Below are 144,179 nucleotides of genomic sequence, written 5' to 3' on the forward strand. Positions count from 1 at the left end.
ATCAGCTGATCTCTTCCTCGATCCATGTCCTTTTTGCCGCCCTTGTGCTATTTGTGTCTTTTTTATTTGTATTTGCTCTACTACTACTGCTGTTTGGAGTAGATTCGCATCGGTCACATATACTTCTGTACTTGTTTCAGGTGTGTTGCTACGCACCTACTGTTTCGACCATTACATTCCTGCCAATCATAGCGTGATCCAAATCAGCTGATCTCTTCCTCCATTTGCTTTTTGCCGCCCTTGTGCTATTTGTGTCTTTTTTATTTGTATTTGCTCTACTACTACTGCTGTTTGGAGTAGATTCGCATCGGTCACATATACTTCTGTACTTGTTTCAGGTGTGTTGCTACGCACCTACTGTTTCGACCATTACATTCCTGCCAATCATAGCGTGATCCAAATCAGCTGATCTCTTCCTCCATTTGCTTTTTGCCGCCCTTGTGCTATTTGTGTCTTTTTTATTTGTATTTGCTCTACTACTACTGCTGTTTGGAGTAGATTCGCATCGGTTGCATATACTTCTGTACTTGTTTCAGGTGTGTTGCTATCTTGTGAGGTTGCTTCTGATACACCTGCCACGGCATGCCGGCTGTTTTCTGCAGAAGCTCCAATTGTAACGCACTTTTGCCGCCATTTCCTTTTTGTGCTGCTCGTTTCCTTCGGGTCTCTTGTGTGACTCCAGTGCGGATTCCCCTTTCTGCTGCAATGGACATGTACACTTCTGACCTGTCACACTGGTAAAGATGGTTCAATGTTGCAACCACACTTTTTGATTGTGGTTTACTTACATGTATCTTGTTCAGAGCCTCTACTGCATTGGTAGTATTCGGGGAGTTGTCCCAAAGTTCATCCAACATTTATTTGATACTACGGCAGATCATCCGTGCATGCCTTTTTCTCTGCCACCAATTGACCCAAGCCTTCGCCTTCTCCCATCCCTCAGTATTCATTGACCTCTGTTTTTCTGAAAGGCATAGAACTGTGTCGGGTATCTCTGCTATTGGTGTCTTTCCACAAAGAGTTTCGAACAGCAGCTCGACATCACTTTCATCATTTGCTTCGGGTATGGCGCTTGCAATCGCCAGAAATGTTTGCTTCTCCTCGGGTATTGTGCAGATTCTATCTGCTATTCTTTGTGTAGCACGCATGTTGTAATTGACTTTGCACCCTCGAATGACTTTGGATGCTCTCTCCCCAAGTGTTGCCTCTATGGCTGCCGTCTGTGCTTCGGAAAAGTCAACTACCCACAGAACGGTGTTGCTTCCCTTGTCAAACTGCGGATGGTCTTCCGTCACTATCTCCAATATTTTAGACAATGCGACTTTGTATGCTTCTTTAGTAATTTTGTTCATCAGAGCTCTGGCGACAGTTTGCGACCCGAGAGTGAGGTCATTGAACGTTACTATATTAAGCAAATACCTCAGAACTTGACTATCGGGAAATGTTACGTCTGCCTCCACAATGACAGCTGTTGACAATATTTCACCCATATGTTGAGTCATCATTATACCAATCGTTAGGTCTTGGCTTTGGCTATGCCACCGTACATAGGGCGTTGTCATTTCCTGTACCCTTGTGACAATCTCTGGGCCTTCATTGTTCTCGGTGTCATTGTCTATCTGCATTTTGAAAAGTGTATCAAATTTTGATAACATTGAGAAGGCTGAGGTGTTTGGATGATTGACCAGGTATTTCTTCCTCAACCTGGATACAACTTTCAGACTTGCTCCTTGTATAGCAACTGAAACTGAAACTGAAACTGAAACTTTATTTTGTCGACCCCTTTCGGAGTATGAGAATATACATAGTTATACAAACATCATACTGTACATTCATACATAGTATACATAGATACATACATAACAAAACCTGAGTAAATATAAAAAGCTATAACAAGATGGCAAAAAGGTGATGAAAGCCTTGAATGCAAAAGATAATACTGTTGAACACATGAATAACAAAAAGAGATAGAAAAAGGATATAATAACATATTAATATACAGGTATATACATTTGGTACTTATCTACGAAACTGTGTCATAATAATATTAAAAAACTTGGCAAGTTTTGACAGTGTTTTGGGAATGTTAGTATTAAATAGGCTATGCATTTTTAAAGTGTTTGGACGTTTGGCAAACTGAGAGGGAATATATTTCCTTCTGTCTAATTTGAAGTAAGAACACTCAAATAAATAATGAAATTCATCACCAATCTTACCCAGGTTACAAAGATTACATAATCTATTCTGTCTAGGAATACCTTCATAACGACCCTTGACGCAAGGCAAATAATGACTGCCACATCTAAATTTACAGAGATATGTTCGATCTTTTTCAGTAAGTTGTATGAGATAAGGCTCTAAGTTATGGGTGTCTTTGAAAATCCTGTATATTACACATTGGTTATTTTCAAAAATGTCGTTGTGCCAGTCTTGAAAAGCCATATCATTTTGGCGTAACTCTAGAGCAGGGATTAGCCATTTAGGATTTACGTCTTCCTGTTGTGCCCAAACGTTTCCCAACCCACAGGTGTCTAAAATATTTCTAATTTTGGTGATCCATTTCGAATGAAAGGGTTTATTTATATCATTATGTAAAATGTTAACTAATTTATACAACATATAAGATAATTTTGTTTGTTTCCCAGTTAATATTCTACACCAGAAGCTTATCATTCTGCTTTCTACCAGTTTTGATAGCTTATAGCGACCAGTTTCACCATAAACAATACAACTCGCTGTAGATTTATGAACTCTCAAAATATTCCGTAAAAATTTTCTATAAAATACCTCTATATGCACCAAGTTCTCAAATCCCCATACCTCGCTGCCATACAGAGCGATCGGGACTACCAATTTATCAAATAAATCACAAGCAATATCAACTGGCAAACTTGGTCTCTTGACCTTATTTAGTACACTAAACATCGCTCTTTTTGCCTGGCTTACTTGTTTTGAGATTGCTTTTTTGAAGTTGCCATTGTAATTGAATTTTACACCAAGGTACACATAATCATCAACAATATCTAAAACATTTTCTCCAAACTTAAAGGTGGGTTTGTTTCTAATTTTACCCCTAGAGAAGACAACCACTTTAGTTTTGCTTGTATTGACAGTAAGGTACCATAAGTCACAATAGCTACGTAAAGCATCCAGGGCTTTTTGGAGTTCAGGCGAGCTCTCTGCCAATACAATGGTATCGTCAGCATAAAGTAATACATACAATCTCAAATAAATCTCTACATCATCGTCACTTAAACACATCCTTATATTATCAGCCAAAAAACTTAAACCCTTGTAACTGCGGCTCAAATAAAATTCTAAATCATTCAGGAATATTGCAAATAAAAGTGGGGATAGATTGTCTCCTTGACGCACACCAATATTGCAATTAAACAACTCTGACCTTTCGTTCTTAAATTTGACACAAGACTTTGCGTTATCATAGAGATTATATTTCACTCTTTATTATTTTCCCATTTATATTATTAGAAATAAGCTTAGACCGTAGAGATGCTCTGTCGATGAGATCGAAGGCTTTTTTATAGTCAACAAATGCACAATACAATCTTTTCTTCTGTGACAAATATAAATCAATTAAACAGTGTAAAACAAAAACATGGTCAGTGGTTGAATAACCTGCCCGGAAACCAACCTGTTCATCCCCTAGAACTCCTGCCCTTTCGAGATAGGCTGTGAGGCGAGAGTCGATGGCTGCTGTAAAAAGTTTGCCCATGCAACTCAGAAGGGTGATACCACGGTAATTGTCGGGATTGTTCACTGATCCTTTATTTTTTATACAGTGGAACAATTGTGCCAATACACCAATCCGTAGGGACAAAACCGGTATTTAGAACTAAATTAAACAGTTTAACCACCGCACCCAGAACATACGGGGGGCAGTTCTTTAAGAATTCGTTGATTACATTATCTGATCCATGTGCTTTATTGTTTTTAAGCTTTCTCACAAATTTTTAAAATGACTCTGCAGCAGGAAGCCATGCAAGGCCATAGCCTTTGATAATGTCAGAAGGCTTCTTGGTTGGATCTTTTTTTACAACATCAGCAACCATTTCCTCTAGCTTGGCCCCAGGTTTATTGGATACTGGGCAAGCGTGCGAATGACCGTCTTTATTTGGAGCAAGAAATCCAAGCCATCGTTGCCTGTCATTGTTGTCGGTAGGGTAGACGTATACAAATGACCCCTCGCAGTCGACTGTAATGACGGGGTCATCCGGATGTCGGAGGCACTTGTTCTCCTTTTGCAACTTCCCAACTGCAAAATTGCATCCGCTGGCACCACAGACTTTAGCCCCTGCACACCTGTTTCTTTTTATCTCCACTTCTAGTTGTTTGTTCTGCACTTTAATGTTCAGAGTTTTCCCTGGGTGGGCTGACCCTTCCCCATGCTTACATCGTTCCACATGAAGTTCTCCCTCTTCATTTTCTTTGGGCAGCAAGGGACCTTGGTGTAATCTTCTGTGTACAGCAAACTGTTTAGGCCGCCTTGAAAACCAAGATTTTGGTATTGTTCTTTGCAATGAATCGTCTCCCATGTCTCCGTGTCTTCGAGGAGTTGTTAAAGCTGGTTTCTTGTTTGGGAGGATTTTGTTTGTGTTTTGCCTTCCTTTCTTTTGCCTTTCCGTTTGTGTTCGTACCAGGTGTTGATGTCCTCGACGGTGGGGAGGATCAATTCTGCAACTTCCTCCAGCTTCTGCTGGTTCTCCTCTGTAACTGACCAATATTTGTTAATCAGGTCCACTCTCCCATCCTTTCGTGACTCCGGGATGACCAGCGATACTAAGTCTAAGGCTGCTGCTTTCCTCAAAATTATACCCAGCACATCAGGCTTTTTGGTCAGACTGCCAAATGAAGCGGCCTCTGGTTGATTGTCAGTTGCTGCATATTTGCCCTTCCACGGCATTTCTTTGCCATTCAACCACTCACATAGCTTTGTCTCACTCACACACGACAACCCTAGGGTTTTTAGCTCTGTAAGGGCTTCCTGGATCTGTACAATTTCTTTTCTTGCGTCAACACTACACACATTTCTCTTTATCTCGCATCCATCACAACATGTTCCCCTTGTGTCATCGCTTTGGTGTTGTTCTCCAAACACAGCGAGTTGTCGCTCCTGGAGGCGTTTCCCAGCCATTGCGGTGTAGAGATAGAGAAGAACATCTTTAAACTGTGCTTTTTTCTTTATCTTCTCGCCTGCAGCAACATTCTTGGTCCAGAACTTGACCCTCTGGAGGTCGTGGTGCTCAGCGAAGTAGATGACAGCATTTGCTGGCAGGCCATCTCTTCCTGCTCTCCCAGCAGCCTGCACCCACACTGAGATGTTGGGAGGACATCCGATGTGGATTACCCACCGTATCCACCGAACGTTCACCCCCAAACCAAATTGCAAACTAGTTTGCAGCAACAATTCCCCCCTCGTATATATATATGTAGAGGAGATCAGAAAAATTGCGAACTAGTTCGCTACAATTTCCCCCTTTGTATATATATAGAACAATACAAGCAGTTCGCTACAAAAAATGACGCTTATATATAAGCGCACGAGATCGCTATTTTGGCCATCTTATTATTTCCCTATTGAATTATGAAAAACTATGAAAGTAGTTAAAGTGATAATACATTGGTGATGATGTAACTCGTCAACATTTTTTAATTTATGAAGTGGTATGTGCTCTTTCAAAACCTGACTAAAGTGTAAAGATTTCAATGCAAGCATTGGTTTGTAGAATTTTGTAGGAGCTTATACCACTTCTAAATTCAGTATCCAGTAATTTGGGTGGTGATACACTTACGTCGAAAGTGGACTGACGCTGCCTCAAGAACATTATCCCCCTGATACACATAAGCCAGCCTCACTTCACCTATTTATGTGACACGACTCGTCTGACGATTCATTTCAACATTTTCTACTGTTCGTTAGCTAGAACGATTTCTAGTAGTCAAGCCGGCTTGAGTCGGATTTGTGGGTGATACACATACCAATTACAGGACTGACGCCTCCTTCAAACCACATCCAAACGTGGACTTGTCCAAGCAATCGAGCCGCCTCCAATGCCCTCTTTAGTTCCACTTTCGGTATATGTATATCACGCCCCGAGATAACTGAAAATTTTGCTGAGTGGGTTAAGACCTGGGGCTGTATTCTGAAAATTGTCTCAAGAGAAATATTCTTGTATCTTTAGAGTTAAAATCCGCATTCTGAAAATTCTCTTATCTTTACATGCTGTTAACTTCCTTGCAAAATACAAGAAAATTTACAAGCGGTAGGGGGCTATTGTAACTTAATAATGAATGCGATATTTCTCGGTCAACAATAATAATTTTGGCTGCATCCCGCAAGATCATCATGTTTTAAAAAAGGAGACTGATTTCTTCTTCTTCTTCAGGTTAAATCTGCCTCCTTCAGGATTGAAGATTCTTGCAGATGATTTGTTGACAAAAGGGACATCGATTCAAGAAATTAAGTTCCACCATTTCCTTTATCTGATTGTCGTAAGCCTCGGCATGTTGTGGATTCTTTGCCAGTTTCCGCTCAGTGGCATACAACATCTTTTCAGCTTTGGACCTGTTGTCGGGAAGTTGATTAGGATCCTTACACCATGGATAAGGGACAAGCCATTGATTGCCAACTTTCTTACAAGAATCACTGATCAGCTTACATTCATCTGCTTCCTGTCTGCTAAGACCGCTAAGCTGGCAATTATCAGGACTATAATAGCATACTCCCATAGACTCCGTTGTCCAAAATTCTCTCGGGTCAATGGGATTGGTAAGGACCACGTTCAGAACTGTACTCATGGTAGCCTGATCATTGGTAGCTCCAAAAATCCGCATACATTCGTAATTCCGAAGCTTCGTTATTCCGAAGGTTCGGTTATTCCGAAGGTTCGTATTTCCGAAGGTTCTTAATTCCGAAGGTTCGTAATTCCGAAGGTTCGTTAATCCGAAAACGAAATAAGGTTCGTAATTCCGAAGGTTCGTTAGTCCGAAAACGAAATGTGGTTCGTAATTCCGAAGGTTTGTTAATCCGAAAAACGAAATGAGGTTCGTAATTCCGAAGGTTCGTTAGTCCGAAAACGAAATGATTAACGAACCTTATTTCGTTTTCGGACTAACGAACCTTCGGAACATCGAACCTTATTTTGTTTTCGGATTAACGAACCTTCGGAACAACGAACCTTATTTTGTTTTCGGATTAACGAACCTTCGGAACATCGAACCTTATTTTGTTTTCGGATTATCGAACCTTCGGAATAACGAACCTTCGGAATAATGCCACAAATGTTTGGATTAACGAACCCTTTTACGTTTTCGGATTAACGAACATCGAGGTATAGGCAATTTACGTGTTTTGGAATTACGAACCTTCGGAATAAAGAACCTTCGGAATTACGAAGTGTAACCCAAAAATCACCCATCCAAGAGGTGGATGCCTTGCTACCAGTTTGCCACTCTGTTTAGTTTCTCCAGTATGCATCTTGGCATGGTCTACACCCACTAGTAGATAAATAGCACAGCCACTATTCCGATGAAGAAGTTCCTTCCTTATATTGAATCTCTCAGCTAGATCACCAACGTTCACTTCAGTGATGCCTTCGTTGATACAGTCAATTCCGATTGCATCTACTGCATAGATTCTGTGATCATCAAATGACTGAATCTTTATCCGATACAGCTTGGTTCTAATCTGTTCAGTTACACAGCCAACCTTTGTGAGATTAATGGTGATACATTTACCTCTCAGCTTCTTATCTTCGGCAACAGAGTTCTTTATCAGACTAACTTGCGCTCCCGAATCGAGAAGACAATCCACCAACTTCATCTGGCCATTTGAACTCACCAACTTCACTGTCAAGACAGGTAGTAGTCCAGAATTACCTGTTACACTAGAAACAATATCAGTCCTGGGTTGCATTTCTCGGTGGAGAAGAGGGTGATGAAAAGCAGAGCACTGCTCTCCATTGATCATTGCTGTGCATCTTTTACGCCTCTTGCAGGTTTTCATGTTGTGGTCCTTGCCTGCTCGTTTTAAGCAACTAAAACAAGCACGATTCTCTTTCAACAATTGGAATCTTTCTTGTTGACTCTTCTCCAATACCTTCTTACATTGGTCAACCCAGTGCTCGGATGACTTGCACAGCCAACATCTGAAGTCAGGTTTCTTCTTTGCCTTGTCATCCTCTACAACATTGCTTACTGAAGCTGAAGACCGTCTATCTCTCTGTTGTGCCGAAGAGCGTCCGTCTCTCACTGGAGCAGAAGCCCTGATCCGTGTCTTACGTTCCATCTCCATCCAGTATGGTAAGGCATGGAATGAAGCATCTGTCCTTTCTCGCTCGACAAACCTCAGCCAGAGCTTCCTGTCTTCATTGCTCATCTTTTTCTCTATAAGAGAAATCATATGGTTATTATCCATATCATTGGTTTTGCCTACTTCCTGTAGCGTATTATAGCTCCTTCTGATTAGATGGACTTAGATCGCAAAAGCGACCATCTTCTCCTTGAGTGGGTGGAATTTCCCAAGATCATACACAATAGCATCTGCAACCAGTCTTGGATCTCCATAAATATTATCAAGATGAGTCCAAGTTGCTTCATAATCATTCCCCAAGCCGCGAATAAGGTCAAGAGGCTTTCCCGTGAGGGAGGTTCTAAGAATGGTAATAGCATCTCTCTTTTCATACCTAGATTCAATCAAATGTTTAAAGTCAGACTTGAAAGTTGTATAGTCTCTGACATCACCGCTGAACTGTGGCAGCTTCGGCCTCTCTATCTGCACCTTACATGATGAAGCCCTTTCCGCTCTATCGTTATTCCTTTCAGGAGTAGCATTGCTATGTGAATCTGAATTACCAGTCTTCATCTTACCATAATCCTTGACCTTTTTCCGCATACTGAGGAAGGTAGTCTGACAATGTTCCAACCAGGAATCCTCTTTCATGAATTCTTCGTCATCAGCAATCGTCTCACAATATTGCTTTTGCTTAGCCTCCAGATCCTTATATGCAAGACTCAAGTCCTGTAACATCTGAGTGACCTTGTCGAAATCTCCTTGTCCACCCAGCAAGTTTGTCAAACAATTTGACAACCGAGTCAGCTTAGCTTTTGCTGTCCTCCGTTTGATCTTCAGATCCTTTACTGCTTGTTTGGTAGCCATTACTTCCGGATCCCTTCTATCTCCAAACCCAGGTCAGTCTTAGAAATCGAATTGATGAATTGTTGACAAAAGGGACATCGGTTCAAGAAATTTATTTCCACCGTAATTGAGATACAAATTAAGCCGTAAAGCTTTATTATTTGATCTGCAAAACAGAAAAGAATGAATCATAAATCTCCATGCATTAACTGGAATGCTTGTATTAAATACTTCTTGACAGAACAGATTTGTATTGACTTTAACCTCTTCACGTAATTAACCTCAATCAAAGCCTTAATATTTTTATTCAAATTTACATAATCTCCTTTGACTAATTATCTCAAATATCCAAATTAAGAAAGTGGCATCGACTCACAAAGTACCAAAGTAACTCAATCAGGCTTTAATGCTGTTGAGTGTTCAATCAAATGGACTGTTGAATATAAGTAGAAACAGTCCTATACTTTCACTTGCACCTCTAAATATTAACCTTTCAATTGCATAAAGCCAAAATAAATTCTAAATGATCTCATCTCAATATGACTCTAAGCAAATTGAAATTGCATGTGCTTTGAAATAAATTTGCATATACATAACTTCACTTCAAAGTTGAATTTACTTCAATTATTTTACTCTTTAAACTTCAGCTGATTTTGACACTGAATTAAAATAAATGAGCAACTGAGGCTCGAGTGCTGGAATATTTAGATAAGCTCCAGCTTGTTCTGTTCTTGGGTTAATTCATATCTCAACATAACTATCAAAATTGCTTGATTTGTAGCAATTATAAATTCTGTTTCTCATCACCGATTAGTTGAGATAAATTTCATGTGACCATGTCAACTATACTCCTTTTGCAGTGCAAATTGACTTTCATTTTAACCTAAAATTATATGTAAATTACAGCACTAAATAAACCATTTTCAACTTCTACACTTGAGAAATTAATACTTCCTTAATTAATATCTACTCCAAAACTGCCAAGTAAAATCTCAATGCAAACCACTAGATCATAAACCTGATAAATTATCTGCAAAGTGAATAGAATTTCTAAATTACCCTGGTCCCTGCCATGAATTTTGCAAGACAAACATATTTTCTTGTTCAGTTATCTCAAACCAAACTTTCCTTTGGACATAAATGAAAGCGGTTGCATTCCAAAACAACCTAGTGCACACTCTAGTGCATTTCAATTTTAATGATATTAATATCTGCCAAACTTAGTTACTGACTTTGCAATTCTGTTAAAGTTGTTAACATAGCATCAACATTTAGATGTATCATGAGCAACAAATCCTCGTCTTTACCTCTCCAAAATGTCTTTCAAAATTTGGTACCCTTTTTCCACACAAATTTCATCCCCAAAACAACTGTTGGAATTTGAACCAAACAATCCTAATTTTCATATGCAACACTGATTTAACTACTCATTCGTCCATAACTTTTCCACTTGAACATGACTGGGCGTGGCAAGACTAGCACACGCTGAAATGATTTACATTATTATGCAAATGAGGTTAACTGAGTTCATTCGGGTTTTCTGACTTGGGCCTATATATGCTTGATTTATATTATGAGTTCTAATGTCTCTTTCTTCATCACTTACTTCTGTGGCAGAACTAAAAGTCTTTATTCAGAAATTCTTGTTTGTAGCAAAACAGACGAATTAGCGTCCATATTTCAGCTCCGCAATCTTCCGTAGCCTGCTCGAGTAACGTTCTCAAGGACTAAAACATGGCGAAAAGCGAAAAAACTTTCACTGACTGCGCATGTCCGTTATGGTGCCCTCAAATCAAAGGTTAAAACAAATGTTCATCAAAATTTTCTATCACATGAATTTAAACTAAAATCTCTTCGCTCTGCGAAACAGAGACATTCGAACGACGGATTGGTAGACTTTTCAGCAATTGAAAATTGGCATTTGAGATGATGAATCTTTTCAGAGACTCTGAGAAAAGCCACTTGTATTTTAGCACAGTAGCGTACAAGCATAAGCGTTGGTGGCGCAAAGGAAATTACGCCACGTGTCAACAATGCGCTTAATTATTTTTTTAGAAGAGACGCTTCTATTGGTTGACCGAAACATAAAAAGTTTAATGATTGGTTTTTAATGATAAAATATTAGGCGTGTCAGAGATAAAATAGGGGACGTCCTTACAGAGATGAGACAATTTTCAGAATTCCGAATTAAGAGAATTTTAGCGAGCTGTTACCTTGCTGAGTTACAAGAAAAGTTAAGACAATTTTCAGAATACCACCCCAGTTTCCATATTTACAGCGAGCTCGCTAGTCCTACAATGCACAAACAAACCTGTTAATCATTTGTTTTATAGAACGGTGGAATAATTTGGCAAAAAAAAAAAGTTTTTGCATCCATGCATAAGTATTTATACAGTGCATGGCTAGCCATGCATCCGGTAAATTTCCCATGCATAAGTAATTACCAGACACATAAGTAATTACCAGACCAAAGTTACATAGAGACCCTTTTTTGAGAAGCTGTGATCATGGATTGATCATATCTATGCCAAGTATAGCTTACTTAATAACTTGTAAGCCTGACTACACTTAGATTGCCAGATATATACTTGCCTCGGTTAGGCCTAGGCTAGGGGTGCTATTCCAGGCTAGGGGTGCTATTCCTAGCTGGAACTGCTAGTCCTAGCTGGGACTGTATGCTTCGTGAGTTCTGGGCCCGTATTCCATAAACGAGATAAGCTTTTTGCTTAAGTCTTAGCAATTTGTCTTAGCATTTTGCTTGTCTAAGAAATCTTCCCTAACGATATTCTATAAACTTTAAGACATTTGTCTCAAGTCAGACGATATGGCTAAGCCAAAGTCTCAAAGTCAAATTCTATGACCTTCTAAACTGCTGCAGGGGTGACTGCAACAAAATAGCAAAAATGTCATTGAAGTTGTTTTTTCTTAACAAGTTTGATTTTATTGAAACTAATTACAACTATTGTAGTAAAAGAAGAGCATTCATCACCCATATATGGTAAGAATTCTTTATTCAGAGTATTCTATATTTTGTTAATTACCAAAACATTTCAATCCCAAACCGAGTGACTTGCACAGTTTTTTATGTATCAGTCCCATTCATTACTTTTCATGTATTGTTTGTCAAAATCTAAATGGGATAGGGTGGATTCCTCTCGACATCTTTATTCTACTTCAGTTGAAGTAGACCTAGGGTCTAAGGGAAAACATTTGTAACTTTTGAGACTAGTCTTGGGTCTAACATTAGGCCTAGATCTAGCCTAGGCCCAAGATCTACAACTAATATCCGTCTGTCTGGAGGAGAATTGAACATTGTTTTTACTTTTTACTTTCCTGAAGGCTGAAGCAAAACGTAACTTTGTTAGTCTAGTGCCGTAGTGGAGCAACTGAGACTGAAGCTACATACTAGGCCTAGATCTAACGATAGACCTATATTAGTATTGGTCTAGGCCTAGAACATGCAGGACTTAGCCTGGCTTAGCCTTAAGACAGGGATAGATCTATCTAGATCTACATGTAGGTCTAGAATAGATCTGACTTAGACCAAAAGCTTCAGTCTCCGACTGTATTTTGGTTGTTCCGCTATTTTTTTTAGTATTACGAGTACGACACTAAACAGTCTAACGTTACGTTGGCCTAGTCTCACCAATGTGATATGACAGTAAATGTCAGAAACTTTTAAATAAATCCCCAGAAACGACGGTTATTCCTGTCAACAGTGCTAGATATATCGCTATGCATTGCTTGCCAACTATGCCTAAAGTTAGATCTAGTCCTAGTAGTAGTCTAGACATCTATCTAGATCTACTCCTGCTTTAGGTCCATCTGTTTGTTTGGAGTTTTTATTTTATACATTTTGAGGACTTGTTTAGATCTAGGTTTCCAGGACTAGAAAACAGGCCTAAACCTAGACCAACACTGGCAACAGCTCAGTCTAGACTAGGGCCTAGATTTATATAAGAATTTAGATCTAGGGCCTAGGCGGCCTAGCCTGTGCTTTCTTCTATTCATTCTAGATTTTATTTCTAGCCTATCCGGTAGCCCTAACGTTAGGACTGGCTGATCTAGTCTACTGTTTGATCTAGAAATCTCTAACCTAGGCCTAGATCTAGACTAAATGACTTACTCACTTAGACTAAAAGTTAGACCCTATCTAGATCTAGAACTATACCAATCTAGGTGTACATAGGGTCATAGTAATAGGTGTAGATCTAGAGACTTGTAGACTCTATCTCAATGTAGATTCTAGATCTAAAAATAGTAAATGTAGGCTAGATCTAGTCTAGTTCTACTCATCTAACGTTAGGCCTGAGAAAGGAAGTAGGCTAGGGATCTAGCATTGGGTTATTTATAGGACTAAAGAATCTTGATCTAGGCTTAGATCCAAACTAGGGGCTGTAGTTCGAAATCTTGAGGTCTAGCCCCCCCCCCCCAAAAAAAAAAAAAAAAAAAAAAACTAGAACTAAGCCCTCAGCTACATGTAGTTCTCTATGTAGCCAAACAAAAGTTAGCATTGACCATTGTCTTAATCTTTTTTGGCGTATACATGTTGTTATCATACAAACACATATTTTGATGAATGAGAAAATGTGTCTTGCAGATTATTTTAGCTCAAAACCTACATTTCATGGACATATAGGCCAATGTCATAAAATGAAGAAGTAGTTCAATACACATCATGCTGTTTACACATTTATTGATATGATATGCTGTTACCATGGCAACAAATTTTCAAATATATGTCTTGCAGATCTACACCTCAAAATCAATGTGTGAGCCAACTTTTATAAGAATTGGTAAAACTAATAAAGGGATTCAAACCACAAGATTTTCACCTAATTTCTTTATATAATATGTTGTTACCATAGCAACACGAATTCTGATACAGGCAAAAGTATATCTTAGACATCTTCAACTCAAGACTATTGTGTGCGCCAACATTTTAGGAGAATTGACCAGTTGAAAACTGATAAAGTAATTCAAATTACAAGATTTTCATCTAGTTTTTGTTATTTTATTTGTTGCCATGGCAACGCAATTTTTTATAAAGGCATAAAATATACTTTGCACATCTTCACATCAAGACTAACGTTTGTGCCACATTTCATGAGAATTGATTAAAAACTGAAGTCGTTGGAACTGCAATTTTTACATAATTTTTGCCCTAATATACCGTTACCATGGCAACACAATTTCCGACACATGCGAAAATGTGTCTTGCACATCTTTACCTCAAGACTTATGTCTGTGGCAAACATCATGAGAAGTGGTTGAAATATTGTAAACTTGTTAAAACCACAAATTTTTCACCTAATTTTCGTTATTTAATATGTTGTTACCATGGCAACGCAATTTTTGTATATAGGCATAAAATATGTTTTGCACATCTTCACATCAAATCCAATGTGTGAGCCAACTTTCATGAGAATTGGTAGAAAACCGATGAAGTAATTTAAATTTTAAATTTTGGCCATAATATACTGTTACCATGGCAACACAATTTCTGAAAAAGCAAAAAAAAAATTCTTACACCGCCTTACCTTAAGACCAATATGTGTTCCAAATTTCATGAAAATTGGTTAAAAACTGAGGAAGTAGCTCGAAATGCAATATAGGTATAAATTCTAAAAAAAAATTGGCCATGATTTGTTGGATTTAAACGTTGTCTTAAAGCAATTAAGACAACTCACAACTGTCTTAAAGTTAGGGCAAAATTCTTAGCCATGTAGAATTTATGAAATACAGACTCTGCATATTTAAGAAAAGTTACTTAGCCATTCATCCTAAATCTGTCTTAGTCGCGCAAAAATTCTTAGCCAAATTCTTAGACAAAATTCTTAGCCAATTCTTTATGGAATACGCGTTTTGGCTAAGAATTTTGTCTTAGACAGAAAACTAAGACAAAATGCTTAGATTTTTGACTTAAGCATGCTTATCTCGTTTATGGAATACGGGCCCAGAAGCCTATGCAATGCCATCAACTGGCTAGCTAGCTTTATACAGCTCTTTATTAAAGTTTCTGGTACTAATACATGGTATGAGATGGGTTTAATCACAAATGGGACTGCGGGAATTGACCCAAAAAAAAGTTGATTAAAGGGGTCTGCAAAGTATGAATCAAACCATGTAAGATTTTACAATTAACATGATGACACCACAATGGCCTACTTGCGCGATTACAATTTCTATCATCAAAATATAAGTAATATCTAATAATGTATCTACTATTGTATGTACGGACTTCAGCAAGGCTTTCGACAGAGTCAGCCATACAATCGCAGTCACCAAATTGATCAATCTTGGAGCAAGCCCGTATATTATCCAGTGGGTATGTGACTTCTTGACGAGTCGCATGACGTGTGTCCGTTACCAAGGAAAGCTTTCAGATTGGCAAGTAGTTAAAGCAGGTGTCCCCCAAGGTACACGCCTTGGTCCTTTGATTTTCCTTGCCTTAATCGATGATGTTTTACGCGACCAGCCTGTCGCTCACTGGAAATACGTAGATGACATGACAATAGCAATTTCTCGCAATGTCTTGGATCGTGATGATGTGTTACACGACTCGCTCTCTATCCTTGAGTCATGGTGCCGTGATAACCATCTGCTACTCAATGCGAGGAAATGTTCCACCATGCAGGTATGCTTCAAGAAAAATCTTCCTCCGCCAACTCAAGTGAATCTCAATAATGAGGAGCTGCGTGCCGCAAACGAGATTAAAGTGCTCGGGGTGATCATTCAAGGAAATCTTAAGTGGGACGCTTACATTCGTGACATCGTATCGCGAGCCAACCGTCGAATGTTCATGGTAAGATCTCTTAAACGGTTCGCTCTTCCACTACGAGACTCGATTGTCGTATTCACAGGATTCGTGCGTCCTCTACTTGAATACGCTTGCCCTGTTTGGCACGGTTCGCTGACCTCAGCCCAAAGCCAAAACATCGAAGCTGTGCAGAAGAGAGCCCTCAGAATCATCCTCGGCCCTCAATATCATTCATATGAGAATGCTCTCGAATCAGCACAGCTGCCTACCTTGAGAAGTAGACGTGATCAACTTTGCTTACAGTTTGCTCGGAAAGCTTTTGAATCTGGGTGCCCATGGTTTGATAGGAACACAAATACAAGGACACTAAGAACAAGAAGAATATGCATCGAACCTAGAAGTAGAACTGATCGCTACAGGAACAGCCCAGTCCCCTTCTTTACGAGACTTTTAAACTCCCATGGACTGTGAATAACTATTTCTTCATACCTTTGTTGTTTTATTTGTAGCTTCTCTTAAACTGTAACTGACTTTTGAAATATTTTTCTAATTGTTAATTTCTGCAGTAATCATTCAACTTTCTTTTCCGAAAAATCACTGGCTAATAATGTTATAACCCACTTTACATTTATATTTATATTTTTGTTCAGATCATATTACTTCCACGTCCTCTTATTTTTAATTTAAATTCCTTTCGAGATAATTCATTCATTACTCCGATTCCTCCAACTATTATTATTATCACCAACACAGTGTTTCTTTAGAATCATTATCAAGCATATCGAGAACAATCCCAACCCAGATTACTGTTTCATTTATAATGTTTATACATGTTTTTCTCCTTCAATTTCACCCAAATTAATATCTTTCTTTTTTTTCTTTTCTAAAAAGGAAGCATTATTTCATACAATCCACTCTTTAATCTACATGTATTGTTATCCATTCAAAATTGGTTAAATATATATTTATGTTAAAATGTTCATTATGTTAAAGGTATATACATTTAGTCTACTCCTAACCTTTCCCCATTCCTGCTCTTGACATTACTTCTCCCTCTGTATACTTTTCTCTTCGTATCCCCTTTCCAATATTATACATTAGTAAACTTTATTATCATTTTTTTTTTACTGTTTCGCTTGTTTGTTTACTGAAATTTTACTCTGTACAAATTCATGTAATTCAGCCTTTGGCTGCTAATTGAATTTTTATCACAATAAATACCATTTATCTATCTATCTATCTATCTATCTATCTATCTAATATTGATCATCGATCTGCCCAGTAAAATTTAATGCACAGCAATTATCAATCAGATTCCAGGGATTTTAATACCCATACTACATTGTTTAATAGTGTTTTTTTAGGGCATACATGTTCATATTATCTGGTAATGAATTGGAATGACATGCCCTTTCAGGGATTTACCAAAACTTAAAGACCCAGACCGGAGCTAAAAGGTAGGTTTATGCATTTTTGGTATTCATCACCAGACAGCTGAGTAGTTTGCATTGCTGTTTTTAGTTGTTTGTAAGCCTTTGATTGGTATATGATTTGTTAATTACAGGGTACGGTCTGGGTCTTTTATATAGGCATTTGTAGGCATGGCTACACATTGCTCAGAGTACGGTACCTAACTTCAAGAAATGAAAATAAAACCTCAGTATTATGATCGGCAGGGTATGATTTATTGTGCTTCACATTTTTAAATTTCATATTCATTTGTACTTTGAAATATATAAACATTGCTATATACATTTATTATATATACATTATGTGTACATCAAAATATACAATAAAATATACATTCTACACTATATATGAATAAATATATATTTTTGGTTCAAATACAGTCTGCATAGTTCTTAAGATTTGACTCTCTTCCATTTGTTTTCAATCATGTGCTAAATTGTTTCTAAAGGGGAATCCACCCCCAATTGGAAAGTTCTTGAAAGGAAAAAAAGGAGAAAAATTTGTCAAGCAGATAGATGAAAGTTTGGAGAAATTTATAAAATAATGACCTTTTTCATCTATGTAGAATTCAATACGGATGTACAGGTTGTTTCATTGTGATGAGGATAGAGACACTGCATTAATAAAATGGCACCCTTTTCCTATCTTCAAACTCACAATGATGAGAACATATATGAATACTATCAAGGTTTTGTTTTGATTGATGAGGGTTATTTGTGTTCAGAAGAAATCCAAACATTGCTGATAATCGAGTACATGATGAATAAAAGAATGGCCTCTTCTCCAAGTTGCCAATTTGGGATGTACATTGGCTTAGTGATCTCATTGAGAAACAATCATAATTTTCTTATTCCTGGTATGATCTCTTTCAAACTTTAATCATTTTGCTGATAATTTTCTTCCACAAAAATCAATCATTTTATTGCAAGGTTGAATTCCCCATTTAACTATAAACTGGCCTTTCATAAATAGACTTGATTAAATTTTGATCTGTTGAATCGATTTATTACAGATAAATAGATGGTTTATTTGATAAAAATCATACATCATGGCGAATTGTGTGGTGAATTGTGATGCATTTACATATGAATTAAAGTGAAACAATACATTAAAATGAAATACATAGCATTAAAATGAATAAAAGTAATAATTATCTTTGTATTCAATAATACAATTTCATGACTGATAAAATTATTTTACATGTATACATGTACCTGTAACGTTGTGTGTGAAAATAACTTTAATAATTAAGCTTAATTGCATAAATTTATTTGATATTTGATTTATTGCATAGATATGTCTTGTGAATTCTGTTGAACTACAAATTTCCAAAGAATATTTCTAATAAAATATATTTAATCTGAAAGTGAAGTATACAGGTCTTAATAGATTTTTATTTTCTTGTTTATGCACCATTCATTTTGTGTTAAAGATCTGGGGAGGATAATAATAATAATAATAAGTCAGTTCTTGTATAGCGCATAACACATTATGAATAACGTCTCTATGCGCTACCAAAGGACTTGGATATTATTACCCTGGCTGTAGCTCAAGCAGCTTTTACGCGCTTGGCATTTCAAGGAATAAATTCCTGCCAGGTACCCATTCACCTCACCTGGGTTGAGTGCAGCACAATGTGGATTTATTTCTTACTGAAGGAAACTACGCCATGGCTGGGATTTGAACCCACGACCCTTTGTTTCAAATTCCGGAGACTAATCCACTGGGCCACAACGCTCCACAGATTACTGAAGCATTTGGTCTTGTGATAGTATACAGATATTGCCTACCTAGATTTTGAATATAACATTTCATTTCCCAGACGGAGTTATATTTTTCCCCAAGGGATTTTATTTTGCCCAAAGCACTCGCAGAAAATATTCTCCCGAGGGAAAAGTATACCTTCTGAGGGGAGTTGAAATGTTATATATTGAAAAGATAGACCAGGAAATATCTGTTATATTATACATGTATAGTAGATTTGACATCTGAGACTGCATTCATCATTTGGCTTTATGATTAACTCGAAATGCTTGCTGCAGCTCTGATCCATCTACGTCATAATATATTTTTTTGTGGAAAAATACAGCGAGCGCGTTCTTCATGCAGTTGATGCATAAACACAAGCGCGTACATCAAATAAACTAGCTAATTTTGCAACTTATCTGAAGCAGCGAGTGATGTCACCTTAGTGAATATAATGCCGCAGTTTTCAATACGACCCAGTTATGTTCACGGAGGTGAAATCAAAACCTATAATATAACAAATGCGATCCTTGCAGCTATGGTCACGTGGTGGCGTGTTGACCTATCACTGATTTGAATCTACATAACCTATGTAATATTGACTTTTACTGATCCATGTACTAGTAACTAACAGCTGAGCATTGCTTTACAAAAAGTTTTGATAGATCCAATTAAAGATAAATGGCAGTTGCGGTAACGATGCCAAACAAGGTTCTTACATAATCTGTATGAACAAAAAAATATATTGTTTTCATCATGCCACACAGGATACATTAGATTTGACAAAACACTGTCCCCTGGTAGAAATTTATATAGACATTTAATATAATGCTGTAGCCAGGTGAACATACTCTTAGGGTGCTGTTTTGCAGGGAGCTTGCACACAGTGAGGGCTGCTGCAATGTTTGTACACCATTATTTAGAGCTAATACACTCCACCATCTCCACAGAGTAAGTGGGATACGGTACATTTTCCTCTTTTTTTTTACATAACAGAAGCCTGTCTAGACTTGTGATAGATTCCAATCATACTCAAATGGCGATTTCTTAACTATTAATTTTGATAAATCCCCATTTTGAGATTTAATGGAATCTATTACAACTCTTTGTAAGATGGGGCCTTGCAATCGATATCTATTTATTTTTATCAAATCCAGACAACCCCCCCCCCCCCCCCAAAGTTTGCATTCACACACTTGATGAGAATTTCTGTCTAAAAAGTTTGGATTTCAACTTTAATAATAATATGGTCCATTTACATGTAAATAGCAGAGCTAATACATAATACCCTACCCCGCTTGATACTTGGTATCTTATAGGTGCTAAAGCATTCAAGGAATAAGTACCTCACCTGGGGGTGTTTCACAAAGATTTAAGTATGGCTTAGATCGCACTTAAAAGTCTAGTTGTTCGCTGTATGTAACACATGCCAGTATTGGTCAGATCATGCCAAGAGGGCGCGCACTACTGCGTATTGATGAATAAGATTGCACGTAGCATATCATGTACGCGTCTGCATTTAGATAAATAGATAGATAGATAAAATGGTTTATTAATAAAAATCAAGACATCATCGCGGCTAAGGCCGAATTGCGATGTATTCACAAGGTAATACATGTAAAGACACAAAATATATTCAAACAATAACAAAGATAATTACAAAATGAATAATACGGATAAAGTATGGTATTGAAACTTCTGGTGTTGCGGAATTCTAGAAAGGAAAGAGATGGGGAGGAGAGGCAGATAGAGAAAAAGGGGGTGGAAAGGGATAGAGAAAAAGAGAGGGGGAGTGAAGGGAAGGAGTGGAGCAGAAAGTCAGAAGAAAAGAAGGTACAAACATTATGAAAGAGGTAAATACATGAAGTTGTAAGGCTGCAAAATTTTACGTTAGAATAAACAAAGTTAGAAGAATTTGAAAGTAAAATATTATCCTTAACACATATTGGTATAGTGGTCCAGATTATCATTTACCGGTATATACTTCTTGTACATTAAGAGCAGGTGTCATAAGGGAAAAAAGCAGTAGTATTTACAATTCAAAGAAAGAGAGGAAGAGAGATGGATAAAGAAAGAGAGGGAGAAATATGGATAGAGAAAGACAAACAACAGGAAGAGAGGAGTTGCAAGGAAGGGAAAGGAATACAACACAGATATCATACGAGTTCATCAATTACATTGAAATAAAAGTGTCTAATTTAAGTTATGGATTTATATCCGCACATGTATATATGCGCAAGAAGGATTACCTTTCAAAATTTGTTCAATTCTTGTGTAAGAAGTGCGACTCTAAGTCATACTTAAATCTTTGTGAAACACCTTCCTGGGTAGATGGAAATACTAATTATCAAGAATCTGATTTAGCAAGAAAAAGGACCGCTTGTCTGGTGTAAAGTAATCAGAGCTGCTAACATTTAAAGCTAAACGGTAGGTATCAAGAAGCTCAAAGTCATAATTCTGAGATAAAACTCTTAATTTCATATGTGCCATGTGGCATTATAAATTTCTTCACAGAGGTAATATAGAACAGATGTACAATACGCATAAATGCCAAGTTTCGCCAACCCTACATGATGATTGTCAGGAATATTCATCAAGGGAGCTACATAACTTTTGTGAAGCACTATAGCTTGCCTAGTCAGGCAAGTAAATTTCACCACTGTGCAATGTATTACTATGTGTGTATCAAATGTGTACATACCTATTCTACCTCAAAAGCATAATAATCAAGGTCAAAAGCCTAATGGCGTAATTTGACATGAAAATCGTGAAAATTATGACTTTTTCTTAATAGCTGGCAGCTCTGCATATGCATAACTTGTAAACAACTTCATGACATGCCATCCAGTACACATTCTTAATGTTAGCAATATCATCATCCGTATGCTCTTTATTAGAAATGCATTTGATCCCTAATACTCCACTACAAACTCCTCGTCCGATTCGTCTTCATAGAGGAGATCCGACAGCGACTGAGTGTTGACCATGAAGAAATCACGGCAGGCTGGAGAACAAGAGATAAAGATGAAAGGGACTTGCTTGACCCCGTAGGCCCGGCGACAAGGTCGGATGATGCGCAGCCCCGGGCCATAGAGAGGCCCGCCGCAGCAGTCACAGGTTGTATAGCTGGGGGAAGAAATTATCATACAACTCTGTTAGCTCTTAATGTGCCATTCACTGTAATCAGCAAGTGCCATTTTTCAGAGAGTCTATATTTAATTGTTTTATTTTTATATAAAACGGGAATCACTCCTGAGACAATAATGTTAAACCTCTTGACCATAAGCTGAACTGAACAATGGAATCACTCATGCATGCAATGCACTCCTCAAAACGCAATAGGCATAACAATAGCTGTATGACCATTGCACAAAAGAGACCCACTTTCCTGTTTTCATTTCCATTTCCATGTTCTTCGTTGACAAAACATATGATTACGCAAGAGGAAATAGTGAAAACTTTGTAAAAATATAAGATTCCTTGCAGCTCTGATAAGGCATGCTAAATACTGCAAGCAGCTGGTTTGATGGGCAGATTTTTCACTTTTGCACAGTTTCTATTGAATTTTGTTTTTATTTCCATTTTTTTTCACTGCATTTTTGAGTAATTCAAAAACTTTGGCCTGAAAAACATTGTTTCTTTGAAATTCTGTGTCTTTCTTTAATTCTGTTGATTTTTTCTGAAAACTGGTTACTCTGTTATATACTCTCTTTACTTTTGCTTTTTTCATGGCAATGGAATATACAATACATATGTACATGGGACTCAGGATAGAAACACCAAAGATGTAATCATATGAAAATCAGTTACAATGATAATGAAAAATGCAACATAAACATAGAAGTTAAGACATAGTTTCAAGACTTTATTAAATTACTTTGAACAAAACTATGAGATGAGTCCAAAGCAGGAATTCTAATTCATCAGAATTAATAATAAATAATAATACAACTTTGCTTGTATAGCGCATATCACTGCCCATGGGCGTCTCTATGCGCTTAGTAGGAAAATAGACAAAGAAAGAGAGAGGATTAAAGCAATTATCACAAAACCGCTTATTCTCCTTTTTTGTTTTGGTTAGAAATAAGAGAAAATACAAGATATTCTTGAAAACTGTGTAAAATACACTGTACAATGTTCATACAAGTGAGCTAGCATACCGGTTCCTTCATTACTTTAAATTGTTCATTCTTTGTTTTTACAAAGCCTACTTGACTTGTATACAAGCGAATGCTGAGCCCGTCTCACACTGTGCGATCCAATGCAACGCGATTTAAAAAGAATAAATCACATTTTGTATTAAATGTGACATTTCAAGAAGCAAAATTATCGAAGTTTGGCATAATGTTAGGAATAATTAAATCATAATCTTGCTTTGCGGCAAGCCCTGTGTTTGGAGTAAAGTCCAATTTGGCTTCAAGTCGCAGGTAATGCTGACGTCTTTGAGATTTGGAATTGATTTTGTTTTTATACCTACAGGGAGGCTTGACTGAATTCCAATTTCAGTAGTCCTATCACCATTCTGACTGCTAAGATTTTATTGGTTGGAATGTTCATGTCAAGTGTTATTGCAATTTCTTCAAAATTCGTATCGCAACAAATCGCATAGTGTGAGCCGGGCTTTAGTCTGAACGCGCAACATTCCTACCATCGCACACGTACCAATATAATTTGATTTTACTGCACTAAATGCAGGGAAAATACGCATAGGCCTACTGGCTATATGCGCACTTTAACTACAGATAGGATGTGCACTTGAATCACCTAGGTATGCTGCTAAAGTACTTTGATGTTTGCTTTCTGTAAAGTGTTATAGCACCACCTCTTGGCAAAATAGAAAGACAAGATGCAGGCTAACAGTAAAAATTTGAGAATAGATTAAGCTTCATAATTTACAAACACTACTGTCTGAAAGAGGTGTTTATTTGGAGATATAGGCCCGTATTCTGAAGTCGGGTTAAACTTAGACCATGGTTTAACTCTGCTAAAATAATGGGGAGCCAAAAATTTAAAAATTATGTTTATATTGTATTTTTCTTATGTTTACTTTTTTTTTCCTTTTGATTTCATAATGAAGAAAAATACCTCAGTTATCATTCCCAGACAATTATGAACAATTTGGGTGTCATATGAGTTAATATATTCAATGTGTACTAGCTGTTAGGGATTTGTGCTCCAATAGGCTCTCCATAGTTATACCACAACTTTAAACCCGAGTTTAAGTTAAACCCGACTACAGAATATGGGCCCATAGCAACTACTATACTTTCAATTATTGTTCATTATCATTTTAATGAAATTGATTTATTCATCACAGTACTTTTGCCAACTTCTGAGGCGTTGTACAATATGAATGGCAAATATTCCTATTCATGCAATGGTACAGGGTTACTCATTTGGTGAAAACGATATGCCTCATTGCATGATTAGAGCATCTTTCCTTCACTTTATGTGTAAGGCCCCCATTCCACAGAGGGGAGGACTTTGAAGGACCTTTCAAAGACCAAAAATTTGCAAGGTCTTACAGCGGTCTCCAAGATCACTGAAATTTGTCATCTCTGTAGAACGGCTCAGAAAGACCCCTCAAAGAACTCTGTACGACCGCACTCGTGTCTATTTGTTATTTTTATAACGCTACATGGATTTTATTTCTGTTTTTTGATGCTATTCAGAGTTATTTTAGTGGTTGATGTACAGTTTCCTATGTCACATTTTCCACATCTTATGTGCACTTAATTACATTAAAAAAAACTACAAATTTTCATAGAATTAAAGAGAACTATACCTGTTTAGGTAGACCATCAGTGAATCATGTAGTCCCTCTACACAGTCCAGCCCCTCTTGTTTACAAACCAGGGCTGCCATGTCAGATAACCTCTGTCAAGCAAAACGAGTACATACAAAGTTTTAATCAAAATCTTGATTCACAAAACTTCTTTTTAACAATATAATCTCATGAATTATTATATCACATCTAACTAAATAGACAATTAATGCATTTTTTTTAAGTAATAAAAATATGCAAATCAATCAGATTATATATAGACTTTGGAGCATAATATTCACATGAAATTTTGAAAAGCAACATATATTTTCCCCAAGTAATGCTAGGGAGACCAAGGTTAAATTCAAGGTTAAGACAGTAATGCAATAATCTTTCATCTTAAGGAGCATGCAGTGTCAATTTGTTTTGACACAAAACAAAAACAACCCCCCCAAAAAAAAAAAAAAAAAAAAAACAATCAATCCCACACTCATCAAATGCTTATATTTAAGTTAAAGCAAAGATTTGTCTTCATTCTGTAAAGCATTATATATATTAAGTATTGTTCATTCATTTTTAATCCTTGTCAGGTTAGCACTTAAGCAATAACTAGCATTCTTTCATAGAGGCCTTGAATATAATAACATTAAAATAAAAATGCATTTAATTTTATAAATTAATCATGTTTAGATACAGGAATTATGGTGATTCTGGCTTTCCACAAAGGAAATGAAATAAATCAATTGCAACAGTTTAGAAAACAACAACAAAAAAAACAAAAAAAAAACAAATATTTCGTGAAAGTTGTCAGCTCTGCCAATTCTAGTGAAATATTTTTTTTGTATTGGCCAACAAGCACTGGGACCCGTTTCATGAAGAGTTAGGACTATGGTAACATGGCTCATCAGCCAAACACCATTCAGGTTTCCTCAAGAGTTAGAATAACAGCAAATTGTTCATAGTTTAGGGCTGTCTGAATCAGGCCCCAAGTCTCTGACGTTTCTATACTAACTATAAGGGATTCACAATTTGTCAGTGCTGAAAACTTCTATGAAACAGCACCGGGGGGGGGGGGGGGGGAGCACTTCCATTGACAAGTGGATACCGTGCGTGACCACGGGGTTTCGAAAAGCACCCTAAACTAACATTATCCATGTTCTGAAAAGGCACCCCTTAACAAGTATTGGCATGTGAACCCCTACCCTTAGCAAGTATTGGAAACAAAACGGTATCCTTGACAAGTGTTCCCCGAATTTACCCCCTAGACAAGTACAACGTTAGATATGATCTTTATTGTTATGTCACGGACGTCGGCTTTACCTTTACTTTCATTTGGTTTAGTACCACCCCACACATCTCGCTCAAAGCAGACCCTAAACACGTAGTGTTGGGGCAAAAAGTACATCTTTTATAAAAGTATTTTAGTCTTTTTATACCCTCACATATTGGACCTTAAATGCATAGTTTTCCTACCGAAATATACCCTTTAAAAAATTATTTTAGCATTTTTGACACCCTTATTATGTTACATATGTAACATGCCCTATCTTGAAAAACAGATCCTTTTCACATGTATATTGCCATGCATGGTATCCACTTGTCAATGGAAGTGCCCCCCCCCCCCCCCCCGGGAAACAGCGTCAGGATTAAAATGACAAACCTGAGGGTTGTTCTGGGAGTTTTCTCTCCATAAGAGGGGGTGCATGAAGTTATTGATGACCCTCAGGTAGTGAAGATCTCTCAGTTTGAGCATCCCGCACGGCAGAGCAGGTAGCTGATTACCTTCAAGATTTAGCGCTCGTAATCTCCTGATGAAAATATAACCATCATAAAGAACAAATGAAATTCTATACAACATTCACTGAGAAAGAGTATGAAAACTACTAATGAATTTGAAGTTTGTTGATAAAATACTTGATTTGATATACAGGACTGAGGAGTCTCTTTTCTGAAATGTAGATTCCATGTTTAAAAGTGTTCTAAAGTGTTATCTGGTAACATCTAATGCAATTGAAAATAGTGAAAATTTTAGCAACACATTAAGCTGCACACACATTGCAGTAGGGACCTATAGATAAACTGCAAAAAGCTTTGACCGACAGGTTTTCATCCGATTTATGGTTTGGTTAATTAGATTTCAACAATTTTTCTTTTCATTTTGAAATTCAAGTTTTAGGGTCTGAAAAACTATATTACTGGAAAATTCTGATATTTTTCTCTTCATTTTCTGTATCTCAGAAAAACTGTGGACTTGAGTCTAATACAAGTTGATCTAGCAGTTGTCTGAGGCAATTATCACTTATTCTAATAAGCCGACTCGTGCCCCCCTTTCGAGAGGCACAATTAAAATATTTAATGTAAAAAGGATGTTGAAAGCGAGGACCTTTTTTCCTTTTTTTTTTTGCTTGTCAAATATTTTTGTGGATGAAATGTACCAAATTTTGGGTTGAAAACTAGTTCTTATTTTTTTTTGCTTGTCAAATTTGTCCTCAGGAAAATGTGCCCTCGTGTCGGAAAATCCTGGATCCGCCCCTGCACTGAGCCACAACACCTCTAACACTATTATATGTACTTTGCTGTTTATGTTCATATTTTTTTTTTTTTTTTTTTAAACACAATGCAGGAAAGTTAATGAAATCATAGTATAAGTTGTTTCTCAGTAGCTGGTCTTTTTAAACCCATGTCAAATTATAATTTCTTTTAAGTTGGTTCATAATACGTTGTCGCCTTTGTATCATTATATTAATAATCAATTCTTGTCTGTTAAGAGAACATTGAGATGATTGTTTGCTTTTAAACCAAACCAAGTAAAGTCAATAAGAATCCATGCACCAGGAAATAATTTTCCTGGGCCCCGTCTTACAAAGAGTTACGATTGATCCGATCAATTGCAACTATGGAAAGCCAGCAATGTCAACATATAACATGGATGTGTGTTCAAAAAATGTTCTAGATGTAATGTATATTCATAAATTGATCGATTTCTTGACAATTTGGTGTGTTCTACTTTGTTTTCAAAGGACATTTTGCAAATTTTCTGTAGAAAAATTTATGACAATGATGGATTTCCATAGAGTTACGATTGATTGGATCAATCGTAACTCTTTGTGAGACAGGGCCCAGGTATCTCATTGCGATTTACTCCACATTTTGTTTTATGTCTACTACACAAACATGTCTTTGGTGAAAATATCAATTTTTTTTACACAAGACTGAACAGAACATAGTTGAAAGCTTTTATCTTATAACCAGAAATACTAATCACATTTGAGAAGATACTTATTCCTGGTGCAAGGATTCAATTAAAAACATACAGAAAAAAGGTGATTCAATCATTAGTGCATCATTCATACTAATTATAAGAAGTTTGCATTCCTTGGTAACTAAATTAATTTGTTTAAAAAAATCTTTCCATTAATTGGTCCTTTGGACAATTTTCATTTATCTCTCGGCCATTACTTACTTGAGATGTCTCATTTCATTTGGCAAGAATGTAAGCTTATTGTAGGACAAATCTAGGTACTTCAGAGGCAGTGTGAACAGGCTGCAGACAAGAAGGAAAGAAGAAATGGGAATTATTTTAATTATGCTTTCTATTTCAACTTAGCCTTATGCACACTTTCAAAAATTGAAATATAGATATAACACAAGTCAAAATGAATGTGAATAAAATTTTTGAACCAAAAGCTACCATTTTGAATTTTTGAAGAGTGTTTTTGTTATTTTCGCCATGTTCCAAATTAAGAGTATCATCATATCCAGGAACAACACACACACTCCACTGAAAATGGTTTCATATTTTTCAGTGCATTTTTCTGTTTAAAATCATATTCCATGTGTAATTGTCAGGATTAAGATGAACTGCAAAAGTATATCTCTGTTGGTTAAATTACTGTGCAATTTTTCTCCCCCGATACTTACGGAGGAGGTATTTCCGATAGTATACAGAAGGAAAGGACCAATGTTCTTAATTTGGTAAGCTGACCGATCTCATAGGGAATCTCTCGGATTGGGTTATTCCTCAGCTTCAGTATCTGAAGATTCTCAATGTCAAAGACTATCATCGGTATGGACTGCAAAGAAAGGAGAAGAAAAGGGAAAGTGAGAATCTGCAAAATAATACAAAATAATAATAACAACATAAATTTATAGAGCACAGAAAGTATATGTTCTACTGCACTAATTAGGACTCCTAAAAAACTTGTTAATTAAACTTCCAGGGGTAAGCTATTCCAGAGCTAGGGGGCCGCACAAGCAAATGCTCGATCACCTTGCGTTACTTTAAGGTACTTTAAAGCAACTTTTTTAAAAATCCTAACAAGACGGGGGGTGGCTGATTCAGCCCCCATTGAAGTTTTTGAAGATAAATCCGCCGCGCAAAATTTTTGGACCGTGTCGCTCGCTGACTTTTTACTTTCAAGTCTTGCGCAACGTTCAACATTTCGTAAGTGCATGCAGACCCTAAATTGCTCAAAAACGTAAATTCATGTACAAATCCAATGCAAATAGTGTTTTTAGCCAAAATTAATAAATGTATCATTATACTTCCTTTTACTCATTAAAAACAATAAGTTTCATTTTGTTTATGGTCAAAATAAAGTCCTTGACAATTTTCCATTGAAAAAACAAAACAAAAAGTCAAAACAAAGAAATACATAGGAAATTTATAAAACAATAGAATAGGCCTATATAAGAAAATAAATGTGATATTGAAATTCTTTTAAAGTACATTTGATCAGAAACCTATAAAGAGTCTGTGCACCTAAAATTAGCATTTCACGGGCATTATTTAGTAAATTACAGCAAACTTTTTATTTTATGCATAAATTAGCATAATTAATTAGCAACAAGCTTTTTTTGCAAAATTTGATCGTACCATTTTGTAGGTTATGTCATTGGTAACGCACATGCCAATTTCCCTTGCGATTGCGCAATCGACAGCGGAGATCATAAACCAAACATAGCCCAGTCTTTTTTAGAAGATGAATAAAAGCTATTTTTTACTTACCTTGAAATCATTGAAAGACAAGTTGAGATAAGTCAGGGTTTTCAGGATTGGTTTGAGTTGGGGTAAGGTGGAGATGAAATGCGCCTGAAATAAACATGAGAAAATAAAATTAAAAGGGAAAACATGACAAAAACCTTGTGTCTATACCTGAAACCCGTTTCTGCTTTCCACCACTAAGGGACAACCGAGGTTCAGTAAGCCAAAATTAAACAATGGCATCTCTCCTAGAGAAGGGACTAGGGAAAGGAACAGAGGGAAATGTGCACAGTGCAAGTCAGCGGGTCAGTTTTCAGTAAAAATAATTTATGTTGCCAAATCTGGGTCATTTTTCTTTGTTCAAACTTTCATTTTAGTCTTCATCTAAAATCATGAGTGACTTTTGGACATGAAAGCAAATTATATATTTCCCACTTTTCCTTTCCTTTAAGGCAGAGCCCTAGTAAGAGTTGGCTAACACTATTACATAAGATAATGATAAGTACAGCTGCAATCCAATAACACAATCTCATATTGGAAGCTGCTGGTTGCTAACCACTCTAACGAGGAAAACGAAATCGGGGTCACAACACCCATATGTTATAACGGTGGGGTTCAGTGAACTTAATGGACACATTTTAAGTTATCGCTTGCCTAGAGGCTAAATATACGTATAACATTTCATTCCCCTGATAGAGTTAAAAATCCCCAAAGGATTATATTACGCCCAAAGCGCTCAGTGCTGACAGAAAATATAGAGTTGTAGGGGATATGAAATATGTGGAAAGGGAATCACCTAAGCTATACCACATGAAAGAAGAGGCTGTAAAGCTTTACAATGTAAGGTCATTAGTCTATTCTTTTTCTGATTAAGTAATGTTAAATGAACAATAATTCTTGTTTTTGTTTTTTTGTGGGATGCACTGTATAAAAGGGTTCTGGAAGGACGTCTGTATCTCCTTCCCTGTGACATTTGAAGCCCATATTCCTGTAGCAAATCTTGTTGCAAACCCCAAATCTTACCTTCAAACTGAGTGCTAGTCCTCCGTTGACGAGACATTCTAGGAGAGCAAGCTCCGATGGATTGATCTGGGTTTCAGAATCACTTCCATCTAAATGGAGGATAAAAAGAAAAGATTCAATAAAAATATCTTGCTTTCAAGATCATAAAAAAAACCAACTCTGGCTATTTAAATTGGTCATCAGAAGAGAATAGCCCCTGTTTCACAAAACCTGTTATCAATAACAGATGTTCAAAGTCCAATGATAATACTGTCCCTGGCCAATCAGTAAGCATCTTTACTTGAAGCCTATTATGATAGATGGTAAATGCACATTGATGATAAATGTTAGGACACAGGACAACATTTCTCTCCTGGATAAAAAGAGGTAAATGCAGATTACTATTTTTTAGATATACATGGCATTGGTAAACAATATATCACCATCATCATCACCACCATCGTTACCAACAACAGCATCACCATCATCACCACAATCATCGCTATCAACATCATCACTATCATCATTCATCATCATCATCATCATCATAATCACCACCACCATCATTGATATCAACAACATCATCAATATCATCATTCATCATCATCATCATAATCACCACCACCATCATTGCTATCAACAACATCATCATCATCATCATCATCATCACCATCATCATTCATCATCATTCACCATCTTCATCGTCATCACAGACTTTATAATCATCATCATTACCAACATTTTCAATTATCATATCACAAAATCATTATTTTATCACAGTGGCAAAAATTATACTATACTCACCAAAGGGTTCATTAGATCTCCGAGATCCTTGAAAATATTTTGAAACCGGAGCACTGAATAATGATGAATCCTTGTCTCTGGAAATATGGAAAAATAAAAGCAGTTTAAAATACTTCAATAACAATGATGGCATCGGTATTGATTCTCTTCTTCATAAGAAACATATATACAATATTTAAAAGGAAAAAAAATCATAACAAATTCACATAGAAAACAACAATAAAAGTGATTAGATACAGCATAAGATAAACCATGAATAAATGTTGAATGAGGTGTCAGTAAAAACAGCAATTAAATATATTGAGCTGATCCAAAAATAAAATACATAATGGGTTGGGGTGAATATAGGGGAGGATCCAGAACAATATGTTATTCATTTCTCAATTTATTTGACAGATTCAGTAATGATAGACATGATTATGGACAATTTCTCTCTCAGTGGGTGTACAAGCACTCGTGCCCTCACTTCAAGGTTTCTAAATCAGATTTTTTTTTAAATTACCATCATCTTTAAGGAGCTTATGAGTTATGATGCTCCACTCATGTGTATATACATATTTCTCTACATCTGTGTTTAAGGCATATTTTTTGGGTCTTCTTTTGTTGTTCGTAATGCGCCTTAACGCCCTCTACCTGAAGTCGTCTTTATGTCTATATGTGTATATTGACGGAATAAACCCATTCATAGACTTTGCCCTTTTGTAGGATGTAGGCATCTGATATATATATATATATATACCATGTATATATATAGTAAGAATGATAATACCAATATAAATGTTATGTATATATATATATATATATATATATGATTGTGATGAGCAAGGACCTAAACATTGCGTGGGTGCTTCAGTGAGTAATATATTGGCGAAGAAGCTCAAAAAGCATTGAAGCTAGAGACGTAGCCTGTATTTCTTCAACTTTTATTAGTACAAGCTTTCGGCCATTTAGTTAGGCCTTCTTCAGGTATCTGAAGATGTAAAAGACATAATGGCTTAACAATTACCATGCATATATTTGGATCAATTTACTAAATATAGGAATATCTTAAAAGAAAATGTTTTACATCGGTAATGTTTAATTAGGATTATCCAATAGCTATTAAAATCAATTAAGTTTACGCAGATTTTTATTACAAACATTTTTTTGAAAGTTATGTGTGCTGTATGATACATATATCCCAAAATGTATACTAATACATATTTCTCAAAATAGTATATATCTCAAAAGATAACTAAGTGGCCGAAAGCTTGTACTAATAAAAGTTGAAGAAATACAGGCTAAGTCTCAAGCTTCAATGCTTTTTGAGCTTCTTCGCCAATATATATATATATATATATATATATATTGTGTGAAAGAAATGGATGAAGAGAACAATGGTAGGCGTAGCTTAAATTGATTCTCTTTAAGCTACGCCTACCATTGTTCTCTTCATCCATTTCTTTCACACAATATTTAAATATAAAAGAGTTGCCAAAGCTGTAGTACATGTATAACTTCACACATTTATATATATATATATATATATATATATATATATGAACAAAATCAAATCTATCAATCAATCTCTATCACCATTACACCCACTTTTCAGTGACAAAATTTGCTACAAAGAGGAGCTTGGATTTTGAACGAAGGGTGTACCTTCTGAGCGGAGGCAATGACTTCCCATCGACACTCATTGACCCTGGAGACCCAGGTGTCCTCTTTGACTTTGTGCTCTGAAGCTGACTCTGGACGTCCTCTAACATCAGGTGTCTCATCTGATCTTCAATGGCGCATGCCATCTCCAGTAGGATCTGATGCTGAGGCACTCGGTTCTCAAAGGTCGGGATATCTTCACCTTTAAAGAGTTAAATATGATGAAAATCTCAAATCTCCATTTATAGGGGAGGCTAAAAGTCAAGGTTGCTCGCTTGTCTAGCTTGGCTCCTAGCTGACCAGGCTCCCTTTGGGGATGACAACCCTAGCTTGCATCCGTACGGGCTGTGAAGGGGGAAACCCTGTTTTAGTCCCAGGAGCATGTGGCTTCGACCCCTGGATATATTTGGTTTGGGTTGACTGCCTATTCCATCTAATTACTTTTGTCACATCATTTAATTATGGTTTACTACGTGGCAGTCACGGGCCACTTTTCATCAGCTCATGATGGCAACATCAGGCCCAAAGAACAATGTAAAAGAAAAAAAGTTTCTGCTCTGTATTCTGAGGTTCAGTTTAAAGTGGAAGTCCAACAAAACAATAATTGATTTGAGTAAAAAGATAACAAATCAAATCAAATCAGCATAGTGCGAAAAAATTTCATCGAAATCAGGTGTAAAATAAGAAAATTATGACACTTTGAAATCAATTGTTTACAAAACAATTATGACAGGGTCAATGATATCACTCTTTCACTATTTCTTTGATATTTTATTGTATGAATTGACAAAATAAAGAGATATAATCAATGATTCCTGAACTTTTAAAAAGAAACAGAAGTTATCAAATACGGTATCTGATAAAAGGCAACAAATAATCAAGGTTTGCACCACACAGTAAACACGCCCTTATAAATTAATGAAACTTAAATGTTAGTCTTTGGATCTATATCAAGTGTCTTCAGTCTGAAATTAATTTGAGCATGAAAGAAATTTGATTTGATCTTCTATGCCATCTAAAACTGAAATCACTCAGCAATTCTGACATTAAATAGATGGAAAAGTGATAGAAAATGTTAATAGGAGTGGGCTATACATGGGTCATAAATACTTTTTTGGTCAATTCAATATGACAACAGTTTTTATCTATTCCTTGTAATGTATCTCAACATGAAATGACAATATTTTTTGTCTCGGGTCCGAGAAAAAAGTGTGCCGAGCCAAAATCCAAAATGGCCGCCAAAACCCCCCAAAATTACAGTTTTGGCCACAATTTGTTTATTTGGTGGTCTTTTTCTCTGGTTTTGGTGTCTATTCATATGTTTTGGGGGGCAGGCAATCTGTTTTACCTGAAATTAGTACTTAAAAAACATTATTTGTAGAGTTAAAGGGTGATTTTAACTAAATTTACACATTTTTAGACACATTTTTCAGCCAAAAATTAGGTTTCATTGTCTTGGGGTTCTTAGATATTGGACGATACGAGTTCCACAATAGCAAGTACTTTCATATATAGCTATATTGCTCTTATTCCTCTACTTTGGGTTCTACGGATTTTTTCAAAATATATCTTATTAAATAAAAAAAGTTATTTATCCATACGGGCCATACAGTATACAATGTTTTGTACATAATGCACTGCATACATGTATATCCATCCATTGACCACCATGACAAGGTCTACAGGTAGATCTATATAAACTATAGTGTCATAGAAATGACCTCTTCAATTAGATGCCTCAGAAATTAGATACTGAATGTTTTGTCTCAGAAATTGAAGACGTGTTTTGTCAAATATGCTCATTCAGGGGGCAGAGATGTACATGTACAGTTAACCCCGCATTATGGCATTTACACTGTGGCTATTCTGTTACCATTATGGTAACTTTGCCATTCAATTGTAACTTGCATGGAATCCTTGATTCTGATTGGCCATTGACCAGCATTACCATGGTAGTTAACTGACAACATAAACATAGGGTTAGTCACAACCAGGTAAAAACAAGCCTCCAAATGAAGAAGATATGGCTAAAAATGTGATGTGCGTACATGATGTTTATACACTGTATGTGCAATTTATGTTTATCATCAGGTTACATATTTCTATCATCAGCTAACAAGCAATCAAAATCACAAGTCACAATTTGATTCTAAACCTCTATTAATTCTATGACACTATAGTTTATATACAGGACTTGTTATATGTCATGGTGGTCAATGCATGGATATATATATGCAGTGTAGTATGTATAATACATGGTACTATACTGTATAAATACATAGCCCGTATGGATAAATGACATTTTTCATTTTAATAAGACATATTTCGCAAATATCCGTAAAACACAATTTAGAGGAATAAAAGCAATATAGCTATATGAAGCTGCTTGCTATTTCTCAACTGGTATCGTCTAATATCCAAGCACCACAAGACGATGGAACCTAATTTTTGGCTGAAAAAAGGGTCTAAAAATGGGTAAATTTAAGTCAAATCACTTTTTAACTCTACAAATAATGATTTAAAAGTACTAATTTTAGAGAGAACAAATTGCCTACCCCCCAAAACACATGAATAGACACCAAAACCAGAGAAAAAGACCACCAAATGAAGAAGTTGTGGCCAAAACTGTGATTTTGGGGGACTTTGGCGGCCATTTTGGATTTAGGCCCGGCACACTTTTTTCTCGGACCCGAGACAAAAAATATTATCATTTCATGTTGAGATAAGGTAAAAGGAATACAAAAAAACTGTTGGCACAGTAAAACCCAAAATCACCCATTTATAGCCCACTCCTAATGTTAAATAAGTTTAATACAAGATTAGAATGTTCTTGTCAGTCATTCATAAAACACATTGGAAGAGTCCTTAGCTTTGTACATTTACTTTACTTTAAACATTAAACAATTGACATGAATCATCAATATCACATTATCCTTACCTTTAAGGGTCACAGTGTTCACTCTCTCTTGTCTCTTCTCTTTTGTGAATGACCCAAAAAGTGTTGTCATCTTCTTAAAGTTTTGTTTTGAGAAGACAATATTCTTCACTCTCTCCCTGGGTAAGGCATAGACTCTTGACAGATCATAACAGAAGTCATTGAGAGTGAACTCTGGTATCTCAAAGAACCTCGGGTCATCGACGTCCGCATAGAGGAGTTCTGGACGAATTTCTGATGGTTGCTTTGGTTGCCGAAGCGGAAACGGATCAGGCCCGCGAGGTTTGTACGGTTTGACAAGAGAGTCCGATTCAAGCGTCCTTCCTTGTGCGTTTCCTTTGTTCATGTTATAGCGGGATTCAATGATGAACTTCCAATCTGGAGTTTCGTCGGTGGATTGGAAGGACGGGCTCTCGTTGGAGCGTACCATCTCCTTGGCCCGTGGTGTGTTCTGCGGTGCGTACACATCCTCGTTAAGATCGGATGACACGGACTGGGCATCGCTTGGCAGTGATGGAGCTAGAAGCTGGTGGTGCTCGCTGAATTCCTGACTGAGCTCTAGGAAAGATGGAATACTCTGACTCTGGAATGGCTGGAACAAAGTTGCTCCTGTCTTGGGTTTCTCTGGAAGAACAGGCTTGGGTGGAATTGGTGGGGCGATTGGCCTTCGCAGAAGAACTTGAACGGGCTTAGAAGAATTTTTCTATTGTAAAGAGGAAAAAATTAAATATCAACTAGGCTACTATTAAAATTGTTTTCTTCTGTTAATCATTAACAGGAGAACGAACGAGACAGAACTTTTCCTTTTTTTGAGGGTCCAGTTTGTGCCTCGATGTCAGCAACTGAAATGCACCAAAATGGGGAAAATAAACTTAAAAGGGGAAAAACAGTGACTTAATTCGGCTGTCGCGCAACTTGTTTACTTCCCTGTTTTATTTTTCAGGCCAAAACGGATTATTTATTTTATTTTAGGTAGGGGCCTACAGTTCTTTTTATATATTTTTATGAAATGAAGACAAAAATCGATGAGCCCCATCGGGGGGATTCTGCATTCTTAACCCCTAATGGTGGCTGCACAATAGCGAGCCGCCTGTGTACGAGGAGAAATTTAATTTTAAAAAAATTGAAAATGTTAAAAAAGTCCTTGAAACAGACGGCTGCCAAGTGCCAGCTGTCTACGACTAGGGCCTACGTGACATTAGACCAAAAGCTTCGGTCTCTGTTATGTTGGTTGTTCCGCTGAACTACGTTGGCTCCACTCACCAAATACATAGACCGAAGTTAAACCGTCGTCTGTACAGGGGCTCAATGGCCACCGCTAATTTCTTGTTTTTCTCCTCGATACCGCAATATTTTCCACCAAAAGTTCATACATATGCACCTATAGCTGAAAATGTATAAGTAACGACAGTTTCTTACCCTAAATTCCCGCTTTAAAACTGGCAATCAGGGGATTAACTCTGAAATTGACACTTGCGACTCGGACTAGTGGGCAGCCATCTTGGTAATGAATAATTCATGAAAAAGTGGCCGACGAAAGTCAGACTACGCCCCATGACCTTTACGTCACACATTACAGAAGGGGAAAGAAAGGAGCAGTTAAAGAAACAAAAGAAAAAAGGGGAAATAAAAATTAAAAAGAAAAGTAAAACAAAAAAAGAGAGAAAACGAAAGAGAAAGAGATAATGGAAAATGAAAAAAAAAAACATCTAGAATTTTAGTATTCATAAACCCGACGTAAAAGAGATGATCTGATTGGCCAATGGTTTTGATACGCAGTTGACCCGGAAGTTCTTCCAATGGCATATGTTTGTGTGTTATATCGACTTCGGATGAACGAGTGAACTAGGAGCTACACGACAGCCGAGGTAAGTCGCTGTTTTTTCTCCTTTTAACTTTATTTTTCCCTCGTTTTTGGCAATTAATGCCAAGAGGGAACATTAATTCGCATATTTGTCCATTTATTTTCATATATATTTATGAAATAAAGACAAAAATCGATGAGCCCCGTCGGGGGGAATTTGCATTGTACCTCCCCTAATGGTGGCGACACGCTAGCGAGCCGTCTGTGTATGAGGAGAAATTTAAAAAATAAAAAAATGTTGAAAAACTCCTCGAAACAGACGGCTGCCAGCTGTCTAACGTTAGGGTGTCTGAAGCCACACTGAAAAGTGTCAGCATAAAACAGGCTGATTTAGGGGAAAATATGGCACATTTTTTTGGGGAAGTTCAGGCTACTAGAAAAATGTGATCTGAATTGATAATTAACTTGTGTTTGGCATGTATGGAAAGAGAAAATTCAGGGGCGTCTTTTGACAGTAAGGACAAGTTTATATGATCATTTTAAATAAGGATTTAGAGATAAATTGCAAACCCTTATTTTTGTGTGTGTTGAGATTGCCATTTCTCCATGCGTTTTCTATGGGAAAATGAAATTTCTGTTTTGCACAATTTTTTTCACTTTGTCGCAATTTTTCATTGTGATCTGGTTTCCAAATCTTTATAAAAATCATACCATCAGATAGAGCATAAAAAATCCTATTGGACTCTTTATGGACAAGTTTTTGGCATTAATAATAAATTCATAACAGCTCTCGGAAGCTAAAAATTTGGATTTGTGTGTGTCCATTTCTTAACTACACAGTCTATGGCAGAGAAATGCTGAAAATTGACCTAATTTCATTCTTCTTTTTTGCAGCCAATAATTGGATTTTTTTCAAAAATGTTACATTTCTGTCAATCTGAAGGTACCGTATGGGTACTAGTATTCAACCCGGCATAATTCAAAGATTTTGACATATTCCCCAAAATATCTAGAAATAGGGAATTTATCTTAATTTCATACCTTTGTTATTTCCAGGGTAATCTGTTGTCAGTATTTTCTTTATCAATCTGTCGACTGTGTGCGCAGAGGATCGAATTATGCGGCGATGGCCTTTTGCACTGAATGGTACTAGTATTCAACCTAGTGAGGATTGATAGCAAATCTTAAAAAGGTCTAGATTGCTAAATTAGATCTAGATCTATGTAAGTCTCTGGCTTTGATTAATTCCCTGTTTGGTCTCATCTCAAATGGTCTAGTCCATAGTCGGATGGGACAAGGGCAGATTGAGAGACAGGACCATCTTTCATCACTAGGTTGAATACTAGTACCGACGGATTGAATACTAGTACCAAAAACCGTCGCCGTAAAATTCGATCGCCCGCGCACGCAGTTGACGGGTTGAAGAAAAAAATAACGGGAAAAGAATGACCAGCATTTGCTCTTTGAAATAAGACAGGTCTGAAATTCAGGTAAATTCCATATTTCTGTATATTTGAAGAAACTCTCCAAACAGGTTGAATACTAGTACCCTTACGGTAATTTCTCTTCAAATTCACAAAGAAAATGTGATATTTTCTTGAAATAAGAAAACTAATTTTTTTCTCCAGACACCCTACTAACGTGACATAAGCCTAGTAGTAGGCCTAGGCCTAATCAATAATAATATAGGGGCTTACTAATTTTCATGTTGTTTTAGGTTTTTTGGATAATTTTCATTTATTATTTATAGCAAATTAAGAGTTGACATTGCTGTGCACAATACGTTGCGTGCGCGAGGTTTGTCTGTAATTAAACGAACCTACCATTAGGGTGACCTACATAATATTCAATACATGGGACTTCGGGTAGGCCCTGGGCCTGGCTAAGTAATTCGAGAATAACAAGATGTACATTAGACGTCACAAACTCGGTGAGAAACATTTTATCCAGTTTTGTAGACTTACCGTCATGTTGGACTGGGTTTTAGTTGTCATCGTAATATACCAGTTTCCTAATATTTGACTTCATAGTTCAATTAATGACATTTCTATTATTCGTTTATGCTCGTCTCCGTGGTTACTCGCTTGAGCTTCGTCGAAATCTCGTACGAAGCAAGTCGAGCTAGCTGAAATAAGCGATGAGTTTCCTGACCCCCCCCCCCCCCCTTCGAAACTGATCGATCGACGCTCGGCTGGGAGGGAGGATTGTCATTCAAGAAATGGGAGTTCGAATTTATTCTGGGAGGCCATAATCCAACGGTTCCAACGACCGTTTCTTCTTCCCCCTCTCTCTTCCCCTCTTCTTCTTTTGACCGAATCACCGCGTGGTTTAGTGGTTAGATCATTAATTGGACTCATAATGGCAAGGTTGTGAGTTTGATTCCCCACCAGCTCTGCCATTGTCTCCACTTTGATAAAATGGCCCGAGAGTATAATGTCTGTCGTCACTATGACTGAAAGCATGGAGCTATCCGTAGTAGCTCCGAATAAACAAATGTTTCCTGTGTAATCAGATATATACTGTCTTTACATTTACCATCACTTAAAAAATACAGGGGTATATGTTTTTGGTTTTATTTTTTGTATATATTATATATAAATATATATATATATATTGGTGTAATCATTCTTATTATATATATGAGTAGAGTATCATAAACTCATTTAATAAGATAATATATATATATATATATATATATATATATATATATATATATATATATATATATATATATATATACATATATATATATATATACATATATATATATATATATATATATATATATATATATATATATATATATACATATATATATATATATATATATATATATATATATATATATATATATTATCTTTGTTAAGTATTGACAAATTATAACCTTTTAAGCTTGTAGGCCTATCGTCGGGGGATTCATCGTTAGACCGGCGTTCAAGTACATGTACGGTACGTCAAGAGAAGACAAAAAGAATATGATCTGCAAATAGAGTAGAATTTTACAGATGAGTTTTTGCAGAATATATTCTTTAAAACATTGCGTTATTTTTTTTGCTTATAGATTCGCAAAGTTGACAAAGATCATATAAAAAGTGTGTGATCCGATGGATTACATTTGTAAAGTAAAACATAAAAAATCCTATATAGCACTTTTTCCTTTCCCGGCTATATTTAATTGTGTTTGCAAACACTCGCATACTAAAATTATAAAGTGAGAAAAAAAAAACAGAATACGAGAATGAAGAATGAGCTTGTTGATGATTCAAATGTTCTTGAAGTTGTTTTGCATATACACGACGAGGTTTCCATGACAATTCTATTACTTATATATCTGATAAAATATACATTTTCAAAAGCATCAGTATGTCAAGTATATACTATTTATATTGTTACTCAATAATTCTAGTTTCAAATCTAGTAAGTTGGTTTACATTCATGATAAAAGAAAGCATTTCAATCTTAACCAAAACCTATATTGAATTTCATGGTTAGAAACTGAGTCAATATTTCTATACAAAAATGAAAGAAAAAGAATTTTTTTTTCATCAGAAAGAAAAAGGTCTTTTGAGAAGGGCAACCTGTTATTAGAATTATTTTTGTTATTCATTATCTACCTTAGATTACACGAGCAGCTATTAGATGCATTGCTCCCATGTTAGTAAGCGCCGTAATAAAGTTATATAAGGCGCCGCGAGCGCTAGCCTACATCTCAACAATGCAACAACACCATGAGAGTTTGTTTTTTGGGGGGCTCACTGTGAGTTGTTTTGCCCCCCCCCCCACTATTGGCGGCGCAAAAAAGGGGGAAATTAAAAAAAAGGAAGGAAAGGAAGAAAAAGGAAAAAAATGATGTGTTATCACCTGGTCCAATTTCTTCATCCTGCTACGCTTACGCAATACCTTGCTTTGACATCTGCCTATCATGGTGAAAGAAATTAAATGACCAAAATTGTCCATGAAATAACTACGAACTGGACTATTGGATGAAAATAAGATCATTATACATGTAAAAATTGAGCTCCCGCTTCGCGCTCACATTGCCTTTTACGAGAGATGGTAATCTGCTCAACAAGATCAACAGGTAGGGGCTTATTCTATTTTCAAGTCGTCATGCACAAATTATTCTGCTCGCCATTCGAATTTGTTTCAACGAGTAAGGACTTGCGAGATGATTCTCCTCGTGAATTTCCTTCTCAAACAAAAGTCCCATTCATTCTTAGGTGAGTAGATCGAATATTTTCATATCTTTGCCCCGGGGGGGGGGGGGGGGCACTTCCATTGACGAGTGGATACCACGCGCGACCATGGGGTCTCGAAAACTTGCAGGCGCGTAGCCAGGGGGGGCGGTGGGGGCGGTCGCCCCCCCCCCCCAAAAAAAAAAAAAACGTCCCCAAAAAGAAAAAAAGAAGGGAAAAAGAGAGGAGAAAAGGAAAAGCGAAGGGAGGAAAGGGAAGAAAGGTAGTTTTGTGGGTTTTCTTTTTATTTTTTCTCAAAAGAGAAACTATTCACTCTTGCTCTATAAATTTATATGAATTTTTCTTCCGCACTGCGTGCGGTTAAATGATAATATTGCAGTTCTCCTTTGTATCCCCTCACCCTTTCTCTAACCCTGTTTTTCCACCTCAGCTATATGTGTTTCTTGCCAGTTAAAGTTCAAATGTATACATTAGGGCATGGAATTAGAGTAAGGTTATAGTCCAAAGTATATGAAGTTATCTTTTTTTTCAAATTGATTGCGCAACTTCTGGTCGGGTCGACTCCGGGCGGGTAAAATCTTTATATCAATTTCTGCCGTCACCTCCATATAGGCAACTTCTCCCGCTTTTCAGCTCATTACTAAACAACCATAATTTGGGGGCAAACAGGTACCTATTTTAAAAGAGGAAGGTATACAATTCGTGTCGTATTAAATAAAAAAAAGTAACATATTTTTTTATCAAATTCTATTAAACTTCATGTCCCTGCACATTCATCTCCTGTCCTGTTTTGCGCCCACATTTTGAAATTTTGAATGACACTTAAGTTTCTTTATCATTCAAAATGAAGCGCTTCAGGATAATAGTCAAAGAAATCATAATTTTTTATATGATTTAAATAAATCACAGAAGTTTCAACTTTTTGTGCACTATTTTCCTTGTAATGAAGTTCAATAATCTTAGAAAATCAATTGAATTGGAGCCGATGGGGTATTAGAGATATCTGCATTTGATGAAACGTCCGCCCTTTGAAATTTCAGAGTTTCATATTGCTCAGGGCGGGGAGGAATTATATCTTCCTCCCGGCATATACCCTTTTTCTCCTCTGTTTTGCGAGTTAAAGATATAATTGTTTGTAATCAAATCTGATCTTTCCAAGGGACGCATTCATTTTAACTTAGAGAACCCTTATCTCGGGCACTGGCGTAAATCTGTGTTGATGGGTGGGGGGGATGACTGAAATATTTTGGCATTTTTTTGCAATCATGTTTTTAGATATGCAAGGAATTGTCATTGATATGTTCACAGTGGCGTACCGTGGGTCACGGCATGGGGGGGGGGGCACCAGCAAATTTTTTGAATGACTGAGTGAGTGACCTAATAGAGACATTTTAAGGACAATGTCATTAAACGGATATGTATCTCACTCATCAAATAATGCAAGCGCGAAGCGCGAGCTGAAATTTTTTTATATTCACACCTAATAAGGGACATTATAATCAAATTTGTGTAATCATGATAGGTACCTGTCTCGCTTAACAATGCGAGCGCGAAGCGCGAGCTGAAAACTTAGATAATTCAGACCTGAAGTGGGGCATTCTAAGTTTTCTTTGTAGGAATTAACCAGGACCATACGTATTTCATTAACCAAATGATGCGAGCGCGAAGCGCGAGCTGAAAATTTTTGATATTCAGATCAGAAGAAGGGACATTTTAAGGACTGATTTTAGGAATTCATGAAAAGTAGACATATCTCACCAATCCATGAAAAATGCGAACGTAATCACGGACAGGAAACGTTTCATATATACGAAGACCTTAACATGGGGCAATCACTTTTGAGTCATGAAAAAAAAGCATATGTCACTACATAAAACAATGATAACTCAAGTGCTAGGAAATATATTTGGTTTATATTGACTTGAAAACGGGATGTTTTGGTACAACAGGATTATATATCTCGTTAAACAGACGATGCGAGCACCAGGAACAATTGAGACGTAGGCCCTGGGCAAATTATGTTTCATAAAGTTATGATAAAAATGTTTCTTATGTAATGTAACTTAACATAATTATAATATAATATAACATTATAATGAATAATATTTTCTTCTTTCCCACTACGTTTCTCTTCCTTTCTCCCTCTTCTCTCCTTTCCCTCCCCTTTCCCCGTTTTTTTTTGGTCAGCCGATGGGGGGGATGTGCCCCCCATGTCCCCCGTAGTTACGCCACTGTATGTCCATATGGCAAATACCCTCCAATATTATTATCTTTTTTACCCCATGATGGTTTAATGGTTTATTAGAGATTACATTAAAAAAAATTTGACATTCCATCTTAATCCCATCCCAAAGACCCCAACATTGATGAATTGGAAGTATTTTGTTTGGAAATGGTGAACTGGCTCTTTATTTGCATTTTATAATTCAATAATATTATTTTATTTGTTAAGCGGTATTTTTGGAAGAATTTTCACCAATAAAACAATTATCTTTTGTGATTTTTTTTTCATTTCTTTCGTAAAAAGTGGGGGGGATGTTTGTACAGGCCATCCCCCCTCCTCGAAAAGTGGGGGGGGGGATATATCCCCCCCATCCCCCCCGGGATTTACGCCAGTGAATTCTCGGGACCCTTTTCTTAAGAAAAAAAAACTTGATAAAACGCTTTAGCTTCCGCGCCTTGCGCGGGGTAATTATTATTTTAATTTCTTCCATTTTATCCCTTTTTTGTGCGTTCACAATCACTTTTGAAAACAAGGTTCAAAATCACAATATAGTCAACTGAACTGGAGCTGATATAGGTACTAGAGACAAGAGAGACGGCTCCTTTTCATTTTAATTTATGAAACACCGAAAAATTCGCGCTTCGCGCGGGAGGGGGAAACTCCCCCTCCCTGCACCCACCCCCTAGGGAGCGCGCTTCGCGCGCTCTGTAAGTGTTGGCACGCTTCGCGTGCATTTACCGCCCCCTCCAAAATGAAATCCTGGCTACGCGGTTGTCGAAAAGCACCCTAAACACGTATTTTCTATATTCTGAAAATGCACCCCTTAACAAGTATTGGCGTGTGAAACCCTACCCTTAACAAGTATTGGAAACAAAACGATACTCATGGCAAGAATTCCCTGAATTGAACCCCTAAACAAGTAATTGTTATGTCACGGACGTTGGTCGTCGGTTTTTTTTTATATCTATTGGGTTTAGTAGTCCCCCGGGAGTAGTCCTTAGTAAATAGTAATAGTACGGCCCCACCTCCCACACCTCGCGCAAATCGTACTCTAAACACGAAGTGTTGACTGTTGGGGCAAAAAGTACATCCTTTATAAAACATTTAAATTTAGTCTTAATTTTTTATACCCTCGCAAATCTGACCCTAAACACGTAGCTTTCCTAGCGAAATAGATACCCTTTTTTCATTATTTTAGTGTTTTTGACACCCTTATTACGTTACGTACGTAACGTGCCCTATCTTGAAAAAGACATCCTTTTTACGTGTTTTTTGGTCGCGCATGGTATCCATTCGTCAATGTAAGTGGCCCCCCGGGTCCTTCGCATATAAGCGATACGCATCGTTAAAGGTAGCTAGCCTAATTAGAATGTCCCGTTTGGGGTATATAAATTGTAAAAAAAAAAAAAAAATCAGCTCGCGCTTAATCAGCACTGCATCACTTACAGTGATTATCCTCTTCATAATGTTTCTACATGATTATTAAACAGTGTTAAACATTTTCCCTTTCGGGTCAGTGTATGACAAAATTTCAGCTCCCGCTTCTGACTCATGTTACATGAGATACTGTTCTGTATTTAAAAACGTGCTTAAAATGTCCAGTTTTTTTCAGATCGGTATATTAAAAAATTTCAGGTCAATCTTCGCGCTCGCGTTGTTTCTAAGAAAGATACCCATTCATTTCTTGATAAAAGCAAGTGAAAAGAAAATCGCTTTTGAAGTTCTGAATCCCGGTCTGAATCTCCCAAAATTTCAGCCCGTGCTTCGCGATCGTAATAATTGTTTACTGAGATATATATCTAATTGTTCTTTATTAAAAACGTGCTTATAAAGGGTCAGTTTTTCAGGTCAGATCATCAAAAATTTGTTTAATATAGATATCCATCTTGCTCAAGATTTCAGAAAGTGCTTAGAATAAAATGTTTCAGGTATAAATCGACAACAAGAATTTGCGCTTTGTGCTCGTTTTCTTTATTCTTTATTTCAAAAGTGCTTAAACTGTCTAATTTTCAGGACGGAAGAGGACTTTTTTTATATGTCAAGTCTTCAGCTCTGATCAACAAAAAAATTTGGCTCATGCTTCGTGCTCGCATTATTTGTATTCATCCACAGTGTGCTGCACTCGACCCAGTTGTTATTACGACCGTTAAGCTAAAGCCGGTGAAATAATATCCAAGTCTCCAGCTGGAAGCGAATAGAGACGATTATGATGTGATATGCGCTATACAAGATATGTTTATCATTATCATTATCATCTTCATCAGTCACTGCAAATAGTCCCTAAGGCGTGTGCAAATGCTTCCTTTTTATCATTATCAGAATTTTTAAAGGACAAGTCCACCCCAACAAAAATTTGATTTGAATAGAAAGAGAAAAATCTAATAAGCATAAAACTGAAAATTTCATCAAAATCGGAGAGTTATGACATTTTGAAGTTTCGCTTAATTTCACAAAACAGTACGTTATATGCACATAACGGCAGTGGCGTAGCTACGGGGGGGGGGGGGGTTGGGGGGGGACACGTGCCCCCCCCCCCTGAAATTTGGTGTGCCCCCCAGGTGCCCCCCCCCCTGAAAAAAATTGGCAGAGCAAAAAAAAAGGAGAAAGAAGAAAAAAAAAGGAAAAAAAGAAGAAAGACAGAAGAAAAAAAGAAGAGGAAAATAAGAGGAGGAAGACGAGTGAATGAAATAATGTGAAGGGAAGACTTGCAAAAAAACCCAAATCTTTCATGTTACTATATAAAACTTTTGCTTGCGCTTCGCGCCAGAATTGCCTGTTCGATGAAATTCATATCTTGCTCAATAGGCTGATATGGAGCAAGTTTTGAAGTCAATATACAAAATATATTTTAGCTCGGACATCGAGCTCTCATCATTTTTTTTTCATTAACAAATTTAAGTGTTCTAGCTGTAAAATTTCCCTTTTATAGTCTACATATCAGCATTTTTAAGCTCACGCTGCGTGGTCAAATTGTTTGATTTGCCAAGTTCCTATTGTCTACGTGTATTTCATAATGTTCCATTAAACAAATGTATTTAGACTGCCCAGATTCTAGGTCTAAATCTAAAACATGCGCGATAGCCTGCATGTTCTTTATATTAAATGTACTTAAATTATCCAGTTTCACATCAGAATATCAATAATTGTCTGCTCACGCTTCACGATCGCATTATTAATGATACCCAATTAACTATATCCTATTTATGATTTACAAAATATGAATAGAGTGTCCCGCTTTTAGGTCTAAAATCTCAATTTTCTTCCTCTCGCGCTTCGCGCTCGCATCAATTGTTTAGTTACATACCTATCCCATTTATTAATACAAAAAGTGCTTAGAATGACAATTTTTTAGGTCGGAATGTAAAAAAAAATTGCTCGCGCTTCGCGCTCGCATTATTGAAATATATACCGTCTTCGTGGGTAACTGTAAGCAGTCCTTAACAGGTCCCTTTTCGATAATGTTAGAACAGTTAATAAAAATTTCTGCTCGCGCTTGGCGTTCGCAGTAACCATCTAGTTACATACGAATCTTGTTTAGGATCACACATAACATTGCCCAGAATATTACATTTTCAGGACAAAATACATGAAAGTAACAACAACAAATATCGCTCGCGGTTCGCGCTCTCACTTTTCATAAGGCTTATGAGATTATTTCATGTTTATGTTGTTTATGTTGTTTTTTATATAAGAATAATAATGTGTGATAAATATATCTTTCGTTGTTGTAATTTTTAATTGACGGAAAATAAATACAATACAATACAATATTAATACAATACAATAAAACTAAGAAGTGACTGATCGGGGGAAATATATATAGGTGAAGATAATTTCGGGCCCCGTCCCCTATTGGCGAAAGTCGGATCCGCCCTTGTGACACATACACACACAACGGAAAAAATGGTGCCCCCCCCCCTGAAAAAGCAAGGACCCCCAGTCCCCCCCCCCCAGGAAAAAAATCCTAGCTACGCTACTGCATCACGGTCGGTATGCAAATGAGGAAACTGTGATGACATCACTCACTATTTATTTTTATTTTATGACATATATGAAATATTATAATTTTCTCCTTATTGTCCTGTGAAAAAAAGTTTTATTTCTTCCTGAACATGTTGAATTACCATTGCTTAACATTTAATGGTTCGGTCAAGTTGGTCCTAAATGTCAAATCTGCAAAAATTTAAACATGCAACTCGAAAAAATAAACAACAAAAGAAATACTAGTAGTGAGTGAGGGACATCATCGATTCTCTCATTTGCATGTGACTAAATTGTGCATATAATTATATTTTGTGAAAAATAAGCGAAACTTTAAAATATCATAACTTTCTTATTTTACATCCGATTTTGATGAAATCTTCAGCATTATGCTTGTCTGATTTTATACTCTATTGATTCAAATCAACATTTTTATGAGGTGGATTTGATCTTTAAGCTCAAACTGCATCTTGATCATGATTATAAATATTTCTTATAGAATGTCCGATTTCTTTAGGGTTTGAATATATCCAAAAATTTGAGCTTCGCCCTCGCATAATTAATAGGTTTTATGATGTAACTCATCTTGTGTGTAAAATAGGATGTATGCCAACATGAAAAACTTCAGTCTTAGTATATAAGGACTGACATTATAATTGAGAAAAAAACACATGACAAAAACCAACTTTTGGCGGCCACTCTCGGAAATTTGTGGTGAAAATATTTCTCCGCCCCCTGAAAGCTGGATCTGCCTCTATAATTATAGTGGAGTTGGTAATGTTTGTCTTTTTTCTCCCCCCAAAAAGCACCCCCCCTTGCCCCCTTGAAAAAAGCCGGTGACGGCACTGAAATAGAGTATGTAATTTGCACCGACTGCGACCGATTCACCCTGGCTCGATCGAATTACCAAATATCAACTGTACCAAACACAGGAAAATACAAAAAACCAGTGGCGGATCGGGAAGGGGGGGAGGGCACACCTGGTCCGTGCCGCCCCCATAAAGAGCGATAGCAAAAATTTGTAAGGGAATGTGTCGTTATTATGCGTTTATACTCAAGTGAGTATTTTTTTGTTATAGCTTGTCAAAAAAATTTCCTGGCATATATTATAATCACCTGATCCAATAAACTCATCATATAATGTTTAGTGCTTGCAGCAGTTGCCCCCATGTCGTCGCTCCCAGTCATGAGACCCCCGTGCGCGTGCACAAAGAAAACTTTTTTTTTCAATGAAAATGTTGACTTCGCTGAGCGCTCGATCGATCTTAATAATATGATCCTGCAAACAGTTTTCTTGTGTTTTCGCGGTGTATAGAGAGGAACGCGAATAAAGTTTTAAAAACGTCGAAATTAATCATTAAAAGGACAAGTCCACCTCAACCAAAGTTTATTTCAATAAAAAGAGAGAAATCCAACAAGCATAACTTAAAATTTCATCAAAATCTGATGTAAAAATAAAAAAGTTATGACATTTTAGAAATTCGTTTGGCACCGTATATACAGTTGTTATATATGCATATCCTGATCGGTATATGCAAATTAGGAGACTGATGACGTAATCCATTCACTATTTGTTTTGTATTTTATTATATGAAATATTCTAATTTTCTCATTGTCATGTGAAACAACGATTAATTCCTCCCTGATGTGGAATTAGCATTGTTTAGAGGGATGATCCGGACTAAATAAATAGAGTAAAATTCACAAAGCAAAATGATGAAAATTTCATTAAAATCGGATACCAAATAACGAAGTTATTGAATTTTAAAGTTTATCAATATTTTGTGAAAACAGTTATAATATGCACATCGTCATGAATATTCATTAAGTGGGCTGTTGATCTCAAATCCCCACTTTCCTTTTTCTTATCTTATTTAATGAAATCATGAATGTAACATTTTTTCATATACATGAACTGATGAGTCTCCATTATGATGAAATAAGTTGCGGCAAAATGCACTTAATCAGTTGTAAATCCAATTGTGTTAGTTCTTGGTAAAAACTGTTGAATAAACCTAATTTCACATAATAAAATACAAAAGAGCAAGTGGGGATATGACATCATCAGCCCATCTAATGAATATTCATAAAGACATGCCTAGAACTGCTTCACCAGAATAATGCAAATCTTTAAAATTCAATAATTTCGTTATTTGTGGTCCGATTTTGATCAAATTTTCAGCATTTTGCTTTTGTGAATTTTACTCTAATGAATATAATTATTTCCAACCTGGACCATTTAATACTATACGTGTATGTTTCAGTCAAGTTGGTCCTTAAGTTGCATGCATTGTCATATCTGTATAAAAAAGAATGAAATATTGTATAATTCAAACGATAAAAATAAAAAGAAATAGTTAAGTCAGGGACATCATCAATTACTAGTATCTTGTCACTGAGTGGTGCATATATATTATTAAGTGAAAAATAAGCGAAACTCTAAAGTCATAACTTTCTTATTTTGTATCCGATTTTGACGACATTTTCAGCGTTATGCTAGTGTGATTTTTACTTTGATTTATTCAAATCAACATTTTAGGGTGGGTGTAACTTATAATGAAATCCCTGTTTAAAGTGCGCAAATCTGTGACATCTGCACAAAGAGTAATCGTTTAGAGTGTCTAGTGGCTTCCTGAGTGGCCTGTGAATCCTTATTCAGAGTAAAGTGAATGGGTGGGCAGACATGAGACACTATTTTTTGTTGTTTAATCTGTCAATGTCTTGCCAATGTTTTTTTTTCCAAGAAAATCATATTATTTCTCTCAAAATTTTATGAGATTCTTAATCGGTACACTTTCTCATTATGATATAAGAAACATTATTTTGTGGAAATAAAAAAATTATGATACATCCTTAGTTGTTTTTTAAGGTGCGCAGACATATTTGGGCTCCCTTTCATACTTTTTTCAGGACGATTTTCGCGGATGCTATCCGCTCTCGATCACCGTGTCGGGACGGAATTCTTTTTTTTTTGTCTTCGCTTCAGGGAAAAATGCAGAACGATGATCGCTAACTTCAGTATGTATCGCGATAAACGAGAATTTGAGTAATGCGCGAGATGTATGAATGTTGGCGCGACCTTGCCGTTAATTCAAACTGTTCAGTTTCAGGTAAGGTAGATGTAGTGTTTTTGTGTTTATTCGTGTTCTTTTAAAAACAAAGATCTTTGATATTAAGATGAAAGTATAAGTGAAGTGATTTTGTTCATTAAAAGTGTTGTAAGATAAGCGTGATCGTGTGTTTGCTAGGTGAAGTTTGATTGTCAATGATCTAGCCTAGGCCTGACACAATATGAAGCGTGTGGGACATCGGGAATTTGTTGAAGCCCTGGCCTAGCGCTGGGCGCCGGGCATCGCCGCCGGGCAGGGCCAGGACAGCTGGGAGAGTTGACGGGAAGCGGAGTCAGCGGACACTCGCACTAATGACTGTGACTTTGTAAATGTAAGGTTCGTATAAAGATGAACCTTGCACTGGGATTGGGAATGTGCCGTGACGGTTGATTTTTTAGATAGAGGCGCTTATGCAAAGGCCTAGGCCTACAGCATTTTGGCCCATCCCCATAGTCCATAGACTATACTGTGTGGGCTAGTGGCTGAAAATGGGCATTTTAAGTTTTTATGCTGACCTAGACTTTTTGAGCCTCTGTGAGCTGCCATGGAAACATTGATTATTGATAGATAATCAACTTGGCTATCAGAAAATGTACATTGTTCACTCAAAATATAGAATGAAAATTTGAGGCAAATTCACCCATTGACTTTTTTGACACATGTCTACAGCACAAATCTGGTGCCATTGCCCACCCTACCAATTGGAATGTTAATTCCAGGACCAGGGACTGTCTCAGTTATCAAAGATTTCTCCACACAAGAAATCCATGAAATCTAGGATTCAAAGTTCATTCACCAATCAAGTGCGCTAGTCAATGTAAGGTTTCATAACATGAGTATTGGAAGACGGCAAGTCGTGAATAATAGACTGAACTCAACTGGGGGGAATTTAGGTCACTGACACTGTGTAGTGTGAATCTATTTTTATCACTCTCAATCCCTGTAATTGCTGTCTACTGTCCCGCAGGTGTAAGTGGAAAAAAAAACTGTCCATAAACAAGGACAATTTCAATTTAACAAGGCATGATTTGTCTTGGTTTATGAGGATATCCTTGTTTTCTGGGACAATCCAAATATTTGGACCAGCACCTCTACTGATCAGTGTTTCCACTTCCAGTTCCACAGATCCAAATCAAATTTCCCAAAACTGAATCTCAAATTTCCAGATATTCATAGACGTTTCCTGGAATTTTCAAATTTCATTATTTAACAAAAATCATTAATTGGACAATAAGAAAGCGAGTCTAAACTTGGTCTAAGTGACCAAAATCAAGGAATTCAACCTTTTTTATGCACTTATTAAAAATAGCAACAAAATTACAAAACTTTGTAACCAGAAAAAGTCATTCCCATACAGTTGCAATTTATTTGGGGATCTTTTTTGTATTCATCACTCATCAGAATGCTAAAAAACTTGAATTTGGGGCACATTTTTGTGTAGGCCCTCTATTGGTGGAAAGTAAACTTGCATTGCAAGAAAAGTTTCATTAAAAAATCTCTAATTTTAGAAAAAATGAGAAAAAAAAAATCAATTTACTTTAAGAGCCAAGTTATATGAAGAGTAATGGAAACTGACAGTGTCAAAAAAACATTTGTCCCCAAGAACAAGAGAAAATAAGCCAAACATTGCCAACCTTATTTCACCACACAGGGAGTAGTAACAGAGATCTTATATCGTAACCGTGGTCATTGAATGTGTGGATCTCGATCTATATCTAATTGATTTTTAAATATCTTTTTAAATAAAGATCAAAAGAATTTGTTGAATTACTGTCATAACTTTGAAAGTTTATTGGTCTTATTTCATAAAAGTTGGACATAAGAGAAATCAAGTATCACTGAACATCCTGTGCGAATTTCAGTTCACATGACCAACATCAAAGGTCAATGAACTTTGGCCATAATGGGGGTATCTGTTGAATTACCATCATAACTTCGAAAGTTTATGGATCTGATTCATGAAACTTGGACATAAGAGTAATCAAGTATCTTTGAACATCCCGTCCGAGTTTCAGGTCACATGACCAAGGTCAAAGGTCATTTAAGCTCAATGAATTTTGGCCATGATGGGGGCATTTGTTGAATTACCATCATAACTCTGTAAGTACATGTATATTGGTCTAGTTCATAAAACTTGGACATAAGAGTCATCAAGTATCACTGAACATCTCATGCGAGTTTCAGGTCACATGACGAAAGTCAAAGGTCATTTAAGGTCATTGAACTTTGGCCATTTTAGAGGTCATTATTAGATTGCTGTCATAACTTTCAAAGTCTATAGATATATTGTGTAAAATGTGGATATAGGGGTAATCAAGTATCACTGACAAGTTTTAGGTCACATGATCAAGGTCAAATATCAATGAACGTAGTATTGTATCATTATATGAATGGTGTTTTTTGTGAATAATTATTTTATAGTAGTTTTCAAAGTCCGCACTGCTGCTATATTGAATTGCGTGATGCAGGTGAGACCGCCAGAGGCATTCCACTTGTTAAACTTAGTAGTTTGCTTTTGTCCAAATTCATCATATGCGCCACTTGCTCTCTTCGACCACCTGGAACACCTACCTACTCATCTAATATACAAGGTTTTAATGTAACCTCGTCCTTTGGATAGAACATTCTGTGTGGTGAAATAAGGTTGACAATGTTTGGCTCATTGCCTCTTGTTTTGGGGGTTAAATGCTAGTTTTTTTGACACTCAGTTTCTCTTACAGATATTCATCATATAACTTGGCTCTGAAGTGAATTGAATTCTTCCAATTATTTTTTTCTTAATTAAAAAGAGAGTTTGTGATTTTCCAATCCTGACTTTCACCAATAGTCATTTTAATTCATATTTCCAGACTAGGCTCTCTTTTATTGATATACCAATGAAAGGTCTCCTTAAATACAGAACACTCTCATTTTAAATAATGCCAGTCTGAAACAGGAGCTGTAAATTTAGTCTTTTTCCAGTTTCCTGCATCAATTCTGAAAACGGAACAAATTAAGAAAATATATTTGATCTTCATTTATTGAAATACATGAATTTATGAAATTCATATCATGATGAAATGTTCAGGGTAGGATAAAGACAATATTTTTGCTGATCAATATCACATGATGTCCCTGACTTGGATTGGATGACAAATTGCCTTCGTGAAATGGAAAGCGCTGATTAACATTTTGGTGCATTTGCATCTGCAAGCTCACAATAATTTCAGTCATTATTTTCACCCTTTGTTTTTTCTTTGTTTTCAGAAAGAGTTTGAGAATTGCCGATGAAGATGACAGTAAATTTTTTCCTGAGCATCGACCGCATCCAATGAGCAACCCAAAATGGCTGCCAAGTCAGCGCAAAGTGGTACCCCTCACAACTCCGTGGTGACATCCCCGAGGAAGAAGGATAAAGAGCTTTCAAAACAACTTGAAGATGCCATTAAATTCTTTAAAGATCGTAAGTATACAGAAAGGGATTCAATTATAGTGGTGAATATTCCGTTCCTTTTCATGTTTTGGCTCGCCTGAACGAAGTTCAGCAGAGACCTAGTGTCACTTTTCCTGTTAGTGTTAGTCTGTTACAAAAATGTTTCAATTTTTGTTCATCTTATTCTTACTTATTTCAGCATCAATTAAGTTAATACTTTTTGGACATATGATCCTTGCGTAATACCACAAATGATTTGAGGTCATTTCTATCCTTTTTATCAAGTATTTGTTCACCTTGCTCTCATTTCCTTATTTCTGCATCAATTTGGTTCAAATACTTGTTTAATACCACATGTATGTTTAGGATGGTGGAGTTAAAGGTCATCTAATGGCCAAAAGGTCAAGTTTTTGTTCAAATTGCTCTCATTACTTAATTTCTGCATCAATTGAGCTTATACTTGGTACAAATGATCCTTGGGTAGTAACACAAATGTGTTGAAAATGATGGGGTCAAAGGTCATCTAGGGGTCAAAAGGTCAAGTTTTTGTTTGAATTGCTCTCATTTCATTATTTCTACATTATATGTGTTTACAATTGGTACAAATAACCATTGGGTAATACCACGTGTGTGTTTGTGAGGAAGATATAAAGGTAAAAGGTCATTGATGGGTCAAAAGATCCACTGTCTGGTGTATTATCGTAATATATTTGACAGGTTTGGTGTGTAGTATGTACAGTGCCATTTTAAAGATTCTACAAAGGTACTACATGTAAGCGCATTATTTTCTATATTTTATCGATATTTTATTGATCATGATATCAGGCGAGACTTGTAGTTCATGAACTACCGTGTTTTGAAAATAAATCAAATATTTCATTTCCTCTCAGTAATATTCTATATTATCAAGATCTCTCATCCATTTTGAATGTGAATTCAATAATCTTACTTTTACCGGGTCTTAGTCGAAACATTTGAATACTGTTCAAATGACCCCTAATTGTACCATTTACAGCCTTTTTTAACCATTTTGCCAAGATTTTGTTGGCTTCACCAGAATGTGGCATTCGTGTTCCATATATTCACATTTCCAAGTAGTCAATCTAGATGTCAATTCTCTCCCCTCAGGCTGAGGATTTTCACTCTTTTTGTTGCTTTTATTAAAACCAACTTCACACCAAGGTGAACTTTCCATGTCATATCTTCTTTTCCAACAGCTGCAAGCGACACTAGAGTTCGGGCCAACATCAAGCTGAGCAATGCCCTAGATGCCATCACCAAAGAAGCTCAAAGAAACGGCTTGAGTGAGGGGATCATCCAAGATCTTGTTGATATAGCAGCGTCAGGAAAGTTTGGTTAGTAAATCTTGCAAGTATGCTGTAGATTTATGTGCAAAGTTTCTCGAATATGAAAAAAAAACCATTAGAAATCACCCAAATATTGATTCAGGAAAATTTTTTAAATGAAGATCATGGAATTTAATGCAAAATTTAGTAAAAAAAAAACTGTACCTTATTCTGCAAAGTACTTTGATGTTTTTCTAATTGTCACTATTCATTATTGTCTCAACTGCATAGCAGATCGAGACTATAGGCACCGCTCTTCTGGTTGCCGCATGGTCAACATTGTAATCTTAACCAATGTTAAGATTTTGAAATATCATAATTTTGAAGTATATGACCTATTGACCTATTTCATGAAACTTGGACTCTAGGGTAATCAAGTATCACATTTCATCTTGCATGAGTTTCAGGTCACATGACCAAGATTAAAGGTTATTGAGGGTCAATGAACTTTCACCATGTTGTATCAACATTGAAATCTTTACCAAGATTTAGTTTTTGAAATGTCATAATTTATTAGAAAGTATATGGATATATTTCATGAACTTGGGTGTAAGGGTAATCAAGTATCACTGATTATCTGGCATCAGTTGCATGTCACATGATCAAGGTCAAATGTTATTGAGGGTCAATGAACTTTCTCCTTGTAACAACATTGAAATCTTTTTAACCAAGGTTCAGTTTTTGAAATGTTTTCATAGCTTTGAATCTAATAGGGTCTATTGCATGAAACTTGATCCCATTTTCTCCTTCAAACCAAATGATTTTCAAAATCATGTCCTGTGGCTGTGATTAATATATAGAAATGATGCACCTAACCGTGTGCATTCAGGGTCAAATAATGAACCATGTGCGAGAAGAACCATTGGATATACCGAACCAAGGTCCGCAGGATTGAGTGTGGTATATCCATTTGGCAAGTCGAGCAGAGAGTTAATTATTTAGGTCCTCTATGCACAAGAATGCGTGTATTGTTTGTCTTATACATCCCCCGCTCTCATCCATGTTACTGAGTTGCCCCGAATGCTATATTTGATCTGAATTCTTGATAATTCCAGAACTCGCACTATCCTGCACTCTGACGTCAGAGTGCAAGATAGTGCATTTTGGATGCAACAGTGCAATTCGCTGAATATCATGTGATCCAATTTGGACCAATCAGATTACAGAACATTCTTGGGAGTTGTATAAAAGAGACTATTGGTGATCAATATCACCAGTTTGTTATATATTTATTTATACTTGCCTTTCCAGCTGACTCAACCAGTTCCCGTCTGATCAAACACCTACTTCCATCGGATAGCATCCCTGAGGATGCAGCCATACAGAGCATATCATGGATGTGCACCAATAAACCTTCTCATGAAATTCAGGTAGGATCAATTAATCCGATTCCACACCCAGTGTCCCATTGTCGCAGAGATGTATAAAGTTCAGCTATGTTTTACTATGATATCTCTATTTGTAATAATTATAATAATATAATAATAATAATAATGATGATGAAGTTTATGATGATGATAGTGGTGGTGATGATGATGAATGATGATAATGATAATGACATTGATTTTGATAATAAAATTGATGATAATCATTACAAATAATCATAATCGTCATCATTGTAATCATCTTCATCACCATCATCATCATCATCATCATCATCATCATCATCATCAACATTATCATCAACAACATCAACATCATCATCATCACCACCACCGTCACCACCATCATCACCATCGTCATCATCACCACCACCATCATCATCATCACCACCACCACCATCATTATTGTCGCCATCATCATCATCACCATCAATATCATCTTTATCATCATCACCCAACTGGGCATTGTGGCGTGCGCCTGTAATCCAAGCTATGTGGGGAAGTTACAAATTGATGCAGAGGTTCGAGCCCTGGTCACGTCTTTCGGATGGTGACGTTTAAGGTCGGTCCCAGACGTAAAGAATCATATCTGATTGATACACGTCTGACAAAACTCAAGTACACACACGCACACCCTCCTCATCGTCACCATCATCATCGTTGTCATTATCATCATCACCATCATCATCGTTGTCATTATCATCATCACCATCATCATCGTTGTCATTATCATCATCACCATCATCATCGTTGTCATTATCATCATCACCATCATCAGTTGTGGTATAGTGCAAATCACATTTTATCTAAAAATGTCTCTATGCTCTTTGAAAGAGACTTTGGATATTATGAAAAAAAGATCAAAAATGAAAATCCATAATTTATTGTTTGAAATAGACAGAAAATGAAATACTTTGTTTTGCCCAATTTATCCTTGGTCCCGGCAGCCGCTGTGCAGCGCCAGATTGACGATGCTCTATCCCTTTAATCGTTGAATGCCAAACAGGGTAGCAGCAACTCCCATCTTTTAACGTCTTTTGGTCTGACGCGGCCGGGGTTTGAACCCCCGACCTCCCGGTTGTGAGACCCCGACCTCCCGGTTGTGAGACGGACGCTCTACCAACTGAGCCAACACACCGGTCATTATCATTATAGTGCTTCCAAATCTTAACTCCTCTCCTGTAGAAAATTTTCAAAAAACTATCTTCCATTCTTAAATTATCGTGTGAATCTTCATACCATGTGTTGAAATAAAGTTTTTTTTTGCAATTTCATTTTATTTTTTTACAGGCATTGCTCCTGAAGTGGATTATATTGACCTTTGACCTTTTAGATGGAACAGAAAAGCTACATGCCTTATATGGCATGATCTTTTACTTCATTGAGAATGATACATTGGTAAGTTTCTGTTATTTCTTTGAACATTTCATAGTACATCCACTACCAACAATCATTATCAGGGGGGCGTTTCATGAAAGGACTTGTCAGACGTTTTATCCGACAAGTCCCATTTTATCCGACAGTTACCATAGGAACAGTGCCTCTCTGCCAATCAAAATCATGGAAAGATGTCAGATCTGACAACTTGTCGGATGAAAATATTGATGAAACGCTCCCCTGGAGAGGCCTTGTGTTGCGATTTACTTTTCCCTATAGCCCTATGGATACCTGGTATGAATTTATTCCTTGAAATGCAGCGCGCGTAACAGCTGCTCTGCTCAAGCTAGGGTGATAATGTTGCATTACTGTAGAGTGCTATGAGACTTCTGATAAATTAAGTGAAGCGCTATTATATAAGCAATTATTATTATTATTATAGCATGCTCTATGAGTAAGAATTGATTACTGGTAATTACAAATTTTTCAACTGAATGAACAATCAGAAACGTATTAGCGAGATCTCGGGAAAACTATAGTGTTTAAATGTGGTTTGTAATCAGTTTGAAAGAGAAACACTGGTTAATTGATGGTGTTTGGTGCACTGTTTTTGTTTTGACCAATCTCTCATGTTTATTAACAGTGATGTCAAATGAAGGGAGTTGCTCACATGTATTACGAAACACACAAATTGTACCCATTTGCAGTCAGTAACGATAAAAGTATGACGGTTGATGGATGTAAGGTACTGTGTTATTTAAGTTGGTTTTGCTGCATGTGTCTAATCAAGCTGTGTATCAGAGGTCACTATTACTTTGAGCCCTGGGCCCTGTCTCACAAAGAGTTCCGATTGATCCAATCAATTGTAACTCTATGGAAATCCACCAGGCTCATAATTTTTTCCACAGGAAATTTGCACAATGTCCTTTGTAACCAAAGAGAAGCACTGAATTTTCAAGAAAACGATGAATGCATGAATATTACATCATAGCTAGAAAATATTTTGAACAAACATGCATAATAAATAGATGTTGCCGTTGCTGGCCGTCCATAGTTGTGATTGTTTGGATCAAGCGCAATTCTTTGAAAAAAAGGGCCCTGGGTTGTATTTTTTGATGCTTAAGGTTGGTCCAGACCATAAATAATTATATCTCTTGTACATGCATGTCTCTGAAAACCCAATAACGTACACACCTTCTAACTCAGAAAATAAATACATTTTCCAGTTTAAAAGCTTTAAAGTGATACATGTATACTTTTTGAATGATTGTGTGATCTGCATTATGCTATTTGTCTACTTGTTGTTTTTCTGTTTAATATATTTTACATGCACATTTTCTAAATGGTTTGGAAACGCATAGTATCGGGTATTAATCACCTTTAGTGATATTTTCTAGTTTCTTTCTTATTATGTAGCAATAATGTTTATGTAGTATGCAATTTTATGTATTTTTGTTTTTTAATGGATGTGAATAGAGTGAATTTGATTCTGCAAATTGGATCCTGAAAAACTCATTTTGGTTTGTCTTATTTTCAGTGTCCGCATGCTTGCCATCTGTTGTATCTTTTGACAAGAAAAGAAGATGTGATTGATTATCGAGTAAGGAAACTCCTCAGTGTACAAAGGAGAGCGGTAAGTTGTCATTACCAGGGACACATTGGGTGATTTCAAGTTCAGTGTTGACCTTTTGGTGTTGGGTTTTAGGTCAAGTTTTACATGGGTATTACACCAAACATTAAATGAAGATGGTCCCGAAAAGTCAATCACTAGTTGTTGAGATGTCAATAATGTGATCTGGATCAGTTTTACAACCTCTGGATAAGTTTTGGAGCTAGGGGAAGCAATCCAAATTTCAACACCAACACCAAGGCCAACACCAGACTTGAAATCACCCATTGCTGAAAGAGAAACAGAACTCAAGAAATCAATTGCAAGTCCCCAATACTCGTGTTTCACCGGTTGAAATCAAGTTAACTTTGATTTTTTTAGTTGAGTTTTATCAAAAATATTTCTGCAAGGATCCATGGTCCCATAACACAAAGGTTAGCGATTGATCTGCGCTTGATTTTCAGGATTGATTGAAAGTAACTCACTTTAATTATTGTTGCAAGGAATGTATTAAATGTCTATTGCGAATCTATTTAGGGTCCCCAATCAAACATATTTTTGGTGATTTTACGAACCGGCTCAAACCTAATTTTCGGTCAAATTTTCCATATTTCTTTTTTTGCATGTTCTGAAAGCCCGTGATTCACTCTATTGATTTGCCAAATTTCAGATCAAAATTCGTATTATTTAGAGAACAAGAGCTTATTTAAATTTTTTACGAATTGGCTCAACCCCCTCCTTTGATTTTACAAACTGGCTCAAACCATATCATGTGTACTATAAAATCTCTGGAATGGCACACAGTTCAAAGACCCGACTTAGATGCTGCTTGTATGGGGCGCGTATGTGGTTTGCGCAGGGTTTGTGCCTCTAAAAAAATCATGCGCGTGGCATGAATGATTTTACAAACTGGCTCAAACAGTGGTTTGTGGTGCTAAAAACAGTGCGCATGGTGCGAGTGATTTTGCAAAGTGACTCAATCCCCTTGTTTTGGGTAAAAATTAACAGTTTTCTGAAATGCATACATGCGCTTCATTTCAAATCATGGAGAGAATAAAATCAGAATTGCGGACAAAATTGTGTATAATATAAAAGAATAGAATGTATGCTTTAAATTGGTATAAATAATTGATCTGGTTTCTTTCAAAGGGCACAGTTATGAGGGTCTGAAAAACATTCAAACTTTAAACGTGATTATTGTACCTAAATTAGAGTTTTTCATCCTATATTGTGGTCTGTTTCAGGGTTTTTGAGGACAAATACAGGCACTCATACACATGTTGCATCTCAGTTTGAGAATGTTTTGAATCAGCTGTTCACAAAGTGAAAAGATCCCTTTAATTGCCATCATATTAATGTAGATCTAGATTTGGTACATTAACATGAACCTAACTTGGTTAGGTTTTCCTCTGCTTATTTTGCTAATTTCACAGCAATTTCAAAATTTCTTTCAGAATCTTTTGGCACATATTTTTTGTTTTTAGTTATACATACCAACACTCGGATTGTCATTTTATTTGAGATCATTTAACATAAAAAAACTCATTTTGAGATCGGAAGCACAGCTGGCTTTTATCTCTTACTATTTTCCTGTCAATTTCAGGGTACCCAACCTCACATAACAGGTCTTCTATCAATCTACAAGGTCTTCGCTCCTCATCTAGTTTCACTGTCCCTGCCGTCAACCCAGAGGGCGTACTTCAGGTTGACGGATCGCAACTGGACGTCGGAGGTTCGCAAGGCGAGAGAGAGGATCCAAGAGAGGAGACCTGCAAATACGAGCATGCACAGGGATACAGCGCACAGGACTATTACAGATACAACAATGGTATTGTTTAATAAACCAGTTCGTAGTTCCACTCTGCGCACATGATCAGAGGAAGGTCATTTGTACTAAAGTGACACGGTGGTTTAAAATCTAATGAGATAAGCTCCAACTTTGGTGTCTTGATTATTCATATATTCTTTTCAATTGTGTTTTTCTTTTACATCCACGAAGAACCAAAAATGCGTACACGAACGGCTGGTATTTCACAGTTTGCCAAGTCCATTGTACAGCATGCTATAATATGCATTCAAAGTAAAAAAGCAACAAATACCTTCATGGAGTCTTCGTTGGTGTGTTTTTCTAGTCACCCTGCTATGTAAGGCATGCATGTGTTTTATCTTGCTCTGAAATCTGCCCATCATAATGAGAGAAATGAAAGGTCATTTGACCAAAATTGTCCACGATGTAACTACGAACTGGTCTATATACAAAACATGTAAAGCATTTGACCCGGAGGGAGGGGGGGTGTACTAAAGTGTAAGTACTGCTGTATGATTCTGAAATAAATGCACAGACATGCCAACCGTTCCCTTTTTAGAGTATTTGCTCCTCTTTTTGGCTATGAATACGCCAATAATTTTTAGTATGATTTGTTACTTTTTTTTTAAATTTCCGATCATGGAGTATGTATTTTACACAGCCCTCGACACTAGCGACGGTCCCAGACCAGTAAAAATCTCTGTCGGGCCAGTAACTTGTTGCGTGAAAAAAACAAGTAAATTCTTGCCTACGAGCGCATGTTTAAAATGGTGAATTATCAAGTTTTCAAGCAGAGTCATTTCACACGTTTTTTCACCGATCTCACTACAACAGGCTGGCGATTGTTACGTTGAGACACATTTTAAAAAATACTCTGGTTTGTCAAAAAATAACTTTTTTTTCCTTATAAGAATACTTTTTTTGTAGAAGGTTGGCAGGCCTGAATGCACTGGTTGTGTGGTATGTTTGGAATTTTTCTCACAACTATTACATCATATTAAAAGCTATGTTCTTGTAGTGCAGGTGCAGTTAAGTAAAAACTTTCTTGTGTGTGGTGTTTTACTTCTGCATCCCACTCAAGAAGGCCTTGAAGGCATCAACAGAGGGGTAAAGGGCTGGATCCTGTTGGAGGTTGTTCCAGTCCTTACAGGTTCTTGGGACGAAAAAAGAACATAGGGCCGACTGCTGCTGTAGGGTGTCCTAAATCCGTATCCCCTAGTTGTTGATAGTTAACTCAGTAAATGCTGCCAGGTTACAATGTTCAAGTGGATATGATACAGTACAATTACAGTATCTGTACTGTTTTCTGAAATAAGATTTTATTTGATTTTAATTCATTATGCTAATTTATTGATGAGAGATCATTATACTTTACTCTCAGGTGCGGAAGAGAAGGAAGCTGAACCCTGTACCCGACCTGCGCTCTGCTTACACGACCCTTGACCCCAGGGCAGAGGTCATGACCAAAGTACCCTTGGAGCAGGTCAAGTCTTTTGAAGAATTTCTAGACAACTTTGATCATCTTGAGGTGAGGGACACATGCTTATCTCTTTTGTCTATATATTCTGGGGGGTGTTTCACAAAGATTTAAAGGAGAATGAAACCCTTGGAGCAAGTTAGCTTTTGTGAAAGCAGAAAAATCAAAGAATAAGATCAACAAAAGTTTGAGTAAAATAGGACTAGCAATAGAAGAGTTATGAGCATTTGAATGTCGAGATCACTAATGCTATGGAGATCCTCCCATTGGCAATGCGACCAAGATCTATGATGTCACAGATGAACAACTCTCCCCTTTTGGACACTGAAAATATACCCCAAAACATCTCTTTTTGCTCATTCTAATCATATGACAAACGATTCATCAATGATATAATGTTGTGAAACCTATGTACTTGTCCTCTCATATAAAGAGAACACCTCACCTTGTGATAGACTCTATAAAAGTGAGAATATAAGTGAAATAAGTACTAAAGTAATGAGGGAGTTGTACGTGTGTGACATCACAGATCTTGGTCGCATTGCCAATGGGAAGATCTACATGGCATTAGTGATCTCAATATTCAAATGCTCATAACTTTCTTATTATTCATTCAATCTTCCTCAAACTTTCAACAATATGTTTCTTTGATTTTTCTCTTTGATATGGATTCAGCTGGTTTCAAGGGTTTCATTCTCCTTTAAGTATCACTTAAAGGGATGGTCCAGGCTGGAAATATTTATATCTCAATAAATAGAGTAAAATTCACAAAGCAAAATGCTGAAATATTGATCAAAATCGGATATCAAATAACAAAGTTATTGAATTTTAAAGATTTGCATTATTCTGGTGAAACACTTCTGGGCATGTCTCTATGAATATTCATTAGGTGGGCTGATGATGTCATATCTCCACTTGTTCTTTTGTATTTTATTATATGACATTAGGTTTATTCAAAAATTTTCTACCAAGAACTAAAACAATTGGATTGACAACTGACTAAGTGCATTAGTCTTTTATTGCCGCAACTTATTTCTTTATAATCGAGACACATCATTTACACATGTATGAAAAAATGAAACATTTATGATTTCATGTAATAACATAAAAAAGGGAAAATGGGGATGTGACATCATCAGCCTAACTATGAATATTCATGACGATGTGCATATAACTGTTTTCACAAAATATTGATAAACTTTAAAACTCAATAACGTTATTTGTTATCCAATTTTAATGAAATTTTCAGCATTTTGCTCTGTGAATTTTATTCTATTTATTTAGATATGAATATTTTCAGCCAGGACCATCCAATTAAGTTGCACTTAAAAACAGACGCGTACATGATATGCAACGAGCGATCTTATTGATAGATACGTAGTAGTGCTTGTCCTTGTGACACAATCTGACCAGTGTGGTCAAGCCTTTCATACCGTACGCAACTCTGTATTTAAGTGTGACTCTAAGTCATACTTAAATCTTTGTGAAACACCCCCTGGTCAGTGTTCTAGCCAGAGACTTTTGATTGGTGGTCACAATTTCACAGCAAAACAAAGTTTTTGTAGGCTGAGTTAGTGGTCTTAAAGCCAAAGTGAATTAACATCATGTAATGGCACCCTTACATTAGCAGATCTGTGAAAATTAGTTTAATGTTTATCAATGATAAGATTCAAAGTAAATTATGCAAATAGAACAAGTTTAAAGGTGGAATTAACGCAAGTTAAATTTCTTCTTTGCAAGGATGCACTTTTGATGCACTTTCATTTGAAATTAGTGGTTGTCGGACATTGTGTTTTTCATGGTGATTGGTGGTCAGAAATCTTCTGTGTTATTTGGGCTGACCACTTAATCTGATATTTATGACAATGGTGAATACTCTCTCTTTTATAACATAAACATGGTGGTTGTTGATATTCTAATTCAGTCAAGATCAATATTCAATTCCAATAAAACATACAAGTATCATACAATTGTGACAGAAATTTTGTAAATTTGAGCAATTAACAATGTAAGTATACCATTACAATAATTATGATACAAAATAAAAGATACAAGATAGGAAAGAACAACTCAGTATTGGAATTGGGCAGTCATAAAATCCAAGATTGGCTGTCAAAATAACCACCCTTGATTAACAAAATATATTCCATTTTACCTTAAAGGGGAATCCAGCCTTGGCCATAAAATGTTGTGTTGGGAAGAAGAAAAAAAATTAAACAGAATGGTGAGAGTTTGAAAGAAATTGGACAAGCAATAAGAAAGTTATAGCTGCTTTAAAATTGAGATCACTAATACTATGTAGATTTCAAATTGGCAACTGGGTAAGTAAATTATGACAAGGGGCAAGGACAACGTTCCCATAGGCCATGTACTTTATTATCAGGGATTTGTGATTTTCTCCTAAGTACCCATTCCCCTGGGGCAGTAATCTAAATATAACCCAGGTAGTATATTGTTTTATGTCCTCATGAAAGAAAAATATAATTTGAAATAAAACTTTTGGGAAAAATGACATTTAAGCCATAATATGTATTAGAGTACATGGAAGAGTAGTCCTTGCCTTACATCACTATGACATCCCATATGCGGCCAATTTGAAGTATCCATGGGTATAGTGATTACCAATATCGTGTTGCTTGTCCAATATTGTTCAAACTTTCACCTATCAACTTGTCTGATTTTTCTTTTCCTTATAAAAACAAGTTTTTATTTGGGTTGGATTCCCCTTTAAAATATAGAAGTGTAAATTTTCATTCTCACACTGATCATAATCTCAATGCAAACTCTCAGTAAAGATTTTTCTCTCATGATCAAACAGAAAAAAATTATGAATGATCAAATCAGATACTAAATAGAATATTCAGCACAATTGCTAACAAAACAACTAGTTACTATGGTAACCACCAAATCATGGGCGTTGCCATCTTGAATTTATCTATTTACAATACCAGACGGTCCTACAATGTACTGATAATCAATAGTGAACCATTGGAAGGTTTTGGCAGTTACATTTTCTTGTACAGGACTTATGTTTAAAATTAATTCCATGTATGTGGTAAATCTAACCTATCCCTTATGAAAAATTATCAGAAATATAAGGAACTACATCAGTTACAAAGATGAGTATCTGATTCTGTGAAGAGGATCATCACACGTCCATGGTGGAGTTGGAAGTGGATGGAACGATGTTGTCATGATCAGGGGCCCGTTTCGTAAAGGACTTACAACTGTTGTAACTTTGCCATTATGGCAACCTCCATGGTAACCTTGATTTTGCCATTCTTCATCGTTGGTTGTGGTGTTGCCTCTTTCAAATATTGCTGATGGTACTAACTTAGCGATCGGATATTGATTCGCGAAATGGGCTGGTTTTACTTAATTGAAGGAGTGCAGTTATCTGGGAAATCTATTTGTGATTCTGACTGTCTCCTCTATCTATCTATCTATCTATCTGTCTGTCTGTCTGTCTGTCTGTCTGTCTGTCTGTCTGTCTGTCTGTCTGTCTGTCTGTCTGTCTGTCCGTCCGTCCGTCTGTCCGTCCGTCCGTCCATCCATCCATTTCTCTTTCTTGATTAATCTACTATAAAAGTAATGCCACGTTTCTTAGACATGCGGATGGTATCAATAACTTAGTGGATCTCTAATCTTTGACCCAGCTCCCAAGCCAGGCTGCAGCTGTGTTAAGGTCGCCAGTCTTACAATATCTTCTTTCTTGTCGAAGGGATCAAGCCACTACCCAAAGACTCAATTTCTGGCTCTCTCAGAAGTTACAAACAGGTACATATAATAACTCTTGAAATATTTGCTTTGTATTGCATGTTAGATAATTGTTACACGGGACACAGACAATATATGTTGTAAGTATATTTTTGAAATATATTATCCAGCATAATTTATATTTTTATTGAAGAAGGACTTTTTTAGAGTCACCATATTGGCTAAAGAAGAATTCTCAAAGGCATCAATAATTATGTGGGATTAAATCAGAAGATTAAAACTGTTTTTGATGAAGAGTATTAATATAACGTGATTAATACCTTATTGATTTGTACTACACTGAAGTTTACTGCTCAAGAAAATTTTCAGATGCGAATATCTTTGCTTTGATTTGTACTAGACTTAAGTTTATTACTCAAGGTGATTTTCAGATCTTTTTGCCTTTCATCCTTATTTTTATCTCTTGCAATCAATCATTCAAAAATTATATATTAAAGGTCAAGTCCACCCCAGGAAAATGCTGACTTGAATAAATAGAGAAAAATCAAACTAGCATAGTGCTGAAAATTTCATCAAAATCGGATGTAAAATAAGAAAGTTATGACATTTTAAAGTTTCGCTTATTTTTCACAAAACAGTGATATGCACAACTAGGTGAGTCAGTCGATGATGTCCATCAGTCACTATTTCTTTTGTTTTTTATTGTTTGAATTATACAATATTTCATTTTTTATAGATTTGACAATAAGGACCAACTTGACTGAACCATATAGTATTAAACAATGCTAATTCCACATGTTCAGGGGGAATTAATCGTTATATCACTTGACAATGAGGAGAAAATTAGAATATTTCATATAAAATGCAAAAGAAATAGTGAGTGGATGACGTCATAGTCTCCTCACTTGCATACCAGCCAGAATGTGCATATAACTGTTTTGTGAAATTAAGGGAAACTTTCAAATGTCATAACTTTCTTATTTTATATCCGATTTTGATGAAATTTTCAGTGTTATGCTTGTTGGATTTTTCTCTTTTTATTCAAATCAACTTTTTGTTGGGGTGGACTTGTCCTTTAAGCTATGGAATACAGAATCTGAACTTTTAGGTAACTTGATGTACATGTATGTCAAATGAAATTTCAATGTATTCAAACCAATCAATCAGGTGGTACATTACAATTTTTTACATAAAGAAATATAATATGACAAGTTTGAGCTGAGAATAGCTTATAGAATATATTTAATTTGGCAAAGAATAGCATGTTTTTTTATGTTTTTTTTTTAATTTTCCCATAGAACTTCTGGATTCTGGAGGTTGCAATGAGAGAACAGAGCAGCTCCTCCAGCTCCTCATCAATTTCATGGATTTTATTCAGGTATCATAATTCATTTATGACCCCCCCAAAGAAATAATGATATTGTATTTATTGACTGTGTCATTACATCAATCATTACTTCAGACTGAAAATGGAACATGATATGATGTGAACAGACAAGGTATAAAAATCAGACAAAAAAAACCATACTTTTTTGTCGCAATCGCACAAGGAATAAAATAGTAAGGGCATTTTACAGTTTGCCTTATTTAGGTAAAATGTATATCGCAGATGCATATCTTCATGTACTGTATAAAATGCTCTGTAAATTAACTTCTCATTTATTAGGTGCTGAAGACGTTGCCGAATAGTCTTGTTTAATCACAGTCATAGAATATATGATTTGAATTTTTAAGCTGAATCTGACACAGTACACCGAAGTTGGTTTCAAGAAGGGGCTGATAACTGGAGCAGCCTTTATTGACCTCTGTAGCTTATGACACGGTAAATCATCGGTTACTTACGAAAAAAGTCTTCGAGATGCAAAGAAATTGCAGGTGCAAAGCATACACTTATTCATGAATGAATATTGTTGACCTTGACTTTTCATAGCATGGCATCGAGTTGGAGATATCATGCTTTGATAAAATAGCCCCCTGATTATCTCACTTGTCTGTTGTTCCTCTAGGAGAGTGTCCCAGTTTGTGAACAGTTCTTGACAAGGTATCTACTGACTTGGAATGGTCAAGATTACAGGCCTTACATTCTCAAGATGATCAGCAGATTTAGGATATATCCTTTCCACGGTAAGCTGTTTATCAGGATATGAATATGAGAATTTGTTAGTGTGGGTGAGTCATAGGGGGTGTTGCAAGAAAATATTTGCGATCAATTGCAAATATTCTGTTGCAATTTTACAACTGATAGATCAACGTTAGCTGTAGCAAATCAGATTTAACTTCTTGTTTCAAGGAGCAAATTAGCAATCAATCACTAATTTGCACTTAACTGCAAGACATATTGATTTAGGAACCAAAAATTGACTTGCAATTGATCGCAAGTTTCTTGCAACACCCCAATAAACTTGTATTCTGAAGTCAGGTTTCACTTAGACCATGGTCTAAATCTGTGTTAAAATTATGGAAAGCCAAAAATGTCAAAATATTACTGACTTTGCATGTTTCTTACAGTTACTGTGCTCTTTCCTAACTCGCGAATTGTAAAGAAAGGTATCCTATTTATCCTTGAGAGAAAAATGAGCTGTACATTGAAAGTCTACTGTTATAGATTCACGCCACTTTTGGCTCTCCATAGTTAAAGGTCCTATGACACAAAGGCCATCTTATTCTAGATACATATCTATTATTAGGTAGTTTTACTTGAAAAATACGAATATGCCATCGGTTTCTGTGTACTACGAACCGGTGTTGAGTTATTCCATGGAAATGAACTTCAACGGGAACGCCCACTAAAATTTTCGAAAAAGTCGGCCGATCGATCTGTCAATCATTGTGACGTCATCGAAGGAAGGCTTTCTCAGCTGTGCAGCCGGACCCCTAGTTTCTCGTGTAGATGCTGTTTCGACAGAGCTCATCCTTAACAGATTTTTACGAGATTTTTATCATGGCTGCAGCATCATCATCAGCTGCGTCTGATTCTTCAGACTGTGAAGATTCAGGTTCTGAATACTATTCCAGCAATTCAATTTATTTACTTTGAATCCACACGTGCAACCACAGTAGGAACTTCACGCTCCAAACGTCAAAAACACTCAGCAGCTTCCTTCCCTGACGTCAATAAATGGTCACGTGATATACGAAACCTAATCGGGCTGAATTTTTGTGGGCGGAGTGAATTTAGCTCAATTTTCAATATAAAATTGCCTTTGAACCTGATGTGGGATGTTTTTCGGGTAAAATTTTGATGGAATCGTAATTAGTAACCACTAATCTAACGAATAAATCAGCATCTTTGCTGTATTTCATGGGACGTTTAAACCAAAACTTTAAACCAGAGTTTGAATTAAACCCGACTTCAGAATATGGGCCATTGAATCCTAAATAGTTTTTCTTTTAAAGACTAAACACAAATAATTTTCTAAAACCCGAGTTTAAAAGATAAAACAAATGCTTTTTAAGACCATTAAAACAATTAGAAAATTCATTTTCACAGACAGAGTACAACAATCAATATAACAAACCATGTCACAAAATAACAGTGAATTATATAGCTAAGTGAAATGTGACGTTATGCTTAGCAGGCTGTCATGCACAGTTTGTACATTTCAGTAACAAATGAAAGTAATTTTTTGAAAATAGTTGTATACAAGTATCGTTGGTATTTGACAGTAGCCCAAACAATATCCAATATTATATGCCAAAAGCAGACAATGAAATAATCCACATTTGATCAGGCCTACGTTCCATGTTCTCCAGTATATACCATGTCTTTCTTAGAATTTCAATGCCTCGTAATGGTATTCACAAAAGCTTAATATGCAACTTCTTCATTTGCCTTTAATAAGCAAAGAGTTAAGGCTTATTCTAATGGAAAATGGGAAAAGTCAAGTTGCTCTAGAGCTAACTGCGAACTTTGTGTTGCTATCTTGGTGTTGCCTCATGGGGGCGACATTGTCTACTGGTTACGACATGTCTTTCAATCAGTTTTCCTGTAGTAAGAAATATACCCACATTGTGCGGCACTCAACTCAGGTGGGTGTTTCATAAAGCTTTTAATAAGTTAAGAGTGACTTTAAGAACGACTGGTGATCTTTTCCTGTGGTAAATGGTGGTAAATGGTACATACACTGGCAATGGTTTAGTTCGTAAGAAAGGATCACCAATCGCTCTTAACCTATGAACAGCTTTATGAAATGGCCCCCAGGTGAGGTGAATGGGTAACCCGGCAGGATTGGTGATTTGAATGCAACAAGCGTCCAGTTATCAATGACCTGGTCCTTGAACCTCCAAAGCCAGGGTAATATATAGTGCGCTGTTGAATAGGCAGCTAGATAATCGCGCGCCCCATAAATGCTATATATGATTATTATTATCTTTCACTCCAGTTATCAATGACCTGGTCCTTGAACCTCCAAATCCAGGGTAATATATAGTGCGCTGTTGAATAGGCAACTAGATAATCGGGCGCCCCATAAATGCTATATATGATTATTATCTTTCTCTCCAGTTATCAATGACCTGGTCCTTGAACCGCTAAAGCCAGGGTCATATTTAGTGCGCCATTCGATAGGCAACTAGATAATCGGTGCCTCGTAAATGCTATATATGATCATTATTATCTTTCACTCCAGTTATCAATGACCTGGTCCTTGAACCTCCAAAGCCAGGGTAATATATAGTGCGCCGTTGAATAGGCAACTAGATAATCGGGCGCCCCATAAATGCTATATATGATTATTATTATCTTTCACTCCAGTTATCAATGACCTGGTCCTTGAACCTCCAAAGCCAGGGTAATATATAGTGCGCTGTTGAATAGGCAGCTAGATAATCGCGCGCCCCATAAATGCTATATATGATTATTATTATCTTTCACTCCAGTTATCAATGACCTGGTCCTTGAACCTCCAAAGCCAGGGTAATATAAAGTGCGCTGTTGATTAGGCAGCTAGATAATCGGCGCCTCATAAATGCTATATATGATCATTATTATCTTTCACTCCAGTTATCAATGACCTGGTCCTTGAACCTCCAAAGCCAGGGTAATATATAGTGCGCTGTTGAATAGGCAGTTAGATAATCGGCGCCTCATAAATGCTATATATGATTATTATTATCTTTCACTCCAGTTATCAATGACCTAGTTCTTGAACCTCCAAATCCAGGGTAATATATAGTGCGCCATTGAATAGGCAGCTAGATAATCGGCGCCCCATAAATGCTATATATGATTATTATCTTTCACTCCAGTTATCAATGACCTAGTTCTTGAACCTCCAAAGCCAGGGTAATATATAGTGCGCCATTGAATAGGCAACTAGATAATCGGCGCCCCATAAATGCTATGTGTGATTATTATCTTTCACTCCAGTTATCAATGACCTGGTCCTTGAACCTCCAAAGCCAGGGTAATATATAGTGCGCTGTTGAATAGGCAGCTAGATAATCGCGCGCCCCATAAATGCTATATATGATTATTATTATCTTTCACTCCAGTTATCAATGATCTGGTCCTTGAACCGCTAAAGCCAGGGTCATATTAAGTGCGCCATTGAATAGGCAACTAGATAATCGGCGCCCCATAAATGCTATATATGATTATTATCTTTCACTCCAGTTATCAATGACCTAGTTCTTGAACCTCCAAAGCCAGGGTAATATATAGTGCGCCATTGAATAGGCAACTAAATGCTATATATGATTATTATTATCTTTCACTCCAGTTATCAATGACCTAGTTCTTGAACCTCCAAATCCAGGGTAATATATAGTGCGCCATTGAATAGGCAGCTAGATAATCGGCGCCCCATAAATGCTATATATGATTATTATCTTTCACTCCAGTTATCAATGACCTAGTTCTTGAACCTCCAAAGCCAGGGTAATATATAGTGCGCCATTGAATAGGCAACTAGATAATCGGCGCCCCATAAATGCTATGTGTGATTATTATCTTTCACTCCAGTTATCAATGACCTGGTCCTTGAACCGCTAAAGCCAGGGTAATATATAGTGCGCCATTGAATAGGCAACTAGATGATCGGCGCCCCATAAATGCTATGTGTGATTATTATCTTTCACTCCAGTTATCAATGACCTGGTCCTTGAACCTCCAAAGCCAGGGTAATATATAGTGCGCTGTTGAATAGGCAGCTAGATAATCGCGCGCCCCATAAATGCTATATATGATTATTATTATCTTTCACTCCAGTTATCAATGACCTGGTCCTTGAACCTCCAAATCCAGGGTAATATATAGTGCGCTGTTGAATAGGCAACTAGATAATCGGGCGCCCCATAAATGCTATATATGATTATTATCTTTCTCTCCAGTTATTAATGACCTGGTCCTTGAACCGCTAAAGCCAGGGTCATATTTAGTGCGCCATTCGATAGGCAACTAGATAATCGGTGCCTCGTAAATGCTATATATGATCATTATTATCTTTCACTCCAGTTATCAATGACCTGGTCCTTGAACCTCCAAAGCCAGGGTAATATATAGTGCGCCGTTGAATAGGCAACTAGATAATCGGGCGCCCCATAAATGCTATATATGATTATTATTATCTTTCACTCCAGTTATCAATGACCTGGTCCTTGAACCTCCAAAGCCAGGGTAATATATAGTGCGCTGTTGAATAGGCAGCTAGATAATCGCGCGCCCCATAAATGCTATATATGATTATTATTATCTTTCACTCCAGTTATCAATGACCTGGTCCTTGAACCTCCAAAGCCAGGGTAATATAAAGTGCGCTGTTGAATAGGCAGCTAGATAATCAGCGCCTCATAAATGCTATATATGATCATTATTATCTTTCACTCCAGTTATCAATGACCTGGTCCTTGAACCTCCAAAGCCAGGGTAATATATAGTGCGCTGTTGAATAGGCAGCTAGATAATCGGCGCCTCATAAATGCTATATATGATTATTATTATCTTTCACTCCAGTTATCAATGACCTAGTTCTTGAACCTCCAAATCCAGGGTAATATATAGTGCGCCATTGAATAGGCAGCTAGATAATCGGCGCCCCATAAATGCTATATATGATTATTATCTTTCACTCCAGTTATCAATGACCTAGTTCTTGAACCTCCAAAGCCAGGGTAATATATAGTGCGCCATTGAATAGGCAACTAGATAATCGGCGCCCCATAAATGCTATGTGTGATTATTATCTTTCACTCCAGTTATCAATGACCTGGTCCTTGAACCGCTAAAGCCAGGGTCATATTAAGTGCGCCATTGAATAGGCAACTAGATAATCGGCGCCCCATAAATGCTATATATGATTATTATCTTTCACTCCAGTTATCAATGACCTAGTTCTTGAACCTCCAAAGCCAGGGTAATATATAGTGCGCCATTGAATAGGCAACTAGATAATCGGCGCCCCATAAATGCTATGTGTGATTATTATCTTTCACTCCAGTTATCAATGACCTGGTCCTTGAACCGCTAAAGCCAGGGTCATATTAAGTGCGCCATTGAATAGGCAACTAGGTAATCGGCGCCTCATAAATGCTGTATATTATTATGATATTATCTTTTACTCCAGTTATCAATGACCTGGTCCTTGAACCTCTCAGGACACTGTTCTTCAGTTCTTCCGTCTACTTCAAATGCCAGATCCTTCACACCTTGACAGAACTGCTGAGGAATTATGTAACCCATGAGATGAGCCGATACCAGGAGACGGCACAGAGACAGAAGGTCCAGGAGACGGAGAAGGTCTTGTTGGACGATGAAGTAGATGCAACCTCTCTTCATTCAAGGTACGTATTTAGACTTGGAACCACAACAAAATAAGGATAAGTGGTCTTTGCTTTCAAAAATGCCAATTTCTCGTTCTTCGATGATGTACAAAATATTTGTAGATAGCAAACAATTTCCAAAATAAGTTTCCAATTTATATGAATGAACACAATGGCCCATATTCTGAAGTCGGGTTTACCTTATAAAACTCAGGTTTAAAGTTGTAGTTTAAGTATGGATAGCCAATTGGTACATAAATCACTAACAGTGGAGATACCGTATTTCAGCTCATTTGGCTCTCAAATCATTCATAATTGTCTAGGAAGTATAAAAAGATGATTGTCTTCACCATCGATGTATCAGGAAAGAGCAAGCAAACATAAGAAACATACAACTTAAATTTTTTTTGACAAATTTGGCTTCCCATAATTTCAGGACAGAGTAAGGCCATGGTTTAAGTTAAACCTGACTTCAGTATATGGGCCATAGTGAACACTGAATAGCATGAATAAAATTTGATTTGCAGATTTTCCACTGATGCTAAAACTGCAATGAAGGAGCCCATATTCTGAACTCTAGTTCATGGTCTTAGTCTGGACTTAAATTTTGGGAGGACTGTTAACAAATATTGCATTTGTATATATATGATGTTCTATGTAATTTGATATAATGATGTATTTTGAAGTGCTGAATAAATGATAAAAAGATAAAGAAATGAACCTCCAAATGTCAGATATTTTGTTACCATTAAAGGGGAATCCAACCCAAATAAAAACTTGTTTTTATAAGGAAAAGAAAAATCAGACAAGTTGATAGGTGAAAGTTTGAACAATATTGGACAAACAATAAGAAAGTTATGAATTTTTAAAAGTTATAAATATTGGTAATCACTATACCAATGGAGACTTCAAATTGGCCGCATATGGGAAGTCATAGTGATGTAAGGCAAGGACTACTCTTCCATGTACTCCAATACATATTATGGCTAAAATGTCATTTTCCCCAAAAGTTTTATTTCAAATTATATTTTTCTTTCATGAGGACATAAAACAATATACTACCTGGGTTATATTTAGATTACTGCCCCAGGGGAATGGGTACTTAGGAGAAAACCACAAATCCCTGATAATAAAGTACATGGCCTATGGGAAAGTTGTCCTTGCCCCTTGTCATAATTTACTCACTCAGTTGCCAATTTGAAATCTACATAGTATTAGTGATCTGTATTTTAAAGCAGCTATAACTTTCTTATTGCTTGTCCGATTTCTTTCAAACTTTCACCATTCTGTTTAATTTATTTTTCTCCTTCCCAACACAACATTTTATAGCCAAGGCTGGATTCCCCTTTAATGTTTCTTGTGAGTTTACTGGGATCTTCCTGTGAATCAATAATGAAGAAAACTATTGTATTTATCATTTTAAAATGGTTTGTAATGCTTTGAGTGGAGAATGTGATGATACTTTGTGATTGTCTAGGTATAGTATTATATGTGGTTACCCATAGATAACCACAACTTTAGACCATGTTTTAAAGGTCAAGTCCACCCCAGAAAAATGTCAATTTGAATCAATATCGAAAAATCTAACAAGCACAATGCTGAAAATTTCATCAAAATTGGATGTAAAATGAGAGTTACGACCTTTAAGTTTCGCTTATTTTTCTCAAAACAGAACTATGCATAACTCAGTAATATGCAAATGAGAGAGTCGATGATGTCCATCACTCACTATTTCTTTTGTTTTTTTATTGTTTGAAGTACACAATATTTCATGTTTTACAGAATTGACAATAATGTAAAACTTGACTGATCTACATAATGTTAAACGATTTCAAATATTCAAATGAAACATTTATTTTCTTCCATTTCATTACATATTTTTCTTGTAAACATAAATTCATACATAAATCAATTTGTTAAGATTTTAAGATTGTTAAGATGTTAATTCCATATGTTCAGGGAGGAATAAAACTAGATTTCACATGACAAGGGGGAAAAAATCAGAATATTTGATATTTCATATAATACAATACAATAGTGAGTGTGTGATGTCATCAGTCCACTCATTTCAAAACCGACCAGGATGTGCATATAACTGTTGGGTGAAATTAAGCGAAATTTCGAAATGACATAACTTTTATTTTACATCCGATTTTGATGAAATTTTCAGTGTTATGCTGTTGAATTTTTCTCTTTTTATTCAAATCAAATTTTTGTTGGGGTGGACTTGTCCTTTAATAAGTTAAAATCGGAATTCAGAATACAGGTCAATGTCATTAACAGATTTGAGACTGAGAATGTTTTCACTATAACACATGTTTTCTATAAACACCAGCCCACATAAATGAAGGTTCAGTCTACAATTGGTTTAATAAAACAAGACTAATATTGGCTATGTAACCTTTTAATCCATGTAGTTCATCTGTGTTCTCTGTTCGAGTGGCGTATTTTGACCCAGTTATCACGGTGAAGAAGCTCGTAGAGTTTGTCGATGGACTCTGCTCTGTAGCCCTTCAGATTCATCACCATCATTCTCTTCTATTACATCATACTCTCACCTTCTTTGAACTAGTGAGTATTAAACAGAAATGCCAGTAGTGGTAATAATCTTAAACTGAGTTCCAAAAATTAGTATGTTTTCCTCTGTTTTTTTTGTCTCGCTTGCACAGTAGAGCAAGACTATAGGCGCCACTTTTCCAAAGTCGGTGGCGGCGTCGTCAGCATTGAAATCTTGACCAAGGTTAAGTTTTTGAAATGTCATCATAACTCAGAAAGTGTATGGACCTAGTTCATAAAACTTAGATATAAGGGTAATCAAGTATTACTGAACATTTTGCTTGAGTTTCAGGTCACATGATTAAGGTCAAAGGTCATTTAGGTCAATGAACTTCGACCATGTTGGGGGAATCAATATCGAAATCTTAACCAAGGTTAAGTGTTTGAAATGTCATCATAACTTAGAAAATATATGGACCTAGTTCATGAAACTTAGATATAAGGGTAATAGTGTATCACTGAAGATCCTGCCTGTGTTTCAGGTCACATGACCAAGGTCAAAGGTCACTTAGGGTAAACAAACTTTGGCCATGTTGGTGGTATTTGTGGAATTGTCATCATAACTTTGAAATTTTATGGATCTAGTTCATGACACTTAGACATAAGAGCAATCAAGTATTCCTGAACATCCTGTGCGTATTTCAGGTCACATGACCAAGGTCAAAGGTCATTTAAGGTCAATGACGTTGATAATGTTGGGGGTATCTGTGGAATTGTCAGTTTATAGATATAGTTCACGAAACCTGGAAATAAGAGTAAGCGTGTATCCCTGGACATCCTGTGCGCGTTTCAGGTCACATGACCAAGATCAAAGGTCATTTAACCCTAAGAAGACGGGGGGGGGGGCTGATTCAGCCCCCCCCCCCTCGACATTTTTCGCAATAAATCCGCCGTTTGAAATTGTTTGACCGCGTCGCTCGCTGACTTTTTACTTTCAAGTCTCGCGCAACTTTTGAGACCATAATTATGACCCCCGGTTACGCGGTTCCGAAATTACGCAACATTTTGGAAGTGCATGCAGACCCAAAATTACTCAAAAACTTGAATTTGTGTACAAATCCAATGCAAATAGTGTTATTAGCCAAAATTTATAAATGTATCATTATTTTTCCTTTTACTGCTTAAAATCAATTAATTTTATCGTTTTATGGTCAAATTAAAGTCCCCGACAATTTCCATTGAAAAAACAATAAAAAACAAAAAGTCGAAAAACAAAGAAATACATAAGAAATTTAGAAAACAATAGAATACATAAGAAAAAACATGTGATGTTGACATTTTTTTTAAAGTAAATTTGATCAGATGCCTATCTAGAGTTTGTGAAACAAAAATTAGCATTTTAGGGGCATTATTTTATTAATTAGAGCAAACTTATGATTTTACGCATAAATTAGCATAATTAATGAGCAATGAGATTTTTCGCAGAATTTGATATTGTAGTTTTGTAGATAATGCCATGGGTAAGGCGCGTGCCAATTTTCGTCGCGATCGCGCGATCGACGGCCGAGATCATAAGGGGGGGCTGATTCAGCCCCCCCCCCCAGTCTTCTTAGGCGTCGAAATAGCCCAGTCTATTTAGGGTTAAAGCAATTGTTTTTTTTTTTTTTTTTTTTGGGGGGGGCAAATTTATTGCAGGACTATTTTCATGAATATGGTGAGATCGTTTTATACACACAATCTTGTTTTGAAGCATTTGCAGTGGGTCTGACATGCAGGTACAAAATGTTGCATGTTTTAAGATTAAAATGTAAATCAACATACCTTCTCTAAGATTTAGACAATATGAGTAAGAAAGCTGTCTGTAAATTTGAACATATTGTCAAATTCTGAATGTCTCATTGTTATAGTATCTTTATGACCCCTGTGCCACAGAAATGCAAACGTTATCTCAAATTATCTCAAATTAAAGTCTTGATACCTTTGCCATTAAAACTATACTCGGGAGCATTTCATGAACAGGATTATCGGTGATTTTCACTAACTCATTCACTCTGGACCAATCATATTCAAGGAATTCAGTAGCTCATAATGCTCCCTTGTACTGTCCTTGATTGTAATTCAGTCTAAATTCTTTTTCATTTCTTAGGTGTCATCTGTCTACACGAAGCATGGTGTCGTCTTTTCCCAGATTCCATCCAAGATAATCTTCTATTGGGCCATGTTTGGTATTGACCCAACAGCATGCTCCAGAATATGCCAAATAATCTGCGAGTAAGTTTAATTTCTGCATTTTCCTTTTGAAGATTAGTGTATTCAAAATAGATATGTATAGCGATGCTGCCAACTACTACTTATTCTAGTATTTAGTACTGAAAAATGAGAATACTGAAAATTTCATACAAAATACTGCTTTGTTAAGTTTCAGTTTTATGTGTTGTCCTATGTTATTTCTTGGAAAATACTTATTTCCTCACCAAAATACTGGTTTCAGTTTTTAAAATACTGAAATGTTCTTTTACAGGGTGGCTTACCGAGAAAGTAAATTTTGCATGGAAAACAAAGTTCCACGTTTCCAATGTACTGGCAATTCAAAGATTTTTATAGATTTGTTTTGTCTTATTTTTTTATATTTCTTTATCTAGTTACAAGGCAGTATTCACTGCATTGCATGCAGATGATGATGTCCATCAGCAGTGGGTAAGCGCACGAAGACTTCTTTGAAATTCTCTGTGTAATGTCCTAAATTGTAGGTCTTCTTTCAATAGCTTTGATGTAAAATTAAAAGCCCTTTCAAGCTACTGAAATGGTGCTATTTGACTTTTCGAATAAATTCCTCTGCAACTAAAGCTTGCCTCAAACTACGTAATCCGCTGTGATCCGATTTTGGAACTAAAATGCAAAAGTCTGCATTTCATATTTCATATTTCCTCATAGGGCGAGATTAAGAAGGGCATCAACGAATTGAACAGCATCATCCTCACGCTCTGTAACTGTTTATGGAGGACCAAGGCCTTTGAAACCAACACGGATCATGGCGTTACCATGGAGACCATAGAAGCCACTGGGTTACCCTATCCCAATAAGATATTCTCCATGCAAGGCAGCTTGGCCCTGGTGTGCTTCTGTAAGAAGTTTTTTGAGGAGGTGAGTCAGCTGACCTGGAAAGAGATTCACAATGAAGTGTTTCATGAAACAAAAAGTGATTTTCACAGTTGAAGGATTTGTTGTGAGCCAATCAGGAGCAAGGGTTGTGGTAGCTTTTTTATTTATTTTTTATTTGTTTGTCTTATTTACCCAGGGTAGCCTGTTCTGTGATTGAAATTCTGTTCTCAATCAGGGCCCTGCACAAATACATAAAGACATAGAACAAACATAATACAGTATATAAAAGAGCATGTGAAAAAGACATCATTACATTACAATAGATTACAATATAATTGCAATAGAGTGAAATAGTATGAGTAAATTGATAAAAAGAACAGTAAGAAATCATGAAAACAAAATAGAAATGTAAATTATTTATATTTAATTGAGTGATGATGCAGGAGGAATTTAGAATTGATATATTAAACAAGAACTGAATTGAAAGATCCTCTATACTTATTTTATCCATAAATCATTATTTGCTTGTACGTGAAAACAAGATATAGAATTATAATAGATAGTGGATGTTATTCATTATTCATTGGACTTGATATTAATATTCTAGTTAATACGTAACAATTATGTTCATTTATTTTACCTCTATCTTAACTAAACATAATAAATAGCATATAACAGTAGTCATTGAAAACCACTGACCGTTTATTTGATAGAATATTCTCATGGCTATGGTAGTGATGGTAGTGGTAATGGTAGTGGTAGTGGTAATGGTAGTGGTAATGGTAGTGGTCATAATAGTAGTAATGGTAGTGGTAGTGGTAATGGTAGTGGTCATAATAGTAGTAATGGTAGTGGTAGTGGTAATGGTAGTGGTCATAATAGTAGTAATGGTAGTGGTAGTGGTAATGGTAGTGGTCATAATAGTAGTAATGATAGTGGTAGTGGTCATAATAGTAGTAATGGTAAAGGTAGTGGTAATGGTAGTGGTCATAATAGTAGTAATGGTAGTGGTAGTGGTAATGGTAGTGGTAATAAAAGTGGTAATGGTAGTGGTAGTGGTCATAATAATGGTAATGGTAAAGGAAGTGGTAATGGTAGTGGTCATAATAGTGGTAATGGTATTGGTAGTGGTCATAATAGTGGTAATGGTAGTGGTAATGGTAATGGTCATAATAGTGGCAATGGTAAAGGTAGTGGTCATAATATTGGTAATGGTATAGGTAGTGGTAATGGTAATGGTAGTGGTCATAATAGTGGTAATGGTAGTGGTAATGGTAATGGTAGTGGTCATAATAGTGGTAATAGTAAATGTAATGGTAATGGTAGAGGTAATGGTAAAGGTAGTGGTAATGGTAAAGGTAGTGGGAATGGTAATGGTAATGGTAGTGGTAATGGTAGTAGTAATGGTAGTGGTAATGGTAGTAGTAATGGTAGTGGTAATGGTAATAGTGGTCATAGTAGTGGTAATGGTAAAGGTAGTGGTAATGGTAAAGATAGTGGTAATGTTAGTGGTGTGGTTACAGTGGAAGCCTTGGTAGAAGAGATGGAATTGGTGGTACATGTTTAAATATTGATCACGTTGCTGGTTTTGACATAACTATTAATAATACTGTGGTAATAATAGGGTTTAGAATTATTGCAATTGCAATTACAAGAATATGTAATATTGGGGTGATGATGACTGTGCTAGTGATGGTGTTGAATGATGACAGTGGTGTTGCTGGATGGTAGATGGTGGTAGTGGTGGTGGTCGTGGGATGCGGAAAAAAACACTGGCACTCCACAATGTCCAACTGAACTATTTAAGGGGATGATGTGCATAAATTTTTGTGTAATCAGTGTAATTCTTAAAAAGTATTTAGATATTTTTGTTTTATAGATGTATAAATTCTCATGTTCTATTTCCCTTCTCTTGCAGACTCAACCAGAAGGTAAGAAGGTAGACCCTAAGATGATCAAGAGTGCTCACAAATCAGTCTACATGGAATTCTTACAAAGAGAGAGGATGGATGGGATTGTCAACTTCATCCAGACGTTCATCCGACGGACAGGAGGAAGTCAGACAACAATCAGTAATCTTGATCAATCTAGCATGCAAGGTTAACGAGAACTTAAGAAGAGTGGACAGTATCGAGACGTTCCTCTGACGGACAGGAGGAAGTCAGACAACAATCAGTAATCTTGATCAATCTAGCATGCAAGGTTAACGAGAACTTAAGAAGAGTGGACAGTATCGAGACGTTCCTCTGACGGACAGGAGGACGTCAGACCACATTCAGTAAACTTGATCAATCTAGCATGCAAGGTTAACGAGAACTTAAGAAGAGTGGACAGTATCGAGACGTTCCTCTGACGGACAGGAGGAAGTCAGACAACAATCAGTAATCTTGATCAATCTAGCATGCAAGGTTAACGAGAACTTAAGAAGAGTGGACAGTATCGAGACGTTCCTCTGACGGACAGGAGGATGTCAGACCACATTCAGTAAGCTTGATCAATCTAGCATGCAAGGTTAACAAGAACTTAAGAAGAGTGGACAGTATCGTGACGTTCCTCTGACGGACAGGAGGAAGTCAGACCACATTCAGTAAACTTGATCAATCTAGCATGCAAGGTTAACAAGAACTTAAGAAGAGTGGACAGTATCGAGACGTTCCTCCGACGGACAGGAGGAAGTCAGACCACATTCAGTAAACTTGATCAATCTAGCATGCAAGGTTAACAAGAACTTAAGAAGAGTGGACAGTATCGAGACGTTCAGCCGACGGACAGTAGGAAGTCATACCACATTCAGTAATCGTGATCAATCTAGCATGCAAGGTTAACAAGAACTTAAGAAGAGTGGACAGTATCGAGACGTTCCTCCGACGGACAGGAGGAAGTCAGACCACATTCAGTAAACTTGATCAATCTAGCATGCAAGGTTAACAAGAACTTAAGAAGAGTGGACAGTATCGAGACGTTCCTCCGACGGACAGGAGGAAGTCAGACCACATTCAGTAATTGTGATCAATCGAGACGTTCATCCAACGGACTAGAGGAAGTCAGACCACATTCAGTAAACTTGATCAATGTAGCATGCAAGGTAAACAAGACCTTAAGAGGAGTGGACAGTATCAAGACATTCATCCGACGGACAGGAGGAAGTCAGACCACATTCAGTAATTTTGATCATCTAGCACGCAAGGTTAACATGAACTAAGGGAGAATGATCAAGATCATTGACTTCCTCCCAAGGATTAGAGCTTGATAGGATTGACTGAAGTGTTTGGTAATCTTGATCAAGCTTGCAAGGTTAACGAGAAATACGGAAGAGTGGACTGAATCAACTTCATCCAGAAGTTTACATGACGAATTGGAGGGACTCTGACTCTGACCTAAGTTCTTGCAATGCTCAGCTGAATGGTTCACTTGTTAAGAACTATACTATTTTATATCTATTCTTGTCATTCAACTTTTAAAAATAATTTGAGTCTTCTATCTGATTGTATACCAAATTATGCTGGATGGTATCATGAATGACATATTTGATATCTGTACAGGGATTATACAGTAAATCTAGATAGTCAATTTTGTCTTGCTTGCATAGCGCAGGGACTATACATGTAGCAACAGCTGTGTTGTCAACATTGACATTTTAACCAAAGGTTAAGATTTTGAAATGTCATCATAACTTAAAAAGAAAATGTACCTTATTTAATGAAACTTGGACATAAGCTTAATGAAGTATTGCTAAATATCCTACCTGAGTTTCATGTCACATTACCAAGGTCATTTAAGGTCAACAATCTTTGACCATGTCTGGGGTATTTGTTGAATTACCATGAACTTTGAAAGTTCATGGATCTAGTTCATGAAACATGGACATTGTCTCGCACAAGTCTTAGGTCACATGATCAAGGTCATTTAGGGTCAGTGAACATAGTATTTTACTATATCATATGAATGGTGTTTTTAGTGAATTATTAGTCAATAGTTGATTTTAAAGTCAACACTTCTGCTACATTGATTCACGTGATGCAGGCAGGACTGCAAGAGGCGTTCCACTGAATAATCAATAATGTTTCACAGCTTTTTTCTTCCAAATCTGAAACTTTTGCAACCTCTTGGTACATGAGTCTTATTTAAGTTTTGCAACATTTTGTCAGACCCGAACTAGCCCTAATACGTGATTTCATGTACAAGTCTAGATGGCAAATTCTGTTCATAGCCAAAAGTCATTTATGCATAATTTTTTTGCTTTTAGTGATTATATTATAACAATGAATTTTGTTTTGTGTATGATCAGAATGGTGTTGCTGACAATGAATTGCCATCAAAGAAACGCACAAGAAATTTAAAGAAATGAGAAATTTAAATTACATCAAGACACACAGAATATTTTATATTACCTCTTTTTTAATGTACCCTTTATAGAATTGACCGGGAGAGTCCAAGTCATATCTAGCCAAATGCTAGTTTTATTCGTAAATTAGCATAGTAAATATAGGAACAATTATATTACCGGTATATTGGATGGCTCGGAAGTTAATAAGAGAAATATTCCAAGAGTTTGGGAATATTGGCCCTAACAAGTGGAATATTTCTGATATTTCATAAAATAAAGCCATCCAATATAATTATTATCATCTATCCCAACCTGGCAACCTCCCCCCAAAAAAGAGGGAGAAATTTGATTTAACAAGTCATATCACTTATCTTTTATATGGCATCATCACTTCATATGATCAATTTAGTTCGTTGACATGCGACTTCCATGTAGTTCATTATGACGTCATTGAGCATAATTGTGATATATGCTGTGCATTGCTTTGATTATTTCACGCATTCGCGCTTGACTGTTGAATATGGTCTCGTACTCAAATCGTACGGCAAATTTTGTACAGGAGCCTATGTGATATTCTTCGGATTTCAGTCCTTTTTAGGGATACGCTCTGATAATGCACGGGCAATTGATGCAGACAAAAATACGCGTTTTTAATGTATCGCTAAAACACTCTCTATTATACATTGTAGGTGATGTAAATGCTGATTTAGAGAAAAGGGGATATTGTATTATAGTTAAAAAGTTTATTTTCTCAATTCTGTAATTAGTTGAACATACCATTTATGTGAAAAACACTCCGAGTACCTGAAAGTTTGCGATGATATGTCTGTTTTCAGAACTTGATTTCTTGTTGGTTTTTTGTGGGTGATCCATCTTGCCTTATTGTGGACATATCGAGTGTTTCATAAAGCTTTTATGAAAATATTTTTGGTGAATACTGCAGGTCACTATTTTCATTATTGTTGATTTCAGTTAAAAAGTAATAAAACTTACAGGTCTTTTTAATGAGTGTTTTGCTTAGGATATATATGTATGGGAATTCATGAGATAATTATGTTCCATATTGTACATTAGGCCTATACGATGTGATGTCAAGATATTTTATTCATTTACGTTTTTTTTTATATTATATTTCTTTGTATATTCATTGTAAGTATTGTGAATATGTATATACATCAATAAAATTAATATCTTTATTATGCTTTTTAACAGACATATATTTTACCCTGTAGTGTTTTTTTTTATAGGTAAATTGCCCCCTTATATACTAAACATTTGGTCTAATTGTCATTTAACCCCTACTCTAATTTCCAGTAAGGCTATACAAAATAAGTCTCATATCCACTCTGTCCATCTTTCACTTGACATTTTAAAAATAATGAATAGAAGCGGAAATTATACAATCTGGGCATTAGACTGTAAACTCAACTGATGGTTGGACCAAATGGCTATTAGACTAAATTGATAATAGACCAAGATGATTTTTTGCTGTAATGGTGTTAGATAATCTGAGAATTGGGCCATCTGCTAGTAAGATAGATGCCAAAGGATTCTTAGTAAATAATTTCCTCAAAATAACCAGAACGTGAAAAGAACGTTACCAGACCATTTTATTGAAATTGTTTTTGTGACAATCCTATTGATCATTGAAAACCAGAATAAATGATTGAGTTTCATAAACAACTCAAAATCATGGGAACTTTGCCATTATAATATGTTAAATACCATGGTAACAGGTTCCATGGTAGATGTAATAATGTCAAAGTTACCTTGATATTATGGTTTTACCATAATTGTCTATATTAAACAGACCCCTGAATAATAACGTAATCCTAAAAAAAAACAGTTTGTAGTGATACCTAAAAACAGAGAAAAAAATCATCCAGAATTTAGGAAGTGCACAGAATTTTACAGGAGAATCAAAGCAAAACAATATTTGTGGTCACCAAGTTGATGATAATGTTCCAAATCAGTGGCGTAATGAGCCCAAAATTTTATTAAAAAATTGTGAGCGAGCTAAGGAAGCGAGCAAAAATTTATACACTTTTTTACAAAAAATCAAATTTTGTGATAGATTTTAACAAAATATTCAGAAAAGAAAACACATTTCTCCCTCCTCTCTTTTTTTCTTGCTCTTTATTTTTTTTTTTTTTTTTGGGGGGGGTGGCAAGAGCCCCCCCCCTCAAGCTCCCCATCTGTACGCCACTGTAAAGTAGGCCTATAACTGCTTTATTGATCTGTTTTCTCTCTATACTTGGAAATCATATATAACATTGCATACCTTTCAGTTTATAAATATTTGAAAATAAATTGGGCCAAGTGAAGAAAATGAGACTTCGGCAAAATTTTTAGCTCTAACAACTCATAACTGTCTTCAGTTGATGTGACATCTGAGACCTCGATCCGACCGGAAAAAGGATGCAAAGGGAGAGATAAAGCCAGAAGCTTTTAAGGTATACTTGGGCCTGTTGCATGAAAGGGTATTCGGTAGAAACTCATTGCATTATTTTACCTTTTTCCTCATCATTACCTGCCTTTTACACACTTTTTCACAGCAACCACCCTGCCTGCAGGGAATCTACATTTAAAAAATTCATTAAAATACCACTTTTGTAACCCAAAATACTCATTTTCGTACAGTTGCAATTTATTTTTCACTATTAACTTGGGGATCATTTTTGTATTCACTAGAGCGCTCAAAAACTTGAATTTTGTGTATATTTTGGGGTAGGCCCTTTATTGGTGGAAAATAAAAGTGTAAGAAAATTGTCGTTCAACAATCTTTATTTTTAAAAGGGAATCAGCCTTGGTCATAAAATGTGTGCAGAGGAGAACAATAAATAAAACAGAATGGTGAAAGTTTGAAAGAAATTGGACAAGCATTAAGAAAGTTATGGCTGCTTTAAAATCGAGATCCCTATGAGATTTCAAATTGGCAACTGGGTTAGTAATATGACAAGGGACAACTCTCCCATATAGGCCTGCAGGGATTTGTGGTTTTCTCTGAAGTAACCATTCACCTGGGGCAGTAATCAGATTGTTTTATGTCCTCATGAAAGAAAAAATATAGTTTAAAGTAAAACTTTTGAAAAATGACATTTTAGCCAATTTATGTATTAGAGTACTTTGAAGAGTAGTCCTTGGCTTACATCACTATGACATCACATATGCGGCCAATTTGAATTTTCCATATCGATTTCCAATATTTACAACTTGTAAAAATTCATAACTTTCTTATTGTTTGTTTTGATATTGTTCAAACTTTTACTTATCAACTCCGTCTGATTTTTCCTTTTCCTTTAAAATCAAGTTTTTATTTGGGTTGAGTGGATTCCCCTTTAATTTAGAAAAAATAATTAAAAGAATTCAATTTACTTAAGCAAATTATATTATGAATAGTTGTAATGGAAACAGTTAAAAAAAATCAAGCATTTGTCTCCAAGAACAAGAGAGAATAAGCCAAACATTGCCAACCTTATTTCCCCCACACATGGAGTCACAGCTAGAGAACAAGGTTTGTAACCTTGCACATTGAATGAGTGTTTTTACCCCGGGGGGGGGGGGGGGGGGGGGCCACTTACATTGACGAGTGGATACCATGCGCGACCAAAAAAACACGTAAAAAGGATGTCTTTTTCAAGATAAGGCACGTTACGTACGTAACGTGATAAGGGTGTCAAAAACACAAAAATATTGAAAAAAGTGTATCTATTTCGCTCGGAAAAATATACGTGTTTAGGGTCAAATATGCGGAGATGATAAAACAAAATCAAAATGTTTTATAAAGGATGTCTTTTTTGCCCCAACACTACGTGTTTAGAGTCCGATTTGCGCGAGGTGTAGAAATAATGGTGTGTAAAGGTAAAACCGACGACCGACGGACCCGTGACATAACAATAAAATATCGCTGTACTTGTTTAGGGGTTCATTTCAGGGAATACTTGCCAAGAGTACCGTTTTGTTTCCAATACTTGTTAAGGGGTGCATTTTCAGAATATGGAAAATACATCGCTGTACTTAATTGTTTAGGGGCTCAATTCTGTGAATACTTGCCAATAGTATTTATTTTCAATACTTGTTAAGGGTAGGGTTTCACACGCCAATACTTGTTAAGGGGTGCATTTTCAGAATATGGAAAATACGTGTTTAGGGTGCTTTTCAAGACCCCGTGGTCGCGCATGGTATCCACTCGTCAATGGAAGTGGCCCCTCCGGGGTTTTTACCCTTCTTTTCTTAAAGGTCAAGTCCATTTCAGAAGAAGTTTATTTGAATCAATATAGAGAAAAATCAGAGACGCATTATGTTGAAAATTTCATCAAAATCGGATGAAAAATAAGAAAGTTATGACATTTTAAAGTTTCGCTTATTTTTTACAAAATAGTTACTTGCACAATTTAGTCACATGCAAATGAGAGAATCGATGGTCGATGTCTCTCATTCACTATTTTTTTTGGTTTTTTATTGTTTGAATTATACAACATTTCAATTTTTACAGATTTGACAATAAGGACCAACTTTATTGAACCATAAAGTGTTAAACAATGGTAATTCCACATGTTCAGGGCAAAATAAAACTTTGTTTAACGGGACAATGAGGAGAAAATTCGAATATTTCATATTTCATATAATAAAATACAAAAGAAATAGTGAATGCCGGTGATGTCATCCTTTCCCTCATTTGCATACCGACCGGGATGTGGGCTTAACTATTTTGTAAAATTAAGCGAAACTTAAAAATTTCATAATTGTCTTATTTTAGATCCGATTTCGATAATATTTTCAGTGTTGTGCTTGTTGGATTTTTCTCTTTCTATTCAAATCAACTTTTTGTTGACGGGACTTGTCCTTTATGTTGCTTTCTTTCTTGTAAAATTGCGACAGTGGCTACTTGGGGAAAGCTGATTTGACACAAATTTCAAATTTGAAAATGTAAGGCCTCATCAACCAAGGGAAAATAAGGGTAATTGGTTTGTGAAAAGAATTTTGAAAGAAGGTTATATTCCCAACAAAATATCTATTACTATTTAGTAATATCTGAGATTTTCCCTTTTTTATTTGTCTTGTCAACGCAACTGTTTGTTTACTTTTTTAGGCAAAACTCTTGAATCGACGATCGAATTTCGCTGAAAATAACATTTGCGGGTGTATTGCTTTGCTCAGGTATGTTGGAATCATTATTGACTGTTGTATTTTATAATTTATTGCCATTTAGTTGCCATTAGCTATTAGTAGAGCCCTCGTTTTCATTGTAATGAATGACATAAAATCGCATAATATTACATTGTTGTAGTTCGGTCCCATTCGCGTGTTATTGTGTGGTGTTTTATTGACTTGTTTGTATTTTTTTTCGTGATGACTCATTCTGTCCAGTAGTAATTGGCTTTGATTGGACTTCCTAGTTTTGCCCCTTTCTGGCAGGGCACTGAAGACTATAGTGATCACAGACGTGTGAAAGGAACTCTGGAACAGGGTGACCAGACATCCTTTATTTCCTTGGATTCTTTTGGAATATCCCGTATTTTGTTCCTTTGGCTTTGTCCCGGCGTTCTGACAATTTAACTTAAAAATTCTAAGTTTTGACAAACTCTTCTCGGGATGCCAAGTAATATTTATTTTTACCGTGTATCAGAATATTGAACAAAATATAATAAACAATACTAAAAAATTTAGTTAAAAAATAAAGGTGAACAATTTTCATCAAATTACCAACAGATGATGGAACAGAATCAACAATAAAATTGATTTGGTTTTTTACTGTAAACTTTTGCAAGTTCTGCGGTGATTTTCTTCCTCCTCAATAATATTGCAAATGAATACAGTGTAGTTAACACACAGGCATGTAGTTTCTCAATGTGCAAACAATCTCACATGATAAACAAGCTCATATGATAAGCAGTTTTTCCACCAAAATAATCACAAAACTGGTGGGAAATTTTTATAATTATATTAATATTATGGATTCTCAGATACTGATTTGGTGATGTAATCGGAGGAGCAAATTATTGAGTTTTCAGCTTTGGTTTTGAATCTTGTTGTGATCAATGGGACGTTGTAATGGGATGAGAGATGCCTGTGAGTGATGCCACAATGTTTCATCTAATTTTTAAGTTTTACAATGTTTCACTTTTGAAATTTTATTCATTTCTAAAACATTTTAGTTTTCTAACAATTCTTAAAATATATATAAAAATAACCAAATATTAATATTTTTGTTAGATGATTGGTTTTTTTGTTTGCTTGAAGTTTGAACTTTTTCCTCTTTCTCTCTTTCTTTCTTTTTTTCTTTCTTTTCTACCCTTTCTTTCTTCATCCTTAATTCTATCCGTCCTGCTTGCTTTTTTTTGCCATCTATCTTTATCTCCAATCTTTCCTAACATTCTTTCCTGAAGTTCCTGAACCTTTCTCTGTTCATTTTTCTTTCTTTCTGTCTCGGGAAATACAAACACGAATTAAATAAGTCTGTAGATTTGTTTAGTGATTATGAACTAGGTAAAATCATTTACCTTCTTTATTACTCTTTGGAGAAATAATAGAATATGCCTGGTGAATTTGAACAAAACAAACAAATCTTGATAATTCACAATAGTTCCATTCAACATTAAGGTTCACCTTTAAAAAATGATTTGGATTCACAAAGATTGCAATGATTCAAACATATGACCTTTGGAATTCGTTGCAATTTCTTTGTAGAAAAGAAAATATATATACAATTTATGATGAACTCCTTTTGAAGTATGATCCTTGATAAACTAATAGCAGTATTAAAGAGTCACATTCGTGATAAATACATACAGGTTAGCAGTCTGTGGATGAATTGATATTATCTTTGAGCTGTTGGCATGACGTCAATCTTGTCAAGCTCATCATGGGCTATGACGTCTTCAAGGGGTGGTCGAATTAACTAACTCGCAGAGCCGAGGAAGATGTCCTCCAGTCATTGATCATGCAGGCATTTTATGAATAGGTAATGGGCATATAATTGTACAATGAAAACAAAGCAGAATACAACAAAATACAAAGTCCGCACAAACTCAACCCATGTGCAACAATTCCATGGGATAATACGTAATGGGACTAACTAAAATTAATTAAAATAGAATAAACAGTTTCTATGTCACTTGAATCCAATTTTCCCCATTATGCTTAAGTGTCCGATATTTGGGCACTTTACTCTATATTAAAATTTTACACATTGATATTCAATAAAAAATAGCAAAATCGCTTGGAAATAATTTAGACTTTTAGATCTATCTTAATTTATCATTATTAGATCAGACTCTCTGAATTTTAATTACATATTAATTTTGTTTATTTATTTCATTTTTTGTCTCGCCTGCATAGCAGAGCGAGACTATAGGCGCCGCTTTTCCGACGGCGGCGGCATCAAATCTTAACCTAAGGTAAAGTTTTTTAAATGACATCATAACTTAGAAAGTATATGGACCTAGTTCATGAAACTTGGGCATAGGGTTAATCAAGTATTAGTAAACATCCTGCTTGAGTTTCAGGTCACATGATCAAGGTCAAAGGTCATTTAGGGTCAATTAACTTGGCCAAGTTGGGGGTATTTGTTGAATTACTATCATAACTTTGAAAATTTATGGATCTAGTTCATGAAACTTGGACATAAGGTTAATCAAGTATTAGTGAACATCCTGCTCGAGTTTCAGGTCACATGACCATGGTCAAAGGTCATTTAAGGTCAATGAACTTTGGCCGTGTTGGGGGTATTTGTTGAATTACCATCCTACATGTAACTCTGAAAGTTTATGGATCTTTTTCATAAAACTTGGGATATAAGAGTAATCAGGTATCACTGAACATCCCCTGTGAGTTTCAGGTCACAAAACCCAGGTCAAAGGTCAGTTAAGGTCAATAAACTTAGGCCATGTTGGGGTAATTGTTGAATTGCCATCATAACTTTGAAAGTTTATGGATAGAGTGAATGAAATGTGGACATGGGTGTAGTTGACAAGTCTTAAGTCACCGTTCAAATGTCATCTATGGTCAATGAATGTGGTATTATGTCATCATATGAATGGTGTTTTTGTGAATGATTATTTTATAGTAGTTTTCAAAGTTAGCACTGCTGCTATATTAAATAACGTAATGCAGGCGAGACTGCCAGAGGTGTTCCACTTGTATTTATTTTTGTTCTCATTTTTTTATTTTGAGGGGGGAGGGGGGGGGGGTTCTTAAAAATGAAAAATAAATAAGCCCATGTGTTTGTGTTGTTGGAAATGGGTGTGTAAGGGAGTGAGGATGTCAAAATACACATGATCAACATACACATACACATCAGCTTCCACTCAAGCAACCCGTGGCCTGTGGCCATCCTTACAAGCTTTTTCTGAAAACGAGTAGGTTGAGTGTGAGGCAAAACACCTTCAGTGTTAGAGTGGTGAGCGACTGGAATTCTTTGCCTGCTGAAGTATAGTCACAGCATCAACAGTCAATCACTTCAAAACAAAACTATACAAGTTTTGGTCTGCATGGCATTATGTTCACGCATGGGAGTATTAGTCACTGCATTGGCACAGCAAAGCACAAATAGCACAGATAGCAATTTATCCAAGCTAGGAAGACAACGTACAGTACAAGATAGACCTGGAAACTTGACCGCAGACACAACTGTATTTTTCCAGTAGATGCAGTATAAAGGCATATGATGGTGTGTTTTAATTTGTCAATAGTTAATGACCTTTATTATAAAAAAAAAAACTGGTAATATTGGGCTCCAAAGTCTATACAATGAAAAGACTGGACTAAATGGCTATTGGACCAGCTGGTTATTAGACAAAATGGCAAGTGGACCATGTGGATATTGGACGAACTGACAGTAGACCGAATGATAGTAGACGAGTCGCTAATTGGAGGAATTGGCATTCGACCAATTGAATTTATAAGCCGTGTGAAGTGCTTCTATTCCAGTCCTGCATAGATCTACATGTAGATTCACCATAGGCAGGGTTTTAACAGAGATCTTATATTATGCTTGCCGGTCACACATTGTACCTCACTAAATATATGAGAGTTGATTTGACACCAGACATCCCAGACATGTGTAACTTGTGTTGTAAAGGGTTAGGGACATCGGACATGCCTAAATCCTGGTACTACATGTATTTTCATTGCTTTAAAAGAAGGACAAAAGTAAGAAGAAAAAAAAAATATGGAAAAAACAGTTGCAAGAGGTACAATTTCAGCATTAGTTTTGTTATCAGATATTGGACAGCTAGGGCACAATTGGTTGCCCAAGGTGCTGTTTATACTCCATACTCATTCGAATCTAGATAAGATTTGCACATGTAGGCATCATAGACAGAATAACGTGAATGCGGTACCTAGATAACTGTTCAATTTTTGTTGATACCCCTTCAAGTTCTCCTATCCAAGAATGATAAGGAACTGGAACAACCTACCCAGCTCAGCTGTAAATACCAAAGGAATGTCCAGTTTTAAAGAGGCTGCTCTCCCTGCCATCAGAATGATGCAGCCTCCTGTTGGATCCCAAATGATTTAAAGTCAATAGATTGGACTTCACTTGCACTCAGCATAGCATGTTTTACTAAATAACAGTCAATTGCTATGTCTATCAATCACTATTTCTGCACTTCATGACACTCCTTCCAGTGGCTCACTTTATTCATCATCCCAGTATACATGTAGCTTCCTGCATGAGGAAGCTGCCTAAGGGATTATTTAATCAAGTATCAAGTTTTGAGGATCATATTCAATCTCTTAGACAACGTTTCTTTTTTTTTTCAAATAGATACTAACAGTCGGACATTCCCATGATGACCAACGTTTACGATGTTGCCAAGTGGCCCATATTTTCTTTACTTGCTGACGATCTTCTGGTGAGCGGCATAAGGCTTGCGTGTGTCTACGGGAGCGCAGGCAACGAGGCCATCTATGTCACCAAGGATGATGAGGTTTTTGCCTTTGGCAACAATCACAATGCGTGTCTTGGCCTCGGTGATGTCCAGTCCAGCTTGGCACCACGGAAGATAGAGTCCCTTTGCAAGAAGGGTGTGAATTCCCTAGCGTTTGGAAGTGGACCGCATGTTGTTGCTGCCACTGAGAATGGGGAGATTTATAGGTAGGTGTCGTTGAACAAGTGGGGAGGGTGTTTCACAAAGATTAAAGTGACATAGGTCGCACTTAAATGCTGACACGTACATGATATGCAACGTGCAATCTTATTGATCAATATGCAACAGTGCACGTCCTCTTGGCATGATATGACCAATACTGTCATGCCTTTTATACAGCACGCAACTAGACATTTAAAGTGCGACTCTTTTAAGTCATATTTGTGAAACACCCCCCAGGACTTGTTTCTATATCTATCATATGTGAGTAACAAAAAAACAACAACCTCACACCTAAAAAATTGATCAAAGTCCTTGCCAAGAACACACATCTATTACAGGTCATATGTGTTTTTCCCAACTAATTTACATTTTCATGTGGTGTATGTTTACACTTAGCTAATCTGGAGGTATGGTATTTGTTTTTGCGATGTTAAACTTTATTTGTGCCGAAGTAAGGTACTTAAATAATGCCGCAATGAATTAATTCAGATGTCCATGAAGTCATAATCCTATGTATGTACAAGAGTCGCAGTAAACCCAATTGCAAAATACAGTTTATGTGAATTAAAACGGGAAATAAAACAATTTAAATACTTGTCAATTCAATCAAGGTAATTTGCTTTAAAAAAATTTTTATGATGAGTTCTTTTCATCAATTTATTATTTCTTACATGTCAGTGGAAGGTGTTTTTTTGTTTATTCACTTGGTATATTGACACCCTAGAGTCACAGTCAAAGGGATGCTGTTTGCTGTTAACTTTTACAACAGAGACCTGCTAAAGGATCACTATTAAGAAATATCAACTTCTTATAAATTTATACAAATCATTCTGTTTTCCAAGACAAATATCGCAGCTAGAATTATGAATCGTTATAGTCGTTTATGAAATTGGATGCAAAGTTTTTTTAGAATAGAGAAAAAACTGATAAATTGATGAGAAAAAAAGTGAATATAAATTCACAAGATCACTAAATATTGGATGAAATTTCATATAAAAATGATAAGGATGCAAATATATCCTCTTCAACAGCAGCAATCATGATTTTTTGCTTTTAAGCAAACTCCCATCATTTGTTGTTTTAGAGATAATCATACACACAATGAAAAGTGTGTAAAATTGTGCCGTGTAACGTCAGTTACCATGAAAATGCCCTTCATCATTATAATCATCATCATCCTCATCATCATGATCATCATCATCACCATCATGATCATGATCATGATATGATGATGATGATGATGATCATCATCATCATCATCATTGCCATCATCACCACCACCGTCACCTTGATAATCCCTGCTATTATTGAAATAATCACCAAACATGGCATGAACCTCTCTCCTTTGTTGATAGCTGGGGTCACAACGGATACTGTCAGCTCGGCAACGGTAGCACAAGCCAAGGACTGGTACCACATCGCATCTCAACCAACCTTGGTACATGTAAGGTCTGTCATATAGCCTGCGGAAGTCACCACAGTCTTGTCCTCACTGTTAAAGGAGAGGTAAAATGTTTCACTTGAACAAAACAACCTTTAAAATAATTTATCTAACTTAATGGATCATCTTTTTCCATGTTTAAATGTTTTAATTAACCACTGGAAGTGGGAAAGAAGGTATATTGCCACAGTTATTGAGTTAGCTATTTCTGCCCCCTGGCATTCAAGTGGTTAATTTCTATTCCTATAATTGTTCATTCTTTGATACTTGAATTGTACGTATTCTTTATGTAATTTTAATTTTACCGCATAAACAATAATAAAAAAAAAAATCAGTTCTTTGCCTCACCTATTTTCAATATAATGATTACTGGTATGTACATGTACATACCCATGACAAAGCATACGTTGCAGTGAAATATAATGTGTTCTATGAGAATTTCTAATCTGTTTTTTAATTTCTATGTATCTGTATTAACTTTATTTTGTATGAAAGACTTTAGGTCTAAAAAGAGAGATTATTCCAGAGTGACTCTGTCAGACCAGTGTAGATAAATTTCAAATTTTTCATACAGTTTGCAAAAATTGTTACAATTTAGGCTACAGTTTTACTTTTTTTGCTGTTCAAATCTATTTTCTGACTGTAAAGCACATTGAGACTGCCTACAGATGAGTATTTGCACATTATTTAGACTTCCTCACTAAATTTAGAGCATTAACACAAAATTGTCATGTTTTCACTTGGATCATCATTTACTGATTCATATATTTTCTGGGTGACCCAACCCTACAAGCATACTGCTTCCATGGGCATCCAATTTTCCTATTTTATATGTATATATAAAACAAAGTATTTTGCATTTATTTTTAATTATGATACGTCATTTGTATAATGTCTCATTTCTATACTTTGTAATGTTTGTATATTCTTGATTTTGCATGTTTTTTAATGGAAAATAAATGAATTCAATAGCTTATACTTAATTGATTTCAAACAGGTGTTTGCCTGGGGTTACAATAACTGTGGTCAGGTTGGTTCTGGTGCCACTGCTAATATCAATACTCCTAGGAAAGTTGCTTCCGTATTGAGTAAGTACAAATTAGAGTTTGGGTTTTTTACAGCTTGGTGCACCCTACATGATGGGTTGCCATTTTGATTTAAAAAAAAAATAGTAGTAGACCATTCCAACCTATAAAATTTGAATGAGAAGTGTACATGAAATAAAAATTCCAGTGTATTGAAAACCAATGCCAATCGCAATGATATCAGCTGTGGCTTGAGGCCTATTTGGATATTATTGAGACTTCAAGGCTTGCAGCAAATTAGAATTCTAATCTCAGTATTTCTAGCATTATGCTGAACTTCAAATAAAATAATTTGACTTCATGGAACTGTCATATTAAAGGACAAGTCCACCCCAACAAAAAGTTGACTTGAATAAAAAGAGAAAAATCCAACAAACATAACACTGAAAATTTCATCAAAATCGGATGTAAAATAAGACAGTAATGATATTTTAAAATTTCGCTTAATTTCACAAAACAGTTATATGCACATCCTGGTCGGTATGCAAATGAGGAGACTGATGACGTCATTTCTTTTATTTTATTATGTGAAATATGAAATATTTTAATTTTCTCTATATTGTCAAGGGAAACAACTATTAATTCCTCCCTGAATATGTGGAATTGGCATTGTTTAATACTATATGGTTCAGTCAAGGTGGTCCTTATTGTCAAATATGTAAAAAATGAAAACAATAAAAAACAAAAGAAATAGTGAGTGACGGACATCATCGACTGACCCAGTTGCATGTCACTGAGTTGTGCATATCACTGTTTTGTGAAAAATAAGCGAAACTTCAAAATGCCATAACTTTTTTATTTTACATCCGATTTTGATGAAATTTTGAGCATTGTTTGTTTGATTTTTCCCTATTTATTCAAATCAACATTTTACTGGGGTGGACTTGACCTTTAAATGCAAAATGTGACTTGTTAATGCATGGTGTCGATGCGATATCTTGTAATATGTGGCAAGCTTGTAGATGTCCGTACATAGAGTTGATGCTTGGAAACCTTTTCTGATTAAGTTTTGTTTTGTGGAGATTGAAGGGATCGTTTCACTTTCTGAGCAGCTGATTTGAAAAATTCTCAAACAAAGACAAAATATGTGTATGAGTGCTTGTATTTGTCCTAAAAAACCCGAAACAGACCACAGTACAGGATGAAAAACTCTAATTTAGACACAAGAAGCAATTTATTAGCCTGATTTTGAGATATATATATATATATATATATATATATTCTGTTGCAATTTTACAACTGATAGATCAATGTTAACTGTAGCAAATCAGCAATCGTGTCGTCCAGTGGTTAGAGCATTGGACTCATAATCGGAAGGTTGTTAGTTCGAATCCCCACTCTGCCATTGACTCCACTTTTGATAAAAAGGCCCAAGAGTAATATCTGTTGTCTATATTGTCAGCCCCTATGACTGATTAACCTAGACGTAAAATGTTTCCTAGGTAATTGGTAATATACCAGCTTGGCGTTTACCAGCAAAAAAATTGCTGTCCTGCCAAGTTCCTACGGTAGTTACCATGAACAGAAACAGCAGTCGATCACTAATTTGCAATTAAACTGCAAGACATATGATTAAGGGACCAAAAATAGACTTGCGATTGATTGCAAGTTTCTTGCAACACCCCACAAGAGTCTGTTTATATGTATACAAAACTCTAAATCAATTGGCACCTGAATGTCTTAATAATACCATCAAATTATACACACCCTCTCGTAATCTTCGTTCAATCACTGACACATGCAGACTTTGCATTCCCTTGTCAAAACTCTCCTCTGCCGAAAAAAACGTTTTGCTGTAGCAGCTGCCAAGACTTGGAATGCTATCCCTCTTTCAATAAGAAATGCTTCCAGTGTTCTTGGCTTCAAATCTTCCCTTAAGACATACCTTTTTCCTCAATAATTCATTTCCCTTTTTATCTTGAATATTGTAGTTGTTAAATTATTATTCATGTTAAATTATTATTCGTACATTGTACGCGCTATGGTACTTTTTGTTTTTAGCGCCTCTAAATATCCATTATTATTATTATAAGACGCATTCAGCATATGCCAAGTTTTCTCAAATTCAAAAAGTCTGTTGGGTGTGTCGACTGCCTTCTCCTACTGTATGCACACAGTATAGCTCCACTGTATAACTTTCTTATTTTACATCCGATTTTGATGAAATTTTCAGTGTTATGCTGATTGGATTTTTCTCTTTTTATTCAAATCAACTTTTTGTTGGAGTGGACTTGTCCTTTAAATCTTATCTTGCCAGATAAATTGCTGCTCTAAGTTTATTGTTTAGTGCAAATTGGTAACAGCACCACATTAAGGATTAATACATGTATGATATGATTTTGAACTAGCATGTAATGAATATGTTTTTGTTGATATGTCAGGTGGAAAACGTGTTGTCTCAATTGCCTGTGGACAGACATCATCCCTAGCTGTTATCGACAGTGGAGAGGTGAGAGAAAAAAAACCAAACATTACTTTCCTCTATAAATAAGCATCATTGTATTGGTTTGAATTCCCTTGGTCAAAGTTTGAATTTTATTTCCACATTTCCAGAAAAGCAAAATATTGACAAATTGTAAGATATGTATATGAAATAAAAACAAGCAGTGTAAATACTGAGATGAGGATTATAATCATGTGAATAAATGATGTTTTAATTACCCCTACCCCCCAAATAAAAAATCCAGAAAGTCATGAGCAAACATAAATTTTTACCTTGCTGTCTCACCTGCATAGCAGTGTGAGACTGTAGGCACTGCTTTTCCTCCGGTGCCAGCGTCAACATCAAATCTTAATAATAATAATAATAATATAGGGTATTTATATTGCGCATATATATCCACCTTGTTAGGTGCTCAAGGCGCTCCTATATTACCCGGCTAAGCTAGGCATTCAGAGCGCACACAGCTTTTTAAGGAATTACTTCCTACCGGTACCCATTTACCTCACCTGGGTTGAGTGCAGCACACTGTGGATCAGTTTCTTGCTGAAGGAAATTACGCCATGGCTGGGATTCGAACCCACGACCCTCTGTTTCAAAGTCCGAAGACTAATCCACTGGGCCACAACGCTCCACACTTAATTGAAGGTTAAGTTTTTGAAATGACAGCATAACTTAGAAAGTATATGGACCTAAGGACCTAAGGTTAATCAAGTAATACTGAACATCCTGCCTGAGTTTCAGGTCACATGACCAAGATCAAAGGTCATTTAAGGTCAATGAACTTTGACCATGTTGGGGGTATTTGTTGAATCACCATCATAACTCTGAAAATGTATTGTTCTAGTTAATAAAACTTGGACATAAGAGTAATCAAGTATCACTGAACGTCCTGTGCGAGTTTCAGGACAAATGACCAAGGTCAAAGGTCATTTAAGGTCAATGAACTTTGGCCATGTGGGGGGGGGTATTTGTTGAGTAACCATCATAACTCTGAAAGTGTATGGATCTAGTTCATCAAACTTGAGGATCTGCGTTTATATGTGACTAGGGTTTTGAGTGATTTCCATATCTTCTGATCATTTCCAAGTGATATTCCTTGGTCTTCAACCTTCTCAGGCCCATATTCACCAATGTGGTTTTGAATCCGTGGATTGAAAACTTGGTTAATGCAGATTTCATCTTTAACTACGTTTATTTCAGCATGTGTATTGAACGCATTAATCACAGGGCGCTATGTAAATTGACGCTTTTTCTCAGGTTAAAGCATTTATGAGGCCACAATTTTTAATAATGAGTCCACTGTTATGTTTGATTTATCCGTACAATGGGCTCATTTATACAATTACTTTAGCACCCTATTGTAAATTCATACATTCATTATTAGATGTTATCTCAATATATGTGCTTAATTGAGAATGAAATCTGCAATAAACTATGGTTTCAACTTTCAAACCACACATTCAAAACTAAAATGTGAATTTTGGCCAATGTCTTGCTTTCCCGCTATGAAAATGAAAAGTATGTTGATACATGCATGTTCATTTCTGTGTATGTTTCAGTTTCAGTTTAGTTTATTTCACTTCCATTTTCTGATAATAAACATATAACAAACATATACATATGTATGAATGTAAATAACAGAATATGTTTCTCTTTGTATATTTCATCAAGGTCTATGGGTGGGGCTACAATGGAAATGGTCAACTTGGTCTTGGGAACAATGTCAATCAACCCAGTCCATGCAAAGTATCTAGTCTGAATAACTTAATCATTGCTCAGGTAAGCAACCACCAATGCTTGTATTCTATTCACAGTAATGATTACTTAGCATTTTACTTGGCTAAGCTATATTCAAATAACTTTAGTATTTCACTTTATCAAGTCAAATATAAGCAAACTACTACTAATTTTATTATTATTATAATAATAATAATTATTATTATTTTTTTTATTATGATTATTATTATCATTATAATAATAATAATTATTATTATTATAATTATAATAATAATAATAATAATAATAATAATAATAATAATAATAATAAAATTAGTAGTAGTTTGCTTATATTTGGCTTGATAAAGTGAAATACTAAAGTTATTTGAATTATTATTATTATTTGTTTTGGCCTGGGAGGAGAAAAGCAAACTGAATCACAATGATCTGCAGGTCTCTCGTCCAGATATAACTGATTGGGGGAATGCAGGTGGACCTCTACACGGGGGTTTCCCCCTACTCTTATACGAATAGTGTAGTGGGTTCTTAACGTGCAAAGGTGGTCCCTCTCCTCTACATGAGGCGTCCAGTTACGTCTTATCTGAGGGACAGTGTTTTCCACTGCAACATAGCCTGCATCTTTGGAATGTTTACACACAACGCAGGCTTCAGTCATCTGCCTGGGGTGGACTCGAACCCATGACCTTCGGTTCTACAGGCAGGCACTTTACCGACTGAGCCAGCTTCGCTCTCAATTAGCCCTGGAATGTTACTTATAAGTAATGATTTTAAAGTTTAACTTGGGTTAAGGTTTAACTTGCACCACGGTCTAACTCTGTGCTAAAATTGCTTCTGTGTTGAAAAATTGAAAAATTCTATTTATATTGTATATCTATTATGTTTACCCTTTTGTTTCATGATGCTTTCACAATGAGGACAAATACTTCAGTTATCATTCCCAGACAATTGTGGACAATTTGAGTGTCACACGAGTTGATAAATTGGATTGTGTACTGTTAGGGATTTGTGCCCCGATTGGCTCTCCATAGTTAAACCACAACTTTAAACCAGGGTTTAATTTAAACACGACTTCAGAATATGGGCCATAAAGTCTAAGCCAAATAAATCGCAATGTATCCATCTGTGTGCACCATGTACATATATGACTAGCGCTGCAAGTCAGGCACCATGATCAGGTTTGGTTCGGTTCGGGGTTTTGGCAATGTATGACTTCATAAATTCAAATTATAAAATAGTTGTATTATTTTAAGCTTCGCGATTGGCCAATACGCGTCACATGACATCCAACTTTTTTTGTGCATGCACGGTAGTGCAAAATGTGCGCAACGAAAATTGACATTGCACGCTCAAGTAGACCAGTGCGGTAGAAGTCCCGGGAGAAGTCAAAGAAAACTGTACTGTAACTTTTCAAGAATTTGTTTCTGTGTTGCTTTTTTATAAAACAAATAATGCACTTGCTCTGTCGTGCGTTAAAGTAAATGCAGAGAAAGCTTGGTTTCTTCAGATGGTGCAGACTGGGCACTTGCCGCCAGCGGTTCGTGCACAGTGTGGCACCTTTCTAAAGAAACCTCGCGTGCTCTGCATTTTCATTAATGCACTCTGCTGCATGCATTATTTGTATAATATTTAATAAATGATTTTTAATTAATTTTTCTCCTGGTCCTCGTGTATATCTCTTCCAGGTCGCATGTGGGTATGCCCATTCCATGGCCCTGTCTGACGAAGGGAATATCTATACTTGGGGTGCTAACTCATATGGTCAGCTTGGAACAGGGAACAAGGCCAATCTCTGTGGGGCTACCAAAATAGGAGAGAGTATAGGAAGGTGAATATTGTATCTATCTAATCTTGATGATATAAAGAAAATAAATCTTATTTACCGGTATATTTACAATTCGTCTAATGCCAATTGTTAACTCGTCTACTATCATTTGGTCTACCATCAGTTCGTCCACTTACCATATGGTCTACTTTCATTTAGTCTAATGCCATTATGTCTAATAAACAGTTGGTCCAATAGCCATTTAGTCCATATACTATACCATTTGGTCTTATTAAACTAAAGTGTTAATTGTGCGAAATGAAGGAAAAGAAAATGGGTATTAGACCAACTGGTTATTAGACGAAATAGTAATAGTTTTGGTTGATCGGATCAATCGCAACTCTTTGTAAGACGGGGCCCCGGAAACCGTTAGATGATGGCCTACTAAGGTCTCTTTCCTCTCTGTATCAGGTTCATAGATATCGCAGCCACCCATTATGCTCATATCTCAGCGGCCATGACGCAGACAGGAAAGATCTATATGTGGGGTCAATGTCGAGGTCAGTCTATCACCTCCCCCATGGAGACTCGTTTTACGTGCCTGGATGACGTCTTTGCGTGCTTCGCTTCTCCTGCTGTCACCTACAGACCACTCACCTTTGGTAAGAAGGAATAATTGATATCTAAGTTTAAAGGTCAAGTCAACCCCAGAAAAAATGTTGATTTGAATAAAGAATAAAGTCAACAAGCATAACACTGAAAATTTCATCAAAATCGGGTGTAAAATAAGAAAGCTATGACATGTTTAAGTTTCACTTTATTTCGCGAAACAGATGTATGCACATCCTGGTCGGTATGCAAATGAGGGGACTGATGACGTCATCCACTCACTATTTCTTTTGTATTTTACTATATGATACATATGAAATATTCTAATTTACTCCTCATTGTCATGAGAAAAAAAATCCCACTTTATTCCTTCCTGAACACATGATATTACCATTGTTTTAACATTTCATGGTTCAGTCAAGTTGGTCCTTACTGTCAAATCTGCAAAAATTAAAATTTTGTATACTTGAAACAATAAAAAACAAAAGAAATAGTGAGGGACTTCATCTTATATCTCATTTGCATGTCAATGAGTTGTGCATATCAATGTTATTTGAATTGTCATAACTTTCTTATTTTACATCCGATTTTTATGAAATTTTCAGCGTTATGCTTCTTTGAATTTTCTCTTTTGATTCAAATCGACCTTTTTCTTGGGTGGATTTGACCTTTAATTTTGATAGGAAATACATGTAGAAGCAATCCTGTAGTGGATATCATATGCCTGAATACTTATTTAGAACAGTTAAATCAAAATAATTCAGACTTGCTTGAAATTATAATCATCTCATTAACAGATGCTTTTTCTGGTGTATCTAACATAGGAAACATCTTATGGGACCACACCATAAACAGACAGGCATTTTTCAGTAATTTTCCCGATCCTCGTTTGCTCATTATTCTGTAATTATACATTTTCCTGAAAAAGGGTTTGGTAGATTTCATTTATTTATAATTTTTTATAATTCTGCGACAAATGTGTTTGATTCTGTGGACATTTTATTTTCTGTTGTTACCAATATTTCACTTCTTTCTTATTTCGTCCCTCATGAGCATCGCATTACCCTAATATCCTATCCTTCCTTTGTCCCTCTAGAAAACTTCATTGGTAGGCGATCTCTTGAGGAGACGTTATCTCTAGCCTTTGATAACCAGGACACGTCGGACTTGAAGTTCTCGGTGGACGGAAAGCACATTCATGTACACAAAGCTCTTCTAAAAATCAGGTGTGTTTATAAATGCATGGGTTTAAAATAGTGTGAAATCGTTGTGACCTAGTGGTTCTGACTCACACCTTGCAAGAGGGTTGTGGGTTTGAATCCCAGAAACGGCTTTAATTTCCTGAAGCAAGAAATTCATCCACATCATGCTTTACTTGCCGTGTACGTCATGGCTTGTGCTCGTCTAGTACTAGTGGTGTCACTCTTTATGTACCCATCAGACACCTAATTGGGGATTTTAAGACCGTGCCATACTGCCTTTTCTTCTATTGCTCCCACGCCTATGGAACTCCCTCCCTTCTTCGCTCCATGAAATTGACAGCATTGAACTCTTCGAACCGTTCCTCAAAACCCACTTATTTCAGCAGATGTGTAGTAATTAGCTTAATTCGATGAGCCTGCACCAATGAATGTTTTTAACAGAAATATGGTGCAATATAAATGCTGTGGATCATCATCATCATCATCATCATCATCGTCACCATCACCATCATCATCATCGTCGTCGTCATCATCATCAGCATCGTTGTCATCATCATCATCATCATCATCATCAGCATTGTCGTCATCATCACCATCATCATCATCACTTGACACAGGTGATGTGAATGGTTACCAGTAGGAAGAATTCCTCAAAAAGCGGTGACCAAGCCAAACTTAGTCGATGTAATCTGCCCAACTTTGGCAAAAGGAAGCAAGTGATACACCAGTCAAATTTGAGTTATGGTTGTTTCTGAAAAAACCTTTGTATGTTGCACGTTCAGGCAAAATTTGGGGAAGAAATGATCGTTCTATGGAAAGATATTGAAGAAAATATGCTGTTAGAGTGCATTGACGCCTATGTAAATGACGAACACACATTGCTCATTTACAGTAAATCATACTTATGTAACTTGCTTCCTTTTGCCAAAGTACAGCAGAAATATAGAAGTGCCTTGGGCAGCTGACAAGGTGAATATGTACAGGTACACTGTACCCAATATAGACATGATGAGTGGTATTCTGATTGCCATGGTTTAGTTAAACCTGGGATAACTTTGATCATATTTTTATGGAGTGCCAGTTGTCAACTTATTCACCAATTAAAAAAAAAGATTATTATCCTGCTGCATTAAGATGTCAAATGATTAATGAGTCGTGAACTGGCAAGAATAGGAAAATACAAAAAATATATAATAAATGGAATTATGAATCATTCGGTACACTATAATTGCCACGAATATGGAAGAAATATTATGAAGCCAGCATTCCGTAGAAGAGTGGTTTAAAATTCTAGTGTAGACTATCAATAAACCTAGTTTTAATGATCTGAATACCAACCAATATGTTATTGCAACCTGAACAAAGCAAGAAATTTATCCATATTGTGCTGCTCTCAACCCAGGTGAAGGGATTCGTAACCCAGCAAGGTCCTTGAATATACTCAGTGCTGGGGAATTGCAGCTTGAGCTAAAGCCTGGGTTAGTGCACCACAGGCTAGACAGACGGTGCTATATTGATGCCTATTATTATTATTATTATTATGTATTATACAAATCTATCTTTTATGTGTTTGTGAACCTGAGAGAGATCAATTTGGATATTAAAGCTATAAAGTTCATGCCCATGTAGATGCATAAAACAATGATTTTATGGGAAAGACTTTGAAATAATGGTCATCATATCATGTTAGATCTATATCTGGTTCATTTGCATAGACCTACATGTAACTGTGTGAAATTATGAAATCTAAGCTGAAAAATGGGCACACCGATGATCACCAACACTAATATGCACATGTGGGACAGTATATCATTATGGCTTGGAAAAGACCAGACACCTGGCTGGAATGCCGTAAATATTTTGTCAGAGTTCCATTCTGGTCGTGATCAGAAGAAGGTTCTATTCGACTTCAGTTTTCAATTTATACTACAACTAACATTTTTGTGTAAGGTAAGTCATAAGATCAATGTTTGATTTGTTTCTTTTTTTTCAGATGTCTTCATTTTAGGAGTATGTTCCAGTCACATTGGGATGAAGATGGCAAAGAGTAAGTGATTTCTTTCATCTTTAGTTTTTCTTTATCAATGAAATATTTGCTGTTATAAAATGAACAGCTGCCCCCAAACCAAAAATCAAATCGCCAGGGGAGGTTCGCTGTGAATAGCGGAAACAATAATTTGGTGTCCAAAAGTGAAAATTAGAAAATTAACTTATCTGAAAGAGTAACTATTTTTCATGAGAGGATATGCAGGCTTCATAACATTATTTTGATGATAAATTGCTTGTCCTATAAATATGTTATGCTTTGGGTATATTTTCAGTCTCCAAAGAAGAGAGTTGTTCATATCACACATCTGGAATATGATGCCAATTAGAGGATCTCAGTTGTATTAGTGTTTTCAATATTCAATCGTTTGTCCAATTTATTTAAACCAGATACAAGCAAATAGCGCCATCTCGAGTCCTCAACTACTCATACCTGGCCAGTTTCCTAACCCATAATGCTAGTGTACATGTAGTCTAGTAATACATGTATAGACCCACTTGAATGATAACATGCTAATTAACTACTCAATACAGTTATACCGCAATAATTATGTTACCCAGTAGCAAAACGATTACTTTTCCTCTCAAAACACATATTAGTTTTTCTGTACAAATACAATTATAGGTCAATTTATTCTGTGTAGTATTAGTAGATATCTGAAAACAAATATTATAAGACTGTATTTATAACCCCCCTCCCCTCCCCCCCCCCCCGTCAATGAGAGACCACACACAGTTCACTCCCCTTTTAACCTTTGCTGACCTTGTCCTTTGATTTTTTATGCTTTCTCAAAATGTACCTTGTTGATTCTCCTTTGTTACAGTGTAATAGAGATAACTCAATTCACCTACCCGGTGTACCATGCATTCTTGGAATATCTCTACACCGACTCAGTCTCGCTACCGCCTCACGATGCCATCGGTAAACTCAAATTGATAATATCCTTAAAGGGGAATCCAACCCAAATAAAAACTTGTTTTTATAAGGAAAAGAAAAATCAGACAAGATGATAGGTGAAAATTTGAACAATATTTGACAAACAACAAGAAAGTTATGAATTTTTAAAAGTTGTAAATATTGGTAATCACTATACCCATGGAGACTTCAAATTGGCCGCATATGGGATGTCATAGTGATGTAAGGCAAGGACTACTCTTCCATGTACTCCAATACATATTATGGCTAAAATGTCATTTATCCCCAAAGTTTTATTTCAAATTATATTTTTCTTTCATGAGGACATAAAACAATATACTACCTGGGTTATATTTAGATTACTGCCCCAGGGGAATGGGTACTTAGGAGAAAACCACAAATCCCTGATAATAAAGTACATGGCCTATGGGAAAGTTGTCCTTGCCCCTTGTCATAATTTACTTACCCAGTTGCCAATTTGAAATCTACATAGTATTAGTGATCTAAAATTTAAATGAGCTATAACTTTCTTGTTGGTTGTCCGATTCCCTTCAAACTTTCACCATTCTGTTTAATTTATTTTTCTCCTTCCCAACACAACATTTTATGGCCAAGGCTGGATTCCCCTTTAACCATAATTTAACTGGGCTATTTCAGACCAGGGGAGCGTTTCATGAAAGGACTTGATCCGACAAGTCCTGTTTTATCCGATAGTTACCAAAGTAACATTGCTTCTCAGCCAATCAGAATCAAGGAAGGTTGTCGCATCTGACAACTTGTCGGATATAAAGTGTTGATGAAACGCTCCCCAGGTTTTTACCAGGGGGAGGTCAGTTTGACCCAACTTCAGATCTTGGCCGCTGATGGCGTTATCGCTATGAAAGATGTGCACTCACATAGAGATGGATGTAAACTTCAAGACTGTATAGTGAAATTTCAAAAAGATTTATTGCTTATAATTTTTACGTAATTGATTATGCAAATTAGTGTATGAAATTATGTATTTGTGTTTTGCTCATTTTAAATGGCTAGTGGAATGCTAATTTTGGGTGAAAATATTGATTTTGACATTTTCAACAAATATTCACCAAAGAAAATTGCTGAAACAGAAGTAATTTCCTATGTTTTATTGTTTTGTGAATTTCTTTGGTATTTTGGGTGTTCGTTCACTTACAAAATGTTGTGTCACTTCGGATCCGCGTACCTGGGGGTTGCAAAGTTGGTCTCAAGAGATGCGCAAGACTTGAATGTAAGAAGTCAGTTTGAACCCCCCACTTATATAAGGGTTAAAGGAAAAAGATTTAGAGATAAAATTGATTCTATTCATTTAATATTTATTCAATTCCACCAAAACATACAAATATTATACAATTGTAGCAGAAATTGCAAAATTGAGCAATTATCAATATAAATATAAGATTACAATAATTGTGATATGAATAGCCTAAGATACAAAAATACAAACTGGTATTAGATTTGGGCAGTCTTTAAAATCCAGATTTCATTGGCAAGAAAACCACCCTTTAAAAACATAAAGTATTTTGCATCAGAACTAAGAAAATCTATCCAGACTGTATTTTAAATATAATTGTGAACATAATCTTGTCGTGGATGGTAATAATAATCATAATTATAATGATAATGATAATAATAACAGCATATTTACCGAGGGTAGCCCTTTCAGTTCTGGAAACTGTTGTCCTAGCGGGCCCTGCAGGTGTTAAAAACAGATGTTTTGTGGAAGTTTATTCTATGAGAATGGCCCAGCATATTGAAATGATCAATGAATTATGAGATTTTGGTAAAGCAAGTAAAGATGAGCAAGCATTCTATAGGTTCCAAGAGGGATAGTATGGATTTATCCAATCAAATCTGGAGACATTTGATATAGCGCCTTTTCCTTTCGGTTACAAAGTGCTGTGCACACACTACTCCATGTTGGGCCACTGAAACAATAATTGAACACCTCAGAATGGTCAGCTTATATTATCAATATGGTAAGGCAAGTAAAGATGAGCAAATAGTCTATAGGTTCCGAGAGGGCTAGTTATTATACAAATAATGCACGTAAGTACGTGCATACAGGGCCAAATAATGAACGATGTGCGAGAAGAGCCAATGGATATACTGCACCGAGGACGAGGTCCGCAGGACCGAGTGCGGTATATCTATTTGGCGAGTGGAGCACAGAGTTCATTATTTAGGTTCTCTATGCACAAGAATGTGTTTATTGTTTGTTTTGTACACCCCCTCCCACCCATGTTACTGAGTTGCCCCGATTGCTAAATTGTGAACTTTATTCAAGATAATTCTAGATAATTCCAGAACTCGCACTGTCCTTCCTGCACTCTGACGTCAGAGTGCAGGATAGTGCATTTTGGATGCAATAGTGCAATTCGCTGAATATCATGTGATCCCATTTGGACCAATCAGATTACAGAACATTCTTGGGAGTTGTATAACAAGCTTGTTTTTAGGGGTAGCTCAAAAGATATGAAACCAATTGACATGTACATGTAATGCCTCCTAATATATAATTTTCTATCTTTCTGTGTGTAGGTCTGTTAGATCTTGCCAATTCCTACTGTGAAACGCATTTAAAGAAGCAGTGTGAACGCATCATCAAGCAAGGTATCAATGTGGACAATGCTGCACTGTTGCTAGAAGCTGCCATTAGATATGAAGCAAAGGTAATATTATTCTCTATTCATTCTCTAATCTATACAATCCTCATTTTGAATCATGTCTGCCCTTTGTCTTCTATAAGCCAAAGTTGGTAGCTTCTTCTTCTTCCAGGGTAAGTGCTGCTTCAAGGTGATGAAGATAAATGCACTGGTATTGTGTGTGTATGTGTGGAACTTTTCACATACTGTTATTTCATAATATATACAGCTAGAGCTTGTTCTTGTAGTGCAGGTGTGAATATGTACATGTGAAAGTAAAAACTATTCTATTAGTTCTTTTCTATTTAACTTCATGAAATCAGAATAAGTGTAAAATTACTGTACAATTAAACTTATTAAAAAATGAATAGAATTCTGTTGGAAATGAATACGACCCAAAATATTTTATTTGCAAAGTTCTTTACAAGATTTACCTGAAAGTTAGCTTCTAAAATGAAATAGGTCAAATGAAAATAAGTAAAAACTATTCTACAGTGCGTATCAATAAAAAGTTTACACTTTGAAAAAGGTGTGGGAATTAAAAAATATACAACGTGTGGATAATATTTTCACATACAATCATGGGTTTGGGTCTCATCTATCCAATTAAAGTAAAAGTTTTGACAGAATGTTAAACTTGAGTGAGCACTGTCCATTTCTGTAAAGCTCGCAGAAATCTGTTTGCGCAGAAGTGATCATTTTCAAGCTGTGTTAAAGGGAAAGGGCGAAATCAAACTTAATGTGCGAAATATTTCTCTTACATTTCCCTTGCACTTTTAGTCAATTGAAATAAAATGGATTCATTCAAGCATTTTGTAACACTTTTGCCACCCAAATTGAAATTTCAACACTTAGTAAGCACAACCTTTACTACCCTTTTTGTGCCAGCTGGATCTGAGGATATTACTGAATCTGAACAAAAGTTTATATCAGACATCTCCAGCATTTTTTCACTAAGTTTTTATCATTGGGGTGGGGCGCAATGCACTCTTCGAAGAGTTTTGGGCATGGAAACAAGTTAAAAAAGGGTAAATATATCTTCAAATCAATTTTAATAGCTAAATTCCACGTGTTCTTCATGATTAAGGTCTACTTTTATTCGCATAACTATTTCAAAGTTCTGCGCAAATCATTTTTCACTAACTTTTCAAAAGTTAGTGGTGCTCACTCAAGCGGAAATATTTTTCGACAGTTACATCGTCATTTGCTTAAATGGATCTGTACCAATGTGTAAGTGTGGAAAAATCTTCAGGATATTACATATGTATGATTTTACAGGATTTTTTCTAAGTGTAAACTTTTTTTTTATACACACTGTATTAGTTCATTTTTTTAACTTCATGAAATCAGAATAAGTGTAAAGTTACAATTAAACTTATTAAAAAAAATAAAAGAATTCTGTTGGAAATGAATACCACCAAAAATATTTATTTTCAAAGTTCTTTACAAGATTTCCCTGAAGTGAGCTTCTCAACTGAAATAGGTCTAATGATAATGTTGTTCACTCCCCAGGACCTTCAGGCCTTCTGTTTCAAGTTTGCGGTGAACCATCTGACGGCAGTGGTAAAGACTGAAGCCTTCAACAATCTGGATGGAACCTACTTGAAGGATTTCATTCGACAGGCTGCGGACTGGGGAGCATTTAAGTATTGACCATGAATGAGTGGTAGGCTATGAATCTACCACATGTGAACAGGTGCATTGTTTGATAGGCAGGAAAAACTGCTTTAAAGTTGACATCATAAACTGAAATTGATATTTTTTTTCTTTGTAGTTGCATTCCATTTACAAATTCGTAAAAGTGAAAATAAAATAGCTCAATGTCATGATTAAATGGTGTGTTTTATAATACATGGGGGTAAGTAGCGGTTACACTTCGTAATTCCGAAGGTTCGTAATTCCGAAACACGAAAATTGCCTATACCTCGATGTTCGTTAATCCGAAAACGTAAAAGGGTTCGTTAATCCAAATATTTGTGGCGTTATTCCGAAGGTTCGATAATCCGAAAACGAAATAAGGTTCGTTAATCCGAAAACGAAATAAGGTTTGTTGTTCCGAAGGTTCGTTAATCCGAAAACGAAATAAGGTTCGTTGTTCCGAAGGTTCGTTAGTCCGAAAACAAAATAAGGCTCGTTAGTCATTAGTTTTCGGGCTAACGAACCTTCGTAATTACGAACCTCATTTCGTTTTCGGACTAACGAACCCTCGGAATTACGAACCTCATTTTGTTTTCGGACTAACGAACCTTCGGAATTACGAACCTTCGGAAATACGAACCTTCGGAATAACGAACATTAGGAATATCCGAACCTTCGGAATAACGAAGCTTCGGAATTACAAATGTATGCGGTAATTAGCGCCCTTATTGTGATGTCACTCATTCACGGTGATGTTTGAAGGTTTGCATGGTGGTATGAGCAATTGCGGAAGAGGTTTAGGTACATCATGTGTAAAGTCTAGGAATGACTGAGATAAGAAAAGTGGATAGAAATGGAGATGAAATGGAGATTAGAAAGTAGAGTATTCTTTTCAAAATGAGTATAGTCCTTAAAAGGACTGTAAACCAGAAGGAGTGGAAAGCTGAGTAGGGGGCAGGCTTGAGTAGGTGAGAGAAGGCTGGCTTGAGTCGGTGAATTGAGTAGTAGCAGGAGCGGGAGAGTAGACTTGATGTTTCGGGCAGGTTGACTGAGACGGACAATCTACTCTCCTGCTCCTGCTACTACTCATTTTGCCGACTCAAGCCAGCCTTCCCTCACCTACTCAAGCCTGCCTACTACTCAGCTCCGGATGACAAAGCAATGCGATGAAGGGGCATGACACACTCATTTGTTTGATATCAAATTCGTCATTATAGCACAAATATTTTATAAGATACAGTAAATTTCATAATGTTTGGCAAGTGTTAACCTTTTCTTGAATTTCTTGGGTGTATGTCAACTTCTGGCCTCAATTGATTGGAGGAGCATCTCATCTGTCATGTCACAAAATTCAAACTTTAAAAATTAATGATTATTTATCATTCATAACTCTGTTTTTCTTGGAGGGATTAGCTTATTGTCATGGTGAACTTGCTTCCATTAATTATCCACAACCTATTGTAAAAAACAAAAAAAAAACACCCCCCCCCCTTGTTAAATTTAATTTTGTTAATTGTATGATTTCCAGCAGTAGGTTATGGGAAAAGAAGTCTTGTGGATGATATCCTTACTGCTGAATTGTGGGAAAAAATCTGGAACACAATTAAGTGCAATACTCCATTTAGGGTGCTGAGAGTTTGAGGCTACTTTTAAAAATTTGTCTAACCAACAAATTTGATTAAATCTCGATTATAATATATAGATGTTACGTTGGACCAAGATTTTGAGAAGAAATATGGCTTTTTTCTACTTCTGTCACTATTTATTTAAAGGCATTTGTGTATTCCTCTGTATTCTCTATATAAAGTAGTGATTATTTATTGTTGATAATATTTTATGTTTCAATACTATACAGTGTTGATCATATGAAATATTACTAGGATATCTTCAAATAGGTTTGAAAGTTTCTTTGTGGAAAGAAATATTTTGAAATGAAGTATAACATCCTTTTTTGGCTCGTTAAAAACGAGACAATGGATGTAACATCATTCATTTATACATAAGAGTATATTTTCAAGTTCAAGTTTTATTTTTATTTCCATTATAAACATTATAAACAAATACAAATCAAACATACATCATTGATATAAACAAATACAAATTGAATATGATAAAAATGATTACAAATCAACTACAACTTCCAAAACAGCAAAAAAGTTTTTTAAAAATCTTATGGAAATGGAATTTTGATAGTCTAGAAAGAATCCTAGTTGATGTACATTGTAGATGGGATCTTCATCATACTAAATTAATAAATGTATAGTTACCCCAAAGTTAGATATTTGATTTGACTTTGAGAGATATCATACAGACACTTAGGCCAATCCATTGATTTGCATAAGTTTTGAATGTGATTGATTTCACAATAAGATTAGCATTTTATATTTTCTTATAGCAATTTAAGGTCATTTCGACATCTACCGTTTCTCTGTCGGGAACACTGCATGAATGTATAAACCATATTTATCCTACCAAATGCACTGTTAAACATCTTTATGGATAAGTGAATATATTATAGGAATATATTTTGACTTGAGTCCTGAGATTGTGGTACTATGTTTTCTACTTTTTGTATGTATGTTTTGATTTGTTATATTTTCAGAAAATGTATCCAATATGTAAAAGGTTGCGTTTGTATGTTTTGTATCATAAGAGGTATTTATCATTCCACGATTATTATGAAAAAATTCGAGGCATTGTCATGATTTGCAGCATTTTATTTCATTCCTTTTGATTTGAAATCATTTTGGTATAAAGAGATCATGGAATTATGTATGGGTATTATTTTTGGACTGGTAGCTACACTGAATTTAGAAACCTATTTTTTTTTTATTTGTTTGCAGTAATTTCAAAAGTATTGATCATCTTCCGCCATTAATTGTGTGTTGTGTATTTTATGTAATAGCGCCACCTTGTGTCGCTCTGGCTTGTTCTGCTTTTGAAACCTGCTAATGCTGCTCTCCGTTTTGTTGATGTTAATTTGTCTAGACTTTCAAAATAATTTTGTAAAAATAAAAGTGAGTTTTATTTTTTTCTTCAGAACAACAGAAGTTTGATATTAAATGAAATTTATGTGCCTTACTGATTGAAATTTTCAGAAAATCCATGTGTATCTGTAAAGAAAAGAATGCATTCTTCCTAGTGATTTGACAAAACTAGAATACCTTTCCTAAACAATATGTTAAAGGTAAAAGACAGTAGTTGCAAGAAACAATAATTTCATGAGAAAGTCTTTTAAATCAAGGTTAATTGTCAAAATATTATCATACATCTAGATCTGGTATATTTAAGTAAACTTATCTTTGTAAAATCATGAAATTTTAGCTCAAATTCAATTATTCTGATGATCACTAACACAGAAAAGCGTATGTGGGACGGTGTATTAATATTGCTTCGAAAAATACCCGACATTTAATGGAATTCCTTGCTTATCTTGCTCATTTCTCAGCAATTACGCATTTTCTTCCAGAGCCAATTGGCACATATTTTTTATTCGTACATGTACATACATACACTTTGGTTGTAATTTCATTGGATTCTGTTCAAACTCATTTTGAGATCATTACCACAACTGGTATTTATCTTTAAAGTGTATGGTAGTAAATAAAATTATTATTATGAGAAGTACATGTACAGTACTATGATTTATAGTTAATTAGTGACTGGAATACTGGTACAGAGTAATCTAAATCCTTAACCATCATATTATTTTTATATCATGCCTTCTTTTTACCAGATTTTGAAATTATTCAAGATTCTTATTTTTGAAGGAAGTTTTATTTTGACATTAATGATTCTTTTTCAATGATTCTTGGTGGTAATCTCTCTGAAAATCAAGAATTTTAAATGATTAAAAAAAAGGAATTACAGGTCAACAAGTTAATGTGAATATGTTCATGTGCCTTTAGTAGTTCAGCAGATATTTAATTGCCACAGTTGTGATAGGAATTAAAGTAAAAGTAGCAGTAGTATTTTTATCACTTGCTGAATATTTTGTTTCAATAATGATTATTAAAGGTCAAGTCCACCTCAGAAAAAAGTTGATTTAAATAAATTGAGAAAAATCAAACATGAATAACGCTGAAAACTTCATCAAATCGGATGTAAAATAAGAAAGTTATGACATTTTAAAGTTCCGCTTATTTTTCACAAAACATCTATGCTCAACTCAGTGATATGCAAATGAGAGAGTCGATGATGTCACTCACTCACTATTTCTTTTGTTTTTTATTGTTTGAATTATACTATATTACAATTTTTACGAATTTGACAATTAGGAACCCCTTGCTTGAACCACAAAATGTGAAAATAATGGAATTCCATGTGTTCAGGGAGGAATGAAACTTTCTTTCACATGACAATGACGAGAAAATCAAAATATTTCATATTTCATATAATAAAATACAAAAGAAATAGTGAGTGGGTGATGTCATTGGTTCCCTCATTTGCATACCGAACAGGATGTGCATCGAACTGTTTTGTGAAATTAAGCGAAACTTTAAAATGTCATAACTTTCTTATTTTACATCCGATTTTGATGAAATTTTCAGTGTTATGCTTGTTTGATTTTTCTCTTTCTATTCAAATCAGCTTTTTGTCGGGATGGACTTGTCCTTTTTGACAAGATATGATTCTCAACAGCTAGGTATTTCATGAAGCTGTTCATAAAGTTATACACGACCTTACCCATGACTGGAACATGATCTCAGGTCAGATACAGAAAGTCAGATACATATTCTGAAGTCGGGTTTAACTTAGACTCAGGTTTAAAGTTGTGGTTTAAGTATGGGAAGCAAAAAGTACCAAAATTTTTATTAAGTTGTATGTTTCTTATGTTTACTGTGCTCTTTCCTGATTCATCGATGGTGAAGACAATCATCTATTTATACTTCCTAGATAATTATGAATGAATTAAGAGCCAAATGAGCTGAAATATGATATCTCTGCTGTAAGTGATTTATGTAACAATTGGCCATCCATACTTAAACTACAACTTTAAACCTGAGTTTAACTTAAACCCGACTTCAGAATACGGGCCATTGGGAACAATTAGCACAAGATACATAGGCCGGTATTCTGAAGTCGGGTTTAATTTAAACTCTGGATTTAAGTTGTGGTTTATCTATGGAAAGCCAGTTGTTACATAAATCTCTAACAGTAGAGGTTCAATGTATCAGCTCATTTGACTCCCAAAACATTATTAACTGCCTGGGAAGGATAAGTATGACAATTGTCTTCACCATTAAATAATTAGTGAAGAGCTCAGTAAACATGAGAAGCATTCACTGTAAACAAAATTTTGAAATGTTTGGCTTCCCATAATTTTAGCAAAGAGTTAGACCATGGTCTAAGGCAAACCCAACTTCAGAATATGGGCCATAGGGAACAATTAGCACAAGAAAAGATTATTAGTAATGCATAATATAATTTCTTTATTATGAACAGCTTTCTGAAACACCCCAGCTGATTTGAAATAATGATGACAAAGTTCATGAAAGTGCTGAAATGGATATGCTCTTGTTCTCATGTAAAATGTACTTTCATCCAGTTTAGAATAGTTACCGTACTGCCTTCGCATATTCTGCCTAATGATAAAGATACAGTGATATATTTCAAGGTTTTACAATTTTATCTGAAATGACTTTATATCTATCCGAGAACAGATTGTATCACCACTGTCTTTCTTTGAATGGGTGATACTCCAAGATTCTGCATAAAAACAGTCTGTAAGAGAAATTGACTTTAGGGCTGAAAAGGTAAATGTAAACTAAAATGCTCTTCAAAATGTTTAGATTTTGTGAGGTGTGCCACGCCGCGCTCCCTGTAGGCAACATAAGAGGTATGTTTTATCGTGGAGCGTTGTGGCCCAGTGGATTAGTCTTCTGACTTTGAAACAGAGGGTCGTGGGTTTGAATCCCAGCCATGGCGTAATTTCCTTCAGCAAGAAATTCATCCACATTGTGCTGCACTCAACCCAGGTGAGGTGAATGGGTACCCGGCAGGATTAATTCCTTGAATGCATGAGCACTGAAAGGCAGCTCGAGCTAAAGCCGGGGTAATAATAATAATAACATCGCGCCTCGGAATAGAATGTTTCTAGATAGATGGCGCTATATAAATGCCTATTATTATTATTATTATGTGCTTAAACCATTAAGAGTCTTACGATCCTCCTCATCATCAAATATCAATTATCTTTCTTATGATCTCTTTCTTTTCATAATGATCGCAATTATTCTGAACACCATCATCATTATTCCTCCCTTCCATTGTTGATAAAATATTACTTTTGAATGATATAAGTCTAATAAGGATGACTTTTAGTGAAAAAAGTAGGAATTACAACTATTTGAGAAGTTTTTGTCATAGAAAACTGATTATAAGTGAGCAAAAAGTAATAAAATAAAAGAAATGTATTGATGTACATGATTTCACTATTATTAAAACAATTGTAAATAAAGTGACATCCCTGTTTTATGTAGATTGTAATTGAAACAATAACTCCCAACGATTTTTCTTGCCTTCATCAGATTCCTTTGCTTGTCAAGGTGATTTTGTTTTTGTTGTTGATTATTTTTTTCTACTAAATAATACCAGTATATATTTGTAACATAATTATTTACATTTTGTATTCATTGCTCTTACTGTCATAGTTGAAATCATAGTTATCATTTAACATTATAGAATTAATGGGGCCAAACAAGGCTTGTAAATGATTTGGTCTGTGTAATTAAAAGCATTCCTTGCTCATTTATAACCAATTACTGGTGTGAGTTGATGTTATGTTGTAACAGATGACTATGTTACCCCGCCCCGCCCCCTTCCACAGAGAGTAAAGCGGCGATCATACATTGCCCGTTTAGAAGGCGGTCCACGGCTAGTCTGCAGGCACAGACCCTGATTGAAACTTTGATCAGCAAGTGTGTCTCCACGCAAAGACTAGCACATACAAAACTTGCTGTTTCAATTCCTGAGCAAGAGGGTCTTCAGTACACAAGGCATGAGTAGGCTGCACATTCAGACCCTTAACTCGAGTGAAGGGTTTGCCCAGCAGACCAGTCCACGGCGGGTTAGCCCTTGAGCTTTGACAGTTGGTTTACAGTCGGGTTACATGAAGGTGCGTGTTGCTTTGTTGGGCAAGCGCAATTCAAAAGAAATTATGAAAAGTTGTAACCCACTGAAAACAAATTGGCCAAACTCTGCATTAAAGGGCTTTTTTGCATCTAACTTCAGGGGCAATCCGCCATGAACGGCCATCTACCCTGGCGATGTGAGATCGTCCCTTTTAGAAACGGAAATATACCCCTGAAAGAGGATGGAATTTGATAGCTCTCTGGACGATCCTTCAAAGTTTTTTCAATATGTGAGGTCTGTCACGATTCCCGAGTTATTTTCAGCGGGTTATTCGCAATATATGAATGATCCAAGATCTGACTGGTCTTTCAACCATTCCTGGATTGACGATGAAATAATAATGAAAAATAAGTCAGAGGTCATGCAGATTTATTGCATGCGGTTGGAAGACTAATTCAGGCCAGTGAAATAATGCAGGGTGCCCTTACGAGTATTTGTTAAATACTCCGCCCCCCCAAAAAAAAGTGTATAGAGAACTAGAGAATGGAAAAGAGAGAGAGGGGGAGGGGTGAAATGGGTGGGAGAGAGAGAGAGACGATGTTTGTGAGTGCGAGGGGGAGGGGTTGTCTGTGGGCATGGGGTTGGGATGTGCGTATGTGTGTGTAGGGGGAGGGGGGGTGGGGCTCAAGTCGTGCTATAATGGGCTATTCGACGAACCCTGTAATTGTGCACAGAAGCATCCCCAGTATGACATTCTCTGTAAAGTTATTGGTAAATATTCTCAGGTAATACTATTTTTTTAATGGTACGAACATTGGAGTTAAAGTTTAGAAATGACATTTTTAAAATGAGAAGTAACTGCTAGTAACGTTTACCGCAATGAAAACTAAATAAAAGAGCGGAATAGGCTGTTTACATGAAATCGTGAAAAATAATCAATTTTTACATAGTCCTATGAATAGTTCATAACCTAGATCTGCAGAAAGGTTTGGAAACCTTTTGCAATATTTGCAGAATTTTTTGTTGTCTTATCTCGTTAAACATGGCCCAATAATGGTCAATTTCTTAAGCTCCCTCACGGCCAATCCTTTCAGAATTTGAAGAGATTAATCGGTGAATATTTTGCATCAAATATGTTTTAATGTTGACACGACAATTTTTATGGAATACGGAAAATAAGACGTGCCCTCCGCTTTTTCAAAGAATGTTTTCACTTTTCTTTTTATTCTACACAAAGTTTTAAAGCCATTAGTGGAGTGTTATCCATAAGTTGCATTCAAATAAAGATAGTAATTTGAGATATGTAATCTAAAAGATGTCCGTTTCTAAAATAATAAACGTTCTCGAACAAACTGGATTGTGTAGAGTTACATAAACATGCCTGTTTTCTTCTTGTCAAAATGGACTTTCTATAATATTCTAAGAGATTCAAGGATCCCAGCATTCACTGACTGACATGTCACATTTCAACATGATAAAAGCCAGATGACGGTCAATAGTGAAGATCCTTTTAAATGAGCGTATGTCAGTGATCAAGGGTGAGGCTTGGGGTTCTTTATTCTGTCATAGTCAAAGAAAAGGTCGTTTGAAATGAAATGTTTTGTGCTGGAACAGTTCCCGCTACTCATTGATGTACGTCAAATTAAAAAGGCTAAACGTTGGTAGCTTTTAGTAAAAAAAAAAAAAAAATTCAAATGGCGAAGGACGCTTAAGACTTTTTCAGCGCTAACAAGAAAAAAAAGTAGAATACTTCTGAATAGTTCTTTTTGTGATTGAAGAGGGTTTTTTTTAGGTTTAAAAACAAACATCTGCATACGCCACAATCCTCTTTGGAGTATTCAAGAGAAAGGCAAACTGGCGGGCGGGGGAGTTTAGCCTAGTGACGAACTGCTCATAAAAATAATACGTGAATTAAGCCTTACACTTACACTATAGTTCCGAATGTAGATGTATAAATTTCTCTTCCTTATCTTCGCTCACGAATTTGCGGGATGGGTTTCTGTGTCTGTTTATGGTAACTCCCGTTGGAACGGACCATGAAAGAGATAGACGCAATATTATCCTTGTAGTTCCGACCTTGAGTTATAGATATAAATTTCTCTTCCTTGTCTTCGCTCACGCATTTGCGGTACAAGATTTGGCGTCGAGCAGATAGCCGGTTTCGAGTAAATCAAATTGTATCAAATTGTCCAATATAAGAACAAATATAATTTGCTTCATTTTAGAGCACTGGAAGTATAACTCTTCAATAACAAAGGTAAGCTGTTTTGTCGGAAAACATGACGATTGATGATAACTCGAGCGCAGTCTCAATGAACGAAGCGGGATATGCGATGTTCTTCCCTGTCATTTTCATAATGATTGGTGTCGAAGGCGCCATCGGCAACACTTTGGTCTGTGTCGTAATCGCGAGTGCGATCACGAGGTCGAAAAGCAGCAATGTGAATCTTCTCATCCTGCACCAAGCATTCATCGATGGTGTAACGTCTGTTGTTTTATTTCTCAGCTACACATTACCCGTTCCCTATATACCAAAGACGGGAGGTTGGGGAGAGTTCCTCTGCCGAATGTGGGTGTATGAAAGCCTTCTGTGGATGCTCTTTGTCGTGTCAACCTACAATCTCTGCATGATGTCTCTGGAGCGTTTCGTAGCTGTTGCATACCCACTGACCTACTCCACCAAATTCAACCAGCAAACATCCATCCTGATGATTCTGTTTTGCTGGATCATAGCCCCATTACTGCATTACTACTACCCTGTTGGAGACAACTACAATGATGGCGGTGTTTGCAAGAGTCGTGGAAATCGTGTAGTCTTGGCTGCAGTAGGTATCATGGTCTTCTTCTGGGAATTTTTCATCCCCTTAGTCATCATGACTGTGGTTTACGTGCGAATCGTGTGTCTGCTTCGAAAGCACCACCAAAGAGTCCAAGGTTCTAGTGCTAACACAGGCCATCAAGACCGTCAAAATGGGCAACCTCGGCAACACTCTCGGGTCTCTCCTGACCGCAGTGGGGCTCGAAAAGAAGGTGCCCCTGATAGCTCGTTGCAGGGACAGGGAAATGATATCCATGATGAAGACACCCAGAACACCTCTACACATCAACAACCAAACGAAGAGCAACATCAGCAACACGGACAGCAACGGCCACATCATCAACAGCAGAGACGTCCGCCAGCTCAATTTCAGAAAGTTCGCCGTAACGTCACCTTTACTCTCTTGGCTGTCTTCATCATGTACGTTGTTTGTTGGCTGCCCAATCACCTGACCTTCTTGCAACATGGATTCGGAGGTCCTCTTGATTACGGTGGCATATGGTTCAACGTCAGCCTTGTCCTTGCCTATCTCAACATGAGCATCAACCCACTCATATACGCCCTCAAGTACAAGCTCTTCAGAGAAGGATTCAAGAGACTCTTTTGTGTCTTCGGGTGTTCTTCTGCTACGCCTTCGGATACAGTTCGTACAACATCAGGCTCCGAAAGAAGCTAAAGTGAGCAACCCTTTTCATTTATAGAGTTGGTATTAGAAGTCAAGAAAGTTAATGATATGTTGTAATTCATATAAATTGTAAGTATTTTTGTATCATTTGACTCTTGATAAAAGGCTTTTCCCAGGGGCTGTGGAAACGAGGGGGGGGGGGGGCTTTCCAAAACCGTATACAAAACGCACAAATTATCATCCAACTGTGACTTCTTGCATGGTCAGCCCCCCCCCCCCCCACTTTCAAAACCATTCCGTGGCCCCTGATATTTATGTAAATCATATATAAATATTTTGAAATAATAAATCCTCAAGGAAGAGGCAAAGAGATAGTGTGCACCGAAGAACAACAGAGGTTAACATACGATTGAAAACTTGTCCTGTTAAGATTTTCTGCATCTTTTGAAATTGCCAACTCTTCTTCACAAAGGTATGAGAGGGGATAACGATTAGTGCTTATAATTTTATTTATGCATGGTATTTTATTTGTCCCAGTATTGATCTGAAACGCAATAAGGAAGGGAAGGCAAGATACTAGCTCACAGAAACTTGAACAAAGGCATGCGAGTCTTGATTGTAGGTTTTTTTTTCATTTTCGAATCGAGCTATGAGTTCTTGGAATAGTCTACCAGAAGAGGTATTCCCAAAACCTTCAATATATATATATTTTTTAGGAATCGGCTTGATAATCACTGGATGAATGCTGCTTTTGTATGCGACTTTGAGTAATAATGGTAGTCCATTTTTTATGAAATATACACTTCTCTTGTCACATGAGTGTGGAGCATTTCGTATATTCCAATTGATCGACAAACAGGCATACTAATAGTTGGATTAGAGTAAGTGAGTGAGTGAGTGAGTGAGTGAGTAAGTAAGTAAGTAAGTAAGTAAGTTAGTAAGTAAGTAAGTAAGTAAGTAAGTAAGTAAGTAAGTAAGTAAGCAAGTAGGAAAGTAAGTAAGTAAGTAAGCAAGTAAGTAGGAAAGTACGTATGTATGTATAAGCAACTTAGGTAATAAGTAAGTGAGCAAATAAGTGAATAGGTAAGTCTGTCTGTGAATGTGGGGGAAATGATCATTATTTCTAAATTAGACTGTATTTAATGAGTAAATATATATAAGGGGGATTCATCGTCATTTTTGCTTAACTATTTCATTTCATTTCATTTCAAATAAACATTTATTTTCTTCCATTTCAAAACATTTTTCATTAACATTAATTCATACAAAAATCAAATTGTTATGAAGAATATAAATACGTACATGTTGGGTTTAAAGAAGAAGGCGTATACCCTAAAAGCCGAGGCTTGTGGTGGGATACGCCTATAAACAAAAATACACTAAATTCAGGGTAGAAATATATACTCTATATTCTGTTTTGCAGTTTTACAAATAGTTATTTTTCCACTGACTAATTTGTTTATACGATATTTCAATATTCAGGCTTGCAATTTGATGTCGTTTTCCGTCAGGAATAAACGTAATGGAAATCATTTTAAATACAAGTTTGTCATGAGAGTCATTCATCTTATGTTCCATGTTTAAATATTTAGAATGAAATTCATTCTGCTAACTTGTCAAACAGATTCTGTCTACAGTGTTAGACAAAGAACCAAGAAGATTTTACAGAAGAAAAAAAAAATTACAGAAAGAAATAATCAAATCATTCTGTAAATTTTTATAACAGGAAAGATTTTCTATATTTTTTCTACAATTTTACAGAACATGCCTGTTTTAAAACAGGGGGAAAACAGTTTTATTACAATAAATTTGTAAAGATACATACACCAAATACCAATTTTCCGTGATTTTACACAAATGCATGTAAGATTACACAGTGCAGTGAGATTACAGGTGTTCTCGAGACTCTGCTGCAAGAATTTTGTTTTTTATGTAGAAATTTTCTAACAGTGTAATTAAAAACTCGGTCACATGTTGCCGTCCTAAAGGGAGTATGTTAGGCTGAAAATTTAGAGAATAAATCAGACATTAAACAAAACACTGAAAATTTTATCAAAAATCGGACAAGGAATATGTTTTGACATTTTAGAATTTGCATCAAGCTGATGTTAGGCCTATACCCCCATTTATTCTTTTGTATTATTACATGAAATCATTCGATTTTTGTACTCCAAGAATGAAAACAAATCATCGGTTTGACTATTGTAGGGCCTACTGATTTATCATAAAAAGATAACCCTTGCTGGAACTCCTCAAAACCTGAGTCAAAGGAGCGCTTGTATTCCGTTTTCTATTTAATTCAACGCGTTGACGATTTTGACAGTATGAAGTAAAGTAACTCTTGCAGTTTTTTTCATTTTGAAGACCACATTTTGGATATTTTGAACCTTCCATGGCAATTTATTGTTGGTATTAGGCTGGTTGGTCACTGCATATCTCCACTAACGTTGCTCACTACGTGAATAAAGTTTTATATGTATTTTGATTCCATTTTCCCCTTCAACGTTGATTAAAGGTAGTATTCTACAAAGTAACATTTTCCACAAAGTGTCCTTGATCAGACCCCTAGCTTCCCATAGTAGCACTCGATGTTTAAATTTAGTCATATTCATTTTAAAACCAATCTAAATTATATCCTTTATTAGATTAAAGAAACTGCAGATTGCTTTCTCTTTCTGTAAAATGATTACAGCGTTTGATATGAACACCCTTTCGTATTCACCATCTCAATAGGTTAATGTTGACAAATATGACAATGTAGTTTACCAAGCGTGTGTATCGGGTACTAAACTCACCTAAGAATTAATGTACCATTTTGTTTTTATAAATAATCTAGTAAGTAGCCCTTTGCATCACTTTCATGTTTTTAGAATCGTTTGCGTTGATTTTTTTTAAAGGGTACAATCACCCCCACTCCAGCATGTTTAGGCTGCAAAATGTAGATGGATACATCTTTAAAAGAAAATGAAAGGTTTGGAACAATATTATTTGCGTGAAAACAGAAATATCAAAGAAACAAATCAAAGAAAGTTTGAGAAAATTGAATGAATAATAAGAAAGTTATAATAGGCATTTGAAGTTTAGATCATTATTGTAATTTAGATCCTCCAATTGGCAATGCGAGAAGGATGTGTGATGCCACATGTGTACAACTTTTTCATTACTTATGTATATATTTCACTTAAAATGTCTCTTTTATCACATCTATCAGTAGATCATGAATTCTTTTAATAGGAGGGCTTGTAATACATATATTCAAAGAATATATCATGGATAAAGAGTTTTAAGGGAAAGTTGTTCACATGTGACATAACACCACAAAGATACATACTAATAACATTTGTCGCATTGCCAATGGGAGGATCTCCATAGCATTAGTGATCGCAATATTCAAATGCTCATAACTTTCTCATTATTTATATGATTTTTCTCGAACTTTCTTTGATCTTATATTCTTTGAGGTTTCTCTTCCCACACAAGCCAACGTGTTCCCAAGGGTTTCATTCCCATTTAAAGGTGCAAACAAGTCATAGGATGTAAAATTAATACGCCGCAAAAGGACCACCAAACGGTGGCCATTTTTTTTCTTAAGAGTGAAATAAATCATCTTTGATATAAATGTATTCTATTATTGAACTATTGAAACATTGTAATCTGAAACTGTAATATTAAATTTATCGGTATGATGTATTTGACTATTCATTTATTCATTGCTTTTGATTTATATGTATGTATGTATGTATGTCTGCATGTGTGGGTGTACGGGTGTTTGTATGTAGGTATGTTTGTATGTATGATTTGTATTTCTTTTACCATTCACAGGGCCCTCTTGGAAATCAGTTAAGATAGCAAGTTAAGATAATTACAAAAATAGTGTTTTTGGAAAGAATGTTATGGAAGTCTGGTCAATGCTTTGTTAGTAAATTTCTTTAATAGATATAATTCAGGTTCCCTTAATTTCATCTTAATTAAGGTGGGGGACATTGTCAGGAAAGAAATTTAATGTAATAAAAGATGTGGGTTTAAACAGTCATGTGCTTAAAATATTTACTTGGTCCAGGTTAGGATACACGTAGGCCTATAGACAAGCATGTACATATGTTTTGAATATTTCAAGGGCAAACGTTGTAAACGTTTGATACCCCCCCCCCCGAGCACAAGTGTACCAGGTTGATGCCATATTTCTTATTAGGTAAGCATTTTAATACAGGTGTCATAAATAGCCAATAGAGTGCTCTAGCATTGATGAGTGTAGATGTTCAGATACACAGGAAGTGTCTTTTGTTTTTTAAGAATGTGTTGCTTTATGCACTCATCTGTTATTGAAATTCTTTGAATTACTTTATAGAAATTGTATAGTTAGTCCTAGTAACGAAAGGGTATATTAGGAGGTTAGTTTCAGTAATTCAGGGAGAACCACCTAAGCTAGAATAGACCACAGATGTTAGTATAGGCAGTCGAAGTTAAACTGAGGGACTACGTCGGTGACGAGATAACGACCCCAGCTGCCGCCGGTTCTCCACCGACATGATTGGTCAAAATTAATGTCATCATTGGGGGCTCGATCTCGTCCACTAATTCGTTGAAGCCACATCTCTGATCTGGGGGCTACTCATCAGGGGGCAACTGTCTGCGGAGGCCGAGGCCGAGTGGAAGAGACATCGCAAGCTGCGGAGGCCAGGAACTGGACCGACCACCAGGGCCGAGTGGGGCATGTCAAGCTAGAAGATATGATGGGGGCTCTAGTCAACTATTGTTTAAGTTAAGTTATATTTTGTTATATCCATGTATATTTCATGTACAATCATTGTAAAAGAAATCAAAAGGAAACCACAGAATGACAAAAGAGATTTGATTAAATCTTTTTAGTAACTGTATTTATCAGTTTTACGTATTCCCTATTTGGTGTCAAGCAGCAGTAGGTAAATAATTAAAAAAGTCACTCCTACGTGACAGATTGCTACACAATAATATTCCCAGTGGTAGTGGTCTGGAAATGAACAATAGGATTAGCTATGTAGTTTACAATAGTTAATTTCACTGAGGTCATTCAAGAGTCTTCTAGAATTTGATTGCTCTAGAAATTGGCAGAATGTTCTTTTTTTTTTAGACAATACTAGACGCTTCCAGAATAGTAAATAATAATTTATATATAAGCTGGCAGTTTCTTCAAGGAGATCATCATATCAGATCAGAACTCAAGAGTATCACGCCAGACTTTATGTCAGAGCATAGATTATTTCCAACTGGAATACAACATTTGTGGAACTATTTGCACGCTATCAATGAACTGTTTGCAGTTACTTTGAGAGAGGAATTCTCAGTTCTCATCGAGATCAACCTGTTTAAATGAACGCTTTTTAACCCAAAGATTGCTGAAATTGACTGTTAATCATCATCAACATCATCTTCACGGACATTTCAACTTGTTACAGTGACTCTTGTTATTCATCGTGCTTCAACATCAGTTTCATCATCGCCATCATTGTGAACTTTAATTTATGGAATCTTCGCCAACCAACTTGGATTTTATTTGTACTATCATAACTTTGAAATAGTATCAAAACTGAGACTTCAAGACATGTAAGATGTTTTGTTTTATTTTTTTATTTTGTTGATTGATATATTTCCTGTAATAAAAGAAAGGAAATCAAATTTAAAACTAAATTTTCATTATTATTTGTTGCAGTATCGTAACAAATAATTTTGGGAGCTTGTCCGGGAAACGAAAGCCAATTTGTACAAGAAGCCAATTTGAAACTAAAACCAGTTTTCCGGGAAACGAAAGCCAATTTGTACAAGAAGCCAATTTGAAACTAAAACCAGTTTTTGTGGAATCGAAAGCCAATATGAGACAAAAGTCAATTTGAAACAAAAGCCAATTTGAATTGAAAACATTTGGGAATTTTTTGTAAAGTTCTAGAATATACTGTACTGTGCGATTACTTGCTTGTATTTGTGTATATTCCACCATGGCTACATTTGAAGAGCTCACTTGCAAAAGGGGTTAGGTCCATTTTTCATCAAATTTGATTTTTATGTCTCACTGTATAGATTTTTAGTAGCCCTATATGATGATACCAAAGAAAAGTTGATATTCCTATTAAAAAGTGAACTAAACTGGCTAAGAAAAATCACTTTTTTTTTAAAGGGGTTAGGTCCATTTCGGTTTAGTTGCAAAAGGGGTTAGGTCCACACATGATTTTTTTGGAAAAGAATATCTTAAAAAATATGAAGACGGGTAAATTTCTTTTATACCCAATTTTATGTTTTCATGGTAGGGTATCATGAAAATTCAGTTTCGCATAAGAATATTGCAATATGGGAGAATTAGAAAAATGATTTTCTTGGAGTGGACCTAATCCCTTTTGCAACTTAACACTTCTGAAGAACTCATTTGTCAAAAGGGGTTAGGTCCATTTTTCATAAATTTTGTTGTTTTCTGTCTCTAAGCCTCTAAATTTTTAGTCACTTTGATGATACCAAAGAAAACTTGAAATTCAAATGATAACGTGAATGAAAGTGGCAAAGAAAAATCACGTTTTTAATCAAAAGATATTGGATTCATTTCAGTTAAGTTGCAAAAGGGGTTGGGTCCACGATGATAATTATTTTAAAGATATATATAAAAAAAAATTAAGACAGGTAGATTTCTTTTATACCCAATTATCTGTTCACATGATAGGGTAGTACATCATGACAATTTAGTTTCTCATAAGAATATTGCAAAAAGTGAGAATAAAAAACATGGTTTTTCTCGGAATGGTCCAAAGTGGACCTAACCCCTTTTGCAACTTATACTCTTCATTTAATGTTGAAGAATTTCCTGCAATGACAGAATTGTCATATGATCATTTGAAGTCACTGAAAAAAGATGATTCGATAGCAGTTTGTGGTCACTTGGGTGTATCTCTAGCCCCGGGTTTAAAGAAGGCAGAGATAATTGACTAGTAATTAGCTAGTCATATAGAAACTTCTATCAATATTTCAAATGATGCTCAGATCCAACTGGGTAAAATTGAATTGGAGAAAGAGAAAATAAGAGAAAACATTGAAAAGGAGGAGATAAAAATGAAAGAAATGGAGAAAATAAACATTGAAAAGGAGAGAATGAGATTAGAGTACCAGTTAAAATTGAAAGAAATTGAGTTAGCTCATGCAAATACTAACTCTACCAAGAAGATCCTATGACTGGAGTTCCAACAGGCAACAAATTTATTCAAGCAGCTGATCATTTCTAAAAAAGCATAAAAGAAAGAACGGCAGTCATGACCTTTTTGATGTCCGCCTTCAAAGCCGCCAGTTTCAGCGAAGAAATCAGAGGAGTGAAACTTTACGAATATCTATTTGTATCAATTTTCCATCATTCATATTAATAAACAAACTGACATTTGAACGGATTACAAGACATCAATAACCAAGCACTATTATTCCGAGATATTTGCCCACGTTATATCAATTAACCTTTAATTAGTGAAAAAAGTAAGAATTTGACCTTTACTGAAACCAGATTTTAACACTTTTCCGATCGTTTGCGGCGAAAGAAAATTTCAAATGTGGTCGGTGGAATATTGTTATTCATTATTGTATATGCCAGATGAGTGCCCGTACATGTGCCCCAGTCGAGTAAATTTGAGTCATATTTCAGGACATATTGTAGAGTTTATTTTCGCATGCCTCCGAATTATGTACTACACATACAACCAGACCAAGATGCAGCGAAAAAGTAATTATCATCACAATAACATATTTCCCTTTATACATGACCTATAGCTGCGGAGTCATGCGGGAATCATTTGTCTACACAATTGCAAGAGATGTTGAGCAAAGTGCATGCCTGACATATTTTCTGCTGGCGGTTTTTAACCTTGTTCAAAGGGATTTTATTTGCTGTTACTCCATCTCATTTGAAACCTCCTTGACTCTACCAAAGATAAATCTCCCCAAGTCTTTGATGTGGCGGAAAACATTCGCCTTGTGCCAAAATTTTATGAAGAGGGAGTTGATACATATTTTGTGTCATTTGAAAAAGTGGCCAAGAGACTGAATTGGCCTGAGGAATACTGGACTCTTCTCCTCCAAAATGTTTTTGTTGGAAAGGCTGCAAAAGTCTATTCTTCACTCTCTGAAATGCAATCATGTGACTATGCTACAGTGAAAGAAACAATTCTCAATGCATATTAGTTGGTACCAGAAGCGTACAGACATAAATTTAGGAACATGCAAAGACAATCAGGCCAGACTTATGTTGAATTTTCTAGGGAACAATAGAAGATGTTCGATAAGTGGTATAGATCACTGAAAGTTGACAAAGATTTTGTTTACCTTAGAGAAGTTGTCCTCCTAGAAGAATAAAAAAAAGAGTCTTCCTTTTGGCATTAAATCTCACTTAGATGACCATAGAGTTACTGAAGTCAGTAAAGCAGCCATAGTAGCTGATGAATTTGAGGTCACACATAAGGGTAGTGGAGATAGGTCTCCTTTCAAGAATTATTGGAAAAAGAAAGGTAAAGGGTCATCTGAATCCCACAATAAACCTGGTGAGGGAAAATATGCTAGCAAGGACAAAGACACTAACAAGAATCAGGCTAGTGGGGGCACAGAATCAACCAAAAGGTCTGAGAGTCGTAGTTCCAAAATGTTGTACTCATTGTCATAAATCTGGACATTTGAAAGAATCATGTTGGAAATTTGTTGGAATGCCAACCAAAGTTAAGAAAGACATGGGTTTTGTCAAACAAACAAGTGTTCCCTCGATGGAGTTTGTCCCATCAGAGCCTATTCAAGATGTTGAGAGTGTTTATCTGGTATTTGCTGATAAAGTCAAGCAGGTTGATGAAAGCTTTAGAAGCTTTTTGTATGATGGTGAAGTATCCCCTTGTTCGGCTGGTGCTGCTGGTAGGTCAGTGGTGACACTTAGGGATAAAGGGGCTGCACAGTCCCTGATGGTGCCAGGGGATTTGGCTCTTCCTCCGGAGAGTTCAGAGAATGCCAAAGTCTTAATTCAAGGTATTGGCCCAAATTTCATGTCGGTTCCTTTGCATAAGGTCAACTTAAGGTGTGACCTAGTTAGTGGTCCTGTGACTGTTGGTGTCGTTCCAGAATTACCCATGGAAGGTGTTGATTTCTTGTTAGGAAACGACTTGGCTGGAGATAGAGTTGTTGCATCTCCAGTGGTTTCGGAGAAGCCGGTTGAGGTAGCTGAAACTGAATTGTTGCAGGAAGATTTTCAAGGGATTTTCCCGGATTGTGTTGTTACTAGGTCTCAGACTCCGTAGAGCTGAAAAGGATGATGCGGAATCTGCTGTAGTCCACCTCCTGGACTGTTGTTATGATACGACTACTAAACACATAACACACTACATCCCCAGAACACGCATACACACACCCCCTGAATAGTTTTCGGTGTTAGGCGAATCACTGGGGGTAAGTGAATCAGTGGAGGGTGTGTTTGTGTTGGTTATGTGTGCGTGCGGGGACATCGGTACGGTCCGATAGGGTTTGCCCCTTTGGTTTGCCCAATCAATAAAAATCGTCCAGGACGTGGACTAAATCTGCTGATGTAGAGGAGAGTACTGATGTCTGGTTAGCTGAAACCTTTTTCAAGGATTTAAATGGGGATAGTGTTGAAGGCTCTGTTGCTAACAATGATAGTTTGTTTAGTAAATCCTCCCTTGTACAGGCACAACAGGCAGACCAAGAATTGAAAAGCCTGTCACAGAAGGCATGTTCTGAGGCTGAGGCTGATAAGGTTCCTGAGAGCTTTTATGTCAAAGATGACATTTTGATGAGGAAGTGGAGACCTCCCCGGAGACCAGCTGATGAAGATTGGTGTATAATTCACCAGGTAGTAGTTCCTCCCTGTTACCGCACAGAGATTCTGAAAATGGCTCATGAGTTACATATGGCAGGATCATGTTGGTATTCGGAAGACAGAAGATAGAATTAAGAGGCATTTCTATTGGCCTAGCTAAGATGCACAAGGATGTGGTGCATTTCTGTAAGACATGTCATACATGTCAGATTATTGGTAAGGCACAGCCTTCTATCAAGCCTGCTCCATTGATACCCATTCCTGCATTTGACAAACCTTTTACTAGGGTTCTTGTTGATTGTGTTGGACCCTTACCCAGAACGAGGTCGGGTCACAGATTTCTCCGGACGATTATGAACTTGTCTATCCGTTTTCCAGAGGCGATTATACCCTTGAGGAGTATCACTGCAAAGACAGTGGTACAGGCGTTAGTGCAGTTTTTCACTCGGTATGGTCTGCCTAAGGAAATTCAGTCTGACCAAGGTTCAAATTTCATGTCAGGAAAATTTCAGCAAATTATGAGGGAGTTGGGAATAAAGCAGATCAAGTCCTCTGCTTATCATCCACAGTCCCAAGGAGCGTTAGAACGCTATCATCAGACCCTGAAGACCATAATTAGGGCTTATTGTGAAGACTATTCCGATGACTGGGATAAAGGGATCTCATTTCTACTGTTTGCAACTAGGGATTCCCCGAATGAGTCCACGGGTTTCAGTCCATTTGAATTGGTCTATGGTCATAAGGTTAGGGGTCCCTAAAGATTATCAAAGAGAGGTTTATGGTTCAGGATGATGATGTAAACCTTCTAGACTATGTGTTTAGAGAAAGGCTCTCAAAAGCTTGTGATGTGGCTAAGGAACACTTGAAAGTGTCGCAGGGAAAAAAGAAAGCTCAAGCTGACAAAAACGCAAAAGAGCGAAGTTTCAAGCCTGGAGACAAAGTGTTAGTGTTGTTGCCTTTGCAAGGTTAGCCCTTGAAAGCTAGGTTTAGTGGCCCCTACATAGTCAAAAATAAACTGAATGATGTCAACTATGTGATCAGTACCCCTGATCGAAGAAAGTCTCAAAGAGTTTGTCATATAAACATGTTGAAAGAATACTTTGAGCGAGAGGCTAGTCAGCCAATAGGTATAACACAGGTCAAAGAAGAAGAAGAAAAGCATGTAGATGTACATGAAGATGAATTCTATGGAAAGACAGATAATGAATTGTCTTATACAGATTTATCTAGGAACGAACCATGTGGTGTAAAGTTGTCTAACTCAGAGATGTTAGGAAATATGGACGAGGTATTAAAACACCTGCCTGAAGATCAGAGAAATTATATATCTGGCTGAATACAAGCAAGTTGGAAATGGTGAATAAGGAAATACAGTTTATGTTAGATAATGACATAATTGAACCGAGTCAGAGCAGTTGGAGTTACCCTATTGTAATGGTCCCAAAGCCAGACGGCTCTCAGAGATTTTGCATTGATTACCGAAAGGTAAATGCAGTAACTAAGACTGACTCGTATCAAATTCCTAGGTTAGAAGATTGTATTGATAGAGTTGGAAATTTTGCCTATATCACAAAGATAGACTTGCCTAAAGGATATTGGCAAGTGCCACTGACTGACCGAGCCAAAGAGATATCAGCCTTTATTACACCTGAAGGCTTATTTCAATGCAAAGTCATGCCTTTTGGGATGAAAAATACACCAGCAACCTTCCAAAGGTTAACAAATGAAGTGATTGCTGGGCTTGACAATTGTGCCGTATACACAGACGACATCCTAGTGTACAGCGATACTTGGAATGATCATCTGGATCATTTGAGAGCACTGTTTGACAGGCTGGATAAAGCCAACCTAGTAGTGAATCTGATGAAGAGTGAATTTGCCAAGGCAAATGTTACATATCTTGGTCATGTGGTTGGTCGGGGCAAGTGCTACCAAGAGAAGCCAAGATACAAGCTATCTTAGACTTCCCAATTCCCACAACTAAGAAAGAATTGCTCAGATTCTTAGGTATGAGTGGCTTCTACAGGAAATTTGTTCCAAATTACAGTACAGTGGTTAGTCCTCTAACAAACCTGCTGAAGGCAAAAGTGAAGTATGTTTGGTCTGACGAATATCAGAGATCATTTGAGAAATTAAAGGCCATTTTGGTGAATGAGCCTGTTTTTGCAGCTCAAAACTTCACAAAGCCGTTCAAAGTAGCTATTGATGCATGTGATGTTGGAGTAGGAGCAGTATTGCTCCAAGAAGATGAAGAAGGCATCGAAAAACCAGTGTGCTACTTCTCTAAGAAACTCAATCGGTTTCATAACAAGTAAACATCTATTGAAAAGAGGCACTGAGTCTCGTACTTGCCTTTCAGCAGTTTGAGGTGTATCTAACCAATGTAGAGATTACAGTCTATACAGACACAAATCCTCTTGTGTTTTTCGAGAAATTCAAAACAAAGAATCAACGTCTGTATAGATGAAGCCTTATGCTCCAACCATTCCCACTGAAAATTGTACACATAAAAGGAAAGAATAATGTGATTGCTGATGCTCTTTCAAGAGAATAAAAAGTGAAATTATTCATGCTTTTGACCAAGTGTGTCATTTGAAGAAAATGTCTTTGATGTTCATTTATTTAAACATGTTTGTTAGTACTATACCTTTGTACACGATATTGTAAATGATTTATCAATATGACTTTGAAAAGTTAAAGGAAAAAAGTAATCTTAAAGAAACATTTAATACGGTAAAGCTTTCTTTTCTCCGGTGGGGGAGGTGTTATATATAAGAAGAATGGTAGGAGCAATTACATTCATTTATTTAGTTATTCACAGCATGATTAAGAATATTCCAGAATGTCTCAGTAAAGCTTTGGTAGACATGAGTAATCTTTTAGTTCTCTTTGTTATTTCTGAATAGAGATTGCTACACAATAAGATTCCCAGTGGTAGTGGAAATGAACAATAGGATTAGCTATGTTGTTTACAATTGTTAATTTCACTGAGGTCATTCAAGAGTCTTCTAGAATTTGATTGCTCTAGAAATTGGCAGAATGTTCTTTTTTAGACAATACTAGAAGCTTCCAGAATAGTGAATAATTTATATCGGTTTTTATTCAGCGAGATTATTAGGCCCTATCCTGTTCATTCAAGATTCAAGATTCAAGAAGTTTATTTCATTTCCATGACAAATATAAATCAAATTCACATACAAATCAAAGTACGAGTACAATATCAATTTTACCTTAGCATAATTATATAACCAAAGCTTGTATAAAATAGTATTAAGCGTGTATATATGGAAATGAGGGGATCCACTAAAAAGCATTGCTTGTAGAGCGTGGATCCCTATAGCGAGTTGAAGAAACAATCTATATTAAGCAATTGAGAAAAGGCAAAGTAATAACAGTTAACTAAATGCGGAAATTCATTCGATTGTTTAAAATTTGTACAAATATACAATATTATAAAATGGGAAAGTGAAATGTGATAAATGTAATAGGAAAAATATTTTAAAGAAAAAAAAAGAAATGATAGCAAAAAATGGAAATAAGGTGACAGAAGTACGGGACGACATGCATTATCAAAGACACACACACACACGAAACAAAGAAAAAAAAATACAGTGACATAAAAATAAAAAATACAGCTTATATATAAGCTGGCAGTTTCTTCAAGGAGATCATCATATCAGATCAGAACTCAGAGTTTCACGCCAGACATTATGTCAGAGCATAGATTATTTCCAACTGGAATAAAACATTTGTGGAACTATTTGCACGCCATCAATGAACTGTTTGCAGTTACTTTGAGAGAGGAATTATCAGTTCTCATCGAGATCATCAACTTGTTTTAATGAACGATTTTCAACCCCAAAATTGCTGAAATTGACTGTTAATCATCATCAACATCATCTTCATGGACATTTCAACTTGTTACATTGACTCTTGTTATTCATCGTGCTTCAACATCAGTTTCATCATCGCCATCATTGTGAACTTTAATTTATGTAATTTTCGCCAACCAACTTGGATTTTATTTGGACTATCATAACTTTGGAATAGTATCAGAACTGACACTTCAAGACATGTAAGATGTTTTGTTTTATTTTTCATTTTGTTGATTTATATATTTCCTGTAATGAAAGAAAGGAAATCAAATTTATAACTAAATGCCCATTGTTATATGTTGCAGTATCGTAACATCTGATTTATCCAATTTCTTTGAAATATATAATAGTAACGAAATTTGCTAAGATTGCCAACTCAAATGAGCTTAGTAATTAACGAATAATAGTGAGCTAAATCTTCAGGTTAAAATTGCTGTCAAAAAGATCTTGGTGGAGCCTTGATCACAAATAGGCGGAAATGTGGTATATCTCTTCCTTGCCGATCTCTAGCTTTCTGCATCCCTGATCAAGTTATGGATTTTGTGGAATGGGAGGTAGGAAATGTCTTCCGACTGTTCTTGCCATCGCCACCAACGACATAACCACATTTTCTCATCAAGAATAGCCTTGAAAAGTCGTCCAGTCTTTCCAGGTTTCCATATGTGCCTCTCTTCACTGACAATCTCCTCCTTTACCCCCTTTCCTGTAGCTATCTCATGCCTATCTTCCCACTCCCAGAGGAACCTTCGCTAGCAAGAAGACGACCCGGGACCATCTTCTCCTCCTCCTACAAGCTGCATGTTGTAAAGCTTAGCAAGGAACTCTTCCACCGTTGGTCTCTGATCTTTGTCAGCATAGTAGATGCTTTGTCCATAGCTGAGGAAGTCATCGTACTCCATCTCCTGTCCAACGAACGCCAAGAGTCTTCCAAGAGCGTAGACATCGCTGGATGTTGAGCAGGGTTTTGCCTCGAGAACGCACTCGGGAGCATTTTGGCGACACCCTCCATGCTGTCGGTAGGTCTCAATCTGCTCCTCGTCCAAGTCCATGATAAAGTTAGCCGAAATGTCCGAGGCCCAGCCGAAATCGATGATCTTTGCTCGCCATATGCCGGATTCTTTGACCAGCATCACGTTGTCTTCTTTGAGGTCGTTGGATAAGAAGCCAGAACCGTGAAGCGATTTGAGTCCCTGGGCAACATCGTTGAAGATGTCAAACCATTCATCCCTGGTAAGAATAGGCCCAGTGTTCTCAAGACAGTCAGCAACCGTGTAACTCTTGTCATCAGAGTCACCTCCAAGGAACTCCATGGCCAGGACTGATTGGTTTCCTGCGATTTTAAAGCTTCCGTAGAAGAGTGGAAACCACGGAAGGCCGCTAATTGCTTGGTGAATTCTGACCTCATTCCTGAAGCACTGTCCTGGGTTCTCCACGACCTTTACAGCAACAGGTCGCTTTGATTCCTCGTGACGGTAGAGAAAAACGGCCCCTGCGACTCCACTACCAAGCTCGATCCTTGGCCGATGTTCATCCCAAGGTATAAGATCAGAGAGCTTGGTGATCTTAATGTCTGATGAATCTTCTGACTCGGTGCGGATCTCTGCCCCTGCAATGACAGGGAAAGCATTTACTAAAGATGCTTTACTCGGTGGTGAGATAGAAGTATCCATTCTGATGGACTCTAGGCTCCTGTGCCATGGTTCAAGCTGGATGCGGTCGCTACCTGTCGATGAGATGAAGCTTCGGCAATGGGAAGATCCTCTAGAAGAGATGCTCATTGCTTGGTGTTCCATGATCCTCTGAAGATCTCGATCAACGTATTGATCAAAGGGACAAGTTCTGAAGAAGAAAAGCATACAGGAGATTTACATATTTCAAATTTCGCTTATCTTGATTGACATATTGAACCATACAAACATTTCGAATTCAGAGCAAATGAAAATCCTTTACATGATCAAAACGATGAAAATGCGAACTGCTTTTGATATGGCGTGGATATAAAGCAAACTTTAATATACATTTCTAGGTCTAGGTATCAGAGTGAAAACTATAGCTTACATCTTGCTGGTTCTCATAACTGCATTTGAAGCAGCATCTGAATACACGCCGGAAGCACCTCCGACAACAACTGCATCATGGGAGAAATTGACTGGGGTACCTCCTTGGGTCGATAGTGGCACCTGATAGGCCAATCCCAGGTCTTGCTGTTGGTGAGGGGTTTGGAGTAGCATAGATCGTTGGATGCCATTTCTCCAGGAATCCTCCAGGTCGGGTTCGATGATGTCCTCTCTGGGGTGGGAGGCCGGTGGCTTCAGTTCGAATGTTGCACTCTGCCTTAGGAGGACATGACCGTTTGGTGTTGAAGGACGAATGCTGCAGGTGTCGGGAAAGATAGGAAGAGAGAAGCAGGGGAGAAATAAATCATGCATGTCATGAGATAGATATTAGATAAATATGGATAGATAGATATAGGTAGATAGATAGATAAATAGACAGAGAGATAGATAAAGAAATAGATAGAAAGATAGATAAAAAGATAGACAGACAGACAGATAGATAGATAGTGTGTGGGTGGGTGTGTGTGTGTGTGGAAGATACAGAGAAAGAACATGAGAGCAAGGGTGATGGGGATAAAGACAGATCAAGCGGGAAGGTTGGGAAATGGGGAATGAGAAGAAGGTGAAACATGGTGCAAAAGAAATCAGCGTGTAAGGGTTAGTTAGGGAACAACTCAGGTTTTTACATGAGCTGCAATCCAGAAGAAAAGAATTCGGCAGACATGAATAACATAAATGGGGGTAAACAAAAGAGAAAAGTAACCGATTAGGCAGTCACAGGAATATTTTTTTGTAAAAGACTCTGAGGAAAGAGCACAGGTACATCCCCAGAAAAAAAATTGTCATTCTCACATTAAATGACATTCTGAGTATAATTAATGAAAATTAAAATTGTTTTTTACCTCTCCATCTTGTCTGTTTGGGCTGCCTTGTCCACTACCTGTCCAAGATCACGTGGCAGGGATTGGAGGTCATCAGTCTGAGTTGAAATTGATGACGTCAAAGCGACAGGTCGGTTCAGATGCGCCTGCCAACCCAAATAAAAAAGTAGGAAATATGAAAAACTGGAAAACAAATCATATTTTTATGAATCATATGGTTAACATTAACTAACATTGGAATGAATATACATGAATATATCGGTCGAGAAAGTCGGTGGTGCTTACGACAATTAATGTAGGGATGATAATGACAAAAAAAAGAAAGAAAAGATTCTGACATAAGCCTAAAAATGAATATTATGTGTTGATAATGATGATGATGACGGACATCTTTATGACAATAGCATTAGCAACACCAAATGAAAAATATCTAAAACAATCTTAATATGAATACTGGTAAAATCATAATTGATAATAATATTTATAAAATCTAATGTTTAAAATTACTGTAATTTTCGTTAACAAAAGCATCAATATAATTTCTCTCTTTTTTATTTTGTAATGACCAATTTTTTAGTGATATGGTTGATTTACCTGAAGAGCCTCTTTGACCTCCTTTGACTTGTGCTTCTCCTTAAGCAAGGCCCTTTTAAGGTCATTGACCTCTCTCTTGCTCTCCATCCATCTATCCATTATGCTACCCACCATGGTTGCTTCACAGTCGGTCGGGTCGACGTCCATGAAGCAAGCCAAACCCTGACGTAGAACGAACACACAAAAACAGTGAAAATTGTTTATGCTTACAGCATATCACAGGAAACATCTGCTGTAGTCAGACAGCCTCAACAAATATTGGGCGTTTGTTTTATTTTAAGAAAAGCACATGAAATGACTAATGAAGGTGAGAGAGTAAATCCCTCGGGTACAACGAACCAAAAAAAAAAGATCTAAAAAGCCGTGAAAACGGCTACTTTAGCAAGTAATTGGTAAGTAGTTATTGTATAACATCACTATAATATATACATATATCTATTTAATATAATACTTATAATGCTTGTTACAACATTGGGCTTACAAAGACAGTGAAAGAGAAATAAATTATGGCTTCTTTTGCTAATCACTGGAAGCTTTGGCGGAAATGTGAAATAGTAATACCTTGATGGTGTCACTAGTAAGGGTGTTCTTTTCTTTTTCGATGGCTAGACATGATTTGAGTTCAGAGATGAGTGCCTTTGACTGAGTCCATTTGTCTTTGATGATATCCAAGATATTGGAACCAGTCCGTAGAGGGAGCTCTAGTCCGAAGAACTTTGCCAAGCTCTACAGAGACATCAAAAAGCACAAGGGCCGATGTTTGCAATTTAAAAATTTCCAGTTTTTAAGATGGTAAACACGATAATGTTTCAACTTATTCAATATTTCATTTCATTGAAGTATTCAATATTCATTCATTTCATTAAAAATACTTATTTTAAGATAATATTGATACCATAAACTGTACGGGTATGTACGTGTACTTATATAAAACAAAATATTGATGCTTCAAAGGCAAAGACTAAAAAGAAATCAATTTGTACACCAATAAATATATATTTCATCGGTATTCAACAAAAGAAAAGTGATAGCCACAAAAGTACTAACTCGGAAAAAGAAAGAATTTTCCAACCGGAGCAACAATAACAAGAAGAAGGACGAAGACGGGGGGGGGGGGTCCTTTACCCCCTAAATTTTCTGTTGATAATTTTTTTCTGGTTTGCTTGTCCAATTTCTTTCCTGTGTCCATCCCAAAATTTCAGGTGGACCCCCTAATTTTGTTGGCTTCCGCCGCCAATGAGGAGAGGGAGGAGAAGAAGAAGAAAAATGAGAAGAAGAAGAAGAAGGAAAAGAAGAAGAAGAAAAAAGAAGAAAAAGAAAAAGAAGAAGAAAATAAAAAAGAAAAGGAAAAAGAAGGAAAAGAAAAATTCTGGGCATACCTGGACGCCCTCTACCGATTGTTGGATCTTTTCTTCCTTCTGAAGTAGGTCCATCTCAAGGTCATTGACCTTGCCCTGGTTTCTGGTCCAGGTATCCTTGATGTCAGTCACGAGGGAGGAGGGGCCATTGGGATACGCCACGCCCATCAGCATGCAGATGTTCTGTTTGGTTTCAACATATTACATACAGTGAAAATGTTCTCACCCTTTTAAAAATAATCGTATTAAAATTTTCTGACCCAAATCCACTTCCAAATCGCAGGAAACTCGTTTCCTATTATTCAAACAACTTTTATACTGATTGTCACTATTTCATTTTGTTGCACTCCAAAGATCGATATTTCCTATAATGACTTAAGGTAAAAGGGACACGCACTCTTGCATTTAATAATAATGATAATAATAATTAACATCATTTATATAGCGCTTATCACAAAGAATGTCTCTAAGCGCTTAAGGAAAATAAATAGAAAGACAAGAAATTTCAGCTAAAATTAAATTATACATTTTGACAGTTGAAGCTGCATATGCTAAGGACGATCTATTTAACGAAAAAGTGAGTTTTAACATAGATTTGAATTTGTCAGTTGAGTCTTAACTCTTAAGGTTAACATAAGGTTAGGAAGAATTAAGAAAGCAGATGATTTTATATTAGATGTGCAATCCAAAATAATTCTGAGATTTCATTTTCAAACATCTAATGACAACTTGTCTGTTACCTTAAATGCTTCGTTAGCCAGCAGTTTCTCCTCCTTCTCCGTCTTCAATGCCTTTTGAAGGTCATCGAACTTTGACTGCTCAGTTGACCACTTGAACTTGATGTCATCGAATATGCTACACTCTGTGACAGGTGTTTTGACAGAGGTATAGTCGGCAAGCTCCTGTTACAACGAATCAACATTAAGAGTTTTTTGTAGTTTAATATTCTTAATAGTAACCATCAACTTCAAAAGAATAAGGTAATAGCCATCTTGCAATAAACCACAAAATTTGATAAAGAATAAATCTCGTTTATATCTGTAGATATTTCCATGATTTGTTAATCCCATGCTGTTTCTACGAAGTGGAAGAAGTCCAATAAAACTACTATGCATTTTTATAAGGACAGATGGTTTCTGGGGGCGTCGTAGTTTAGTGGTTATGACTCTTGTCTTTCAGTTTGATGGACGTTGGTTCGATTCCTTCAGCAAAAAATTTACCCACATTGTGCTGCACTGAACCCAGGAGTGGTGAATGGGTACCCGGTATACGTAAACTGTTAGAAAATGTATCCTTAAAACAAAAGAAGTTCCTGCAGCACTCTCGAGAACACATGTAATCTTACCAGATTGCGTAATCTTACATTATATCATGTAAAATTACAGGAAATTGGTATTTGGTGTATGGAACCTTACACATTTTCTTTAAATAAAACACCCTTTTCCCCTTTTCAACAGACCTGTTCTGTTAAATTGCAGAAAAATTCCTGTTTTATGAATTTACAGAATGATTCTGTTATTGCTTTCTGCAGAATCTTCTCTTTTTTCCCCCTGTAAAATCAGGTTTTTTTAAACAGTGTAGGAAGAAATTCCTTGAATGCTTGAGCACATAGGTAGCCTAGCAAAAGCCGGGGTAATAATGATAGCAGAGCCCAGCCGCTTGGAGAACAGTTTGATATACCATTATTGTTGTTGTTGTTATCATCATTATTGTTATTATAGAAAAGTCTTAAAATTTTGGATCACAGGCGAGTAAATTATATCTTACAGGTATTATTTTTTACCCATGGTTTCATTTAAATAAGACAGTGATGAAGAAATCTGATAAGAGAAAACTTATATTAGGATTAAAAGTAGTAATTACACATTTTGCAGAAATATGTAGTATTTTTTGTAATAATTTTAGCTATAAGCCAATGCTGGTCCTTATGTCCGCGAAAAGGATTGGGTCAGTCATTTCGCTATCGAATTCAGAGTTAGACAACCGCACGATTGTAAGGATCATATTCTTCTATTCATATGAGAAGTATACATTTGTATAGAAAGCATGGTACTATAAA

At 36.2% G+C, this 144,179-nt stretch overlaps 4 protein-coding genes across 4 annotated transcripts; 3 read left to right on the top strand and 1 right to left on the bottom strand.

Annotated features, from left to right (window-relative positions):
- Positions 1–17,577: 17,577 nt before the first annotated feature.
- On the bottom strand, positions 17,578–40,172 carry LOC129279244 (uncharacterized). Its single transcript, XM_064111005.1, has 11 exons — positions 40,029–40,172; positions 36,264–36,963; positions 33,329–33,527; positions 31,685–31,761; positions 30,902–30,990; positions 29,903–29,986; positions 28,816–28,967; positions 28,358–28,438; positions 26,555–26,702; positions 24,916–25,007; positions 17,578–22,256 (listed from the first exon to the last, which is right to left on the bottom strand). The coding sequence occupies exons 1-11, from the start codon at positions 40,056–40,058 to the stop codon at positions 22,043–22,045; spliced, it is 1,866 nt and encodes a 621-aa protein (XP_063967075.1). The 5' UTR covers positions 40,059–40,172; the 3' UTR covers positions 17,578–22,042.
- An 11,321-nt stretch (positions 40,173–51,493) lies between these two features.
- LOC129279243 (centromere protein I-like) lies at positions 51,494–86,598 on the top strand. The gene is made up of 17 exons (XM_064111198.1): positions 51,494–51,575; positions 54,822–55,017; positions 56,205–56,342; positions 57,585–57,703; positions 59,006–59,113; positions 60,630–60,725; positions 62,305–62,529; positions 63,890–64,036; positions 67,642–67,762; positions 69,001–69,080; positions 69,709–69,826; positions 75,265–75,481; positions 77,878–78,031; positions 80,103–80,227; positions 80,599–80,653; positions 80,891–81,100; positions 82,977–86,598. Exons 2-17 carry the CDS (start codon positions 54,900–54,902, stop codon positions 83,160–83,162), a joined length of 2,217 nt encoding a protein of 738 aa, XP_063967268.1. The 5' UTR covers positions 51,494–51,575; positions 54,822–54,899; the 3' UTR covers positions 83,163–86,598.
- A 3,858-nt stretch (positions 86,599–90,456) lies between these two features.
- On the top strand, positions 90,457–116,651 carry LOC129279240 (RCC1 and BTB domain-containing protein 1-like). Its single transcript, XM_054915334.2, has 13 exons — positions 90,457–90,545; positions 95,158–95,487; positions 96,838–96,988; positions 97,921–98,011; positions 100,390–100,457; positions 102,123–102,230; positions 103,871–104,013; positions 104,422–104,612; positions 105,656–105,785; positions 107,755–107,808; positions 108,632–108,729; positions 111,283–111,413; positions 112,899–116,651. The coding sequence occupies exons 2-13, from the start codon at positions 95,180–95,182 to the stop codon at positions 113,037–113,039; spliced, it is 1,614 nt and encodes a 537-aa protein (XP_054771309.2). The 5' UTR covers positions 90,457–90,545; positions 95,158–95,179; the 3' UTR covers positions 113,040–116,651.
- A 5,726-nt stretch (positions 116,652–122,377) lies between these two features.
- LOC129278919 (octopamine receptor Oamb-like) lies at positions 122,378–123,592 on the top strand. The gene is made up of 2 exons (XM_054915047.2): positions 122,378–123,128; positions 123,180–123,592. Exons 1-2 carry the CDS (start codon positions 122,378–122,380, stop codon positions 123,590–123,592), a joined length of 1,164 nt encoding a protein of 387 aa, XP_054771022.2.
- The last annotated feature ends 20,587 nt before the right edge of the window (positions 123,593–144,179 follow it).

The sequence above is a fragment of the Lytechinus pictus genome, chromosome 16 (assembly GCF_037042905.1).
Source record: "Lytechinus pictus isolate F3 Inbred chromosome 16, Lp3.0, whole genome shotgun sequence".
Classification (NCBI taxonomy): Eukaryota; Metazoa; Echinodermata; class Echinoidea; order Temnopleuroida; family Toxopneustidae; genus Lytechinus; species Lytechinus pictus.

What these genes read in the sequence shown, in the direction of transcription:
- LOC129279244 (XM_064111005.1), bottom strand. Translation starts at nt 40,058, where the DNA reads ATGACAACTAAAACCCAGTCCAACATGACG. An exon ending in TGTCTTTCAATGATTTCAAG is followed by an intron (nt 28,968 to 29,902) that starts GTAAGTAAAAAA and finishes CTTTCTTTGCAG; the next exon opens with TCCATACCGATGATAGTCTT. An exon ending in ACTCCCAGAACAACCCTCAG is followed by an intron (nt 25,008 to 26,554) that starts GTTTGTCATTTT and finishes TTTGCTTGACAG; the next exon opens with AGGTTATCTGACATGGCAGC.
- LOC129278919 (XM_054915047.2), top strand. Translation starts at nt 122,378, where the DNA reads ATGACGATTGATGATAACTCGAGCGCAGTCTCAATGAACGAAGCGGGA. An exon ending in CAGTGGGGCTCGAAAAGAAG is followed by an intron (nt 123,129 to 123,179) that starts GTGCCCCTGATA and finishes TCCATGATGAAG; the next exon opens with ACACCCAGAACACCTCTACA.
- LOC129279243 (XM_064111198.1), top strand. Translation starts at nt 54,900, where the DNA reads ATGGCTGCCAAGTCAGCGCAAAGTGGTACCCCTCACAACTCCGTGGTG. An exon ending in TCATTGAGAATGATACATTG is followed by an intron (nt 59,114 to 60,629) that starts GTAAGTTTCTGT and finishes TCTTATTTTCAG; the next exon opens with TGTCCGCATGCTTGCCATCT. An exon ending in CTCTCACCTTCTTTGAACTA is followed by an intron (nt 78,032 to 80,102) that starts GTGAGTATTAAA and finishes TTCATTTCTTAG; the next exon opens with GTGTCATCTGTCTACACGAA.
- LOC129279240 (XM_054915334.2), top strand. Translation starts at nt 95,180, where the DNA reads ATGATGACCAACGTTTACGATGTTGCCAAGTGGCCCATATTTTCTTTA. An exon ending in GAGAATGGGGAGATTTATAG is followed by an intron (nt 95,488 to 96,837) that starts GTAGGTGTCGTT and finishes CTTTGTTGATAG; the next exon opens with CTGGGGTCACAACGGATACT. An exon ending in CTGTTATCGACAGTGGAGAG is followed by an intron (nt 100,458 to 102,122) that starts GTGAGAGAAAAA and finishes TATTTCATCAAG; the next exon opens with GTCTATGGGTGGGGCTACAA.